Source organism: Hipposideros armiger, unplaced genomic scaffold (assembly GCF_001890085.2).
Source record: "Hipposideros armiger isolate ML-2016 unplaced genomic scaffold, ASM189008v1 scaffold_133, whole genome shotgun sequence".
Taxonomy (NCBI): Eukaryota; Metazoa; Chordata; class Mammalia; order Chiroptera; family Hipposideridae; genus Hipposideros; species Hipposideros armiger.
In genome coordinates, this window is record NW_017731483.1 from 1,256,590 (window position 1) to 1,389,116 (window position 132,527).

A 132,527-nucleotide genomic window follows, 5' to 3' on the forward strand; every position below is an offset into this window, starting at 1 on the left:
AATGATCAAGTGAGTTTGGGGCATGCAAAACACACAATCCCCAACTTTGAGGAGTCACTGTGACCATAATTTTCATGCCAAAGGCTCTGAGAAATCCTATAATAGAGAAACTTGATTAACTTTGTTCAAATCCACATTTCCAAAGAAATCACAGAGGAACAGATGAACAGAAAGGATGGAGTAACAATATAAAGGGTCAACTCCAGGTGACAGATAGAGGCCTGGACTACGGTGACCCAGAACCACAGAGAAATGGAATGTATTGATAACATATTCAGGAATTTAAAACCACAGGGCTTAATTGAAGATTGGCTATGGAACAAGAAAGAGGGAAATGTCAAGGAAGACTCCTAAGTTTCTAATTTGAGCATCTGGGTGGTGACGCATCATTCGTGCAGAAGGAATGGGTCTAACATCAAGTGGGAGGTTGGGTGGTTGGGGCAGGGAGAGAGGACCATGCATTCGCAAATAAATGTTACCCTTAGATGTTTTAAGTTAATAAATGCCAGCAAAATGTGGAGCCATGGGAAGAGCCCTGGACTAGAGACTTGGGTTCTAGATCCAGCTTTACCAACAAGTGATTCTAGGACCTTGAGCAGGTCCCTTCACTTCACTGAGCCTCAGTTTCCCCACTGGAAAAATGGATATAAGTCCTAGTCTAACTACCTCACACTGTTGTTATTTTGAGCAAATGAAATAATAGAAATAAAAATGCATCTAAAATTGTGGAATTCAACCCAAACACAAGAGTATTATTATGATTATCGCTAGCACTCATTAGAGGACATCTCAGCTATAATGCCCTAAGGAAACAGGTCAGAACAAGACATGAAGTCAACAGACCCAGAAACATAAATTTAGAACATGGCTATGTTATAAAACTAATTACACAGATTCACTTATAATGATTCCAACATTCTTTTTAGGCAGGAAAAATTTTTTTTGTCTGTCATTAATGTCTCTCCCTGTCTCACTCTTACTCAACTAGGGCTTTCAACCAGGGTCACTCCCACCACCATCAAAACCTGCTCTCCAGAAATCATCCACTAACTGGCATCAAAGAGAAAGTACCAATAAAGCCTGAGGGGTGTTCTTCCCAAGGGTTCTTGTCCCTTCTCAACCGAGGATCAAACCCTTTGCCGAAGGCAGTGAACCCTAAGGGCAGAATTGTGGGACAGGGAGCACATTCAAAATGGTATTGAAGGTGAAATAAGCCAGTCACAAGAAGACAAAGACTGCATGATTCATAGAGACAGAAAGAAGTATGGTGGCTGCCTGGGGGTGGGGGTGGGGATAATGGAGAGTTAGTGTTTAATGGGGACAGAATTTCAGTTTTGTAAGAGGAGAAGTGCCTTGGAGATGGATGGTGGTGATGTTTGCACAACATGAATGTACTTGAAGTCATACACACTTAAAAATGGTGAAGAGGGTAAATTGTATGTGTATTTTATTATAATAATAATAATAAGGAGGAGGAGGAGGAGGGGGAGGAGCTATTGAGGAGGTTCAAGGTTACATCATATAAATTTGTCACAACTTGTAGCATGCACAACACCAAGAGTGGAGCGTAATGTAAACTATGGACTCTGGATGATGATGATGTGTTAATGTAGGGTCACCAATTGTAACAAATGCAGGTCTGAAAGAAGCACTCTGGTGCAGGATAATGGGGGAGGCTGTGCATGTGCAGGGGTAGGAGGTAGATGGGAAATCTCTAAACCTTCCCCTTAGTTTTGCTGTGAACCTAAAACTACTCTAAAAATAAAATATTTTTAAATAATAATAATAAAGAGGTATTGAGGAGGAGAATTGTGATGCTTGTCCTGGTGCTGAGGCAATCACCCTGCAGAGGGAGCTTGCTAACACACACACACACACACACACACACACACACACACACACAAACACACACGCGCGCGCGCGCACACACACACATGCATGCGTGTGCACGCAGAGCCCTGCCCAGCCTTCTCCTGTCAACTAGGCGAGGAGAGCTGTTTCCAGTCACTTGGGCCCATTTGGGGTTCCCTTTGGAGCTTTTAAAATTCAAAAGAATCTTTGTTCTCATTGTGGAGCCATTCCCCATCCTATTTAGCTCTTACATAAGACATACTTTGAATCTGATATATGGGGGAAAAAAACATTACCCATTTTACTCATTTTGAATAAACTAAAAATAACAATCCTCCCCATTTCCTGGATGCAATAAAGCTTATTTGGAAAGGACAGAGGAAAGAAAAACATGGCATATGAAAAGGAACCCCAGGCTGGGCATACAGAAGACTGACTTCAAAACCGGGCTCTGCCCCTCATCTGCTCTGTGATCTCGGGCAGATCCCTGCTCCTCTCTGGGCCCCAGGCACCTCATCTACCAAATGAGAAAGTTGCATTGGAACCTCTGGCCTGTGAGATCGGCTCCATTCTGACATCCTGCTTTTTTGTGAGTAGGAAGACAGAAAGGTGAGGCATCTTATTTTTCTAGCCATCCAGTAGATGGATCATTTTTGTTATTCAGAAACTTTTCCAAATTAATTTTGATGTGATCTTGTGTGGCAAGAAATAGCTAATGCCATCGCCCCTCTCTTTCCTGTTCTAGTATCTGAAAATAGTCATTTATACTCAGTCTCCACTTCCTCAATGCTTGTTAACTCCCCTACAGTCTAGTTTCCGACTCCTCAACCCTTTGAAACTCTTTTTTTTTTTTTTATCAAATTCATCATAAACTTCTGTGGCCGAATCAACAGACGAGTCTCAGTTCTTTGTTTCTTTCCCCCACTTCTCAGAAACATTTCAACATAAGTGACCATCCTCTCTTTCTTGAGACACTCTCCTCCCTGGGGGTGAGAGGGGAAATGACTTTGCCCACCCAGGGCCCTGAGTGTCAATGCCAGGATTTGCACCACAATGTTGGTGCCAAAGCCTGGGGCCTCCCTGCTGCAAGTACCACATCATGATTTGCAATGATTTGCGTTCCCGTTGTCATCATTTTACCACCAAATTCTAGATTTTCTGAGGGATTCATTCATTCACTCATTCATCAATTATTTGTCAAGAGCCAACAATAGTCCAGGCACTCTATTGGCAAAGGGATTATAGCATGACCAGCACGACCCCTGCCTCCAGCATTTCTAATTCAGTGGAAGAGTCAGGCATTGACGAGGTAAATACAAGATGCATTTACAAACTAGATGAGTTCTCTGAAGAAAAGTACCAGGTGCTATGAGGGATGAGAACAACGGGGACCTGCAGGATGTCAGCAAATGCCACTTGAGGAGAGTTGACACTAATCTGAAAGTCAAGAAGGAGCCAGCAGAAGCAGGTGGAGAGGGTGGGAGCACTCCAGGCCCAGGAAACATGCCCACGGGGACCTGGTGAGGGGCATCATCCTGAAAGGGGGACTCAGGCACCTTGGCATTGTCATGAATTAGTATCACCCTGCTTTCACCTAGATCGAGGTTTTTTGGAGTGGCTTTGGGGGGAGCAGATGGAGACCCTGGAGGAGCTGAACCCCACCCCTACCCCCAGCCATTTCTTGGCACCTCCACGGGGGCCAGGGAGGTCTAAAGGAAGCCATAGCTGTTCCACATAAGGGCCTGTAAGGGGCCAGAGTGAGTGCGAGGGCAGAGCACTTGGATGAGAAGGTATCAGGAGGGGCTGGGTCCTACAAGGCCTCGGGAGACACCCCAAGGTGTTATCCAACGCTTTAGAAAAAAATATTCTGTCAATCTGTGGAAACTTGGGGTGCAGGTGGGGGGAAGAATGGTAACTTGTGGAGGTCAGTTCCTTTGTGCTAATCCTGCTTATTTTCAACAGACATAGAATTAGAAATATTTTGCCACAGAGGAAGGAATAAAATCCTTTTCCTCCGCTTCCTTGTGGAGGGTGAGTGGGTGCTCCTATTATCGGGAAGCTCACAGGGCCCTCAGAGGGGATGTGGTCCTGCCTCCTCAGTCACAGATGAGGAAACTGAGGCTGGCGAGGCGAGGGACCTCCCAGGCAGGACCATGCAGCCAACAGGCGACACAAATGGGACTCAGACCTTGTCTGCCTGTCTCCAAAGTCCACACCTTGTCCGCGTGTCACCTTTGGAGGCCACCTGGACCACCTGTAGCTTTCCCAAGGGCTGGAACCACAATCCCTAGAGGCCCATCTCTGCTCCTTCCCCAGGAACCAAGCTGCCTGTCTGTGGGTGGCAGAAGAGAAAGTGTCCCCTAAATAAATGCCATTACCAGGCTGCTGTGAACAAAACCATGTCCCTGTGGCTGGGCGTGGCTCAAGGCCATGTGAGGAAAGCCGCCTTCTGAGGACCAGCTGGTGTGGGAGTTAGAGCATTTGCTGGCGGCCCACTCTCCCAGGAACATTAAACTCAGGAACGCATGTTGGGCAGGAGCCCGTGGGAACGGTCCTGTGTTCCTTTCTCCAGGGGCCGCCTCAGCCGCTGATTTTGCTCCCAGCGAAATTCTTGCCCAATGAACATCTGTATTGTGCAGGGAGCTGGCGCCGGGGCTGGCTGCCACAAGGGGCTCAGGGAGAGTCCACTAATTCTGGGGCTGTCACCTCTGACCCTGCAGGGGTCACGTCTCTCAGGGTCCACATTCTGACCTTGGAAATCTGGAGCAAGTTAGGGGGATTCAGACAGATGTTGCTCTTTCCAGTTTCCTGTAGAACTTAAGTGAAACCAGGAGGCATCTCATTTAGGGGAGGAGATGAGATATGTGAGGAAAATGGAGGAAATAAATACATGAGGTATTTGTTTGCAAAGCAATCGTTTCTTCCTTGCTCAGTGGAAGTTAACCTCTGGCAGGGCATTTGGTAGCAAAGCAAGTCCTTGAGCAGCTCTGCCTTCCACCCTCTCACACACCCACCCACGACCCCCATCCTAGGATGCCCACAGCAGTGAGCCTAGGGTTCATACCTGGTGCCCTTGCACACCTCTGAGCTTTACACAGGCCGTTCCCACTGCTTGCAATGCCCTTCTTTACCTTCTCTTTCTGGAGAAACTCTACTCAACCCTCAAACAATCACCCTCATGCTTTCTCCCTCCCACCTTCCCAAGCCAGAATGGTAGCTGCTTTTCTGGGTTCGCCCATCACCCTGTAAATGCCTCCACAGTGATTTTGTTTCATGGACTTGGAGGGCCTCTACACACGCCTCCCTTGAAGGGTATAACTGGGTTTTGAGCACGCTGATTGCTCCACTCACCTCCCAGGGTCACACATAGTGCAGAGCAGACTGGGATTCACAGCTTTGCACTGAGCACATATGTGCCAAGGTGCAAGTTCTGTTTCTATGCAAAAGGGCCAAATAGATTTGGGAAGCAACCAATAGTCTTTTCCAAAATAACCACTAACAGAAAGTGGTTTCTTTTTTTACGTATTTTAAAGCTCTAGCATTTTTATTGTATATTTGACCATCCCAACAAACCTGCGAGGAAACTGAGGCTCGGGTGTGGGACTGTCTCTGGGCAAGGGCACTATGGGCAGTGAAGAAATGGGACAGAAATCTGAATATGTCGTCTAACTGGGGATTTCAGTTTAAAACTTCCCAAGTACTAGAGGAAAAGAAAACGGAATGGGCAGCTATTATACGAAGAAGATCTGGGGGGTCTGCGCTGAGTCCTAGCTCAGTGTATCTGCTGTGTTATATATCTGTCCCCAAAGCTACACTAATTGAGGCTAATGTCCAGAACAAACGGGTGAGTGGTGAGCTTTCCCCAGGCTAGACCAGCTGCACCTGGAACGCTGTGTTCTGGGGGGCTAGCCCTTAATGGGAACATTGAGAAACTGAGAAATGGAAGGCTGTCTGGGGTGGAGATGGGCTAGGAAGGGTCTGGACACCCTGTCCTGTGAGAAAAGAACCACAGCTGAACACTGTGGAGAAGGGCAAAGTCAGGGGGATGTAATTGCTTATCTTCTCATCTCTGCCATGGTGAGGACTGCGTGAAGGAGGGAGGGAGATGGAGGGCTCTCCAGGGGCTCTCCGGGACAGAAGATGGCACTGTGAGTGCCCCCCAGTGTGTGCCATGAAATCCAACTACACAAACCTCCCGCTTGGCAAGCTCGGAGCAGATACCCCTCCGCTTCCTGAGGCTGGAGTCGCCCAGCACCCCAACTGCCAAAGGTCTGGGGATCCCACATTTGTCACGTGTCATATCCAGTGCCTGGGATGGGTCCCAGTCTTTCTCTGAGACACCCCACCAGGCGGCAGATTTCTTTTTATGTTTCTTACTACTGCTTTTTGTCTTCCACAATGAGAGCCTCCCGTTTATAAGAAGTCAGTGTAAAGTGACTTGTGGAGTGACCATTTCCAAGGAGCAGTGCAGAGAGGTGGAGAGGGAGGGGTGAGGATGGAAAATAGACCCCGAGTCCTGGTCCCAGTTCTGGCTCCAGTGCCTCAAGTGACCTCAGGCACGTCCCTTTTTCTCTCTGTGCCTCAGTTTTCACATGTGTGAGTGTGAAGAGGAACATGTCTGTGGGGACTCAGTGGAATGACATTGAACGTGTCTGGTCCAGTGTTGACACTCAGAAGAATCGCAACAGCATTTGTGACTCGCCTGTACCTCTCAGGGCTGTCTGGGGCTTCAGTGAGGAAACACAGGCAGAGCACCCTGCTCCAAGCCTGGCACAGACGGGGTGCTCGATGGCTCCTGTGTACACGCTGCATTATGGGCTCAGTTGTGTCCCTCCAAATTTCCTATGTTGAAGTCCTCACCCCCAGTATTTCAGAATGTGACTATATTTGGAGATAGCTCTTTAGGAGATAATTAAGGTTCAGTGAGTGCATTGGGGTGGGTCCTAATCCAGTGGCTGGCCTCCTTATAAGAAGAGATGAGGGTCCAGAGAAGCAGAGAGGGGAAACCACATGAACACAATGACAGAAGACAGTCATCTACAAGCCGAGGAGAGAGGCCTCAGAACAAGCCAACCCTGCCAACACCTTGATCTCAGACTCATAGCCTCCAGAATTGTAAGCAAAAAAAAAAAAAAAAGGCTGTTGTTCGAGTCCCTCAGTCTGTGGTACTTTGTGTGGCAGCCTGGGCAGACTAACATACCCTGATTCCTCCAGCTCTGTGCCTTTGTCTATACCTCTTGGCTGTTCTGTTGTAGTCATGAGGCCCAGGGAATGACTTGGGGGGGCCCTAACGGGCATTCCTCAGAACTTCTTAGGCTTTAATGCACCCGAGAGTCACCCAGAGAGCTTGTTAAAACACACATGGTTCAGTACATCTTCAGTGAGTCCTGAGAGTCTGCGTTGCTAAGAGGCTCCCAGGCGCTGCCCGGACTGTTGGTCCATGGCCCACACTTTGAGTAGCAAGGCGACAAATGGATGGTAAAGCTTGATGGGTGAGTAAAGAAGGAAAGTCTGCTGCCCCAAGTCCTGGGTATAGGTCACAGGTCTAACTCCTTTCCCACCCTCAGAGGACAGGAGCTGCTTTGGCTGGAAGGTAGAGATGCACCGTGGCAACATTTGGCAGCTTGTGGGTGACCTCTTGAGGGCAGATAACCATGTGTGGGTTCCGGAACAGCCCCTCCAGAGGACCACCTGTTCTGCCCTCAGCAGGAAGGGATGTCCAAACTCCTCTAGTCCTTCAGTCCAGCACCTTCTTACACAGGTGGGAAGACCAAGACCAAGACAAGCCCTACAATCTGTGGGGCTCGGTGCCAAATGAAAACATAAGGCCCCTTATTCAAAAAGTATTCAGGATTTTAAGACGGTAACATGGGATAAATGTGTTTGAAGCAAGGGGGAGTATTTTGAGAGGGATTAATAGCAATGTGTCTTTTACCGTAATAATTTTTAAAATTTAAATATTAACCATATTGTTTGATCACACCTCGTACACAAGAGCTTGTGTCCTAGCATTTCCATGAAAGTTCTGAGATTCCCCCTGATTGGACCCACTTAGGTACATGCTCATCCATGAACCAATCATTATGGTTATGCTAATTGACTTTGACCTGATCTGTGGGCTTTGGTGAAGCCATACAGACCACAAAGACTGCGAGGGGCAGGGATACATCCTGAAGAAACACTGGGGCTTTTGCCAGAGGAATGGGAAATAGATGACAGGGAGATAAACCACGTCTTTCCAGCTTTGGTGGACAACACAGGAGGAAAAATAGCAGGCAGGGGGAGGAAAAGATGATGAGTCCAGATTCAAATGTGTTGTTTTGCAGAGTGAACGGGACAACCCGAGGGAGATGTTCAGCAGGCAGCTGAGTAGGGAGAGACGCAGGCTTGAGAGATCTGTGAGTTGCCAGTGTGCAGGCGGTGAGAGAGAGAGGCTTAAGGGCATAAATAATGCCATGGACTCTGGGAGCCACTCTGCATTCTCTGCCTCAGGGACAGCAAGTCTGGTCTTGTGAACGTCTCCTCTCTTTGCTCTTCAGGATTACGCCGTGGAGCAGCCCCAGCCTCCGTCTTACGACACTGGCTCTCCCTTCTTGTCTCACGTTATTTTGCAGCTTCCTCTCCCTTAGTTGATACCAGGACCTGAATCTATCTGACAGTGATCTGAGTCATTGATACCACAAAGGAGACAGATCCATGCGAGGCCACATAACAGAGCCAGGGTCCTCCAGAGCTGATGAGCATGTACTGGAAATCACACAGGCCAGCATCTCACTAGGAGACACAGGACACGCAACTCCAAATGGAGACAACGTTGGTGACTCCTCCCAGCCCTCGTGGTAATGTTCTCCCTGCACCATCATGCAGTGGGACCTAGGACAGCACTGGGAGGGCATCAAATGGGGGGAGGGTTGTGAAATGTTGCAGTGGGGGAAGTGACTCGGTGGCCCCCTAAGTCGTGTGGCACCATCCGTCTCTGTGTCCTGTGGCTTCACAAGGATAATAAATGTCTTTAGTGTCACTGCAAGCCAGTGTGGTCTCTAACTTCATTGTTTTTTACCTGGTGGCTCCTGTGCCATGACTATTGAAAAAAAAAATCCTGCAAAAGTATGCCTACCCGATATCCATTCTCCCCTCTTTGCTTACTAGCAAGACCTTGAGTTTGTTTAGGATGACAATATGCCAGCTAGAGAAACTGCACTTCTCAGCATCCTTTTCAGCTAAGAGATGACATGACACAGAACTGGACGGTGAGATTGTTTCATGTGAATTATTACTCAACAAATATGCATCTCCTCCCCTCAGTGAAGAGAATATAAGTATCTGCTTACCTGCTGATGGACCTAGCTACATGACTTATGGGGGAGAGTTAGTGGAGGAATAAGCAGAGACCTTAAATTTGCTTGCCGTTTGGCTTGCTTCTTGCCCTGATGACTTGCTCTTAGAAGAGCCTGCCCTGGGTAATGGCGGCTTGTTCAGCCTGGGTCCCAGAACAAGTACACTCGGAGCTGACCTAGAGCCAGGAAAGCCGATCCAAGCCTGGACTGCTGCCCAGCTGAGCCTGGCCTGAACTGGCTTGTTACACTGAGTTTTGGAGTGGTTGTTACAGAGCATACTGTGGCAATAGCTGGCTGATGCAGAGATAGAAAAGGTCTTCAACAGGGCACAGTGTCAGTTAGCAGGTTTTTTACCCTTTATCCTTCTCCTTCTCTTGAGTAAGACAAACTCAGTGCTTGGAGAGGGTGACAGGAACATGCTAAGCATGCCATATGGAAAGACAGAATGAACCTCCACCCCTGCTAACGCCACAAAGCCACCATATCAGCCCTGGCATGCCAAGCAATGGATGTCCTCTTTCACAAGAAAAGCAAAGCCTCTAATTTGATTAAGGCACTGTTTTTCAGGTTTCTGATACTTACAACTGAATGCAATTCCTAACTTATAGGCAAAAGTAACTGTTGGCATTAAAGCCATTCCTGTGTTCGAGATCGCCTGGGGAGAACATGAGGGGTCACAAGAGGGCCCCACAGGACCCCAGGGAATGTGGCTCAAGAATGTAGAAGAGGAAGCACACAGAAGCGACTGAGAAGAGTCTGGGGTGGATGGAGAACTAAGAAACGTGGCGGCCAGAGCCACAGAGGAGAGAGAGTGCCAACAGGAGACAGGGATAGACCAGGCCAAATGCAGTGGTGAGATGCAGAAACATGAGGAAGAAAACTTTTCAAGGGATTTAGCAAATGAGAGGTCCTTGACCTTGGCAGGGTTGGGGACAGAAGTCAAACCACACAATGTGATAGAATCCCAGCCCTCTGCAGCTCACTCCTGGGGGACAGACGCTCGAGGAAGGATGATGCAATGGGAGGAAACTGCTCCTAGGCCAGCTGCAGGCACCATTTCTCGTCCTTGTCTCCAGGTTGCAGTCTCAATTCCTCAGTTTGGCCTCCAACACCCCCCGTCAGGGCCTGGCCTTACCTCCTAGCCTCCCTTCACACATTTTAATGACACCATTCCTGACCAAGCTGCTCTCCCCTTGGACTGGCCTCCCTCTACCTACCCATGGCCTGCTCAACCTTTCAAGATGGCACAGATGGCACTTCTTTACAACGAACACAAGAGAAGCCATTTCTCCAGGCTCCTCCCTGCTCCCTGGGCTCACCTTGAGTCACGACTGTCAGGGTGCAAGTGGTGTTCACTCATCAGGGTGGGAATGCCGGGGTGGGGAATGTCTGTGTTTCTGGCACATGTAGGGGAACCAGTAACCTTGGTGATTTGTCATGGGCTGGTGACAGTGGGCCCTACATGAAGCTCCCAGGTCAGGGAGATCACACGGGCATCTTCAGGTCCACATCTATCCCGATCCCCTACCATGCCCACAGGGCTGCTTTTGAGCACTCAGGAAGAAAGCAGAGCAATCCGCAGAGAAGCTGAAGGCTGTCTTCCCTTCCTTCTGGAAACTCCCAGAGGGCAGCTGCTTCCTTTCTCTCGTTTTAGAACAAGAAGACGCAATTGTGACCAAATTTAGAAAACAACCAAACATTAAAATAAAATACAACCCATATTTTAAAATCCATTTTGACAGCTCCACCCGCTCTAAGGAGTGTCTCTTCTGAGCACCGTGGCTGAGGGACCAGCAGCAGAAGCAGCAGCAAGGCCAGCTGCAGGGTCACGGTTTGGGAGGCTAGTGGGGGAAGGGGAATCTTCTCACCAAAGACAGACAGACCCACCACAGCAGGAAATGCAGGGATAATAAGATCCTAAGGGAAGGGCAGGGCCAGGCATGGGGCAGTTGAGCCCAAACTCAAGGAAGCATCTTCTTAGCTTCTTGTTTCTGCCAAGAGCTGGAGAGGAGGGGTGCTTTGGGAAGAGACCAACCACGATGGATGGGCCCCTCCTTAGCACCATGCTACTTTTAGCATATTGTTCTGCTCTGTTCTGTGGGGAACAGGGGAAAACCCAGAGACCCAAACAAACAGAGTCACCCACCTTATCTAATAATAATAGCAACAAGGTACTAGGTGAGTACTGTGTGCCAGGAGCTGTGCTAGGAGGGTTGGGTTGTTGTTGTTGTTGTTGTTGTTGTAATATTGTTGCCAGGAATCCTACATGAGTCATGTTGCCTCAGCAAAATTATCATAAGGGGGGGGGGCGGGCAGAAAGGATTTTGTGGGCCAGAGTGAAGAAGATGAATTTGTCAGGAACAAATGTAAAGTCTTGCTTTGCAAGGATGGCATTCAAGAGTCTGTTTTTGTAAGGCTGTGAGGAAAGCTACTGTGTCCTTTGGCTGTGTTAATAAAGATAAAGAGACCAGAGACATGATAATCTCACTGAACTCAGTTTCCATCAGCCCAAATGGGCCCATTCTCACTGAGCCTCTTCCCCTATAAACCAGAGCTATAAAATACCTCCTTCATAAGGTTGTTGTAGAGATTGAACAAGGCAATCTGTGAAAGCCTATTACTGCAGTGCCTTATAAGCAGTGTATGCTTAATCAATAGTCATAATTGTTGTTAAACCTTGCATTTAAAATGGAGTCGAGGTTTCCTCCCAGAGGTGTGAAGAATCTGGGGATGCATATCATCTTCATGCATCTGAACCCGTTATGGACAGAGGAAGGAGACAAATTCTGTATCTCCCTAAAGGACAGAACCATGCTCATTTGGCAAAAGTCAATATTAATCCACTTTCAGCCAAATAAAAGGAATTGGGATAACAAAAAAGACTGGAAGGAAATGCAGTTGACCCTTGAACAACGCAGGGGTTAAGGGTGTCAACCCTCCACCACACAGAATCAAAAATCTGTGTCTAATTTTTGGCTCCCCAAAACTTAACTACTAATAGCCTACTGTTGACCAGAAGCCTTACCAATATCATAAACAGTTGCTTAACACGTATTTTGTATGTTATATGTAATTACATACTGCATTTTTACAATAAAGTAAGCTAGAGAAAAGAAAATGTTATTAAGAAAATCATAGGAAGAGAAAATATATTTATAGTACCATACGTATTTTTTTAAAAAAATCCACACTATAAGTGGACCCACACAATTCAAACCCATGTTGTTCAAGGGTCAACTGTACTTCCAAAAGGTGCTGTCTTTGGGTAATGAGAACTTAAAAGTGATGTCTTTATATTCTTATGTCGTTTCTAAAAGTTCGGCTGAGTATAAATTTTTGAACAATCTGGAAAAATAAAGTGTTAAAGAGAAAAAAGAAGATGTGTGTCAGGAATGCTGTAATAGAAATGGGAAACCTACCAAATGTGAACTTGTTCCACAAACTCTAAAACCTGAAATCTATTCCCAGCAGAGGCAGTGCAGCAGGAGAGCAACTTCCTGGCCTCTGTTGGGTCACCCCTGCCCTCCCCCTTAGAGGACGAGGACAGGCACCTGACATAGTATCACTGAGTCTGGTTCTGGGAGCAAAGGGACCAAGGCTCCAACAGAGGATATCCCCAAGGTGGAGAGGGATTTTTTTCAGGCTAGTATTAGAGTCAGCCAGGTCTCACTCTTTGGGCAAATCAGCATCAGAGTGTGGCAGAGTTCAGTCTACCCTCAATTTTTAATTAAGAAAACAGCCTTGAGATGGATTCTGAAAGGCAGGAGTGAGTGGCAGAGGTGGGTGACGGGACAGACATTGGAACAGGTAGCAGCAGATGTGGGCTCTGGTCCCAGCCTTGTCTCCCCTCACTGTGTAATACTGGGTGAGGCCCTTTCCTCTCTGAGCCTCAGGGTCCCTCTCTATAGTTTCAAGAGGTTGGGCAGAATGAGTTCTAAGCTGTTCTCCGACTCAGAATCAGTAGCTGGAAGCCACAGGCCCTTGGCCATATTTCTCAAAGTCTCCATGGCCCAGGAGGCCTCAGAAGCCTTTCAACCCCATTGTTCCGCCCCACTCTTTAATGAAGTCACATCTGGAGTATATCTCCTCTGATCCCTGTTTTGTACAGTTCTTCACAGCTGTGTCCCCATAAATCAATTGGTTCTGCAGACAAGTTCCCAGAATTGACCAGAATCTTACCCAGAAAAGGCAGTTTTATTTCCCTTCAGCTTCGGGTTCCAAAAGGAGTGAGCCGAGCTAGTCCACTTCAGGACAAGCTCCCTGAGCCCTCCAAATCCTGTGGCCCCTGGGGTTTTGCAGGGTGGCTGAAGCCCATCCTCCTGTGTCCTACCTGTGGGCACAGAGCACAAACCGGCCTGGGGGCTCCCTTCCTGGCTCCTCTCAGGGAGCAGTGCCCCAACTCTACAGCAAAAAGAATGGACTGAAATGACCTGCAAGACTTCCTGCAACTCTCGGATTCAAAGTTTTCCCAGCGATGAACTAATTCTGAGAGGACAGTTGGAAAGCTAACTTCTCTGCAGATGGAGAGGGAAGAAGGTCTGGGGAACCACCGAGGACTTCCTTTGCTCCCTTGTTCTGCCCCAGGCAGCAAAAAGCACAGAATCCGGGACTTATATAAAGAGCAACTGTTCTGCTGGCAGGGTCTTAGATACCTCTGTTGTTTCTGACAGCTGCTCAGGTCCCCCAGGACATGTCTGGGATAGAGCAACTCAGAAACTTTGGTCAGTAAATGGTCTCTGAGCACGTCTTCTGGCTGGGTTCTTTGTGCTCCCAGCTTTGCCCACCTCATCTCACTTAATCCTCACCACCCCCTTAGAATTAGGTACTAGCATGGCTTCTATTTTACAGATGAGGAATTGGGGCTCAGAGGAGTTGAGTAACTTGTCCAAAGTCACACAGCCGGCAAGTGACTGAATAAAATTTATGTATAGGACTGTCCTTCTACAAATCCCAACCTCTTTGAAATCTATCATGACAAATAAAGCCAAATGTAGGTCCTTAATTATTTCCCTACAAGGGTTTGGACTCAGACTCCATTTGGGAGAATTTTTAAAGAAAATTTTTACCAACTGTACTTAGCTTAATTACATGCACTTCACTCCAAAAGCCTAATAGTACTCAAAGTTTATAATAAAACGAGCAGTCCCCTGTCTTACCCTCCCCACTCTTCCCCACCCTCACTCACATCCAGCTCCCAAGAGGCCTCTATTGTCAACATTTCCAACTAGCTCTTCCAGTATTTGCCTTCATGTTTCAAATAACATTAGCCCTGCTCTCTCAAGATTTTTCAGCTTTAGACCATTATTATTGAAGACCTATTATGGAAAATGAAGGTCCTTAAACTATCTCGCTCTTGCTGTCATACACACACACACACACACACACACACACACACACACACACACACACTCCTCCCCACCCCAATGGACTACTACTGCTTTATTGCCTTCAGAGCCTCTAGGATAGCCTGAGCTAGCTTACACCTCTTTACAGGAATGGAGACTAGAGTCTTGACCTTCGGTTAAACATGGCAGACTTAACGCAAACATCTATCCCACACTCCCTCCCAGAACGCCAGTGAAAACCACATCCCATAAGGATGGTTTGACAAACCGAGGGCTGGGTAGCCTGGAGCAGAGGAGATTCAGATGCACATTCTCCCTGGTTGAATCTCTGAGGGGTAGAGAGAGCAAACATGCTGGGGGAGCTTCAAGGGGTATCCAGAGCAATAAGGGAAGCCCCAGGAACAGAACAGAATGGGACGGACTTTCACAGGCCCCCACTGGCAGAGGACAAGCTAGGGTCGCCTGACCATGTGTTGGGGACAGGGAGGGACTCCTACATGAGGAGGGAATTGAACACATGACTTTCTATAACCCAGTAATTTGCTTCCTTTTATAATAGTTGGCAATTAGAACCCAGTGGTGCTTTGCAATCACTCTTGAGTTAATAACTGGAGCTGCCCAAGTGACACACCCATCTGGCAATTTCTTTTGGGGATGCTGAAATAACTAGCTCAACGTTCTCATGAGCAATCAGTTCAGCTGACCCTTGCCTTGTAAAAGGAGGTTCGAGATGATTCAGAGAGGAATCATAACATGGCAGATGGGACAGAGCTCTTAATCCCACGAGTTTTAAGCACTCTGGAGACAGATATGCTGGGTGGAGCAATACAGTAGATTTGGCCACGGTCTGTGAGCCTCCCTGGCTTCGCAGCAAGAATCTCAAAAGGGAAACTGAAGAAACACCCTCCAAATCCTGCCTTCCCCCTTGCCCCACTTGAAAGAGAAAGAGGGAAGAGTGTGGGTGTTGGCAAAATGGAATCGTACCTGCACAACTGCACCTGGAGAGCAGGGCCAAACCCCCAGCAGCTGGGCACTTGGAGCTGTCCCTGTTCTGCTCCCTGACTTGGCACTTTGGAAAGAAATGTGCTTGCTCAGAGATGCGAATCTGCTGGGACCTCCTGTGCTCTCCAAGCAGGGCGGGCTCCTTAATTCTCATGCCATAACTGGCAGTGTGGTGTAACTGGACTAAGAGTGAGGGAGGGGCTATGGTCAGGGTTTATGAACTGAGTGACTTGGGTGAATCGCCTTCCCTCCCCTAGGCAGAAGGACAGAGCACTTACCACTGAGCTCTGGAGTAAGGTGTCTGGGTTCAAATCCCAGCATTGCCATTGATGAGCTGTGTGACTTTAGACAAGTTCCCCACCCCCTCTGAGCCTCGATGTCCTCACCTTTAAAATGGGGGTGGGTGGAGGTGCAGGAGGGGAGAACTGTCACTTAAGGATTGTTAGCTTATGAAGTCCTTAGAGCAGTGCCCAACTCATAGAATGCTTATGATTATAATTATCAGCAGCTGCAAAAAGAAGACAGCAATCTTCACCCACTTGACCTTACAGGATCCAACCAAATAATACCCTTGAAAACAACACTCTGAAGTTGTGTATAAGTGCGAGAAATTTGGCAGGCAGCACATTAAACCTTAAAAACATTAGGAGGCTATACAAGTCCAGTTTTTCTAACCCCACTTGTTAAATAAACATTGTGTCTATGATACAACAAAGTCTTTAGAACCTTTTATCAAGATAGGTAATAACTTTTATTTTATAATTTAATATCATATAGCACAGTCAATTTTTGAAGATACAATTTTTTTAAAAGTGTGCGAACTTAACACTTTCAGAAAATATCACACTCAGGCCAAATTTAGAACATGGATTACTAAATGGAATGATGGGTATTGACAAAGAAAATGCTATCCCTGGCTTGCTGTGAGATCCTGGGCAAACCACCTCCCTCCCTGACCTCAAGTCGCCCCATCAGCTACACTGGCCACAGGGTGATTTCTGGGAGTCTTCCAGTCTGCACCCTGTGGACCTATGATTTGGAGGATCTTTTAGACCAAACTTTTGAGACGGAAGAGCCGCCAGGGGTCAGCAAACTGTGGCTCGTGAGCCACATGCTGCTCTTTGGGTACGTACATGTGGCTCTGAAGTAAAATTGAAAGCGAAAATAAACTATCATAGTTCCATTTATAATATTACTTTAAATTTTCCTTATTTGTAAAAATATATTTATGGCTCTCGAATAATTTTTAAATTGTTGTGAGGGACAGGATTGGCTCTTCCAGGGGTCGGCAAACTTCTGAAACGGAACGTACCCAAAGAGCTGCATGTGGCTCGCTACGAGCTGCAGTTTGCCGACCCCTGTTTTAGCCCAATAAACTTGACCTCAGCTATAGCATTGTTATGTTTCCTGAGCTGACACCACCCTCTGGTGTGCGTGTGAGAGTAAGACACTAGTGACCAGACAACCAGAAGCTTCCTTCTCTCCCTCTTATTCTCATTTGAGTATCTCGCTACTGAAAATATTGTCCAAAAACCAGAAGCACTGGCATCATCTGGGAGCTTCTTCAAGAAATGCAGAATCTCTGGCCCCATCCTAGACTTACTGACACCGGAGTCGGCCTTTTAACAGGATGCCAGGTGAGGTCGACAAATCCAAGATGGCGCAGTAGATAAACACTGTGCCTGCTTCTTTCCATGAACACATAAAAATTACAACTAAATTATAGAACAATCAACCTGGAGAACCATCTGAAGTCTAGCTGAATAGAAGTTTTATTACCCCAGCCTGGAGTACTGGTGCCGGGAAGAGGAGACCCCACAACATCTACCTGTGAAAAAAAGTGGAGATTCCGACCATCCGGGTGGGACGGAAGGCTGCGGGAAACCCACATGTCCTTTTAACGAGCACACACAGACTCACTCGCTCGCAGGCACTTACCTCGGGCTCAGTGGAGGAACGGTGACTTAGGGGGCATCAGAAACATATGGGGGCAGAGTGAAGTGTGTCACTTCAGGTGAGGGCTGAAGGACAGTTGCCATTTTCCCGGTGTGGGGCCTCCTCCTATGCAGCTGGCAGGCAGGCGCCATCTTTTCTATGTTGAGCCCTCCCCCACAAGACCAAATCTGAATCTGAATGGCCTGGTGAGCTCCACAGCTCCGTTCTGCTGACTCCTTGGAACCCTGCCCCACCCAACTCCCCCAACACCAGTGGCACTTTCTCCATGAGCAGTCAGCCCCATCCTCATTGCACTCTTTCTTGGAAAACTATCAGAGTCTGTGGGCTCCAGGCAGGCAGCAACTGGCCTCAGTGTACTCTGAGACTCTTGCTGAGCAGCTCCAAGCTCAGCACTGGCACCAAACCGGAGTTGACATTAACCTGGTGACTACAACTCTTCCCACTGTAGTGCCTCCCTGAGATCCTGCCTCACCCAAGTCATGTACTGCATGAGGCTTTATCAGCGGCTGAACCTTAAGGGAGCTGGCAAGTGGCAGCAAGTCTCTGGGTGTCCTGGCTTTTTGGGGAGCTACCTCAGGCCTGGTACTGGTGGCAGCCATCTCTCAGTTTGCAGTGTTGGCTCTCCCACATGCTTCCAGGTTTAGAACAGGCAGCGAACAGCTGTGGATCACTTTGTAGCTCCTACCAGGTCGTCCCTGTCCTGTTACAGGCAGTGGGTGACCTAGTCCTGCACCAGAGCCCCCCTCCAAGAGGCTCTAGAACCAACATACTTGGAGGTTGGCTTCAGACCACAGCAGAGCACCATCCAATTAGCCCCACAAGTGTGGTACACCCAAAGGGTGGTCTCAACAGGCCCCAAAGCCCACTGGGGTAAATCCCACTCAGTGGGGTAAGCCCACCGCACAGCAACCCATAAGCTGTGGACGTGGCCAAAACCCACAGCCAATCAGCCTGAAGGCCAATGCCACCCACAGACATGCCAATAGCAATCAAGACTCAACTATAACAGGAGGCAAGGGATTGAGAACCTATTTGAAGAAATAATGACTGAAAACTTTCCTTACCTGGTGAAGGAAATAGACATACAAGTCTAGGAAGCACAGAGTCCCAAACAAGATGAACCCAAACAGGCCAAGATACATCATAATTAAAATGGCAAATGTTAAAGACAAAGAATCTTAAAAGCAGCAAGAGAAAGGCAACTAGTAACTTATAAGGGAGCCCCCATAAAATCATCAGCTGATTTCTCAACAGAAACTTTGCAGGCCAGAAGGGATTGGCACAAAATATTCAATGTGATGATTTTTGTCATTCAATTTTTTTACCCAGCCACTTTACTTCTTTTATAATTTGTTTCCCACTTGATTCTCTTTGATTTTTCATAGACATACTCAATCTGAAAATTATAAAAAAACTTACCTTCATTCCAAATTTGAAAATATTTCACTTATTTTTATTGTGTGATAAAATAAATTAGAAATAATAAACAAAGTTAAACATTATTAGAACTTCTTTCTTGAGTTTTGTTCTTGGGAAGGCTTCTAGAGTTCCCTCATTATTTGTAATGGGTTTTTAAATGGAATTTAGCTTATTTTAATGTTAAAAGAAAATAATCACTGATACCTGTTTTACTATAAGTTTTGGTCAAGGATATTATATTTTATCCAATCTCTTTCACTATATATGGAAATATGATTATTGCCTCCATTGGTATGGAGAATTACATTATTATAATTCCTAATATTAAAGTATGCATTTTGTATATATACTACAGCATTTATTTTTATAATGTTTACTATATTTGAAGCAATATTATAAGTGCAATTGGTATATAAAAGTTTTTATATAATTGGCAGGTTTTATAAGCAATGACTTGAACATTTTATAAAATAGTTGGAAGTATTAATTTTTACTATGCTCTGGAGTATTGGAAATATCTGATCTTTGAATTTTAGGTAGAATTCACCTACAAAACTATAGGCCTAGCAAGTTGTTTCTTAGGGGTGATTATGCTTCAACAATTTCCTCTATTTTTTTCCATGGCAATCTGTTAATTTCTATTTATAGCTCTTACGGTTTCCTATAGCTTCCAAAGATTTCCATTTCATCTTAATTTTCAAATTTATTTTAACAGAGTTAAACACAATTGAGATTCCTATTATTTGTATTTGTAGTTATTTCCTCATTCATATCTTATAAATTTGTGCTTTCCCCTTCATTATTTCATTATTTGTTCTCATAGCACTGCTTTCATTGTCATTAGTTCTACAACTATTTTTTGTCTAAATCATTAATGTCTGCTGTGATATTTTAAAATTTAGTTTCTTTTGCTTCTCTAAAGTTGATTTCATTTATTTTCTTTCTAACTCTTTGTATTGTATGCTGAATTTGTATGCTGAATTTGTTTTTTTACTTCTTGCAGGCATAAAGTGTGTGCATTTTCCTGCCAGCAGTGTTTAAGCAGCATTCCTTAGATATTTTCTAGATAATTCCTCAATTTGGTTTTAAGTTTTGCTTTAAAAAATTATTTAATTTCTAGTTAGTAGTTTTATTTTTCCTTCCTGGTGTTATTATTAGTTATTAATATTCTTGCAATAAATAACGTATATAAAATGTATCTAAAAAATGATGCCAGGTGATTTCATACACATTAAAGTGTGAAAAGCACGGCTTAAATAGGAGAAAAAGGCAGCTAGTTAGTGCAGGAAATTTAAGTTTCTCACATACTCAACCCATAAAGAAATCCAGGATTGAGTCATATAAATAAAACAAATCCTTTCCAACTGACATATAAGGAGCATTTTACAAGTTTTCAAAAGGGAGCCTTCTGAAATAGTAAGTAGGTATCTGATGACAGGTGTGGGAAGCCCTGAACTTGAGTTTGAGATGCACCTGCATTGTCTACATTGCTTCTGATGTAATAATCATACTGGTGACCAGAACAGAAGGCCAATTCACACCTTCCAGTGGGACAGGTGGGGACCCACCCAGGCTCAGACGCCTCACCCATAAGAGAAGGGAAAGCTTCCTCAAAATATTGCAAATTGCTTCCCAGTCTCTGATAATATATCCCTTGATACTCCCCTCCTCCCACCCAAATATTTTCATTTTTTCTATCCTAAAAATGACCAGATATACACTGATGGCAGGAGTAAGACAGATGACTTCCCAAGCAAAGGTAACTGACTGCAGTGCCCGGTGAACGCAGATGAAAGTGCACATGTCGCCTCCCTGCACTCATTATGGATTTGGTCAGCGTTCATCTTCTGTCTGCCTGGGAAGGGCTGACACCCCTTCATGGAGCTCAGACTGACACTGCAGAAAGGGTGGCAGGAGGCAGGCAGGATTCTTACCTTTATTACAGGTTGAGCAGGGCATCTTGCCTGCTTTATAGGTTACCATGACGGGGAGGGGAAGGTTTGGCCCCACAGTGCCTTACATTTAGGAGGGAACTGAGCTGTGCTAGAAGGGGTTCATACCATATTCCTACCTGCTGAGGAACTGTTTAATCCCATAACGATAAAATAACTAAATCATTTAATATTTAGTTTTGAATAAACACCCACTGAAGTTTATTATGTTTCATATTTTATAAAGTGCATTTATGAAAACGGAAATTGAATGAACCCATACTGGATGCCAAGGACTAAGGAAGCTAAGCCCTCACCTGCTCTATGTTATCTAACCCTTACACCTAGTGCACGAGCCTGGTTTCATCATTCCCATTTTACAGATGAAGAAACTGAAATTCAAAGTGATTAAAATACATCAGATTGACCCAAGCCAGGTCAACTGGAGTTCTTTCTGGGTAATTGTTAAACTAGATCCATCAGAGAGGGGACTGTGTAAAAAAGAGCGTGAGACACAAGGTGACACTTTTAAATCAATCGCACATGTGTCTTCATCTCTCACATCTGATCGGCTGCAAAAACAGAGATCTGCAATGCTCTCACACATTTTTTTTTAATCATTCATATTGACTTCCTCACGTTGACAAGATCTCAGAAATGGATCGGGAATCTTTCACAAACCAGAATTACCAGGACAAAATTTCGCAGCAGCTGCTACAGCTCAAAAGGAATTAAATGACCAAATATTATGAATGAATACACTTGAAAACTGAATTTAATATAGAACATTAAATTTCTCTCTGACACCAATGTGTGATAAAAATTAAAAATGATATAAACAAATTTTAAAGTTCCAGTGGTAATTACTAAAAGTAGCCAGCCAACACCACATCTGGGTGTCGCCGAAGTCCACCCCTTGTGGTAGAAGTTTATGTTAGCCCAGTACATCAAGTTGCTCCTTGTAGATTTCAGCTTTGGTTAGTCCTCTATGGCTAACATAAACTTTGGAGGTTTGACTATGGTCCTAACACGTAATCAAATGGCATTCTTTATTAAATCAATCTAGATTATCTCAATGATCTGAAGAAATCAGTACAGTGTTCCCACCGTCCATCTGTCCACAGTGAGAAAAACCTAACTCAACGTTTGAAGTATTATCAGTTTATGCAAATAAAAAAAAGTTTATTACATAAGTCTAATTGCCACATATACAAACATCTTCATACCTGGAAATCCTTGCCGATACCGAAATAAAATACTTACTTTTTTGCCACGGGGAATAAAAAGGCGTGACAGTGGAATATACATCTTGATAGAAAAATATTTAAAGGTTTTTAACTCTCTGAATACCAAGGGTTAATATTTTATCATTATCCTTTAAAAATAGGGTTTTTGGGAGCAATTTTAAAGTTTTCAAAATCAGTACAAAGCTTAGTCACATTCTATTAAATCTAACATCACTTTCACAAACTGCACAATGATTTCCTTATGAAGCAGAGTAGCCAAGTTTTTGGTGAGACTGTCACAGAACTTAGCTACATCTCTGTTGGACACAGAGTCCAGGGGTCCCCCATCTCCTCTGATGGGCTCCTTGGTACAGTGACACTTTATAGCATGCGTTCCTTGAAGAACCATTTCTGATGTTCCGAATAGGTGCAGTCGCGCAAGAGTGGTACAAAACTGTCACTGAATGCCTTCCTCTCAGCCTGAACACATTTCTTGGACTGTACGTGAAATAAAGAACCATCCTACAAAAGATAATAAGACATGGATGTTCAAGAGAATTACAAGCAATTCCTCAGAAAATATTTTTTTCTTTAGTGCTCAGGGTGAGTTTTATCATTTCAGATATATTTATTGAGCATTAAGTGTCTGCATGTATAAAGGCAACCCAGGGCTGTCCATGCATAGGGAGGTCCAGGTGTGTTCATACATGGGTCATGCCCGCCCTTCGCGGGAGCGCTTCCCAGTCCCTGACGCCACTGTCAGGGCGGATGGTGCCACCTGCTGGCTGCTGCGGGGATCGGTCAGACCTGACCTGTCCTAGCTTTTCTTTTCCTTCAGGAAAATCAGGACTAAAGATCTTTCATATTATCTCTTCCTCTTCTCTTAGGTCAACTAATTCCATCCTTGGTGATATCTTCCTTTTATGTATTTAAGCGGAGAGTCAGGAAACTTGGCTGTAATCCCAGCTCAGTATAGACCAGCTGGGGGAGTGGGGCAAGCCACCAGAAAGGAAGTGGGTTCTACAGACCGTGCCAATACTCAAACACCAAAAGACGACGGCCCTCTTTAATGCTTCCCTCTTCTCTTCCTTACTGCTTCTCCCTACTCTTCTTTTGCCCAACTGGTGCTGAGTTAACTCAGAAAATCCCCCCATCAGGCCTGGAGTTTCTCTTTCCCCGCCACCTCTCGCTGTTGTAAGCTGTACGCCCTCAAGGAACTTAATCATGGCCGAGCAACAAAAGGGCAGAACAAGTGACATACCTGACCTGTTCCAGGGCAAGAGAGGCCTGAGAAATAAAGTTACATGCAAAAAAAAAATCTCAAAAACATTAACCCTGAAAACCTTGAAAAGTGCTCTTACGTTGCCTTTAAAGTAACAAGAAAGTAAATACAGGCCTACCTCATTTTATTGGGCTTTGTTTTTAGGGATTCACAATATTGGGTTTTTTCTTTTACAAACTAAAGGTAAGACCCCCCACCAGCAAAAAGACTTCGACTCACTGAAGGGATCAGATGATGGTGAGCATCTTTTGGCAATGAAGCATTTTTTAATTAAGGTATGAACATTGTTTTTTTGGATACAACACTATATCACACTTAAAAGACTACAGTGGAGTGTAAACGTAACTTTCATATGCACTGGGAAACCAAAAACAACCCCCAAAATTCGTGTCACTCGCTTTATTGAAATACGTGCTTTATTGCAGTGGTCTGGAACCAAACCCACCGTATCTCTGAGGTATGCCTATAAGCACGCCTCTTCCCACCCTTCTAAAGAGGCTTACTTTTCCTTAAATGGTCAGCGAAATTTAAGATAAAATTTTTAATGACATTGCAACCCAATTTTATGGTCTCTATCTTGCATTACTATTCCTTGAGGGCTTATAATGGCTTCTAGTTGAAAGAATGAAGAAAAGGAGAGGGCGTTACAGGGGATTATGGGCTTTGGGGGGTTTGCTGAAGTATTTTCCCTCTTATTTTTTATATCAGATAGACAGCACTGCGGTGCTGGGCTTTTCCGGGTAGCCTGCAAACTTCATTGCTAATCATAACATTTTCTACAGGAAAACGTACTCCAACTTCTAATCATACTTAGAATTAACCCATTTACAAGCAGTCTAAATGAATCTTTCCATCCCTGAAGCCAGGCTGGGAATGAAAGCTTCCCATAAAGATAAAAGAGAGCTAATTTTTTCTTTTGAATTATTTTCTTTGGCTTTATTCCCTCGAGCATTTTTTAGTGAGTCAAAGGATATGACTGATTTATGAGTCCCATCATGGGTTTACTGCAAATATGGTGGGGCTAGTGCCTTTCAGATCTGACATAACACCCAGTTCCAAGTCAAAGGCTATTCTGATGGACAGCCAACTCCACCAGGGAGATTTTTTCTTGGTTATTATACTGCAATTCACAACTAATCTCTATAGAGCTTCCCAGTTTCTAATGACTATTCCTGGCCATACGTCTAATCGTCACTCAAGTCAACACAAGGCTGCTATTACTGCCCCCATTTTAGAGCTGGGAAAAAGGAGGCTTAGAGCAGCGGAATGACTCCCACCCTTACGCTTTGGTGATTTGTTTCACTTGTTTAAACCCCATTTCATCTTTGAATGCATTTGTGACAGCTCCTCTTCCCAGTTCAGCCCTCTGCAGCTCAAAGTGTAAAAGGGATGGAAAGACTGAAAGACAGTGAGGAAAGAAGGAAGGCGTGGTGGACACTGGACACCAGACACTGTGGGGCTCCACCAGTGCAGCTACGGGCTCGGGGTCCCTGAAGTGCCCGGTCTCCCGTACATGGCTGCATCCCTGAGACTCTCCAGGACTAGACGAGAGAGCATGCTCTACTTCCATGCTCCGCTCTGCGGCCCAGGGGACCAGCAGCAAGCCAGGAAGGAAACAGCTCACTTACCTCCTGCAAGATGAATTTCTGGTTCTCTGGGGCCTTTTCCTCACAGAGGTGCATGGTGAGAATATCCGTTCCTGCCTGGACAGCTACACAGGCCTCTGGCTGGTGGGTGTTGTAGCGAATTTCATTCTGGGACGTGTACTCGAAAAACTAAAAATGAAACAGCCCACAGGCGTCCGTTACCCTCTGATGTGGAAAGAGGGGAATCGCTGGTTGAGAACCTGGGGTCACAAGAGCCTGGGAGCCGGGGTCCCTCACTCTCCCCTTATCTGCCAACACTAGACTGATCACTTGGCCTCTTGCGTGTCCCCTCAGCACTCTGTACACCCTGGTGTGGCTCTTAGCGAGTGTGAACGGGGGGCCTATTCTCATGCCTGCCTCAGTAGCTAGGTAGTGAGGGTGGGACTGCTGCCTGGGTCACCCTATGCCCACTGTGCCTAACCCTGTGTTGGGGTGGAACAGCAGGAAAGGAAATGGACCAGCCCCAGCGCCAGCACTTGGGAGTTCTCGGTGACCCTGACAAGCCAACTTCCTCTCCTTTTCTTCAGTCCTTCTCCGCCCCCCCAAAAACAATGAGTGCAGCCATGCCTTAGAAAGTATAGAGTGCTGTGCACAAGAGGGGAACGTGACTGCTCATGGGAGGCTGGGTTCTTCCAGAGCAACAGATTTCCAACTCTAGGAAAAATACTGATTCCTGTCCCATCCCAGAAAGGGAATGAGGGTTCCCTCAGTCTGTGAAGGGGCCTAGGAAGCTGCATTTTTACATTTTTAACAAGACATTCAGCCATCTACCCACCCTGCCCCACCCCCTCCCTTCCAGGAGATTCTGACACAGGCGGCTGCTTTTAAGGCACGTGGAGCAGGGCCTCTCAAATGAATTTCCCAGAAAGCTGATTAATGCAAGAGACTGGGGTTCAGGAGAGACAGGGTGAGCCCGAGAATGTGCATTTCTAAGCTCTCAGGTGATGCTGATGGAACCAGTCAGGGGACCGCCTTTGAGGAGCAGTGTTCTAAAAAGTGTTGCAGAACCTGAGTCACTCAAGGTTGTAGGGGTCTGAATTATGAAAGTTTACTGTTGACCATCAGGGGCTTAATATTGAAATGGAATTCGGGGGACTCCAGGTGGAAGAAAATTTGAGTCCCCGCCCTTCGTCTCTCGTCTGACACCTCTTAGGACAGTAAGGCTTTACAGGTCCAGAACCAATGCTTCGCTTACCTCCGGCGTCCTCCACTGGCCCGCCCTGCTGGGCCCATCTGCTTTCCCGGGCCAGGGTCCTGCTCTGGTCCTCAGACCCTCCAGGACTGGTTCCCCTGCCCAGCCTGACGTACAGCAATTAACTGGGACAGACCTCCCTGGGCCCCCAGCTGGGGTAACTGCCCTAAACACCACTTTGTAATGTGACACTGTATCAAAACCTGTAATTCCATTTAAGAATTAATTCTAAGGAAGTCATCCAAAATATAGATTTTTCTTTTTCTTTTTTCTTTTTTCTTTTTTTGTGTGTGACCCAAGATGTTAGTGGCAGGGTTATTTATAATCACAAAAACTGGGACCTGGGGATCAATAACTAAATCGTGATATAGCCCCACAAAGGCATAGTGAGAGGCCATTAGGAATGCTATTCTCAAAGGATGTGTAATAACACAAAAAAGTATGACAAAATATGAAATATAAAACATACAGACATATGATAACTATTTAAAACCCATAATCCAAAGGCTATGCATTAAAAAAAATGAAGTAAGTATGTCTTAATTATAATGGTGGTTGCTCTGGGTCCTGTCGCTCACTATTTGCTTCTACTTTTTGTATTTCCCAAATGTTCTGTAATAAGCATATATTACTTTTATAATGAAAAAAAGTGCAAATATTTAATTTTTAAAAAACACATAGATTTCTCCTGATTCCCCTCTTCAGAGGCCCACACCGATGATGCCTTGAGCAGAGAGTTTCCCATTGTCCTCTCTTCCCCCCCCTACCCCCGCTTGAGGATGTCAAGCTACAGAGAAGCAGCACGTACCTGGTTCTGACCCATCCCATGACAGAGATACAGAACGACCTGGTGTCCCGTGATGTCGTGTTCATTGGGAGGGTTATAGTCAAAGCAGTGATCTTCTAGCCCTTTGTTCTGGAGCTAAACAAAACATAAGGGTGGCATTGTGGTCCAGATTTATACACAACAACAGATCCCCTCAAGGCTCTGAAAGGGGTGGGGGGGAGGGGGGTAAACGGAGTGAGAGGAGTGCCTGCCTCAGAGCTGGAGTCAAGGGTAAGAGCCCCTTACATTTCTAGTTTTTTGTTTTTGTTTTTGTTTTGTTTAAAGATTTTATTGGGGAATTGGGGAAGGGGAACAGTGTTGGGGAATTGGGGAAGGGGAATAGCCAAGTTGTTGTCCTTCAATCTTAGTTGTAAAGGGCGCAACTAACTCAGCTCCAAGTCCAGTCGCCATCTGGCCGCCCGTCGGCAGATTGCACCTGCTCAGTTCAAGGTGCCATGTTCAATCTTAGTTGCGGGTGGACACAGCCACCATCCCATGTGGGAGTCGAACCGGCAACCTTGTTGTTAGGAGCACGTGCTCTCACCAGCTGAGATATCCTGCCACCTGTTGGCAGCTCAGCAGCAGCTCAGTTTGGGTGCAGCTCACTGGCCCATATGGGAATCGAACCGGCGACCCTGTTGCTCAGAGTTCGTGCTCTTAACCAACTGAGCAACTTGGCCAGCCCCTACATTTCTACCGTATTTGCCGGCGTATAAGACGATTTTTTGGCCCTGAAAAATATGCCTCCAAGTGGGGGGTCGTCTTATACGCCAGGTACACTTCAGATAGACTGCCCATAGTGCTTGCCCCGTGCCATAGTGGCCTCCCGATGCCCGCCCACTTCATTCCACATACCGTTCAGGCATCAGCAGCGCTGCTGGGTGTATGCTCGGCTGTTATGCGATTTTGCTGTTATGCGATTTTACCACACTCGCAAAATCGCACACAGCCGACCATATAACAAACTCTGTATTTTGAGTGGAAATGTTAGGGGGTCGTCTTATACGCCGAGTCGTCTTATACGCCGGCAAATACGGTAGTTTTCAAAGTGCTTTCCCATTCTATACCATACACAGAAATCCTCACCCTCATTTTAAGATGATAAACCTGAGGATCAGAGAGATTAACTTTCTATGGCCTGAAAGCTCATATTCGTACCTCTTCATTTCTCATTAGTTCAGCCTTATTGCTGCACTACTCCAAACATAGATGGGTTGTCACCTCACATATATACCAAGGAGCTCCCACGATTAATATTATGTATCTGCAAAGGACATCCGGATGAAGAGACCCAGCATCCCCTAAATCAGAAGTCCACCACTCTAGACTACAGGAACAGCATCATACAAAGAGCCAGTGACTTGCCCAGAGTACTACAACAAATGGACATACCTGAGTGTTGAATCCTGGACCTCCAATTCTGAGTCCAGTGTTCTCTCCATCACTCAACATTTTCTTATCTAACATCACCTCTAAGTTATCTTTTGGCTCAAAACCCCTTTAATTGCTCTAAGAGCAAAAAACCATGAAAGGCTCCATGTTCCCTCCTCCCTGCCAGGAGGCTCCCAGGGAAAAACTCAAGCACTTTCCAAATCCCTTCCTGGAGAGTTTAAAGAACCCTCAACAGCGCCTTGAGAATCCCACTCCTGCCCTGGCCCTTGTCTACCCTTGACTAGCCTGGTTCTGATGACAAGACTCAGCTATATAGGAAGACTTCCCCAATCCACGAGCTCGTAAAGCACAGCCCTCCACATTCTTGAGAGCCGTTTGCTTTGTGAAGGAACCTGGGAACACGAGACATGCAGGTGACTCCATGAACCCACTGACCAATCTTATCACTAAAAGCTGGAGGACCAGCTGTTATGTGCTCCTGCTATGACGCAATTTGAGTACAAAGCACCCCGGTGAAGTGTTCTTGCCACAAAGGTTGATCCGACTCCCATCAACCCATTAGAACTCACATCCATTTTAAAGAAATACGGGGGAGAAAGGCAGCATTCAAAAGTCATCACAAAGAAACAATTAGACACTTCCAAGGGTGAGGCACCCTACAAGACAATGGATGCTGTGGCACAAGGGGAAAAATAAAGAAAAGAGGAAGAGAACTGGCTTAGATTAGAAAGACTTAGGAAAAAAGATGCTGAGAGCATACTCAGTGTGTACACCTTGTTTAGATCCCAGCGTGAACTTGCCAACTACCCCGAGAGAAATTTGAAAATTTGGGGGAATCTGAATAAGGGCTGGATATTAAATGACACCAAGAAATTATTTATTGCTCATTTGATTAGGGGTGATAATAGTCTGTGGTTTTGTAGGATGAGGTCCAAATTTTATTGAGATTCATGCTGACGTGCATAGGAGGAAATGGACAGAATGTCTGGGGTTTGCTTTAAAAAAAGAAAAATGTAGAAGGGTGGAGCACAGGAGCAGAGGACAGGGAAAGCAAGAGAGGCAAAATGTTGATCATTCTAGAATTTCGGGGACAGGGATCCTTATAGCATTCTCTCCATGTTTGCGTATTGAGCATTTTCATAATGAAAACTCAATTTAATGCATTAATATCCTGCTTGTGTTTATCAATGTTTTCCGGGATGGAACACCAGCACATCCGATCAACGCGACAAAGCAGAGGAGACCTCCCTCGTTAATGTGGTGCGATTCCTAACAAAAGCCAAAGACACTGGACATTTTGGCCAGCTTCTTTCCAGAAACACTTCTTTTAGGAATTTTGAAGTAACAGAGGTGACTCTGCTTTCCCTGCTACTCCCTCTGTGGATCCCTGACCTGGGAATTATTAACTGGTCCAGTCACCAAGACTTTAGGTAATGTGATAAGGTGCTAGTAAAAACTAGGATATGGAAACACCAAGTGAGCCTCAGTTTCCTCATCTATAAAATGGGAGGCCTGTATTAGCCAATTTTGAGATTGGGCTCCCAGGGCTGACATCCTAGACCTGAACCCCAGAAACTCATGGGGAGAAGAAAGGACAGTGGATGAAAAGGGGGAGGGGTGTGGGGTTAGGGGAGGCCAGCAGTCTCCATGAAGGGGCGTTTCTTGCCCAGGGTTTGTTGCTCAAACCTAGGGGTCCAGGATCTCCCTGCCTACCACAGGCTCGCCTCGCTCACCATCCCGAAGAAACCAGGCCTGTCTTCCGGCACGTGCAGCTCTGGATACACAGTCTCCAAGAACCACTTGAAGTCCTTACACTGGAGCTTGGCACGGAGCTGCCTCCTCTCTGTCACGTCCCCAAAGGGCTCCTGAGAAAACAACAAAACGGTGAACCCTGCAGGTCACAGTGCTTCCTATCAAAGCCTCTCCCTCCACTGATGATCATTCACTTGGTGAGATTTTATTGAGCACCTACTGTGTGCCAGGCCCTGTGCAGGACATGGAGGATAACGAAAAAATAGACTCAGACACAGTGGCATCACTCTAGCAGGAGAGACTGTCACACAATTACATTCCCAGGTGCTCCCACTACAGGGAGGTGCCACCAGGTGCACGAGGGAAAGACACAAAGCACCTGCTGATGGGATCAAGGAGCCAAATCCTGGACCACATTGGATCCCTGGACCCGTGCATCATTGATGAGCACATGATCACGGACCAGGAAACGTCAGTAGCACAAGTATGCCATGACATCCTGATTCACTGCTGATATCCGAACACTCCTTTCAAACACAGGTAAGTGTTCTAGATGTAATCATGAATGAAAACCTTCTTATGTGCTCAGTATAGTGAAGTCTAAATAGATACTTACAATGCTAAAAACAAAATGCTACAACAAATACCTATGGAAGCTTAGTTTTCCAGATAAAATCAATGATTTCAGGACTTCTGAACAACGAAATAAAACAAGCATCTATTTAGCATGACAAACACGCAGCCACAGCCACAGGAGAAATGCTGAGTGCCAAGACATTACTGTTCCTGCACTATGACATTAAACAATTAAAATCTGATACGTTAAACGTTTAACAAAACGGTAATGATAAGGAAAGACACTTGAATAAAATTTCAGATTTCTGCTTCTTTTCCATAAGCTCATTCTTTGATGAGAGTCACTGTGCCCTCATCTTCAACCAAACGTCCGTTTCAACAAACGACCATTGGGCATTCAGACGAAAGGTAAAAGCAGTGCCCCTCCAGCATATTACTCTTTGGGAATTCTCAGGAAGAGGGAAACGGGGTTTCCAGACTGGGTGACACAGAAGAGCAGATGTTTCTACTGCGGCCCTGGCCAGACAGAGGAAGCAATGGCCCTGGAGCCCACAGGCAGAAAGAGGCTGAGAGGGAGGTCAGGAGGAGGGTCCGCAGGGCTCTGCAGAGCAGAGCAGAGAGGCTCACTGGAGTGTGCATGCCCAAGGCCCAGTTCTGCCCGCATCAACTACAAGGCCTAGAGCATGTTCTTTAAATCACCCTCTCTGAGCTTGTTTTCTCATCTATAAAATGAAAATTTCAGAGCTGCCCTGAAGGGCTGCTGTATGGAATCAGAAGAAGTGATTTCCATCAAGTGGCCGGGAAAGACGTCTTTGAGCAGACCTTCTTGGCTGGCCAAGCAGCCCTCTTAGTTATGGGAACGCAGGGTATGTGGGCACCCTGTCCTGGGGTGCGCTGAGCTGGCCTGGGCAGAGGCAGTAGCTCTATCTGTTCAAATTTATTTGTAACCCTAAAATTAGTACTTGTGGTGTTTTTGTGCTTTCAGTCACTTGAGGACATGCGCCGAGTGGTGAAAAATTTGAGTCCCCTGTTGTGCATGTTCCCAGCGGAGGTCGCATTTCAGCTCTCACACTGCCAACAAGTGTCCTGTTCACAATCTGTTTAGTGCCACGTTTTCCACATTTTTGTGCTTTGTGTTGGCGATTCCACTGTGTATATGGGCCCCAAGCATTGTGCTGCCTAGTGTTCCTCAGCACAAGGAGGCTGGGATGGGCCTGGCAGAGAAAACGTGGGTTAGATAAGCTTCATTCAAGCACGAGTGACCATGCTGTTGGCCGTGAAGTCAATGTAATAAATCAACAACAATATATTAAATAAGCCATCTTTAAGCAGAAACACATAAAACCAAGTTATGTGTTGATCGGGTGACCAAAAGGTGAGCCTGCAAGAGGCCGTCAGGTGCCTCACCCTGTATTTCCCCTCGGAGCCTCAGTTCAGGATTCCTAAGTTCAGTGTTTGCAGTGACTCTAGAGAACACAACTACTGCAAATCATGAGAATCAACAATGTTATTATAGGTGAAGGAATAAAGTCGCCCCACGCTTGTATCATGAGCACCCAACTTATTCTCTATTTCTGGAACGAGGTCTGCTATGGTATGGGCCTGCTTTTCTTCAGATGAGGCCAGATGGCATGTGGGTAGCCCAGGGAACTCACCAAGCGGGCATGGGGGTTTCGATGGTAGTAGATCTCCTTAAATTCATCCATCCACACTTCAGCTGCACGGACGCTGTTGGCCAAAGCCTTTTTGCGGGAGTAGGGAGCTTGCTTGGGGAAAACGTGGCCAACGTGAGAACACGGGTGTATCTCCAGGGTCCCACCGCACTGCCAGATCTGCACACAGAGCAAAGCAGAGCAGAGGCTGGGGTGGGCGAGCAGGGAATGAGGTGCCGTGCACAATGCCTGAAGCAAGGAGGCCGGGCACAGACATCATGACGAACACTGCCAAGCCCTCACCCTTCATGGGGCAGGAGGCCACTTCCCCAGCACACTCTGAACACAGAATGCAGTCAGAGTAAGAGAGCAGCCCCAAAGACAAACAAGCCCTCAAATCAAGTCCATGCACTAAAGCTCATGCACTTGACTCACAGGAGTACCCACAGCTGACCTCACTGGCGACCCATTTACTCATTATGTAAAATACAAGCTAATTACCTGATTTCCTAGCCACAGAAGGTAGGAAAGCAGCAAGTAAGAAGAGAGGTTTGGAAGGAGGAAAGGGAGAGCTTCTAGAGGCAGGCAGAGCAGCCTGACACCTAGGGAAAAGGCAGAAAGACCATTAAAAGCACACCCTCGAACTCAACGGGCTGAGTCATCTGGGGCCAGTCATGCTGGGGCAAATGGCCTCGGACTCTCCACCGTCCACAGGAAGTATGATCAAGGATAGCACCTGGTGCTTACGATGGGGGTGTGCGTCCTTGGTAGAAAGCCCAACTCCTGTTTATTAAACAACTTTTTAAGCAGGAAACCATATAAAATATCATTAAAATTTAAAATTTTCCATTGAAAAGCACTAACTTTGACACACGTTTTGATACTAAAATGCAAGGCTTGGTTAACTGGAAAATCCACTGATGTGCTTGGGGTTGCTCAAAGGAGTACCATCTGTGGGCCACGTACAGCAGAATTGGTAGGCGGGCTCATTACATAAGGCAGATTGCTGGTCCCTACCATAAATCCATCGAATCCGACTTTCTGAAGACTGTTCCTGTATATCTGCCTTTTAAACAAGTTTCCCTAACAATTCTATTGTCAAAGTTTGAAAGTCACTGTGCTAAATAAAGAGGCCACTTCATATATAGTTAGGCAAATCAAGGCTCCAAAAAGATGGGATCAGGAGGCAGGGGCTGGAGTTTTAGTCTAGTTCCTGCCACTCACTCCGTGAGCAAATCACTTCCCCTCTCTGGGCCTCAGTTCCTCCCTGCTATAGTGAGAGAAAAGAATTAGGTGACTTGCAAGGCCCTTTCCTGTCCCAAATCTTTTCAAAAGTATATATTTTTTCAAAAATTCAAACAAGAAGGCAAGTAGGTTTATAGGATGCATGTGCCATTATTATCTTTCAGGGTCGCTGGATAAATTGCTAATATGGAGGAAAAGTCTACCAGGTTGTCATAGAATCCCACAATTCCCAAAGAGAGAGGAGCAGGGGAGAGGAGAGAGGAGAGAGGAGAAAGGAGAGAGAGAGAGAGAGAGAGAGAGAACGGGTTAAGAATGAGTCCAAAGAGAAGACTGGAATACTTACCCTAAAGGAGAATTCGAGGTTTTCTCCGCCCCAAACTTCCATTCCTGTATCATAAGACCCCAGATATTCAAAATATTTCTTACTCACAGCAAACAGCCCACCAGCCATTGTTGGAGACCTAGAAGAGTGTGAGATCCACATTGCAATGCAAGCAGCAGGAAACCATCACAGTTAGGTGAACTCCCTTCCCACCACAAGCCCTTCAGTCCCGTCACCCATCTCTAAGGGGACCCTGAGCACGATCGTGCTCTGCCTGGTGCTAAGCTGGGCCTGGAGGCACTGATGGACCCCCACGGTCCCTGTCCTGGGGAAGGGCACAGACATGGCAACAGGCAAGGACAGAACTCTGTGTATGATAAATGGGGACACAGAAGAGGGCAGAGCGGGTGGGGGGGAGCTCAGTGTCCTGGAAGAGGCAGGGTCTGCAGAACAAAGTAGAGTTAGCCAAGAAAAGGAATGAAACGACTCTCCGAGAAGGGACCAGCATGAGCAAAGGCCTAAGGGTAAGAGAAACCCTGTATTTTTAGAAGCCTAGACAACCAGGGGAGACAAGGAGACCATGATCTCCAGAATGGCAGGCACCAGGCTGTGGTGGCCTTGGTCACGCATCTCAGTGCAGACACTCACAGACGCCCTCCTAGAGGGCGGTGAGTAGAAGATCGTAATAGGCACGTGGCACCTTAAAGCTCGCCCTGGGCTGTTCTCCAGATGGCGCGGTCTCCCCTCCAGGACCCAGACACCAGCTTTGGCCTGCTTCCTCAGCCGGCCCTGTTTTCTCCCTACCATGTTCCTCTACAAGCCAGCACTGGTTTCAGAAACGGCCCAAGGCTTTCATCCTACCACAGCAGAAAGCTGTAGGGTCAACACAGAAAAGAATAAAAGAATACATTTGGAAATGGGGAAATATATAACTGAAGAACCCAAGTGTAGAATGTTTATATCCTCCAGCAGCACATCTGGGCCTTGACAAAGTGCTGGCCTTCCCTGCACGCCAAACTCTAGGTCAACTGAGAAAGGACAGCAAGATTCCTTGTAGGAGGGAAGGTTCTAGACTACAAAGCACTTTCACGTATGTTCATCCTAAAAGTCTAGGACATAGGCAGCGTGGATATGCTCATACCTATTTCACAGGTGAGGAAACTGAGGCCCAGGAATATTATGGGAGGGGTAGGGTAGCTGACTACTGTGCCCTTAAGCATGTATATGGGGGCGGTAGGCAACGGGAGAGCATGTCAGCATCATAGGCTGGCTATGTGACCATGGATAAGATCCTTCTCACTCTGGGCCTCAGTTTCCAAACCTGTTCAGCGAGAGGTTGGGCAGGATGCTTCCTAAGAGCCCCTACAGGAGCCTGGGAGTCATCCTCGAGTCCTCCCTTCCCTATTCCCATCTAATTTCTCCCAATTCTTCCACGCAGCATCTCTGGAATCTATCATTTCCCTCCATCTTCTCCTGCTCTGCAAGACTGCAATGCCTCCTATTGATGTCCCTGCCTGCAGCCCTGGCCTCTCCAGGTCCCTTACCATATGGCATCAGCATGATCTTTAAAGAATTCAACAGGCAATAGTCACTTCCAGCTGACATCCCTTCAGTGGCTTCTACCCTCTCAGGGTAAAGTCCCAACCTTTTCCTTGGCCTTCAAGGCTGAACATGACTTGGCCCATTTATCTCTCCAGCCCCATCTCTCAACTCTGTCTCCACACTCGTTCTACTCCAGCCAGCAGTAGGTCATCTCAAGGTCAGGACTCAGGTGGAAGGATTCAGAAGCCCAACTGCCAAACATGGGTGCAGATCTCAGATACCATTACTGCAGCGGTTCTCAACCTTCCTAATGCCGCGACCCCTTAATACAGTTCCTCATGTTGTGGTGACCCCCAACCATAAAATTATTTTCGTTGCTACTCTGTAACTGTCATTTTGCTACTGTTATGAATCGTAATGTAAATATCTTTGTGTTTTCCGATGGTCTTAGGCGACCCCTGTGAAAGGGTCGTTCGACCCCCCAAAAGGGGTTGCGACCCACGGGTTGAGAACCGCTGCATTACTGGCTCAATACACCAGCAATAAAGCTGAAGTCTGATCTCCACCTGCCCGACTTCCACATCTGCCTCCCAGCTGGTCCTGAACTTGGAAGGGGAGAAAGAAGCCAAACTATTATTTCAACACCTCAAGAATGAGAGCAACCGAACCCCCCTTTAGCCTGATGGACAGAGCACTGGCCACGCACTGGACAGAGCTGGCTCCTCCACCCCCACACTCACCCACACCCACCCCCGCCAGTTCAAAAGGTGCCTGACAGTGTGTCCTCAAAATGTTAAATGTGCATTTACCATATGACCCAGCAGTTCCACTCCTAGGTATATACCCCAAAGAATTGAAAATAAGGACTCAAACAGATACTGGCACTCCCATGTTCACAGCAGCATTATTTACAATAACCAAATGGTGGGAACAACACAAGTGTCCATCAACAGGTGAATGGGTAAACAAAATGTGGCTGTATAGACAATGGAATACTGTCTAGTCACAAAAAGGAATGAAGTTCTAGAGGAAACCTGCAAACATGTTAAGTGAAAGCAGCCAGGCACAAAAGGACAAATATTGTGTGATTCCCCCTATGTGAGGTATCTAGAACAGGAAAATTCACAGAGACAGAAAGTAGAAGAGAGGTTACCAGGGTCTGGAGGAGGGGAGGAAGTGGACTCATTGATTAATGGGTATAGTGTCCCTGCATAGGATGATGTAAATGTTCTGGAAATATGTAGAGGTAATGGTTGCTCAATATTGGGAAATGTGCTTGATATCACTGAATTGTACACTTAAAAATGGTGAAAATGGTAAATTTTAGGTTATGCATTTTACCATAATTTGAAAAATATATATATATGGGTATATAGATACACACACACACACACACACACACACACCGATATAAAATCCAAAATATGTATGCATGTGTGTATATACATACCAACAGCGAAGATTTTTAATAAAAAATAAACAAATGGTCTGGAGGAAGGTGGGGGTGTCGACAGGGCCTGCACTGACATGTGAGCCAGGTGCAATGAGGCTCGCTCAGAGAAGTTGACCCCTGACCTGATGACATCAATGGGGGACCGCATCCGCGTCTTCTCCCTCTTGGGAACCACGTGCCACGTGAACACCAGCCTCCAATCGAAACCGCCGATCTGGGGCTCCCCAGAGTTCCCCAGGTACTCAAAGGTGTTCCAATCAATCACATCAATCACAGGGCACACAACTGCAGACTCCTCTTCGTGGATCCTGCAAACACCCAGGACACCCCATGTCTCCATGTGCACAGGTGCCAGAGGACAATGAGGAAACTCGGGAATGAACTCTCTCACCCTTCCACAAGGAAGGAGACAGGCCTGTGTGAGAAAGGCCTGCTGCTCTTATATCAGGCATCTGCAGCCACGTCAGGCAGGTGACGATCTTGGGGGACGCTTGGGGAAGGGCGGGGAGCAAGGATCCTTTTTAAACAGAAGCAGATTTTCAATTTCTCAAGACTGCAAAAGGTTCCTTCATTTAATCACAATGAGTCATAAAGAGAGAAGAAATAATTATCTCCCTGTACAGAGATGCAGCCAAACCAAAGGGTCCGCTTTGGAGTTGGAATATAAATTCTAATTCTGCCCCTTATTCGCTGTGTGACATTAGCTGAGTCACCTAACCTCTCAGGGCCTGTTGCCTTGCGGTTAACACTGCAACAATACCTACTCATAGGGTTAAGGTGAGGACTCGCTGGGAATGTTTGTAAGATGCTTGGCAGGGAACCTGGAACTATTGCTACTCTTTTTTTTTAAATCTCTATTATTGTGAAATATTACATATAGAGGGAAACGCTATAATTTTCTGTTGCAGGTATCAGCCTGTATGTATACTTCAACTGTTCTCTCCACAATCGTTATTACAAGCCCAACCATCCTTCAGCACGCTTCCAGGCTGTGGGGTTTTTTTTTTTTTGCCTTTGACAGCACACCGGGAAAGATGAACTGAGACTAGACTATGTGTGAACACTACATTTCTCTGTGTTATGTTTTGGGGGCTTTTATCTGGAATTGGACACCTAAAAATCATAAGAGTCACACAAAACAATGGTGTGAAGAAACAGATCAGCCAAACCTGAGCTATGAGTGTTTTTAGAATAACAGCAGAAAGTCAGAGGGGGCATTATGAATACCACACTGAGTTAAGAATTACAATTTCAGGGAAAATTGCACTATTCAGGATAGATCATGTGGGACACAGACTCAAATTTGTGAGTTCACTAAGTTGAGGACGTTGCAGAGTAAGTACCCACCAATGCCCAATTCTTTAAATAAATTGAGGGTATTAGTAAAAGGGTTGAGAGCGGCAACAGCAGAGCTACCGGGCAGGTTCAAAGATGCTGTATGGCCCCTGGCAGAGACCCCAAGAACTTGTGACTTGCAATCAAGCTGGATGGAACCATGGATAACCTAATTTTTACAAAAAAGGGAAAACTTGGGGGAATCAGTATGGAGCAGAGGACTCTAATCATGATGGTTACAGAACCTGCAGGCTGAGTAGCAGGGTGCCCTGCGGGGGTTCTACTGGCATCTGGGGCAGAACCATTCTTTGCTGTGCAGGATATACATTGCAGGATACTTGGGATCCCTCGCCCCTGACTCACAAAATGCCAGGAATGCTACCCAGTTTAAATGACAACCAAGAACATCTATTTCCAAAATCCCCTAGTGGGAAGGGGTTACTCTTCCTGGTTGGGACCACCTGAGCGACAGTCTCTATAGAGTCCAGTGTGTCTCAATTTTGGTGCACACCTACATCCCTGGGGGGCTTTGGAAACATCCAGAAGCCCGGGATTCACCACCAGAGATTCAGACCCAAATGGTCTGCCATGGGCCCAAGGGTTGGGATGCTTAAAAAGTTCCCCACATGTTTCTAGTGGACAACCAGGGTGGAAAATCCCTTTGTCTACAGGGATGGAGCAAAAACTCGTTTATGGGGAGGGCTGCCTTGCTCTCTCCAAAGGGTGGGCTAGAGTGGAATTCTAGATGGCATTATTGCATCAGCTGACTTCAGACCAGCCTAGGGGTGACCACCAGCATGCACAGTGTGGGGAGGGGTGAAGGGCGAACCCACTAGTCCGGGTTCCAGAGGGAGCACTCAGCAGTCATCATGCTCTAAATAACCTCAGATTCCATCACAGGTATGAGAAACCCTGGGAACTGGTGAAGCTCATCAGAGCTGAGGAGAAACAGGCAGCCATGGTGCCCACAGGGAAAAAGGACAAGGAAGTAGCAGAGCAGGGGGCAGCTTGGTCTCACCCAGGAAGGGAGGCGAGTGGGTCCCCAGCTCTTCCAGGCAGGCCCTGGCAACCATGTGTGGAGGCCGTGGGAAAGCATTTTGCCAACTTTGCCAAGCCCCTGGTCCTCCAGCCCTTCTCCTGCTCTACACAGTCGGAACCAAACAGAGACCTTCCCCGCCCACCACCAAACCGGGATTTGCCAGCCCAGCTCCTGACTGCTGTGATGCAGAATCAGGAGAATGGGAAATAGAGCCGGAAGAGAATGAAAATCAGGGCCCAGTAATGGTGGTTTGGCGGGAAGGGGCAGATTGGGAGGGTTAGCATAAGAGGCTGTGGGACAGCAGAGAAAGTGGCCTTGAAGACAGGGCCACATTATGACTTTTCATGACTTCATTTTATATATATCTTTATCTATCTATCAATCGATTGATCGAGCAATCGATATAGACATAGATATAGATACAGATATATAGATATATATACTAGGAGTGTCAAAAAAATGTATACAAGTGGACACTTTGGTCAATGTTACTTAAGCAGTTCACCGTAATCAGAAGTGTCTGGTCGCTGATGGAAACCACTTTGAGCACCTCTTGTAATTGCAGAAGTCAAACGTGAGTTGTATTCATCTTTTGATATCAGTATATATTGAGTATTAACAATTTTAATACAGTCGTCCTTTCTTAAAATGTATATACTTTTTTTTGCACCCTCTGTATATATAAAACTATATTTTATGACTATATTGGTATAAAGACAAACACAATCCAGGTTAGATTCATTATTATGATATTCATTTCTTCCTTCTGATTTTAAAAGAAATTAACATAGAAACATGTTTGTGGGTCCAATGACGTTTCACGGGCCCTAGGCATTCTAGGTACTGGGCATAACTGACAAGTCAGCCCTGCTTAAAGGAAATACACCAAAATGTATATTCTCTAGAAGTGTCATTCTATTCAACTGACATTTTTCTTGGTCGATCATTCTTCCTAAGTATTCTACAAGAAACGTGTATAATAAGTAGTAATAAAAGCAAACATTCACATAGGACCGCCTACATGCTGGCATGTTCTAAGAACTGTACGTGTATTAAATCATTTAATAACCTCCACAGCCCGACGAGGTAGGGACTGTTATCACACCCAGTGACAAAGGACTTGCCCAAGGAGCACGTGAACCCAGGTGTCCCATGACCTTTCAAACCATGGTGATCAGTGGACAGTTCACGCACCTCTGCAGCAGTGGCTCCAACCATCCCTCGTGGCACTCACAGTGGCAGTCCAGGAAGGTCAGCACTTCGCCCTTCGCCGCGGAAGCACCCAGCAGCCGGGCGCGCACCAGGCCCTCCCTCTTGTTGGCACGGATCAGGCGCACCTTGGGCAGCCGTGACAGCTCTTTGGCTAGTCGTTCCTTCAGGTGATCTGGGGAGGCAAGCAGAACAATGAGGGTCACCACTGCACAGCCCAAACCAGATCCTTCCAGGGCCTCCCGGGCCCTCCTCCCCCAAAAGGCTAAATGACACGAGCCTCCTTTGCCCTGCCATCTGGGACATCCTCACCTCACCCAGAATCAAGGCTGGAACGACCAGAAGGCAGGGGGACGCTGGGGTGGAGCAAGTCCGGGACCACCAAATGCTGCCCATCAAAACACACACCCATTGAATTGTCCCGTCTGCATGAAAGGGGTGATGTGGTATGTGGATATATCTCAATAAAGCTATTATACTCCCCAAATACAATATTCCTTAATTTGAGAACATTTCAAAATAAAAAGCACAAGAACCACTCAACTATAATTTTTCTAAAAAATTGTGATAACATAAATTTTGTTAATTTATGTTAATTAATTATGTAATATGCTATAACATTTTAAATTATAAGGAATTATGTTAATAATTTTTATTTATAATATAGTTATGCTAATGTAAATTTTCTCAGGAGCACATCTCAGTTAAAACAGTAACAGTAGTCGTAATAATGGCAGCTAACATGAGAGGGCCTACTGTGCTCAATGTTGTCTAAGTGATTTATATATAACTCACGTGAGTCTTATAACAGTCCTATAAGGTAGATACTACTATTATCCCCATTTTATAGATGAGAACACTGAGGCCAGAGAGGCTAAGAAACTTTACAAGTTCAAGGTCACAGAGCAAGTGATCTGAGGAACCATGATTTAAACCCAGGGACTCTGGCTTGAATCCACAGACTTAACACTGCCTCCAAGAGCTTTCTTGTACAATTTCTCACTCCTCTTAAACAAATCCAATTTGTCATGAGAATGTGTTCATCCCATGCTACAGAAAAGAAAGTAAGTCCTTAAAAGTTGAAGGGCTGGCCGAGTGGCTCAGTTGGTTAAGAGCTCGCTCAAGAGTTTGAGCTCTGAGCAACAGCGGTTAGAGTTCAGCCCGAGCTGAGCAGCCACTGAGCTGCCATGGCTCAGCTAAAAAAAAAAAAAAAAAAGTTGAAAGGGCGTGCCCACAGCTAGGCTGGCCCCAGGACTACCCACTCCACACACAGGTTCCAGGTCTGGAGGCCCCAAGGTGGAAACCAGTAGGCACCCCTCAGGCAACATAAAAATGAGAGAATCTCCCCACATCAACATGGGTTTTGCCTCAAAGTCCTCAATCACCAGTGAAGGGGAAAATTTTATAAAATGTTCCAGGTTGCTTCACAGTTTGTGAAAATGTTTCCCTAAATATTCTTTCCATGCAAAAAAATAAACAAACATTTGTCAGTTGTTTTTTTCAATCCTAAATATAACAGCAAAGAAGCTGATGCCAGTAACAAGGGAGGTGACTTCCCAAGTAAAGGTAACTGACTGCAGTGCCCAGCGAATGCACGCGAAAGTGCATGTGTCGCTTTCCTGCACTCATTACGGGTTTGATAGGTGTTAATTTTCTGTCTGCCTGAACTGTTCCCACACCCTGGGAGGGCTGCTGCCCCTCCCAGAGCTCAGACTGACACTGCAGAAAGGGTGGGAGGAGGCAGGCAGGACTCTTACCTCCATTATAGGTTGAGCAGGACATCTCACCTGCTTTCCAGGTTACCAAGATGGGGGGAGGGGGGGAAGCGAGGAACCCCTGGTCCACAGTGTATGTATGAGGGAACTGATGGGTGCTGGAATGGGTTCATACGGTGTTCCTGCCTGCCACCGAGTCTCAGAAATCCTACTTAATCCCCTGAAGATAAAATTTTATATCTGATATTTGCTTCCGAATGAAGGCATTTCTGAAATATTTTCGGCACCTTGTAGTTTTTTTGATGTTTCATAAAAATAGAAGTTATTTAACAAGCGCTTACAATATGCCCGACACTGACCTTGCTTTATCTCATTTAATCCTCACAATGACCCTACAAGGTAGGAACTATTATTATTCCACTTAACTTATGTTAATTAATAATATTAACATGTTATAAAACAGGAGCTGATGCTGAGGTTGAAAATGGCCATGCTCCCTGCTGAAGGCTGTACGGCTACGAAGGGCTGGAGCTGGGAACCCAGCCTATGCGTTATGACCCAGAACCAGTGTCTACACAGACAAATTTAAAACAACTCTGGGAGAAATGCCAAAAGGAAACGGAGACAAGCGCCTACTACATGCTGGATGACATGAAGTTCTGTTCTCTACATGATCTCATTTATTCCTCAGAACTCTCTGAGAGAGGTGTGGATACACCCATTCATAGGTGGGAAACTGAGGCTCAGAGAAGACAAGTGAGCAGGGACTTGTCTTGCTCCCCCACAGAATCCCCAGGGCTTAGAACGCTGCCCCAAACACAGTAGAAACTCAAAAATTGTCCACTGACTAATAAAGGGCCAGCTCTGGGCTGCATGTGAACTGCTGGATTCCGAGGCCTACAGAAACGCTGACCACCCTCTTAATGGAACACCTCTCCCGAGCTTCCGTTCCTCTCCTGTCTGCACTCTTTTTGATCTCATCTCAACCTGTCCAAAACCAATCACCTTCCCCTTCCTCTCCCAGACCTGTTCCTCCTGCTCTGTAGCTCTGGGGACAGCACCACCATTCATCCAGAGACCCAAGCCAGAAGCCCGAGGGTCCTCCTTACCCCTCAGCCAGTCTCTAGGCCCATGGATGCCACCTCCCTCCCCTGCTACCTCACTCCAAGCCTCAAAGTCTCTAGTCCCCTGGCATCCCCACCAAGCTGCTCTGTATGCCATTCTCCACACTCCAGCCTACACTCCCCCAAACTGCTCTCCTGCTTAACCCCGCCTTGGTTCTCCCTGCCCTTAGGACAAAATCCAAGCTCCTTGGCCTCCTGCACCTTCTCCACCTCTCCTGCCTACTATTCCCTGAAGCATTGGCTGGCCCTCCCTCCTTCCTGAACTACTGGCAGATCCTGCACAATCCACACAGCATTGCACCTCCAAGCCTTTCCACATCTGTGCCCTCCACCTGAAACGCCCTTGTCCTCCTTTGCTGCCCACACTACTCAACCTTCAGCAGTAAGATCAACCACCCACTCCTCAGCACCCAGGCAGAGTGAGTCCCTCTCCTGTTTCCAGTAGCACCGTGTGGTAGAGCCTCTGTCATCACATCTGTGCCACTCCACCAGGCTCTGAGCTCCCTAAGGGCACGGGCTGAACACAGGGGGACACAGGAAGCTGGTCCTTACCAGGCCTATTCCACATGTCCCATGTCACACTCTCACATCGCAGGCACTGCCATGAAAAGCCAGGCTCCTCCAAGAGCCCGTAACGGGGGGTTTACCTCTATTGCTGTAGTCATCTACGAGGATAACTTCTTCTAGCAGGATGTCTGGGGACGTCTCAAGGACACTGTAAACTGTTCGAAGCAGAGTTGACCAGGCTTCATTATAAAATGCTATGATAACAGAAGTTGTGGGCAAATGTTCATAATCGTATTTCTTCTCTTTGCACCTGCAAACATAACACACAACTTCAGGAATCAAGGACCCACGGCTGACTGTAGGTACCCAGCCCAGGCCGGTGCTGGAGATGGACCAATGAAGGGGACACAGGTCACAGACTTGAGGGGAAGGGGACATAATCTGCTGGGATCTTCCAGAGCCCCCCATATTCCACTAGGAACCCCAGCAGATCCTAAGAAAAGCTCTAACATGGTACCCGATAAGATTGAACTGAGGAATACCGGTTTTAAGCTTTAAAGCAATTTTCAGATTTGAGCAACATACAAACTAAGTGGAATCAGAAGGGAGGGGACAGTCACTTCTCCCTGCCCAATAGCTCTTCCATCTGTCTACTCCTTTCCCATCCCACTGCCAGGCCTCTGCTCAGACTGCGCCCTCTGCCTGGAACGCCCTTTCCTTCCTCCTTTCCTTGGCACACTCTCTGTCCTCTTCCAAGAACAACTCAACTCTTTTCTGCTTTGGGAAGGCCCTGGGATCCCGCCCGGGGCAGTGGCTCCCTGTCTCCTCGATTCTCCTCCAGTCCTTGCCTCCATGGCAGCACGTGCCATTCACTGTGCTCTGGTTCTTCACGCCCCACTTGGGCCTCTCCCCACCTTCTCCCATCATCTTCCCTACGCTCCATCCCAGCAGTGTCTATGGGAATGGGAAATACTCTGCTGAGGTCTTCTAGTGCCCCACCACACACACACACCATGGTCCACCAAGAATTTCAGCAGATTCTAAGAAAGGTTCTAAAATGGCACCCAATAAGCGGAACATCAGAAGGACCAGGGTTCAACGCTGGGTTGGAAATTCAAGAAGGGGATAAATGCTGATGACCAGCCAGGCTACAAGCAGAAAGGGAGGGCCTTACAGACAATATGACGGGCAGATCAAAGAGACAGAGAGCCAAGCAGGATGAGGAGTGAGACTGACATCTACTAACTATCTGCCATACGCCAGGCACCGTACCAATGGGCCTTTATCAGTCAGTCACCGAATATTTCCTACTCCATGATGGCCTACTCCATGCCAAATAGGCAAAACCCCTGCTCCCACAGAGCTTACATTCAGGGGGACAATAATCAAGTAAGCAAACATATCAATACTTTCAGAAAGTGATAATACTATGAACAAACTGAGGGTGATGACACAGAGCAACTCCAGAGGGGAGTGCGGAGGGAGAATGGGAGCAACCACAGAACAGGTAATCCGGGAGGGCCTCTCAGAGAAGGTGACATTTAGGATGAGACCTGAATGATGAGGGACCCAATCCCACAAAAGGCCAAGGAAGGAATCTTTGTGTATACAGCTTATTTCTTTGTCGTTTTTTTTCCTTTTATCTTATTATAAAAATTTCCAAACATATTAAAAGTAGAGAAAATACTGGAAGAAACTTCTCTGTACCTATTGCCTGACTTCAACAATTCTCAACACCTGGTCAATTGATTTACCTACGTCCTCACCAACTCCCCCATCCCAGATTATTTTTAAGCAAAATTCAGCATATCACAGTGTCCATAAATATTTCAATACATATCTCTAAGAGAAAAGGATTTTTTAAATAATAAATCCAATATCATTGCAACACCTTAAAAACTTAGCAATTCCCTAGTGATATCACATCCCTGGTCTACAATGAAACTTAAGAGCCTAACAGTTGGAAGACATAGCCTTCTTTCATGAACCAATAAGACAGACAACCATGGAAAGCACTGATTTTAAGACACATCCTAACTTTAGAAATTTTTAAATACTTTTGTCAAAAAGTGCCTTAGAATCGATGAAATGGAGTACTTTATTTAACTTGCACAACCACTTCCTATGTTAGTCTTTATTGTTTCCATTTTAAAGACCATGCTCAGAGAGATGGGGTAACTTGGGCGGTTCAGAGTGCCTGTGAGTGTGTACATGAACACGTGACTGAGAACCTTGACAGGGCGCTTGCCATAGGTCTGGTTATCTTGCTCCTTCTACCCTCCAGGAGGCTCAGGTGGGCCATCGGAATCTAAATAAAGAGCCTTACAATCACATGGCCCCGCCTAGCCCTCCCTCCTACCTCGCATGAGCAATTTCTTCTCTCCTCCCTCTCAGGGTCTTCCAAGGAGCTCCAGGCCCCTTTTCCTAAATGCCAGGGTAGCTTCTGCAGCAGCCCAGGCTCTGCCGTCACTGGGGTGGCTTTTCCACATGAACAGGTTTATCGAAGAGTCTCTGTTAGAGGGGCTTGCTCTTCACAGCTGCCTTTACACTCTCTCCCTGCTGCCTCCAGAGGCCCAGCTCTGAGCACCCAAGGAAAAGTCAGACAAGGCTGGAATCATGCCAGCTCTGGTGTCCTGAAGCAACAGGGCATCCCCACCTGCCCCAGTGAGTGGGACCTGAATCTCTGGATGCCGTGATCTTCCAATGCACGGAAGTAGTGACTTAGCACTGCGCTCCACAGAGGGCCTTCCAGCCCACACACAAAGGGAGGAGAATTAGGTCTGCCTTTTGAACGGAAGGATGTCAAAACGTGGTGTATGTTTTAAAACCACCATACATGAACAGAATGCAGCAGAAGTGACAGGATGTGACTTCCGAGACCAGGTCATGAGACAGAGGTTTCCTCTTTTTTCCCACTCTGGGCAAGGCCAGCAACCCACGCAGTGAGGACAGTCAAGTGGCCTAATGAGAGGTCTATAAGGCAGAGCTGAGGCCTCTGACCAAAGCCGGTACAAACTTTCCAGCATGGGATGTGCCTTCTTGAAAGCAGATCCTCCAGCCCCAATCAAGCCTTGAGATGATGAAAGCCCTTCGGTGGCATTTTGACTGTGATCTCATGACAGACCCCCAAGCCAGAACCACCAGCTAAGCCACGCCCAAATTCCTGACCCAGAGAAATGATGTGAAATAACAAATGTTTATTATTGTTTTAAGTCATGACGTTTTGTGGTAACACATACACTGAAATAAATCACAGGGAAACTCTCAGACAGGTCCAAATGAAGTGATATTTTATAAACCAATAGGCCTGTACTCTTAAAAACGCCAATGTCCTCAGAGACAATGAAAGGCGGAGGGACTGTTTCAGACTGAAGGAGACTAGAGACATGACAACTAAATGTCATACTTGATTCTTGATACCGGATCAGGAAGAAAAACGCTGGGATAGTTGGAAAAATCCAGTATCGTATACATTTCCTGAGTTTTGATCATTGCATCGTGGTATCACGACATAAGATCCTTGTTCTTTAAAAATACACACAGGCAAGGGCCCGCCTAGTGGCTCAGTTGGTTAAGAGCTCACTCAAGAGTTTGAGCTCTGAGCAACAGCGGTTCAATTCCCAGCCCGAGCTGTCTGTTCCCCATCCTCAATTCCCCAACGCTGGTTGCAACAGGTGGCAGGATGGCTCAGCTAAAAAAAAAAAAAAAAAAATACACACAGGCATAACAAAGGATAAAGGATTGCTATCTCTGTAACTTATTCTTGAATGTGTATGCTTTTAGAGTATACATATAGAAAGAAAAACTAAGTAAATGGAGCAAAATATGTAATGAGTAGACCTCAGTGAAGGATATATAGGAGTTTGTTTGCTAGTCTTGCAAAGTTCCTCTAGGTTTGAATTTTTCAAAATTACAAGTCTAATAGAAGAAAAAAAAATTAATGTTGCAAGGGGTATACCCAAACACCAAGCTGATTCTGATCTATAGATATGTATCTCAATCAGTGGCCCTGACAAAGGCCCTCGCCTATCTCATTCTTTTCTACTTCCACCATAGCAGCTGCCCTCCTCCAAATATATTATAGCAAATGGAAAACATACATATGCATAAAAATATTAATAAGTGTCTGGATTTAATAAGGCCCTGAGAACTAGATGGGGTGCATAGAAAAGTGATCATAGCCCACTAAAGACATCAGAAAGAATTAATTGCTTATACTACATGAAAAAAATGTTTTTGTGAAACCTAAAAATAAAGATCATTTTAACTTTAAAAAAAGTTACAGCTAAAATTTAGTTTCAAACATACAGATCCAAAGAGAAAGGAGTGAAAATAAAGGATGGTGAAGTGAGATTTTATTTTTTTTAATTTTTATTTTTTTCTGCCCGCTCCCGTCCTGAAGTGAGATTTTAAAAACCGAAGTTCATTCAACTTAAAGAACTGTCCTTCAGTCTGAAATCACATTCCTACTGTTTTGGATTAAAGTTTATTTCTTCTCATGATGAGAATAAGTAGAAGGGGCCGAAAAAGCTCTCCTTGACCCAGTAGAGTTGGGACCATATGTCAGCCCCACCTCAATATTTTTATGTGTTTTCACTACTCTGTGACAACGCAAAGCCCCAGACCACTGTTCTCAAATGTCTGGGTGGGCTCTCTATTTGTGTCCCCTTAAATCACAAAAACACTGGGTACCCCTGTGGTAACACATACTCAGCTTTAAAATGTTCCTCTTCTCTTTGCTCTCCTATCAATACCTCTAAGAATTTCTCACCTAAGGCAATAAATAGAGATATCCTGAAGGAGGCTTGCCATAAAAATTTCCCCTGTAACATTATTTATAATAGCAAAAAGCTGTAAACAATTTCAATATCAAAAACAAGTAGTTAAATAAAGTGTAGCATGGCTACATGAAGAAAGGCCCCATGGCCATTCAAAAACACATTTTCAGAGTCTATTTAACAATAAAAGAGAATGACCATATTATAATGTCAATTCCAAAAAAGAGGATGAAAATCCACACAGCATTATGTCAATTCTATACACAACAATGTGTGTGTGCGCACGTTCAGAAACAATAAACAATTGAAAGAAATAAGCCAAAATGTTAACAATGGTGATCTGAGAGTGGGATTACTGCTGAGTCTTGATTCTTCATATTCTTCAGCATTCTAAAATTGTTCTACAATAAATCTGCATTATTTTTGTAATCACAAAGAAAGATTATTTTTAAAAGCTGGATCCTATTTCTTTAGCTCCCCATAACAAATGCCTTCATCAAACAATAATTTAATATTCTGGCTTCTTTTTCTTGGCCTGATATCATTTCACTTTCTTTCTTTAAAACATCCCTTAAAGGCATTCTCCTTCATGACATTCAATATATCCTTCTGGAATGTCTCTAAGCTTGCTTTCAGGAAAAATACTTTACCCTTTTCCTGACTGACAAAAGGCTGCGTATGCTTCAATTAGACGAGGACCGCTACACATTATTCAGGGTTCCACTTCTGCCTAGGGGATAAAAGAAAGCTCAGAGCCAAATTTACTGCTAAATCATAGTAAGCCATCTTTCCTTAATTTTCTGGTATAATCCATGTGCTTTGTGAGGGCAGGAGCTGAATGGTGTTGTGCTCTGGATTTTCAGCATGCCTTGTACTGTACCTGGTAATAATAGTAATATGTATTGAGTGCTTACTACATGATAGTCAGTGTGCTAAGCATTTTACATGCACCGTTCCATTTAACCTTCACAACAACCTTATTGAATGGGGACTATCCTAATCTCCATTAGCAGAATACACATCTGTGTAGTATCTGGATACGAATGAATGGATGTGACAAATGCCTCCTGATCTTTTATCTTTGCATGCAGGTTGTCACAAAAATGTCTTTAGGGCCGGCCGAGTGGCTCAGTTGGTTAAGAGCTCGCTCAAGAGTGCTAGCTCTGAGCAACAGCGGTTAGAGTCCCGGCCTGAGCTGAGCTGCCAATGAGCTGCCAACAGGTGGCAGGATGGCTCAGCTAAAAAAAAAAAAGTCTTTAAAAAATGAAAATTCATATCCTTTGTAGAACAGGCCAGAGAGGTCCTAACATCCATTGGTATGTTTTACCTTCCCCAGATTCCTTTCTCCTTACTTCTCCTTACTGCACTTTGATTTCTCTTTCAGGAACCACGCCTCCCGGACTCTCAATGTGTGTGGTTTTGGCAGGGCTAAACACACACACATACATATGCACACACACACATACACATGTGTATACACACAAGTCTATACTTACACACATACACACCCCTCACTGGGAAGGTCACATGCCCCAGGCCTGAACAATCAACATTTTCCTGATGACATAAGTTGAGTCTCTGAATCCACGGCCCAGAATAATCTGAACACAGTTCTCATAGCCGACTTTTCTGTGATAGAAGTCAATATAGTTTCTTTTATATTTAAGTCAGTTTGCCTTGGGTTTTTGGTCACTTTCAACCAAAAGAACCCTAACAGAAAAAAATAAGTATTTTTTAAGTGAATAAAGGACTTCCACTTCTGGCAATATGGAAAATTAAAATGTCTGGGGAAGCCCTCCTGGTATAGAACACCCAAAAAATTCTTGATAAAATACTTGTTAAGTCTTTTAAATGCATGGCTCAGCTTACAGAAAAGTAGAAGATGTCCTCAGAGTCCAGCAAATGTGAATCTAGATATTGGAGTTATCAGACACAGAGCCTGAAATAAGTATGCTGAATATGCTTAAACAAATAAAAGAGGACCTCAAACGAATGACAAAGAAACAGAAGGACAAGCAAATTTAACTCAGTATAGACATCTCACAGCAACGGTGCAAGCCAGGGGACAATGGAATATTATGATCAAATGCCAAACTATTAACCTAGAATTATATACCCAACAAAATACCTTCCAAGAACAAGAGCAAAATAAAAACATTTTCAGAGAAATAAAAGTGAAAATTTACAACAATAACCTTCTCCACAGTAATTAGCGCATGATAAACTCCAGGAAGCAGAAAAAGAACCTTAGAAAGGTCTCTGAGATCCAAAGACCACTATTCGGGAAAGAATGATGGACAGAGAAAATGGGAAACTTCTGGTTAAATGAAAACAAACAAATATTGCATTTTTCAAACATGTTGGTTAAAAAAGCAAGACAGAATTAAAAGTCTGGAATAAAATGGCATACGAATTGGGAAGGAAGTGATTAATGTTAAAGCATTCTAAGATTCATAATTACTGATTAACTTTAGACCTTGTTGAGTTAAATATATGCTTTCAAACTTACCACTAAAGATTAGAAATACAGATAGTCTCAACTTATGATAGCTCAACTTATGATAGTTCAACTTATGATTTTTTCAATTCTATGATGGTGAGAAAGCAATATGCATTCAGTAGAAACCGTACTTCAAATTTGAATTTTGATCTTTTCCTGGGCTAGTGACATGCAATACAACACTCTCTCATGATGCTGGGCGGCAGCAGCAAGATGATTTTGCCCAAGTGTAAGCTAATGTAAGTGTTCTGAGCATGTTTAAGGTAGGCTCGGCTAAGCTATGAGCATATTTTTGAAATACAATATTTTCAACTTAACAATGATTGGGCCATAACTCCATTGTAAGTCGGGGAGCATCTGTAGATAATATAACTGCCAAATTAGTAGAGAGAGAAAAATGGAATGAGAAGGGAGGAAAAAAACTTCCATTAACTCAAAAAGCAGCATAAAAAAAGAAGGGAAAAACACATAGAAAAAGCATAATAAATAGAAAGCATAAAATAAGATGGTATAATCAAACCCTAAAGTATCAATAAGCACAATAAATACAAATGGACATAATTATCTAGTTAAAGTCAAAGGCTGCCTGTCTGGAATTTTTAAAAAATAACACAAAAACCAACAACATGCCATTTGGAGACAGAGCTAAAACATAAGGACACAGAGTAAAAGTGAAAGGATGGAAAAGGGTATCACGAAAATACTAACCAAAACTGAACATGTTCTAGGCTTAAAGTGTTGATTCAAAGAAAAGGTGTCACTCTGCAGCCAAAGGTGGATCTAATAAGAACAAAATATCCTGCAGTTTGAAGGCTTGTTGGGTAAGCAAAAGAAATATCAGTCTGACCTCCACACATCACGTGTGACGTTTTTCCAAAGATAATCTTGTTATCAGAACAGACCCGCAGGATATACACATCTCTACAAAAAGAGAAATACTAACCAATTCCCTCCTGCCAGCCCAGCAAAACACACATTTCCCTCTCCCACCCCAAACCAATACATGACTTTTATTGTATCTTTAAAATATCACAAATAAGTCTGAGGAATCACTTGACATCTTGGTGTTTCTGTAGCTGGACAACTTAGATCTTATTCACCACCCTGCTGAACTGTTCCTTTTTCAGAAACATAGATATCATCCAAAAATTTTCTGATATCTTTGTTTCTAACTGTTGTGGTTTGCTGAACCAAAGCAGCTGAATTTGATACAAGTTCAATATCATTTCCTTCAAGAATTAACTCATCTTTCTGGGCTTGAGACACTGAACAAACAACACCTGACCTCATCTGAACCCTGCCGATATATTTTTCACCCAAGAAATTTCAGATTTCAATGAGAACCATTCTCCTGATAACAACGTTGATGGGGAAGTGAGCACACACAGACCGCACCTTGTAATGGAAGCCCAATGTTAACACCCTTAACCATGTTCTGTACGTGACTACAGGTAGTGTGGACAAGAGCCGGTTCCTTTCTATTTCCCCACCATTTGTCAACCCGGAGCCTTTTTTTTTTTTTCTTTCCAAGGAGACTGAGTTCTACATTGATGTGATTGACGTCCCTCCACTGGGTGCTTCTGGGGCCCTTCATAATAACTGTGCGTCCCTTCAGAGTGATGTCCACATTTTCTGGAATGTCCACTGTCTGATTGTTGAGAAATGCTAACCAACTCCCTCCTGCCAACCCCAGCAAAACACACTTTTTTTTCACAGAAGTGCTGGGGTCTACACCAAGTCTGGAGGAATTAGAGCCAACACTCCACAGTATCTCTATCGGTCTGGCCCTATCCAAAAGTGACCTCCTCAGCAGCTATGGTACCAAGGCGTGCAGATGCCAGGAAAAAACAAGCCAAATAGTCCCTTGAGAGCTCCCAACTCCCTGCCTATGGTAATAGATTTATCCGCTATACAGCAAGGCCTCACTTAACATCAATAGGTTCTGCGACTTTAAGCAAAACGACGTATAACAAAACCAATTTTACCACAGGCTAATTGATAAAAACATGAGATAAGTCCTATGGCATCTCATCAACATTAAAACGAAATGACACTTAAAAAAAAAAAAAGGACGTTATTCGAGGGCCTGCTGTAACATAAAGACTTCGGTTAAAAATGTGTGTGGGCTTATGTACATACTCATGTTTTAGTACGTAAAACATACCCACATGTATATATTTTTCAAAATCTATTTTTATACCTGGAAAAATCTAGGCTACACAGCAAAATGTTAATAGTGGTTCTCCCTGGGGTGGTAAGTTTCTGGATGATTTTTATTTTTTTCTTTCTTTCTTTTACTGTATTTGCTAAAATTTCTAGAGTGAACAATGTATTGTTTTTATAATAAAATAGACACATAATTGCCTCCACCCCAAAAGGGAGGAGGGGATAAAAGGTCTAGATTCTATTTCAGCTCTGCCCAGCTCTGCGGGTCGGCTTTTCCGGCTTTTCGTTTCAGGTCAGCCTGGATGCTGCCTCAGGGCCGTCCCTCCTATGACATTCAAGGATCTTAACCACCCCCTCTGCTTATTAATTAGAGTCCTGGGGACCAACCCTCCCACCCCGACTGTGAACTCATAATCTGCCATTCCGGTTTCTCAGGCTAAATCCCAAGACCCTGATTACATCCTCAGCCCTGTGTGAACTATAATAAAAGTGAGGCTCCACAAAAGGCCCTGATTCTACTGGCCACACCACAGCTATGCCTCAAGGCCTGGCCCGACTGAGACCCACACAGGTCAAGCTCACTTTCCTCTCCAGCAAGGAAAGAATCACCCAACAGGCCTTGCTGCAGGAATTAAAGGCAGGAGGCATTCACACTCCTTATCAAGCTGGGTTTGGATTAACTTCCCAGGGTCAATGCCACAGCAGGATCTATAAGCAAACCTTGATAGGACACAGGGCAGCTGTGTCACCATGGAAACAGGATACCATAAGCCCCGCAGGTCATCCACAGTGTTTCAAAGCGATTTCACAACTTGGGACAAAAAAGGAAGCTGGAACCCAGAAAAGAAAAACTTGACAACCAATCTCTGGATGACTCTTAAAAGTGACCTTCTGAGTATATTGGTGGCAAAAGGGAAGAGAGGAAAAGCTATTTAGAACTGAATACACAGTGTGTTCCCAGGGGTTAGGTGTTTTATTAATTCCTAGGTTGTGTTATTTCTAGTCATTCTCTATTTTGCAGATAGAGAAACAAACTCAAAGAGTCTATATAGCTTGCCTAAAATCACAGAACTGGTGAGCAAAAGAGGCAGGCCAGGGTTTTATATCACATGGGCTGGGTTTGACCCCTGGGTCTGACTTGACTCAGTGAGCACCCTTGGGGGTTTCAAGGCCATAAACATGCATTCAGCCATTTGGCTGAAGTGGGGAAACTGCTACCAACCCCAACAAACTTCTCAAAAAGGTTAACTGGAAAATGCCTCAGGCAAAAGCATGAGGCTAGGGATGAGCAGATCCCCCAAAACAGGGAGGTGCAAGTGCATCCTAACTTTGCAGACGTAGGGTCTCCTTGCGCAGGCATTCATGCTGTCTCTGGCCAAGGATCCACAGAGCAGGTTCTTTAAATCCTGAAATCAGCACAGTGCCAAGGGGGCCAGGAGAGTCACAGTCCCCCCAAGTTTCACCACTTTCTAGCTGTCACCTGTCCTTTCTGAGCCTATTTCCACACCTGTAAATCAGAAAAGACAAGGACCGGGGGGGAGTGGCAGGTGCCTGGTGCACACATCATGGCTGCCCTACTGGCTCCTCTGGGGACCCCCTTTCTGCGCCCTCTTTTCCTCAGAGTCTTTGAGGGACCTGGAAGATCCCCACCAACGGAGGAAAGGAGAAGGCCTGCCAGCGTGTTCCCGTCTCACCTAGGCAGTGGGCACAACGCTCCCTGCCAGCAGCTCCAATAGGAATTAGACCTTTGACCACACAGGCTCTGGGCCTGCACCACCCACAGGAGGTGGGCTGGACCACAGCCAGAAGGAGCCCTTCCCACCAGCCGCACCTTCCTGCCTCCCTCCTCAGCTCAGGTGAGAGGGAAGAAGGCTTGCTGCCTCTGACGTGGCCTTCCAGCCACCTTTCACCTCACCTGCTCAGGGCACCCTCCACTCCGGTTCATTCATGGGCCCAGGCGCATAGACAAGTGATTGGAGCCTGTCTGGAACCCCAGGAGTCACCACGGCAGAGGGATACGGGCGGAGCTGGACTGAGGGTGCTGTGGGACCCAGGAAGGGAACCCAAAGGGGATCTCATCTTAAACCCGTCTGTTTAGCCTCAACCCCTACTTTTCAGGACCCAATGACAGACCTTCTCAAGGGGTAGGGAGTCAAGAGACCACCTAGGAACAGATTTGTCAATTGCTGACATTTTCTATTTTCATTTTTTTAAAACTTTCTTACGTCCCTCCCCCCATATGAACCCCTCCACTGCCATCTCCCGAGAAAGACTAAATAAGACGCGCGATCCCTAGGTATTTCGAGACCCCACTTCCACCGCCACTTCACAGATGCAGAAACTAAGGCCCAGGGACTCCGCGGGCAGGTCTCCTCCCGCCACCTGCGGACTCACAGCGGGTTCCAGCGCTCCGGCAGGCGGCGGTGCAGCGAGATGCGGTCGCTAAGGTAAATGTTGATCTGGTGCAGCCGCACGCTCTCCTCCTGCAGCCGCAGCTCCTCGCCCTCCAGCTGCAGTCGCACCGCCTCGCCCCCCGCGCCCAGAGCATCCTCGGGCACCGGAGGCCGCGGCAGGACCGGATCGCGCCGGCCGGAGCGCCTGGTACGCGAGATTTCAGACTCAGCCGCCGTGGCCCCGCGCTGCGCTCGCAGCACCGAGCCCAGCCCGACCATCGCCAGCAGCGCCAGCAGCGCCAGCAGCGCCTCCCGGCCGCGCCGCAGCCCCCGTGGGCAGCGCCGCCACACCGCGTACCCCCACATGCGCCCGCCAGCCGCTGCCAGCGTTAGGCGCGCCCGGAGGCTGCGGCGCAGCCCGGGACCCGGATCCCGGAACCGCAGCACCGCCCCGCCTCCAGCCCGCCCCACCTGCGCACCGCCCCCTTCCCACCCAGCCCGCGCGCCGGAGCGCGGCCCCCGCGTCGCCGAGGGTGGCTGTTCTTTACCCTGTCCCCACGTGGGCTTGCGGAGACTTGCGCCTTCCTGCTTGGGCTGTATGCATTATTAAAAAGATAAGGGCGTAAAACCTTTAGCTCAACACCTGGCATATCATAAGTGCTCAGTAAATGTTAGCGGTAGGGTGCTTCCAATTTTACTGCTCTTATCTCATATGACCCTTAGTCTAATAAGAGGGGTATAGGATTATCAACTCCATTTTACAGATGAGAAGACTGAGGCACAGCGAGGCTAATCGACACCAGGCTGTCCAAGGAAACCTGCAGGCCCAACCTAAGATACACTGTTGGGATCTCTTGAATAACGAACCCTCCTCTGGCTCTCTATTAGTGGATATTTGTGTTTCTGACCCTCATTTTCCAGATGCCTACAAGCTGATCAAAACAATGAACTATCCCCTCTGGAAAACACACAGCACACACAACCATAATATGATCCCACACACCCCAGGCCACCCATTGTTAGATATCCCCGGCTTTGGCTCCAGGTTTTCTTTTGGGGGATTGAGTGAATGAGGGAGCCACTGGGGTGCTGGAAATATTTAACCAGTCGAGACTAAAATGAGACATGAGGCTTTCTCCAAGGTGCAAAATTTGAGAGTGAGCCAAAAAACAAAACAAACAAACAAACAAAACACCAAAAACCCTCAGTAATTAAAATAAATATTTTTCAAAATCAAAATAAATGCAAAAATCCGCGGAAACAAAAATCAAAATTTTAGGCCTGCAGCACAGGGCAGGAGCAGACAGGACCGCGGGTGGGGGATGGGTATAATTAAAATAAAATTTTTTAAAAAATCAAAATTTTAAATAAAGGCAGAATCTGACCCTGTGCTTGCACAGCTCACCTCATTCACTTCACTCACCCTAATCCCAGTCCTGATTCTACAGCTTGATTTTGGCGGGGATCACATGGATATATACATATGTAAAAATTCAAGTTCTTTAAAACCTATGCAGTTATGGCAGCCGTGTGGCTCAGTTGGTTACAGTGCGAGCTCTGAGCAACAGGGTTGCTGGTTCGATTCCCACATTGGCCAGTGGGGTGCTCCACACCCCCACCCCCCACTCCCACCCCCATCATGCAACTAGATTAAAGACAACAACTTGAACTGAGCTGCCACTGAGCTGCTGATGGGCAGTGGATGGCTCAGTTGGTTAGAGCACGTGCTCTTAACAACAAGGCTGCAGGCTGGACTCTTCTCCTGCATTGGATGGTGGGCTGGGCCCCCTACAACTAGATTGAAAATGGCAACTGGACTTGGAGCTGAGCTGCACCCTCCACAACTAAGATTGAAGGACAACAATTTAGCTTGGAGCTGATGGGTCCTGGGAAAAACACATTGCTCCCCAATAAAGTTAAAAAACAAAAACAAAACAAAACAAAAAACCTATGCACTTGACTTATGAAAGTTATGTCTCAAAAAGGCAAAACATAAAAACTAAATGAAAAGACAGAATGAAGAAGTGAAAAAAAGGAGAACTGCCTCCAGGACAAGCACTGAAATCCTCAGCTTGACAGGAGAGGGAGGACCTCAAAATGTGACTCCAAATTCTGCAAAGCCTATCTCATGCCACTGGGGGAGAAGAGAGGTAGGGCTTCACCACTCCAGGTCTTTGCACTTGCTGTTCCCTCTGCTTGAAATGCCCTTCCCTACCTGGCAAGCCCCGACCCATCCTTCAAGGCCCTGCCAAAAGACACCTCCTCTGTGAAGACTTCAGCAACTCCACAGCTTTTAGGCAAATGTATTACAAGATTCCATCATCCTTCTGCGTATTAGTCAGGGTTTCTCCAGAGAAGCAGCAAGAGTAGGAGATATATTAAGTGATTTATTGCAAGGAATTGGCTTATGCTATTGTAGGGGGTGGTTAAGTGAGTCCAAAATCTGTCCGGCAGAAAGAACATCAGGAAGGGCAGGCTGAAACTCTAACATGAGCTGGAGCTGCAGTCCACAAACAGAATTTATTATATTCTAGGGCAAGCTCAGTTCAGCTCTACTGGTCTTTCAACTGATTAAATCAGGCTCACCTACATGATCTCCTTTACTTAAAGTCAACTGGTTGTAAATGTAATCATATTTATAAAATAGCTTCACATCTAGGTTAATATTTGATTGAACAACTGGGGATTAAACCTAGCAAGTTGACACATCAAATTGACCATGTCTATTAGTTTCCTAGGGCTGTCATAACAAACTACCACAAACTGGGGAGCTAAAAACAACAGAAATTTATTCCCTCACAGTTCTGGAGGCTAGAAGTCCAAAATGAATCAACCCTGTCAGCAAAGCCATGTTCTCTCTGGAGGCTCCAGAGAAGAATCTATTCCATACCTTTCTCTTAGTTTCGGGTGTTACTGGCAGTCTTTGACATTCCTTGGCTTGTAGATGCCTCACTCCAATCTCTACCTCCATCACCATATGGCATTCTTCTAAGTGTGTGTCTGTATCTGTGTCCCTTCTACTCTTCTTCTAAGGAAACCAGTCTTATTGGAATTTGGCCCACCTCATCTTAACTTGATTACGTCTGTAAGGACCCTATTTCCAAATAAGGTCACATTCATAAGTACCAAGGATTAGGACTTCAATATATCTTTTGGGGGTGGAGGGACACAATTCAACCCGTAACACCATCATACTTTGTTACAGCACTTGGTACACTGGTCTGTGTTTAACTCAACCATGGCCTTGTAACAAAAAGAATGTAAGGGACTTAAGAGTATGAGCTGTGGTCACTTTATGTTCTCGGAGCTTGGTACAGTGGCAGACACACAGTAAGTGCTCAATTCACTTTGTGTCTCATCCTCACTTTCATCGGCATCTGCTTGAACTCACTGAGGAGGTATCTGATGGAGGGCACAGCCTGGTTAACGGCAGAGAGAGGTTATTTCCAAAATATAACAAACACAAATTCTTCATGTTTCCTTGGTGGAAGGGCCTCAGTAGTAACCTAATCTGGGAGTTTTTAAAGTCTTCAGAAACTCCAGGAAACCCCCCTGGAAAGTATAAAGAAGGCTAAGCCCTGAAACCAGAGCATTGACACATTTATCTGCTTAATACCTTGAACTTCTTTATTAGATTGTAGCACCCTCCTCCCTAATTACCAGAGGAACGGGTAACAGGAACAAAGGAAGTATGTTGTCCAGACTGACAGCTGGTTAGTGATAGAACAGGAAATAGAATGGAATGAAAAGGTGTGTCAGAAACTGCTGGATGTCTGCCAATATCCATTCTTTTCTTCCTTTACAGAACTCTTGATTTTTTGTGTTTGTTTCTCTGGGCCCAAGATAAAGACTAGATTTCCCAGACTCCCTTGCATCTAAATGGCCTTATGACTAAGCGTGCTGCCAATGGGCTATAAGTGGTGGTGTCAGATGGGGCTTCTGAGTAATGTCCTTAAAGGAAACTTCCTTACCCTTCCTTCTTCCTGCTGGCTAGGTTTGGATATGAAGACTGGAGCTCAAGCAACCACCTTGGGTCATGAGGTAAAAGTTATTCACTGAGAAGCATTCATGGTGAAACACCATGGCAGAGGGAGCCCAGTTCCCTCGCTGAACCAATCCTGACAGCCTCCTTCCAGGCTGTGTTCATGGGAGAGAAAAATAAACTTCTACCTCATTTAAGCCACCGTTTCGATGGGTTTTCTGTCTTATGCAGCCAAATCTATTGGGTTGTCGGAAAAGTCATGACGTATTTTTTCTGTTTTTCGTTGCAAAAATGCATCATGACTTTTCCGACAACCCAATAATTCTCACTGGTCCCGAGGATTCATTGCAAGATAACTCCCCCCCAAATTTGGCTCTTATAGTGTGGTAGATTGAAAACAAGGCTGCAAATTCTTTGAAACTCCCTCCCCTTGAATCAAGGCAGACTTATAACTCCTTCAACCAATAGAATATGATAGAAGTGAAGCTCTGTGACTTCTCAGGCTAGATATTAAAGGCCATGAAGCTTCCACCTTGTTCATGGGGTCACCGTTCTTGGAGCCCTGAGCAGGGAAGAAATCTGACTATCCTGGTACTGTGATGCTGGAGACACCCAGTCAGGAGTGCCAGCAGAGCCCAGCCTTCAGCCACCCAATCCAGCCCAGGCATCAGACAGGTGAGTAAAGAAGCTAACTTGGAAGTGGCTCCTGCTTAGCCATTCAAGTCATCTCAGCTGTGGCCAAGACATCATGGGACATAGAAGAGAGGTGCCCTTTGCAAATCCCTGACCCACAGAATCCATGAACATCGTTACATGGTTGCTGTTTTACACCCTGAAGTTTTGGGATAGTTTATATTATAACTCAGCAATCGATAACTGAAACAAACGGGTGATTTTGATCAACATATTTCAACAGGAAATGTTTATTGAGCATCTACTATGTACCAGGCACCATGCTAGAGACTAGGCACACTATAACGAGCAAGTGTTAAAGATAAAGTTGGACACTAAAGTGATGAGGATAGATTTTAATCTGGAATATATGATCAGGAATTGCAATAGTAAACCAGTGTGAACTGATTTAACTTTGATTTGCACAGAGGTAACTGGGCATTTTAAGTAGTCAGGGAAGTGAAAAATTACAAAGGGTTAGTCAGTATAAATGCTGATTAGGTCAGCCATGTCTGTTAGCTGGCAATGATCAAAGTCAGGATTCTATCCTTCCATAGAGACTAGGAGGCCTAGTCCTTCCTGATGATTATATTTTAAGGGAATGGCTTTCAGGTCCTGGAGAAAGACACTCCTGAGTTGTAAGAGAAACATACATCTCAAAGGAACAGAGGAAGGATGCACAATTGTAAGCCCTTTTCAGTAAATGCTCTAAGAAAGGGAGGTCAGAGGAATATGGTTAGGTGTTAGCTAGAACAGTGAATTCTTTGGGTAGCCTGGAGCTTTCTAGGTAGGAACTTAAGGCGGGGGTAGGGGGCGCCTAGTGTCATCCTAGAGATACAGCCTTGAGCAGTTAGAAATTATGTTAGTGTTTAAGTCTTTTAAAGTGAGGGGGGTGGGTGGATAAGCTCATTTGTCTTAAGAGTCTATAGTTTTTATAGACCAAGGTTGAGGCCTAGTTGAGAAGGAGGGTCAGAGGAGCCTGGCTGGAGTTTGGTCAAGGGGAGAATCTTTGTCACAAGACAGATATATATATATTTTAAAAGATTTTATTGGGGAATTGGGGGAGGGGAACAGCACAGGGGAATCAGGGAAAGGGGAACAGACAAGTTGCTGTCCTTTTGTTCTTCAGTCTAGTTGTGGAGGACGTTGCTTCACCGGCCCAAGTTGGCACCATCATTGTGCTCTTCCCGGGCGAGGCAGATCAGTCGCCGGCTTCTGGAATGGCCCCTCACAGCGGCTGCTGGCCACTCACGCTAGCTGCTGGCTACACACGGTAGCCCATGGCAACCCACTGCCACAGGGGCTGCAGCCTCCGCCGTCGCTGGTGACTCACAGCAGCCCAGCTCCAGGTTGAGCTGTTGTTCAGCATCTTAGCTGTAGAGGGCAGTGTCACTGGCCCCCCTCATATGTGGGATCCGAACCGGGGCCCTCTGGCATCCCAAGCCAGTTCTTAACCATCGCGCCACTCGGCCAGCCCAAGACAGATATTTTTGACATCATGGTGCTTAGAGAATAATGGGATATGCAGATATTAAAAATATAACTTATTAGAGTTGTGGTTAAGTGTTTTGAAGAGTTACAGGGTGCTAAAAGGGTTTATAATACTAGAGCCTGGTCCAGTGAGGGATAGAGGAAGGCTTCTCTGAGGAAGTAATGTTTACACAGATGCCTGAATGTTAAAGTGTATCAGAGATTTGAAATCATACTTTAGGTTAACCTGGAATTTCCTCTGTTGGTGCCCAGTGAAGGGAAGAGAATGGTTTTATATCTCCTGTAGAAGGATAGAGTGTGTTAGCTGGGTTTTTTTGTTTTGTTTTTTAACACCCTGGGAAGCTAGCCCAAAGATTTTTATCAAATAGTCTCTATTCTGAAGGGGGACCACAGCCAAAAAAAGTTAAGAAGCATACATTTGGTCACATTTTTTCATTTTACAGATGGGGAGCCTTAGTCACAGGGAAGCTTGTATCAAACAAGCTGGTGGTTCAGGCAGAGTTAGGATCTAACCTGCCATCCTCTTCAACTCACAGCCTCTGGTTACTGCCCCCACCCCACCCCAGATGAAAGGGGCCTTCCGTGAGCATCTCCCCCAGGCTCCAGGACAGGAATGGGGTTTGGGGTGAGCCATGCAAACCAGCTCCCACCTAGGACAACCTGCTGCTGCTACCCGACGAGTAGGAGGTGACTCCGCCCACAAAACAGAGTCTACTGGTGGGTGCCAAAAGGCAGGTATGATAGAAAAGGCCTGGAGCTGTGCCTTTTGGCCTCTGTCCAGACACTCAACACATTTAAGATCTGTGGTAAGATTAGAAAACAGACAAGGATTACAACTCATAGTGTCTTGGATCGGCTTACCAAATTGGAATGCTTCCCGACAGAGGCTTGGTTGCAGAGAAAAGAGCGATGGAATTAGGCCTTACAAGACATGGGCTCCAGTCCCAGGTAATAGATAAAAGCTGCCATTTATTGAGCACCGATATGTGCCATAAACTGCTAGACTTTATTTTTCACATACCTTTTCATTTCACCCTCGTAACAACCTTGCAAGGTAGACGGATGAGAAAACAGGCTCAGAGAGTGAAGTGACTTATCCAGGGTCACACAACATGAAAGCAGCAGAGCAAGGATTTGAGTCCAGGTTACCTGACTTTTGGTTCAGGACTTCCCACCACACAGCTCAGTGGCAGGCTGCTGTGACACCAAAAGAAGACAGCTTAGCTTAGTGGATGGGAGCACAGCCTTGGAGCCCACTTGCTTGAGCTCAAACCCCAGTCCCACCACAGATAGCTACGTGGCCTTAGGCAAGTTACTTAACCTCCCTCAACTCATTTTGCTCATCTGTGAAATAGTGGTGATAATAAGAGTACATCCTGAGCAGGTTTTTGGGAGAATGGAGTAATATAGTCCACACAGACAGCCTCCATGAAGCAGGGTGGAAAGAATTTCTACAAGGGCAAAGGGAGGATGTCCAGCATCTTGTAGCTGGGAGTGTGGTCCTTAGACCAGCAGCACTGGTACCACCTGGGAGCTATCAGAACTGTAACAGCTTGTTAATAGAGATAAAGTGATAAGAATGGTCCCTGCCCAGAGTAAGCACTATATCAATGTTATTAATGATGACAAGTTGGCATCCACAAAGGGCAAATCCAGCTGGGACCTTAATTCTTTCTATACCTCTCCCCAAAATGAGTACGTTGTCCTTTCCTTGCGTTTGTTATTAGTTTGGTGATGGTGGTGGTTGGGGGGGGGGAGCTTATTTGTTCTTTGACCACATCATCTCATCTCATCTCATTGGCTGCTTGACCAACAAATAGATTTCTCTAAAAGGCACTTTTGATTTGTTGTATTAGCTCCCTTCATTACATCCCCTTTAGAATTTAATATGATATATGGTAGATGTGGTATTTCAAACATTAGTGGGGGAAAGATGGCTGATTCAATCAATGATTGGGACAACTTGATAGCCATTTGAAAAAAATAAAGTTAAATCTCAACCTCACACCTTACACCAAAATAAATTCCAAATGATCAAAAGATGTCAAAGTAAAAAAAAAAATCCAACTATGGAAGTACTAAATGGAAAAAACCCCAAAGATCATTATACAAAATATTTATAAATTTGATTACTACATAAATTTTTTTAATTTTGTAAGGCCCCAAATACTATATACTCAAAAGACAAAAGACAAACCAGAAAGAGATATTTGCAGATGACATTTATCCAGTATATAAATCAACAGGGAAATAAAAAGATCAAACAGAAATAAAAATGGCCAGAGGATTTAAATAGACAGCTCCTCCCCCCCCGCCCAACGAAGAGATATAAATGGTCTATAAACATATCAACATATTCCCTATTTAAAATGCATGCAAATTAAAGTTACTCTGAAATATTGTTTCACCTATCTGATTGGCAAAGATTAAAAAGGTTATTAATTTCAGTGTTGGCACGGCTGTGAATAAACAGACAACTCTCAGATATTGTTGGTAGGAATGCAAACCAACATAACCTTTTGGAGAGCAATTAGGCAACATTTAATAGAAATGTTAATATTCACATCCTTTTGATTCTGTAATCTCACATCTAGGAATTTATCCAACAGAAATAAGTTCACAAGTGCTCAAGAGAAGAGCGTACAGGAAGTGTAATGCAGTATTGTATATAAAAGCAAAAGTTGGAAACAACCCAGATGCCCATTAATAGGAAAATATAAAATAAAGTATTGCACATCTATACACTCATATACCACAGTGTCATTAACAAGAATGACACCAATTCTGGGTGTCATTACAAACGTGCTTAACATGCACTGGTAAGTTAAGAAAAGAAAGCTGTAGAGCTGTATGGATAGTGTGATCCTATTTGGTCAAGTATGCTAACCTATACTAAAGAAAAAGTCTACAGGAATAGTCACCAAACCATTAACTTTTTTTTTTTACATTTATTTCTGACAAGTGAGATTCTGTGGCTTGTTCATTTTCATTCAATTTATTCATTTTTTTCAACAAATATTTATTGGTCACCTACCACTTGACAGGCAGTGTGTTGGATTCTAGAGATACGGTAGTAAACACCCAAAGCCATTGATCTAAAGGAGCTAGAATTCTATATTTTCACAACACCGGAATTCTTTACAACAAACATTCTTATCTTTTTAGGAAAAATAATGTTAGACATTTGAAAGTAAATAAAGAGATTATTTTATTTCCTAACAAGCCCTCTTCTTTTTTTTTCTTTTTTAGTTTTACTAGCAAGCCCTCTTTACCCCGCTTTGAATCCACTGTGCCAGCCTCTGGTCCCCTGTCTCCCTGCTCTCTCCAGTGTTTCCCCTCTTTTCCTACAAACTACCCAGACCCCACCCAGTCTTTGGGCCCAGCTTGTGGCCAAGCTCTCTGATGAAGCTGTCAGTGATACCCCCTCCCCCCCAAACTGTGATACCTCCCTCTGAATTGGCAATGAACGCTCACAGACCACCCTATTCTGCACTCAATCATGTGTGATTCCCTAGGAGCCAGGGGCTGTGTCCCAATATCCAACACAGTTAATGCCTGGCACACAGAAGGTACTCAATAAATGTTGGTTGAATGGGGACCGTGTTGGCAATGGAGGTGCACTGCTCAGGTCACCCTTCAAGAGAACTTGCTGGGGTGCACAGATGACTGAGAGCCTCCAGCAGCTATGCCTTCGGATCCCCTCTGGAATTCTTGCTGAGGCGCTGCTTCCCTGGGCTTCTCCCTGTCAGTGACCAAGCATAGTGGGGATACCAGAACCCGTTGTTTCTGTTTGATGCAGGACACCTTAGTAGGCCACCTTTGCGTGGGGACTCCCCATTGACCTGGCTGCATGGCAGAACTGCATGGCAGCCTGACGCTCTTCCTACCCAAGCCTCCTCCCTTCCCACCCTCCTTTCCCAGTTGTCAGACCTGCATCATGGTCTGAAGCCTCTCCTTCCCTTTTCCTCTTCCTTCCCTCTTTATCCAACACAACCATTTCTCCCAGGGGAAAAACAAACCATCTTGGCATTTGATTCTCAGAGGACCCAAACCAACACAGGAATCAGTGAAAAATTACCGGAAGAGAACTCTTAACTAATAAGAATATAAATCCACTTACATAAGAGACTTATAGACAGAGATGTGTTGGATCCATGCTTCAGAAACTTTGTGCACATGAATCACCTGGGGATTGTGTTGAAATAAAGATTCTGATTCAGCAGGTATGGGACGGACCCAAGATGCTGTGTTTCTAAGAAGCTCCCAGGTGGTACCAACGCTGCTGGTCCAAGAACCATACTTTGAGCAGCAAGGTGCAGGAATTTTTATTTGCCCTGCTCCTTCTGCTCCCTGCTCTGAACCCTGGGAGGCCCACTGTGAGGACTCCATCAACAGGCCCCAAAGGAGCCTCTGACTAAAAGTTGGGTTTGGCCAGTGAGGAGCACAAGCAGGAGATCAGAAGGCAAGAGGAAGATGAGGTCAGAGGGTTTTATTTCTCTGGGGATCGCTCCCGTCTGGGTTGCTGTGGGTTGGTTGTGTTCCTCTACCAAAGGCCATGGCTCCCATCAGGTAGATCGCTCCCGTTTTCTCTCTTGCAGAATTCCAGTAACTGCTGTCTCGTACCCCTGGGGTGGTAATGGCTCCTTACTGTGTGTGGACCAGTCGTGGAGTTCTGCACCAACCCTTGTGAATCTTAGTAAACCTGGTCCACACTTCTGGAATTAGTCCTTTAGTAAACGTTCCTCATTTCCTCAGCCAAGAGTGCCACCTGTCTCCTGCTGGGACCCTGACTGCTACAAGCACTGTTCAATGCAGGATATTTTTATAACAGCAGAAAACTGGCAACAAACTAATTGTGCATCATTAAAAATGATTACATTTATGGTACATCTGCTTAATGGTGTTATATGCAACCATTAAAAAGAATGCAATAGATCTATATTCACTTACACGGAAAGATGCTTAAACCATTTAAGTGAAAAAAAAATCCCACAAGATTCAGAACAGCATAGATAATATGAACCCATTCATTTAAAAAGTAAAATATGCATTTCTTAACGCTTGCATTGCAAGTGACCTATGACAGCCCCGCTTAAAACATATCTAGCAACACAACACAAAAAAGCGGGCGTGGGAGGGCGGAATTCCTGACTCCATCTCTTCCTATCACTTGCCTCTGCTTTCCTGCACGGTGGCTTCACTCTCAGGCAGGCTGTCTTCAAGTCGTGGCAGAGTGAGCACCAGCTTGGCTTACAACATCCTGACATCCTGACAACTGACAACCTCCTCAGAGAGGGCCTCACTCCCAGTTGCTTTAACAAAAAATCCTGGCCCGAAGCCATTAGGATTGGCGAGGACATACACTAAGCACTGAACCACATGAACTGAGAGTTGGGGAAGGAGGTTCCCCAAAAGGACGAGGGTGACTCTTCCCAGGGAAGGGGAGGCAGGGCAGGTGTAAGCAACAGGTGTCCACACTGGAGGGAGTATTGGTAGTGGACATTTGTTATCCTTTTTGGCCGCCCAGCACCTGAAGCCTTCCTATCCTGGAGAGTCTCCTACTTTCTGGGGCACCTATACTGGAGCCTACCGCCCCCTACAGATGCCGAAAATGCCAGAAACACTTCCCCACTCTCCCTTTCTGCCAAGCAAAACACGACCCAGGCTATTCAGACACCCCATCTCAGGCTCTGACTCTGAAGCTGCTGACACCAAAAAGGGCCTGTGCAGACACCACCCTGGTATAGGGTGCAGCCATGGCATATTGGGACATTGTTCCTGGTTGGGGACCTCTGAGACTGGTTCTCTGATACTCATGGGATCTGTGAGCTATGAAGAAACCTTGGATTAAATCCCCATTTGGCTTAAATCCTTCAGGGGGTTCATTTCTGCTGCTTGCAGTCAAGAAGCTTGTTTAATGCCTATATGAATGTTTGCATTTTGGGAAAGATAAACTAAATGTGAATATTGGTTACCTATGGGGAGTAGGTCTGGAAGCGTGGGGGAGGAGGGAAAGGGGCTTTTTCTTTCTTTATGCCCTTTTGTACTGGTGGAATTTATTTTTTACATGCATATTACTTTTATAATGAAACAACTACTTAGTAAAAAATATAAGACACCTGAATAAATAGAATAAGACAAGGATTCAATTGCTCAGGGTTTTCACAGAAACAAAAGTCTTCATTAGACCTTCAAAAAGAAGTCATCTTCACTTCTATTGTGGTGAATGGGGCCAAATCTGGCAACGAGTGACAGTGGACCACCTCTGACACTGCCTAGGTGATTTCCTCTATCCCTGTAATTCACCTGCCCAAACGTTTTCCATGGCTCCCCACTACTCACAGAATAAATCCCACTGTCTTTATCCTGGCACTGAAGTGTTTTGCAATCCGAGCCCTGTGGACTTTCGAGACTTTTCCTTATTTTTACACTTTGCCTAGAAGACCTTTACTTCCAGCCCTACTGGCTCAGAGCTTAAGGGTATTACCATCTTCTTTGATCTGCCAACGCCATGACTCATTCTTTCCTTACACCTTCACCGAGTTCTGCTCTGTATTATAACTCTATATATGAGACTGAGTCATTTAACAGTCATGTATTGAGCACCTATTGAATGCCTGGTCTTTTGCTAGGCTTTGAAGTCACAGCTCACAATCTATGGAAACCAATTACCTCGTATCAGAATGTTAATGTTATCACGATGAGCAGGTGGCATCAGCAATTTTGCAGGCAGGGCTGCTCTTGTTAGAATCTTTCCCTCTGCCTGGATTGCACTCTCCCCAAGTATTAACATGACTCGATTTCTCAATTCCTTCAGGTTTCTGTGCAAATGGCACATTCTCAGTGACACCTTCTCTACCCACCCTATTATAAAATCACATCCCGTCCTCTGTCCAATCGGCATGGGTTATATTCTATTTACTGTTTAAATAGCACTCATCACCATCTCACATACACCTTACTTGCTTGTGTAGTGACAGCCTGTCTCTTTCCACTGTTAGGTCTAGGAAGGCGGGAAGTTTCTTTTGTTCCCTGAAGTTTTTCCAGTGCTTAGAACAGTACCTGGCACATAGTAGGTTCTCAATGAATATTTGTTGAGAATAGAAAACCAGACGTCAGAAGACGTGGGTTCTAGTTACAACTCTCCCGCAGGATAGCCGTGGGGCCTCTAGCAAGACACTCTTCAAGCCTCAGTCGCCTCCTCTGTAAATTGGGCATGATCATCTGGTGGCTGACAGGACGGCTATGAGGATCAAACAGGAGGTCTCAGGCTTAACTTGCATCAGATTCACCTGGAGGGCTTCTTAAAATACAGATGGCAGGACTCCACACTCAGTTTGTAATTCAGTAGGTGTGGGTGAAGTCAGAAAGTGCAATTGTAGCAATGTCCCCTATGGTAGCTGATTCTTGAACCATTGTTGAAGAGAGATATGGTACCACAAGGCGCTTGTTGCCCTAACGGCCCGGCCCAGCTAAGGTCTGGCACTAAGGGCCCCGCAGGACGTTGTGGGGGGACAGAGTCGACCCATCCCTTCCTTAATTCAGTCAACAACTATTTAGGAGGCGCCGCTGGCCAGGCCGCTGCGACGGTGGACCTCAGACCCGGGCCTAGAGGTCCGGCGCTCGCAGCATCAGGAAGGCTGGGCAGCCAGTCCGACCTCCGTACAGCAGAGGAAGTCTCCGGAGCCGCGGGAAGGGACGCAGGCCGGCGCGAAGAAGGCAAAGGTGGACCCGCGAGCCAGGGCCCCAGACGCTGCTCCGAGCTTCCCGGAACCTGCGGTCCCTTATCAACCCGCGACGCGGCGGTGGCGGCGCAACCTCGCCTCAAGCGCGCGCCCGGCACACAGTAGGCGCTCCGCCCCGCGCCCGGCGCGCGCCCGGCACATAGTAGGCACGCGAGCCGGCGGAAGGGGGCGCCAGCGCACGGTATCCGGGGGGCGGAGTCAGCGCCGCTGGCGGGGCAGACGGGCGCGGGCCGCGCGGGCCGTGATGGGTGAGGGCGGCCTGCCCCCGGCCTTCCAGCTGCTGTTGCGCGCCTGTGACCAGGGTGATACGGAGACGGCGCGGCGGTTGCTGGAGCCGGGGGCAGCGGAACCGGCGGAGCGCGGCGCGGAGCCCGAGACGGCCGCAGAGCCGGCGGGGGCCCAGGCGGCTGGGCCCGGGGCGGCAGCGGCGGCTGGAGCGCCCGTGCCTGTGGACTGTTCGGACGAGGCGGGCAACACGGCGCTGCAGTTCGCCGCGGCCGGGGGCCACGAGCCGCTGGTACGCTTCCTGCTACGCCGCGGAGCCTCAGTCAACAGCCGCAACCACTACGGCTGGAGCGCGCTCATGCAGGCTGCCAGGTGAGGGGTGGGGCGCCCGGGTGGTGTCCAGCGGTTCCCGGGGTCAGGCGGCCAGCCGGACCTGCCCGGCGTTCCCAGCGGACGCCCCGGAAGGTATAGAGTCTAGGTCTCCTTGGAGAGAGCGAGTTAGAATGGTAAACTTTGAGCAGCTTGGGACACGACGAGGAGTAGAAGAGCTTTTTAATAATGTAAAATCAGAATCTTGGAAACACTGGCCTTTCAAAACAATCTGGACACTGCGAGTAGAATCTTAAGTCTCAGAATCATAGAGGTGTTCATTCATTCCTTTTTTTGCTACAAGGGTTTCCTAAGAACCTGCCTACCCACCCTAGCTTGGTGGTCGGGATCCTGTGGGACCCAGTTAAAGTCCCCACTGGGAAGGCCAGTGGGAAGGCCAGACAAGGGAACACATTTGACGGGGAAAGTTCACGGAGCCTTGGAAGTAGTTTGACTTGGTGGAGGAAGGTTTCTGGTAGGGATGGTATAATACATATATTTTCAAGTGGAGACCTGAGCATGCCTAAGAATTAACCAGGACAGAAGTAGGAGGTGGGAACCAGGTGATAGGAGGCCCATGCAAAGGTTTGGAAGCAAAAATGAACATAAGGCATTGATAGGACTGTCAGAAAGATGTTATGTCTGGGAGGGGGCTGGGAGTCCTGGGAGATGAGCTCTCCCTGGAGAGGAGGAGGCAGATGCTAGGTGGCAGGGCTGAGAAAGGTGAGCTATCCTAAAGGCACTGGGGAGTAATGGAAAATTCTAGGCAGAGCGAATGACAGAATCAGATTGTTTGGGAAAGATCACTTTCACTGCAGTGTAAGGATGGACTGAAGGGGTGGGCTGGAGTTAGAAAGGCTGGTTAGGAAGGGATTGCAGCAGGCTAAGAAGAGGTTATGGTGGCTTGGACCAGAGCAGAGACAGCGGTGAGACAGCAAAGAGATTAGTTTGTGATGTACGGGCACACCTCAGAGATATTGTGGGTTTGGCTTCAGACTGCCGCAATAAAGCGAGTGTCGCAGTAAAGCAAGTCACAATCTTTTTGCCAGTGGAAGGTCTTGCTTTCAATTTGTAAAAAAAAAATAAAAATAAAAACAAAACCTGCAACACCCGTGAAGCGCAATAAAGTGAAGCGCAATAAAACGAGGTAGGTATGCCTGTACTCAGGCAGCAGGATGAAAGGACTTGAAACCCTGGCATAAAGAAACTGGTGCACAGTGAATTCTCTCAACCATCTACGTAGGTCCCACCCACCCCTCAGTTTCTTGCAGAAGTTCTCCAAGGAGGGACCTGCAGTCTTCTCCAAGGAGGGACCTGTTACCATACAGGTGTATTAGTGGCCTATGGCTGCTGTAACAACTTACTACAAAGCCATACAGGTTTGTTTGCTTCCCATTACAGGTGTATTAGTGGCCTATGACTGCTGTAACAACTTACTACAAAGCCAGTAGCAGTCACATCACTCTGACCTCTACTTCTGTCGTCACACCTTCTGACACTGCTGCCTCCCCTTTTCCACATTTAAAGGACCCTTGTGATTCCATTGGGCCCACCTGGATAATGTAGGATACTGTCTCTTATCTAAAGATCAGCTGATTAGCAGCCTTAACGATGAATAATTCTATCTGCAACCTTAATTTCCCCTTTGCCGTGAAACCTAGCATAGATTCTGAGGATTATGATATGGACATCTTTGGGACCCCATTGTTCTGCCCGCCACAGCACTTGGCACCAGTTTACCCTCCCATCCCATCCGCAGTGTGTGTGAGTGCTTGTTTTGCTACAGGCTTGCCAACAGTATGTTATCAAATTTTTGCATTTTTATGTCTGATGGTTGAAAAATCTTATCTCAGTGTAGCTGTGATTTGCGTTTGTTAAATTGTGAGTGAAGCAAAGCGTCTTTCCATATGTATGAGCCATTTGTTTTTGTAAAAGGCATTGAAAACACAACATTCTTACCCATAATGTTCTCATTGTGACCCAACAATATTTTATTTCTCAGAGCTCTTTTCCAAGTGTTACACAGTTCTAATCTAATTTAATTGTATTGCTGGAATTATTTTATTCTGCATTATTTTCAAACATATCGTTTTCCACTGCTCTGTGATACTCCATCTCTGGGACAGTACTGTGGTTTGCTTAACCATTCCCCAGCCCTTGGGCATTTATTTCAATCAGACTATAAACACACTTTGAAAACGCATCCCCATTAGGGAATGCATGCCTGTTCACATGGGCAGTGCAGTGTTTTATGCCCTTACCAGCGGGTTGGGACCCTTTGTCTTAAGACACCCGATTTCTTGCCCGGAGCAGTCTGGGGTGACCATAAAGCCTTTTGGGCTATCGACCTTTCTTCTGAGGTTCCGTCTCTTAGTGGCCCCATCTATTCTTCCAGGCTTTAGAATACCAGGTAAATCCTCGGCCCTTGCACCTGTCTGTGCCGTGACCAGGTCTGCCCATCTGTCTCTGCCGTACCCTCTCTTGAATCCGCATCCTCTCCCCTTCCTCTCTGCCTTAGTCCATACCACACCTTTGTAGTGTCCTTCCACTGTGCTGCCTTCCTCCAGGTGTGCCCTCTCTAATCCATTCTCTACAGAGCTTACAGATCTTTCTGAAATGAATGGCTGTGCCTCTCCTGTGAACTTGGGCCAAGATGATTTCATCTTGGCTTTCTCTGTGTCTCCCTGCATTGGTTTGATTTTTTGTTTTATTATTGAGCATTTACTGTGTGCCAAGAATATTATCTCCATTTTGCAAATGAGAATCAGATTATAAAATTTCCTCGTGAGCGTACAGCTAGTCAGCAGATTTGGGGAGTCTGACTTCAGAGCCCTCACCATAACCACACACAGGAATTCCCTTCTGCCCCAGTGGAGCCCTCCTCGCCCTCCCAGCTTAGCTGCTTCTGGGAAGCCTGCCATGATATTTCCCTATGTTTTAGTCTCTCAGCACTGGGAAGGCCTCTGCGGTAAGTACCTACTACTCCACATTATAGCTGGTCCCCTTCCTCAGTGACACTCAAACCTGGCTGCACATCGGAATCACTGGGACGCTTTTTCACATCAGATTCTTGAGTTCTTTTTTGGGATCATGATTCCTGAAGATCTGGGGGGAGGGAGGGAGGGAAGAAGGGAAAAGGGCTCTGCATGAGAAGAGGCTCTCCAGCGATTCTGGGAGCCACTGATATGTGTCTCATCTCTAACTCCCACCCAGTGCAGAGGGGCCCTTAGTGAGCCCCTGGGGGCCTTGCTGAGCGAGGTTTGTGACTGCAGCACCTGGCATGCTCTCAGGGTGTCTCAGAGACCCCTGATAGCCAATATTTGCTATTAGCCAAGTTCTGCAGGATGGTCAAAGTCATCTGATTAATTTCATCTAATTCATTTCTGTTCATCTTGATTGGGCAGGAGACTTGGAAGAATTAACCTAAACTCTGTTAACTAATAATTTAACATCTTTAGAGAACTTTCCTTCTTTACAACTCAGTACTGTTTGCTGAAATTTGTGGTCCAAGTGTGATGACGTGGCCACTTGCAAATCGAGAGGCTCTGGACTAATTACATCCCTCTTTATTCCTTCGTTTATCTTACAGGTGCTGTTTGGGGAGCATTAGCTATGACGTACTTTCTTATTTACTCCTATGAGAATATAGTAGAATATGACAGTCCTATGAGGATTAGAATTGACTCTCAACCTTTAGCTAAGCCTAGTCAGGGCCGGGGTGCTTTAAAATGTATTGTCCCTCAGGTGGCAATACCGACCGTCTGTATTTAGGCTTCACCTCTGTCTGTGTTGGATTGTGCTTGAGCTGCCTTCTGCCTAATCTTGTTGAATAATATGTACAGAGACTTCCTGAAGGATATACGGTCTGTCTGTCCCTTGGATCAGGATGGGCAGGTGCATAGCTGTGTGCCGACATGTTCCAGTCTGTGCCTTTTCTCCCTGAATCTAGATATTCCTCAGAGTGTCTCAAGACCTTGCTCCCAGCCGCCACCACTTGTGGTGGAAGAGAGCATCTATTTATCATCCCAGCTTGTCCAAGCTTGTCATTGGATCAGACCCTGATCCTCAGAGGCCCTGTGCCTGGACTGCAGTTTGGTCTCTTGGGGGATGTTTTAGTATCAGAAATGGTTATGTTCATGTTTTTTTCCTCTTCTTAAACCTTTATTGAGCACTTACTTTGTGCCAAGCACTGTGCTAAGTGCTTTAAATGATTTAACGCATTCAATCCACACAAAACCTTAGGCAGTAGATAGTGCTGCCATCCTCATTTTATAGATGAGGAATTGAGGCACAGAGAAGTTAAGTAACTTGCCCAAGGCCACACAGCTAGTAAGTGGCATGCCCAGGCAAATGGCTCCAGACCCTGTGCTCCTAGCCATGAATCCTGTAAATGACCATTTTCTGCTTGGTGTTGGCTACAAGGAAGCTACTTGCCAAATTTACTTTTACGAAGGGACAGGTTGCATGGTGTTTACTTTAGCTCTAACTTCATCCTTGGCCTCTTTGCTTTCCTCTTCCTGCCTTTCATTTCTCCGCCTGCCAGCGTGGCAGAGCTGGACTCTCCTCCCAGTGCTTTGAGTGGTGGGAGTGTATGCCAGGTCTTGAAACACAGGTGTTAATTGCAGAAATTGAATTGGCAATCATAGCAGCTGTTCAGAGAGCCCCAGCTTCCCTGTCTTCAGTAATTACCTATCAGAAACAGCATCCACAAAATTATCTCAGCCTTTGCTGAATCCTTTTATATTTTTAACCTCACCGAGTAACCTCTTGGGGTGCCCATGAGTTTGGAAAGCATTCTAAATGTCAGCATTTCTGCTGAAATTCAGCTTTTTCTTCCTCGGTGAAAATTTGTTATACCGGAAGAGTGGGGTTTGTTATCTTAGGGTCCAAGTTCAAGTTTTGACTCTGTCGCTTTCAAATTTATGGATTATTGCTTTCCATCCTAATCTAGATTTCCTCATCTGTGAAATGGGTGGTTTATCTCAGTTTATTGAGATCAAATGAGATAAAAATGTGACAATACCTTTTAATTTGCTGTTAGGAATTATACTAGATTTTATCTCATGCTTGATAACTAAATAGTGTAATCTTTTAAAATTCTCTATTCCAATGGAGAATATACCAGCTCTTCAGTCATTTCCATTGCTCGTCTCTAGACTGTCCTCTGCTTGGTTATGCCATTCAGTCATTCATTCACTCACTTATTCATTTGACAAAATGTACTGAGCTCCACTGTGGGTCAGCCACCCAGTCCTGTCTTTGGAGAGTCTAATAATTGGTGAGTATAGGTGAGCCTGACTGGAGGGTACTGTGTGGGAGTTGGGAGGAGATCAGGTGGACAAATTAGGCAGGCCTTTGGGCAGTGGGAAGTGGCCATCAGATTTAGGGGTTGGGAATATCATTTTTTGGGGACTATCATTGTGGAGGATGGGCAGGAAGGAACAAGACTGGAGGCAGGGAGACAGGTTGGGGTTGCAGCTTTCTGCTTTTGAGTTTATTTCAGCTTGATTTGCCCTCTCTCTGCTCTTGGAGAAGAGGCAGACAGGCCCAGTCCCCCTATAGCTGGAGGAGCCAGTTCACCAAGCTCTCCCCCCACGGGCTGAGCTCTGTAGGCTGAAGTGACCTGGTGCTGTTAAGGTTCATAGCCCAGAAGGTATTTGTTAAGTTCAAACCAGAGTTCAGCCTTGGCTCTGCCTCCACTGGGAGGAGGAAGGCCCTGGGTTTAGTTGAACTACAAACCCCACTTCTGTAAAGGAGGGGTTGGTGCAACAAGAGATTAAAAAGGCTGCCTCAGAATGCAGACGTTATGCAGCCATCATGGTCTTGTAAAGACTGGCACAACCAGCCGTCTTTTGTCATTCTTTCCTTGTTAGTCCAGGGCCCCTTCCAGCTCTGACACACACAACTCTGAGACCAGAAAAAGTATGCCAACCCAAAATGCTGCAAAACAGAACTTTTCAGCCCTCTGGTGGCAAAGGAAGGAAGAGATTTTGCTGGCAAGAGGCATCTGTTTTACTCTTCCTGATATTAGAGAGTTGGTGGGCAAGTTAGTCTCTCCAGTGTCCCAGCAGGACCATAGCTCAAGCTTCATTGAGGGGGGTCTGGCCAGGGCTCAATTCTCAGCCTCCGGCAGTGGACATTCCTGTCAGCAGGTGGCAGCAGCTCTCTGGCGAGATGAAAGCCCATCTCTGCTGACCACAGCCGTGCCACACCTCTTGGCATAGGGTCTGCTGCCTCATCTCCAAGAACCTTCTCTGTGTGTATGTTTGGGGCGGGAAAGAGTAGACATGAGTCAGACGTGGGTCCTGCCCATGTTGAAATTAGCGTAGGCAGAGAGACATTACCAGGCTGCAAAACAGAGTAAAGTGACCTTTCTGAGACGCGGGAGGCAGTGGTGTAGGGGAAAGAGGGACGGCAGCTGGACTCAGATCGACCTGGGTTCTGACCCTGACACAGCTCCTTACAAGCTGAGTAACCTTGGCATGTTGCATAATGTAAGATGATTACAGTGATGTGAGCTAACATTTATGTGGTGCTTCCTTTGGCCAAGCACGTTTCTAGGTGCTTTGTATATATTACATATTTAGGTATATCAGCTCAATCTTTAACATTCTCTCTAAGTAGATACAATTATGACCCCACTTTACAGATGAGCAAATGAAGGCACAAAGAAGCTAAAGTTCTTTCTCAAAGTCATGCAGCTAGTGAGTGGCAGAGCTGGATTCGAACCTAGGCAGGGCAGTTGCTCACCTTTGTGGTGGTGCCTATGCAAGGCCGGGTACCAGCCTATAATAACGAGGTACCTGTTATTATAGGCAGCTATATGACTTAAATAGTTAATGACATGAGGATTACATAAGTGTCTCCTTATCAGTGCTCTGTGTTTATGTTGCTAATTTTCCATCTTCCTGGCAGATTTGGGCATGTGAGCGTGGCACACCTGCTTTTGGATCACGGGGCTGATATCAATGCCCAGAACCGACTGGGGGCCAGCGTGCTCACTGTGGCCTCTCGGGGTGGCCACCTGGGCGTGGTGAAGCTGCTCCTGGAAGCTGGTGCCTTTGTGGACCATGACAAGCCCTCAGGCGAGCAGCCGGGGGCAGGGGACAGCAGGGACGAGCTGCTGGACATCACAGCCCTGATGGCTGCCATCCAACACGGGCATGAGGCTGTGGTGCGTCTGCTGCTAGAGTGGGGTGCGGACCCCAACTACGCAGCCCGGACCGTGGGCTGGAGCCCACTGATGCTGGCAGCGCTCATCGGAAGGCTTGGCGTGGCCCAGCAGCTGATGGAGAAGGGGGCCAACCCTGACCACCTCAGCGTGCTGGAGAAGACTGCCTTCGAGGTTGCGCTTGACCGCAAGCACAGGGACCTTGCAGATTACCTGGACCCACTGACCACCGTCAGGCCCAAGACAGGTCAGGCTGCCCCTCCCCACCCCCAGCCCCCACTATGGCTCCACAGAGGACCCCAAATTGTGTGTAAAAGACTCAAGCCATGGAGTGCCCAACTGAAGGGCATGCAGAAATCCGAGTCCAGCCTGCAGAGCAATGGGACTTACGATGTGCTGTGCGTAAGAATCAGTTGGGAGTACCTGTGACATGCGAGGTTCCTGGCCCCCTCCAAAGAGAGATTTGGTAGCTCTGGGAAGAGCCCGGTAACTGACATAGCAGGTGATCCTCCCTAACCAGGTGATTCTGAGGCAGGTGTTTCTGGGATTTTTCTAGAACAGCGTCGGCAAACTTCTTTTGTAAAGGGCCAGATAATAAATATGTTAGACTTTGTGTGCCATACAGTCTCTGTCATAACTGTTCATTTCTGCTAGAGTGAAAGCAGCCGTGTAAATGAGTGGGTGTGGCCACGTTCCAGTAGAACTATCATTATAAACATAGGCAGCAGGTCAGGTTTGGCCTGTGGACTGTAGTTTGCCATCCCTGCTCCAGAACAAGGTGCCTGACCTCATCTGTGATCAGCCCCCCAGACGAACTCACTTAAAATTCAGGCCATGTTTGAGGTTTTTTTTAACACCTGTTACTGTATTTCCCCAGGTATAAGACACACCCTTTTTTGAAAAATTTGGGGTCTAAAAACTGGGTGTGTCTTAATACAGTGGTTGTATGAGTGCAAAAACAAGTGCGAAAAAAGTGAGAAATGCAAGTAAAAAAATCTACCTGGATGGGCTGCCTGAACTCACCAAGCTTCCCTTTTATTGTCCATAAATGGAGGGTGAAGTAACACCCACCTCACAGGACTGCTGTGAGGATTAAGTGAGCTCACCCTGGCCCATAGGGAGTATGTGAGAGATGTTGGCAGCTGCTCTTACCCCTGTAACTGTTGTCATATTTGACAGGATCAGGCCATGGCCGTGAGTACAGACTTCCCCATCGAGCAGACCTGGGTTTGAGGCTAGTTCTCCACTTTGTGGCTGGGTGGCCGTGGGTATGTTCATTGTCCCTTCAGGACTTCAGTGTCCTCTGTCATAAAACAATTGTAATAAATGCACTTGTGAGGTTCTGTGAGCAATAGTAAGATCATGCCTATAAAACGTATACCCAGCACTTGGCACATCGATAGCACTGAGTAAAGTGAAGCTATTATAACAGGTTTTTATTGACCATTTGTTCATTCAGTTAGCCTACAAATATTTATTGAGTACCTACTAAGTACCAAGTACCGTTCTCTGCATCTGGGATAAGTCAGCGAGCAAATCAGATCCAATCTCTGCCCTTGAGGACCTTGGTAATACCCAGGAAATAACCTACTAAATAAAGCAGGTTACGTAGCACGATAGGTGGTAAGTGCCACAAGGTGGGGCGAGGTAGAGGGTTAGGAGTGGCAGGGTGCGGGGGATGCAGGCTGCAACATGACGTAGGAGGGTCAGGTGGCCTCCTTGAGGAAGTGAGATGTCAGCCGGGCAGAAGCTGAGGGAGTGTGCCCTGCGGGCTCTGGGTAAGAGCCTTCAGGTAGGACAGCAGTAAGGACCAAGGCTGTTATTAATAATGACAGGTTATTAAATAAATAATTAATGGCCCCAATGGCTCTTTTTGTGAGATGCCAGGAAATCCATCCCACCAGGGCCTTAGGGACTCCCAGGTTTCTCCCTTGAATTAGCTGTAGGACAGGTTACCCTGGAGGCTATACCTGTCATTGTGACACCCTCCTCTCACCCACAGTGGGGTTGGGGCTGGGTTCCCAGAGCTGCTCTGATATCAATGCAAAAACTGGAGCACAGAGAGAGGAAGGGACCAGCCCAGGGTCACTTGGCATCAGGGGCACAGCTACCCCAGCCTCCTGGGGTCAGGCTAGACTGTTAAGTGATTCATTTGTACCAGATAGTTGCTTAGCAACCAACTCTAAGGCCAGGTGACACACTCTTTTCTGTCAAAGGATCTTGGCATGAGAAGGTGCTGGCCCAGCGCAAATTAGACTCAGAAACACTTAAAGGAACATGACATATTTGTTAAAGCTAAGATGCAGAATTATTCTGTAATAGTATGTCACAGACAAAATCAGATGCTTGGTTCCATGTCTGTACTTTCTTTAGGAGCCCTGGAGTTAAGTACTTACCCTAGTTGGGGTGGGTGCTGGTCACTAACTATAGTAAAGATAATAAAAATTGCTCTTTGAATAGGGCCTAACCTTTTCTGAAGCATTTTCCCCTCTCTGTTATTGATCCCTGCAACTGCCATGTGGTCCCCTCGTTAGCATGCTACTCCCGTTTTAGCAATGAGGTGATAGATCCCTCTAGAAACATGCGCTCATTCTGACACGCTGACTCCAGACTCAGTGCCCCTTGCACCGTTGTTCAGCTTCTTCCCAGCTGCCCAGGGGGGCTGATCTGGACCAGAGATTCAGCCCACAACCACAGGTTTCCTCCTCCAGTTGCTCCATCCCCAGAGCTAATCAAAGGCTGCAGGAAGTCCTGTCTTCCACCACCAGCGAGGGGACTGGTCATGAGGATGCCTGCTTTTTGACAGGCGGAGGGCCCCCACTAGCTAAAGCTTAGAGGAAGGTGACGGATGAGCAGATGAGAGAGGGACTGGCATTGGGTGGTTGAAGCAGGGCCCAGCTTTGGAGGTAGACGTGAGGCGCCAGTGTCCTGCAGCAGCCCAGCAGCTGGGCTGCGGGCTCCAGCATGAAGTCAGGTGGGCAGTCGCTCACAGGGAGCTGTGTTTGCAGGTCTGGGGCAGGGGTGACTCTCAGAATCATATGCAGATTGCTTCTTATTTTAAGGGAAGGAAAACAAAAATTAACATTGGCGCCTCTGGTGACCACATCCATGACCTTCCTCTGGGCTTAGCTGCTCAGTGTCTCAGGGATCCTCTGCTCTGAAATTATCTCACGGTTGTCCATTTAGGAGAAAAGAATCGTGGTTTCTGTTTTAAATTTTCAGAGGAATTCAGATTTTTCTAAGACTGCTTTTCTATCATATCTGAGAAAGGACATCCCAAGGTTTGGAATGCGTAAAATCTTTAGGAGGATGGGATCAGGAAAATGTCCACTGCTCGTTAATGTCATTTTGGCCAAATGGCCGCCCCCCCCTCCAACCCCCCCACCCTGCCCCGATCTTATCTTTGAAGTATTTTCGGACATTCTTTGAAAATAACCTTTTTTTCTGGATTCGTCCATTACTTAGGTCTCCAATTAGATTGCCTTTGAAAAGTAGATAATTTTAAAAGCTAGGCCATGTTGTTACACCCTTGGGACTTTCCTGTGACATTAAACCTTTCGGTGCTTAACTTTTAACATCTTTGTTTACCCAGATGAGGAGAAAAGGCGACCTGATATTTTCCATGCACTGAAAATGGGTAAGTGCTTTAGAAAATCTTTTCAGATAGTTCAGAATTCAGTGCCACATTCTCCCAACCTAATATTTCTGGTCCTCTTCAAGGCCACCCAAAGTATTTGAGAAAGAAACAGGCATTTTATTGTTTCCTGACTCTAGTCTCCCCCAGGCTGACTAAGGTCCAAGTTCAGACCTTGGAGGCTGCTAGTTATGAGTATTATGGTGCTTTATACACAGATTCCAGCCGGCCCTCCCAGGCTCCTGCGCCTGTCCAGCCAAACCCTGTGGTTAGGTCCTGGCTTGCCCTGCCTCTGAAACACCTGGCTGCCCACCTACCCACTTTAGACTCTTTGTGATGAAGGACTGTTTAGCCTAAAATTTCCTCTTCTGATAGAGACCCCGTGCCCAGGAAGCCCTCCCTGATCCTCAAACCCCAGCCACAGCTGAGTTGTTCTGCGTGGTTGTTGCCTTCATCTGCCTCCTTCACCTGTCCCCTTAAGACATCAACACTTCTCTCTTTTAGTAAAGCTATTTGTGTGCTCGTCTCTGTCCCTCAAAGACTGAGGGATTTGAGAGTGGAGGCTACCTCTGACTCATCTTTGGAACCCTTATAATGCTCAGCAGCCCAGGGCAGAGGCTGGCTCAGCAAATGTTTGTTAAATCAACCCACTGGATATATGAGCCTGCAGTGCCAGGCCCATGGATCATTAGGGCTCCTGCTTCGGTTTGCAGGAAACTTCCAGCTGGTCAAAGAGATTGCCGACGAAGACCCCAACCACGTGAACCTGGTCAATGGGGACGGGGCCACCCCCCTGATGCTGGCGGCCGTCATGGGGCAGCTGCCCCTGGTGCAGCTGCTGGTGGAGAGGCATGCTGAAATTGACAAGCAGGACAGCGTGCACGGCTGGACAGCCCTCATGCAGGCCACTTACCATGGGTCAGTGCCAGCCCCACTCCCTTTGCGGCGAGGCTGATTGGATGCTCAGGCTGACATAGGGTTCTTGATGGGGCTTTCTGGCCCTGAGACCTACAGATCAACCCCGGGGCTCTGAAGACGCTGGGGCAGGCAAAGAAGTTGAAACAGCGCAGGCTCATTCTTTCCTGTGTTCCTGCCCTTCTCTGCCCAGTTTTTCTCTGACCTCATCACAGAACTTCACCAGGGGCCAGGGAAAACCAGGCGGCAAAAATGTTTTATGCAGAAAGATAAGTTTCTGTAGATTGATTTCAGTTGATTCGTTTGAGGTTGAGTGGTTGGCTCATTTGAGGTTTTCACATTGATGTGTGAGCAGCCCCCTTAAGTTGCCCCTAGTGGAAGTGAGCCTGAGCCATTCATACCACTGGCTTCTCAGAAACATCCGATGGTGACACTTGCTGGAACAAGCAGCAGCATGGACTGGTGCCTCTGAATCTCTTGTCTTCTGTCATCCCATCTCCCTCTGGTAGGCCTCCTCTTTGGGGGAGGCTGACTGGGAGGTGGGGATCTGCACACAGTCACACAGCTGCTTGGGTCTGATTCCAAATTAGGGGCTCCTTCCTTGCCCTGTGTCAGGTGACCAGAGCATTTTCCTGAGTCATCTCCAAGTGGTTTGTTTTCTTATTTGACGAGCCCCAGACTTCCACATCAAGCACCTTGGCCAGTGCGGGGGTCCTGATCTGGGTGTGGGGAGTGGGGCCTGCGTGTAGTCTTGGTGCCCTAGCGGTTTCGGGGCAGAGCCCTCTGTGTTCATTTTGTTCATGGAAGGAGCACTTAGGCTTTGACCTGCCTGAGGGTAGGGAATGCAGAGTGTGAGACGATTGGCAGCTTTCCACGCCATTCTTACATGCTCAGTGACTGGGCACTCACTCTAGTTAATATCGTGTCTTGTTGCCTAGGAGCAAAGCCATGCTTTTGCTTTCAGTGGGTCTAACTCTGACATTTTCTTTCCTCCCCAGGAATAAGGAAATTGTCAAGTATCTGCTAAACCAAGGGGCTGATGTCACTCTTCGTGCAAAAAACGGGTACACGGCCTTTGACCTAGTGATGCTGCTGAGTGATCCTGGTGGGTTGTTTCAGGAAAAGCGTTGTAAAGCTGCCTCGCCTTTCTCTGGCTGGGAAGCCAGATAATCGCCTGCATTTTAAACACTTGCTTATTCAAGGGGAAAGCCAATCTCAAGCTCCGAGAGCTCCCCATATGGCCCTAGGCAAGCCTCTGCCTTCCAAGCACAGGCTGGGTTGGGGTAGTCCCCAAGACCTCTCCCACCTCCAGCTGCCGGTAGCCTCCAAGAAGGGAAGGCCAGCGAGGCGTGTGCCTGTCCTGGCAGTCCACACAAATCCTAGAATGGTGTCTGTGCTTTGTAGCCAGAAACTCTGAGTGGCTCAGGAGTAAACAAAAAGGCCCTTTGCCAAGCAGAATCAGAGATGGAGCAGTGACCCCTCAGCTAAATTGTGTAGGTGGAGCCTGCCTGGTGAAGGGCACCATGATGAGGGTGTCTCCATTCCTAGCCCCACCTCTCTTGGTCCTGGGCTGGCATCGCTGCTCCCCCCAGCCCTTCCCTAAGCATGGCAGGCCCTTTTCTGGGAACGGGGGCTTCCAATGAGCCAGTTCAAGGGGCAGGGTCTCTCTATCTGTTTATAATCCTGGAGTTTCAGCCCAGATTGGGGGAGAGGCTGGGGAGCTCTCCTGACCCACAGGCTTTGAACCCTGAGCCAGATCTCAACTTACTGGCCATGGAGAGAGCCCCAAGTGGGTTTATTCCTGCTGCTGCTCTTAGCCATAGGGGTTGCAGGCCAGAGTGTCCTTCCTCATCACCAGCATTGTCACCCCCACCACCCCTCCCCGCTACAGGCCCCCCGTGTCACGGATATGCTGCTTGGCTCCATTTCATCCTTGCAGAGGGTCTGAGGGGAGCAGAGCCTCATGTCCTCTTTTCGAGGGAGGTGACCGAGGGAAGGTGACTGAGACCAGGGGAATGACTCGATCCAGCCAGAGAGTGAAAGCCCCCAGCCAGGTCCAGTGAGCTCACTCACACTCAGAATCAGCCTCCTACGACCCAGGCTGGATGGCGCATGCTTTTCTCGGACAAGCTCTTCTCTCTCACTATATTTTCTCTCCCTTGCTCCCTGCCCATTTCTCCACTCCCTTTCCCCATAAAACAATCTGTCCCTAGTGGATTATTTTTTCCTAGTGGGTTTTTTTAAGTGAAGTTTTTGCCTGAAATTTTCAAAGAAACACATGCTTATTATTGAACACTTGGAGAGGAAAAAAGAAATGGTTGTCAAGAGGAACCATTAACCATGTTAATAATTTGCAGTAGTTTCTTCTCAGTCTTGTTTGTTGCTTTTTAAAGTAACCTTGTTGAGTTAATAATAATTAATGACACTTAACCACTCTTAAGCATTTACCATATACCAGGAATTTCCTCAAATCCTCCAGACACCTTTATGTGGTGGGTACTAATGTCACCCCTTTTACAGAGGCACAGAGAAGTTCCCTAATTAACCTGTAATTACACAGCCAGAGAGGGTCAGAGGCGTAATGTGAACCTCTGCCCTCTGGCTGCAGAGCCTGTACTCTTTAAAATATACCACCCCTCTGCCTTCCTGGAGGAAGAGGGCTTCTGGTTTTTCTTTCTGATTATGTGGATTAAGCCCTGCTGGCCTTTTTGCCACCTTTTGAAGATCAGATGGAAAGGCTTAATCCCGGAGTAACACAGACTTGAGTTGAGTTCTAAGGCTGATGGAGGTCATCCTGGGCCCATTTCCTATAGCGCAACAGACATATTTGCAGGTAAAATGCTACCTTTTATGCCCATAGACACGGAACTTGTTCGACTGCTGGCATCTGTCTGCATGCAGGTGAATAAAGACAAAGGCCGGCCCAGCCACCCACCACCCCCACCCCACTCGAAGGTCCGACAGCCCTGGAGTGTCCCAGTGCTGCCCGATGACAAAGGCGGGCTTAAGGTTTGCCTTTTCCTATCTTAAAGGGCTTTGACAGAGATGGTGGGGTGGGGGGTTCTTACCACTTCCTGTTAACCCAGGGTTTACTTAGGCTGTGGGTAGAAGGCTGGCAGGGATGAGAAGCAAGATGGGGGTGAGCAGTAGGGAATGGTGGGGACCAGGGAAAATGGGTGATCCTAACCACTCTGCATCAGTGGCTGCTTTACAAGAATGTAGGTCTATGTTACTAGGTACTCCTTTTTTTTTCAGGAGAAACTAGAAAGTCAGATTTTGATGTGGAAACTCCATTTATAAATGTAGGGAATTTTTTTTAAATCTGCATGATACAGTACTGAGCTGGCCAAACCGAGCACCTCCCTTCCCAGGCCATGTGTCTGTGGCCTCTGCTTCAGTATGTAGAGCATTTGCCGATTACGCCATTCTGGGAATCTCCCTGCAGTCCACAGGCCCCCATCAGCTTCTTCCTGGAAACACCAAAACCAAGTTCCAGTTGCTTATTTCTAACTGCAAGCCTAGTATTTTTCTTTGAATTTCTCATCTCCCCATCCTGTTCTACTTGTTTGGAATCTAACTGATTTCCCCCACCCCCACCCCATCCTGTCTGAGTCCTAGTCCCTTCTCAGATCTGCAGACTTGGCATGCCTTTGGCGTTGGTGGCTAACTCAAGCCTCAGATTCTTCCTCCCAGTGCTGTTTGCATAGATCCCTTTGTCCCTGTTCTCGCTGCCATCGCTAGGCCGGGCCTCCCTTTGGGTTGTGCCAGTAACTTCCAAGCTGTCATGGGATTATGGGGACACCCTGGGAGGTAGCAACTGTCCCCGCTCTAGGTGGGGAGGCATCAGCTGCAGGAGCAGATGGCCAGGCCTGCGTATGGCCACCCTGACACCTCTCGCGTTGTCACTGGAATAGGTGGAAAGAGGTTATGCAGTGATAGAGGTTAAGGTGTTTGGTGTTGCCCATGTCCATCTCTCTGTCCCCGACTCACTGTGAGACTTTGAGCAAGGGTCACCCCTGTCTGGGTCTCCATTTCTCAATCTGTACAATGAGATTGGTTAGATGAGGGGTGGCAATTTGGGTTCACTGCCACCTCGCACCTATTCAAAATGGTTCCTAAGGGCAGGGTCAGAAAAGATTTAGAGAGAACCCGGGCTTATAGGGAAAGGGTGCTGTGGTCGATTGGTAATGCCTGCCATTGGCCCAGGAGAGGGGAGGGTAAGCAAGTGTAAAGTGTAGTCCCGGTCCCTGGGTGGGTTTGTTCCTGGGGCATGACCTCTGCTCTGCGTCCCTTTGGCAGTCCTGGTGGAACCGAATGTCCAATCGGTTCCGGAAGCTGAAGCTGATGCAGACCCTGCCCCGTGGGCTGTCCAGCAACCAGCCATTGCCTTTCTGTGATGAGCCGGAGCCAGCTCTGGACTCCACAATGAGGGCGCCCCCCCAGGACAAGACAAGCCGCTCTGGGCTCCCCGATGTGGCCCCCACAATGAAAGACACTGGTAAGAAAAAGCTGCAGATGTGGTAGCATTTCCAGAATGGTCAATCCCACATCCTCTGCCCGGTGTCCTTTCTCCCTCCTGGGCTGATGTCAGAGGTGAGATGACGCTGGACTGGAGTAGTGGCTGGGCTGGCAAAGAAGAGACTTAGGCAGGCACACCGATGCTAGGAGCATGGTAGAATGGGGGGGCTGGTGGCGAGAGTCCCAGGTTCCTGTCCCACATGCTCTGCTGAGAGACCTGAAGCCATAGATAGGCAATTCTCCCACCTATCAAATGTGATTGGTCTGTGGCACTGAAAGTGTTTTGAAATAGAACGAGTTACCTGGGGGGAAGAGGATCTGTGAGCTCCCCATTACTGGAGCTTTTCAATAGATTGGATGACTTTGCCAGGGTGCTGAAGGAGATTCCCATGCCGATTGGGAAATTGGTTAGCTCAGATCCCTTCTGACAGACTCCCCCCACCCAGACCAGCTCCATTGGCACCATGGCTTCAGACAGACTATTGAGCTGGGTGCATCACTGTCTGACCCAGCACGGCAGTGGTTTATGGAAAAGCTGAAAACACGCTCTGAGATACATTTTTAATGCTTTCCTTCTATTCAAATATTGAATACCAATTATTATTAAATATTTAATCACCCAGGAGAATTGGTTTACCAGGATGAAGGCCAACCTGGTCACTCATCCTCATGTCATGCACTCGTGCGGGGGTCATTTCATGAAACTTCCATTTGTCTCTCAGGTCCTGGGAGCACAAGAGGAGAAAAGGAAGATGTGTTATTGACAACCATGGTGAGTGTGGGGCTTTTCTAAAAGATTTCAGGTCTTCCCAATCATTAGTTGATTGGTTAACAAGGAGGGTTGTGGGCATTTGTCTTTCTTTGTGATGGAATTGCTATCAAAATGCATAACCATGGGTCCAGCTCTGGCACCAAGGAGTCAGAACAGGTGCCAGCCCTAAACCAGGTGACGCTGTGCTGGCGTTTAGTGGTCACATTCTCAGGGGAGGCAGCCCTGAGGACGGGCATTGAAGGGGTACAAGTTGATGGGCGATACTGGACTCATCATTTTGGTTCTGGAGAGCCAGGGGGAGAGGAGTCACAGAGGATTTTCCAGCCTGAGTGAGGCCTCAGTTTCCTCATCTATTTATAAGCTAGAGATGTATCAGGATTAGGGTCAGCTGTGAGTAATGGGAAGCCCCCAAATAACAGTAACATAAATAAGATAGCAGCTTATTTCTCTCAAGTAAGTGGCGTTCAGGACTGGTACATTGTTCCATGGAGTTAGGGACCTGTTGGTCTCCTAGGAATGGCTTCTATTACCAAGGTCACCTCTCAGTCCAAGATGGCTGCCAGAGCTCTGGGCATTACTGTCTCATTCCAGCCAGCAAGAAAGATAAGGGAAGAGATGGCCATGGGTACACGCCAGGCGTCTTTAAAGAATTTTCCTAACTCACCTATCACTTCTGTTTACATCAGATCAGCCAGAATTTAGTCACATGGCCACATCACACTGCTCAGGAGGCCCAACTAAATGTCAGGGATGTCTACTAAGAAGGATGTGTAAGATGGATACTGGGGGACAGCCGGCAGTCTCTGATTTAGGGATGCTGTCCCACATGGCTGTGTGTTTTAAATAAGAGCATCCACAGGAAGATCTTAGCATAGTGCCTGGCCCAGAATGAGCTTTCAGTTATCTGCTTTGGGACCTTGGACGTGTTGCCTCACCTCTGTGGGCTTCATGTTCCTTTTCTCTGAGATGAGAGCCTCTTTGTTGGGGTTAGACTCAAGTCCATTTAGCTCTGAGACCCTAATCTGGAGGCTGGCCAGGAGAGGGCAGTATTGGAGAGGAGAAGGAGCAGAGATGCCTGCAGAGAAGGGCCTAAGCTGCCTCAGGACCTGCAGAGCTGCCAGCGGTCCTGACCAGGACCTGCCAGCTCTCCCTGGCCCCACCACTCACATTGGTGTCTACACACTGACTGTGGGAGCTTGTACTGCCTGGCATTTGATAATACTATTAAATAGTAATAATTATTTTCCATGTGAAGGTGAAAATGCTGTTGTTGAAATTGTGGAAGATTCAGTAGAATATAAAAAAGAGAAATAAACTCACCTTGATCACACATATGATTGACATTTTGTGGTATATATCGTTTGAGTGGTTTTCCTACCATTTTTTAGCACCTATGAATATGATCTCATGTTATATTAATAATAATAGCAGGTACTTAACACAGCACGTGCTAAGTACCAGCCACTATTTGCAGCACTTTACATATATTCACTCATTTAGTCTCTCCTACAACCATGCAGAGTACACACTGTTATCTTCCCCATATTGTACAGCCTGATCACGACCATCTTTTCCACATCACTGAACGCTCTTTGGCCACATCATATCTAATGGCTTCGTGACACAACACTGCATCGTGGCAGTGTGCATGACTGACCAGTGGAGATTGGCCTGGGGGAGTTAGGGGTTTCTAGTTTTGTGTTGTTTTAACAGCCCTGATGAATACTCTTATGCCTCAGTTTCTCCCACTTGCTGGATTATTTCATTGGGATAAATATCTAGAAATGGAATTTCTCAGTCAAAGGGTATGAATGTCACAGCCTTCCAGAAAGTGTACAACAATTTAGACCCTCAACCCAAATGAATGATAATGCCCATCTGTGGTGGGTTTGCAGTTGCAAGCATCCTTAGTCATCTTCCAGTCCAATCTCCCGTTTCTGGATGAAATTGCTGAAGCCTTAGAGCACACAGCCCTTGTTCACGGGCTCTCAGAGAAGCTCAGGACAGCCAGGATGAGAACCCAGGATGCACCCCCTTCTGCCCTGGAGCACTTCCGACCTGCCTCCTCATGCCCTGTAGAGGGCAGCAGTGTGCCCACCTGCCCCTTGGGAGATGGAGGCTGGCCAGGGCTCCCTGCTGAGTGGGAGTTTGCAGCCATCCTTGCAGGAGTTGCCCTGCTTGGAGGCAGGTTCAGCTGTGGGATGCCCTTCCCTGCAAAGCACCATCTGGCACCAAGTTCAGTCTTTTCTTAATTAAAGTTAGTATGGCACTGTGTGAATGCTTTTCCCTGACAATCCACCAGTCCTGGTTGTGTGGATTTTATACTGACCCCAAATCACATTTTCAAAATTTAAAATTCATTTGCAGTTAAAAATGTCAGCAGTAGGAGGTGTGGCTGGAGAGTAGGATGGGTGTGGTGGGTTGGGGAAGGGAGGGGAGTGTTTGCTGGGCACTCAGAGCGCTAGCCTGGGCCTCCCAGTCCCCTTCCTCCTGAAAGCCCCAGCTCTGGTCACACCAGTGTCCTTGCAGTTCTGCACACTTGTCCTGCTCATCCCTTTCCAGGCTTTTCCACGTTCTGTTCCCTCCGTCTGCAGTGCCCTTTTCCCAGTCCTCACTGGGGCAGCTTGCATGGTCTTTCAGGCTCAGCTCAGGTGCTCCGTCTACCTGCAGCAAGGGGTGCCTCCCGTGTGCACCCCTGCTCCCCTTCCCCCATCACAGCACACCCATCATCACTTGGCTTTGTCTTGGCCCTCCATCCTTCTGTCCCTGTTCTAATCTTGCTGCTGCGGATGGATCCAGGAGAAGCTGGGAGCTGGAGCAGAGCAGACGTGGGTATTGCTCAGTCGCTGGGAGCAGAGCTGAGGACACCATGTGGGTTTCTGGCTTGGGTGGAGGGGTAGATGGTGCTTTTCCCTGAGAAGCAGGAATCTGGAATCTTTCTCCCAGATCCAGGAGCCCCCTGGGGCCTTTGCCTAACCCATAGCCTATCTTTTTCAGCTTCGAAATGGAGCCCCCTTCACCAGGCTTCCGAGCGACAAGCTGAAGGCAGTCATCCCCCCTTTCTTACCCCCTTCCAGCTTTGAGCTGTGGAGCTCGGACCGGTCCCGGACATGTCACAACGGAAAGGCAGACCCCATGAAGACTGTGCTGCCCCAGAGAGTCAGCAGGGGCCACCCTGTGGGCAGCGGTAACACAGACACTGTAAGTCACCCAGCTGACATGGTTTGACACGTCACTCACAACTCACTGAAATAGTGATGTGTTGCAGGCAAAAGGGCCCTCAGACCCACTGATGCAGAGGAGTTAAAGCTTTTTATTTTTATTTTTTAAAGGAGTGATACCTTTTGTCTAATGAAATCCTATGAAGGAACATAATATGTAAACAGATTACAATGTCAGAGTGAAAGGAATGAAAGTGGGAGTTTTCTGGAAGCCTGAAGCTGCAAGGAACACAGTTTGAAGACCCAGTCTAATCCGACCTTCCCTTTAGTAGGTGGGGACACTGGGACCCAGAGAAGGGAAGTGATTTGCTGAAGATCACCCAGCCAGGTGGGGTGTGCCTGGGACCAAAAATCAGATTCTTGGCTTTTAATCAAGTTCTACTCTACATTACTGCTTAGGTCCATGACCAAGAGCAAACACTAGGAGGCATGTAGCTATGAGCGCTACTGATGTTTTCTTACTCCCAGAAGGAGTGTGACCTCTATCCTCTGGACCACAGTGGCTTCTGACTCTGTGGCTTTAGGTGTCTGTGTAACATACGAAGGTTCTCTTCTTGAGGTGGGAGGTTATCTCCATATGTGTAGACTGTTTACATGCGGATACGGTAAATGCGCAAACCAAAGATGAGGATTTTTGGCCCTGACCTGCCATGACCTGCCATGGAGTGATTGGAGAAGTTCAGGGCCTCCATCTCTGCTGTAAAATGGGGCTGACACCTGAGCTTGCAGCTGCCTCCCGAGGCTGACGTAATATCAGATCTCTACAGGGAGACCAAGAACCTGGCCTCCTGCTCAGAACGGGCAGGGTGGGTTTGCATTTGGTCCACAACGTGCAAGGAGCTGAATGATGGTGAAAGCAGGGTGATCTGTGGGAAGTGATGTCACGAGGGCTCAGCCTGAGCTGAATGGTCAGATTGTCAGCAGCAAGAAGTAAACTCTGATCTCCTAGGGGACTGCTAGCAGGCTGAGCACCAGTCGGCAAGGACGTGCCAGGAGGCCTCAGCTGGGGTGGGCTGGCTGAGCTTCAGGTCTCTCCCCTGTGTGGCTCTGTGTGTCCAGAGGAAGGAACATCAAACCCTAACATGACATCCCCCTCTTCCTGCAGACCCCTGTCAGGCCAGTTAAATTTCCATCTCTCTCAAGAAGTGCGGCCTCTCCTACCAATTCTGGAAACTTCAACCACTCACCTCATTCCTCAAGTGGCTCCAGTGGGGTAGGGGGCATGAGCAGGCACGGTGCAGAGCTGCATAACCGCTCAGGTGGGTACCTGGGCAGGGCCCCTCAGGGGAGGTGGGCAGATCCCTGGGAGCCGAGGGTGTGACCACCCCCATGCTCGCTCTGCAGATAGCCCCCGAAACAGCTGCACACAATGCGTCTTCTCGATGTGGCCAAGGGATTTTTCAGTGAATTCACAGTTTGGAGTTTCTTTTATGCATTTTTCTTGAGGGAAGAGGGAGTGGAGACAGAGGAAATAAAATCTAAAATGCTCTATATTGTTGGAAAATTTTATAAGAAATTAAGAGAAATGTGTGGTGTTTTCATGGTGTTCAAAATCCTTGAAGGTTAAACCTTAGCTTCTCATCCTGCCTTTTCAATGAACAGATGAGGAAACTGAAGATCAGAGTGGGCAAGAGATTTGCCCAGGGACACAGAGCAAGATGATGACAATTAGGACTCAAGCCGGAGTTCCCCGGTTATTTTGAGCTTACAGCATACTTTCTTATCCTCCTGAGGGCATTAAGGCTTAACCAAAGCCAGCTTTGCAGGAAGGGCACCCCTGCTTTATGCCATTATATAAGAAACATATGCTCCTTGTAGAAAAGCTTTAAGATCAGATAAACCAAAAGAAGATAATAATAATAATAATAATAATAATAGTAATGGTACAGTCTCACCCACTAAAGATCATTAACATTTTGGGGTATATCTTTACAAAGTACTTTTATGCATATTATATTTATGAAAGTGGAATAATAATTTATTGAGCATTTAGTGTGTGTTAGACATGGTACCAAGCCCTTTAAATGGACTATCCCCCAACAACCTGCAAGGGTATCATCTCCATTTCACAGATGAGGGAACTGGGGCTCAGGAAAGTTGAATTCGGCCAAGGTCACTCAGCTGTGAATTAGCAGAGGCAGGACCTGAACCCAGGCAGGCTGACATCAGAGCAGAGCTCTGTAACTTTTTTCCCTTTGCACATATCACCATATTGTGAATACCTTTTTATGCCCATACATCTGTTTCTGCAGCATCTTTTTAATAACCAAACATAATATTTCATTCATATGAGATATTGTACTTTTATATAACCAATTCCCTCTTGTTGAACACTGGGGCTGTTCTAGGTTTTTGCTTCTGTAGATAACCACACTAAGTAATGCCTGCACACCTCTATATTTGCATACTCAGTCAGTTATTTGCTTAACTTAAGTTCCCCAAATCAGAGCAGTAGGGTCAATGGGTTTGCCTGTTTTCGAGGCTTTTGATACCTTTTGCTTTCCAGAAAGGTACCATTTATACATGTAAAATATTTACACCTAGTAAATGCTTTGCAAGTGTAGCTATCAGTGTTCTTTCTCTAGCACCTTCCCTAGCCCTGGGTATTATCACTTTCCTTTTTTCTTTCATAATAATTCAAGGTTGTTAGTAGATTTGGGGAGCCTTGGAGGAGGAACTTGGCAATCAGGGTTCGATCAGGGAAGCTGACATCTCTGAGAATTATGCAAGAGGAAGTCACTGCACAGCTGTAGGAGGAGTTGGGGATGTAAAGCTCAGAAAGAGGGAGTCCGAGGGGAAGGGAGGCGCCCTGGCAGGCAGGATGGCCAAAGGCGCCGCAGGGGATCTGCAGTGGGAATGGGGGCTGGGGGCAGGCATCTGCGCCTGATGGATGCTGGCCGAGCTGGAAGCGAGGAAGCGAGGACAAGCTAATCTTACCTACACTGCATCTTTCACCACCTCTTACCACGACACCTTCATCGCATGATGGCCACTGCGTCACAGCCGCCTTCCGGTTCTCATGCAGAGTCCTCTTGTGGTCAGCCCTGACCCAGAGCCACACGGGGAGGGGGTCTGGGAAACATGGTTCTGGCTCAGCCCAGTCGGCACATGAAGTCCACTGCACCCAGGTTATAGTATGCTGGACCTGTGGCGGTCATTCCTATCCCTGTTTCCCCAGGTGGCAGCATAGACAGTGTCCTGTCCCAGATCGCTGCCCAGCGGAAAAAAGCAGCCGGACTGTCTGAGCAGAAGTCCAGCCATTGGTCGAGTCCTGTTGGGCCAGCACCCGGGTCCAGTCCATCCGAGCTTCCGGTCTCCCCTGCAGGCGGTGGCAGTCTGGGTGGCAAGGTGCTTGTTCTGTTTCCGTCTCCTCCGGGTAACACTCATTGATTCTGTTCTAACTGGCCTCACGTGTTGGGGAACGTGGGTGGTGCCAGAGTTCTGGGACAGGAGTAAAGACAGGCCCCTTCCGGAGGCCACTCCTGGGCTTTCTGAGAAGGCCTGGGACGTGTGGGCAGTCACTGAGGTCACACCCTGTGCCCTTCGTCGCCTGCACACATGTTCACCTTCCACCTGATCTCCAGGGCACCAGCAGGTGCCTCATCCAGCCTCATGCTGCACATTTTTGTTCATTGATTAGAGCAAAAGGGTTCAGAGTATGGGTTCAGGACCACTGTCCGGGGGGTTCAAATCTCAGCCCCACACTTCAGCATCTAGGATGGGGCCTGGCCCCGGGAAAGCCTGGGCAAGTGTCAACTGTAAGCGTTGCCATTAGTAGCACCACTTTATTCGTTCGTTGTACACATCTTTGGAGCATCTGCTCTGGGCCTGGGACTGCTAGCACTGAGGATCCCGTGCTTAACTGAGAGTTCAGTGACCGCTCAGGGTGTCACTACGGACACAAGCAGTCTCCCCTCAGTGTGGTCGAGTCTGTCATGGAGAAGGGAGGATGCCCTGCCCGGCTTGAGGGTGTCAGTGGTATCTAAATGGGGACCTGAAGGATGAAGAGCCAGATGGAAGGGGCAGGGGTGAGGCAGGGTGAGGGGACGGCACGTGCAGCACTGCAGAGGCCAGAGTGCAGTAGAGGGGAGGAGCTGAAGGAAGGCTGACGGGCAGGAGAGAGCCGCAGCCTCGCCTCCCCACTCTGACACCATTCCTCCATTGATGCCGCCCTGGAGCTGTCACCACCTTGTTAGCAGCTCTGGAGTTCGCAATGGATGAGAACCCCTAAATGTCTCTCTGGAACGGGAAGTCTTTTCGTCTTCACAATGCCTACTGTACCTCCTGAGCCCTCCCACCTGGGTTGATTAATGAGGAAGCCCCAGAGTGTGGGTTCCTAATCGTGAGTGTGAACTGGCTCCTCCCCAGGTGGCTCTCCAGGTGGCTCCCCCAGTGGTGCAGTGAAGCCCATTTCCTCCTCTGAGAGGATCCCAAATCCAGCCACAACCCCACTCGTCACCATCTATTCTAGATCTCAAGCTTCTTTCCCGAGAAAAGTTAGGTCACTTGAAAGCCTCGCCCCTGGACCTTTGCCCAAAAGTGCCTCCAGAGATTGATGTCTTAATGGATGAATAAGAAATCATCTTTTTTTAAAAAACAGCCGTAAGAGTTGGTTACACAACTCTGTGTTATTCAAAGTTCCTTTTGCAGTTGGACCTACATAATTAGGTTCCTGTTATAACATAGCTCCAGAGAAAAGTTTCTCTCTCCCTATACATTAGCATACTTTCCGTTATATTGAAAATTACTCGTGTAATAGGATCTACGTATGTAATTAAGCTACTTTTAGAATCTGGCTGTAGGAAAAAGAATGTCTCTACTGATACTTTGATATATTTTCTTTCCTCAGATAGTAAGAATTATTGTATTATTATTATTCCTCTTTCTGCTTCTGCTGCTAGGAAACTCAGCTACTCATTACAGTAGTCTGGTTTTGATATAACTGTTGCCTAAAATTTTCTGTTTCTATTTTGATGATCTTATTAGATGTGTTAGATAGTATTAGCTTCCTTTAATTGGTGTTGGAAATAAGTAGGCATCTAAGTTAGAAATTATATTAACTATCATCTTTGTTGACTGCATCTATCGTATATAATCTATATACAAGTATAGTCTGATGAAAGGAAATTGTGTCAAAAGATGCATTCAGGAAACAATCTACTGGGGAAACTGGGGAAATGATGCAGGTCAATGATCACCTGATTTGCTTAATATAATAATATGCTGTCACCTTCAGGTTTCTGGGCTCCACCCAGCATAACTGAATGAGACTCTCAGGACAGGGTTTGGGAAATCTATTATCCTCCCCAGGGGGTGTTGCAGCCAGCCCAGCAAGGGCTCTTAGAAACCACTGCCCTAAATCAAAGGACATCAGGAATGGGCTTTCTGTCAGTGGCTCCAGCAGCAAAATGGAGACATGAAGTGCTTCTCAAAGACTCCCTTAGGAAGAATTAGAAATTAGTATTCAAAATATGAGCCTCCTGAATCTGGTTTTTGTACTTTGCTTAAAACAAGCACCACTGTGATAGTGGAATATTCACAAGGCATGGCTTCTCTCATGCTCGCAAATCAGCGAGCCTTAGGAGGCACAGAATGGGGAGAGTTGGAGTATTTATCTACAATTCCCAGATCTCTGAAAGCCCATAGTGGGTATATCAGCTTTCTGTTTCCACCCTAAAGCTCAGCGTTTTAAAACAAAAAGCATTCCTTTAGCTCATGAATCCGTGGGTCAGCAGTGTAGTCTGGACTTAACTGGGCAGTTCTTTTGGTCTGGGGCGATAACTTACATGTCTGGCTGTTGGCTGGGGAGACCAGGATAACTGGGCCATGTGTGTCCACAGCAAGCTGGGACATGTTCTTGTGGCAGTGGCTGAAGCCATGAGTTGAAAAGCAATCAAGTTGTTTAAGCAAATCAGCACACCGAGTACAGGAGAACACACAGAGTTACGTAGCAAAGGGTATAGATCCAGAGAGAGTGGAGGTGAGGCCATTCACACAATCGATCTGCTACACTGGGGACATAGGGAATAGTTCAGATATTTCAGAGCATCCCAAATAACCTTATATTGACCTGCCTCCTCCCCAGTAATACTGCCCACAGGTCCAGAGTATCGTGTTTCTTTGCCTTTGGCTGAGATATATCTGCTTTGTAGGAATGTACTAATTATCTCCTGCTTTATCAGAACCTTTATTATTGAATGACTTTTTTTATAAGAAAAAGAAGGGGGATGAATTTGTTAATAATATAGTTAGCTAATTGACAAAGTTTCAAAACCTGAGAGGTACTTCTTTTTCCATTCTGGGATGTAGTTAGTTAGAAGGGGCTTAGCAGGAAAGGTGTACCCATTTTCAGGCATAACAACTATTCATCTTAGTCTCTACTATCATACTCAAGATGTCCAATTTTTTAACAAAAATTGCAAGACATATGAAAAAGCAAGAAAATCTACACTCCCAAGAAACAAAACAACCATTAGAAGACTGTCCCTTAGCTATGACTCAGGTGTTGGAATTATCTAACAGGGAATTTAAAAGAGCTGCCATTAATATGTTAAAGGCTCTCGTGGAAAATTTGAACATGCAAGATCATATGAGTAACAATTTCAGCAGAGATCTGGAAACTATAAAAAAGAATCAAATGGAAATGCTAGAAATAAACACATAACAGAGATGAGGAAAGCCTTCGATGGGTTCCTCAGTAGACCTGATGCAGCCAAGAAAAGAATTAGTGCACTTGATAAAAAAAAGAGCTGGACACAAAGAAAAAAGAGAAGTTAAAGCAAAACTAGAACAAAAAACCCCAGAACACTCAAAAGTTGTGGAATAATACCAAATGTTGTCCCATATGAGTAATTGTAGTCCCTGGAGGAAAAGAGAGAAATGGTGGGACAGAAGGAATATTTTTAAACAATGGCTGAGAATGTCTCCAAATTAATAATAGATGCCAAACCACAGATCCAGGAAGTTCAGAAAACACTAAATAGGATAAATATAAAAATGAATATACCTAGCCATATCATATTTAAACTATTGAGTAAAGAACTCTTAAAACTCAACAATAAGAAAACAACCAACAAATTAAAAAATGGGCAAAATATCTGAATAGATACTTCCTCAAAGATAGACAAATGGCAAACATATGAAAAGATGTTGAACATCATTAGTTGTTAGGGAAATGCAAATTAAAACCACAATGAGATAGCGCTACACATTTATTAGACTGGCTAAAATTAAAAAAAAAATTTTTAGAGATACAAGTGCTGATGGGAATGTGGAAGTACTGGAACTCTTATTTAATGCTGGTGGGAATGTAGAATGGTACAGCCACCTTGGAAAAGTTGAACAGTTTCTTATAAAAGTAAACATATACTTACCTATGAGCTAGCTAGCTCAATCCTGGGTATTTACCCAAGTGAATTTTTAAAAACTTCTGTTCATGAAAACATCTGTTAGTGAATGCTTATAGCAGCTTTTCATAATCACCCTCAACTGGAAACATGTCATCAACACGTGATAAACTAACTGTGGTACATCCATGCAACGAAATACTACCCAACAGTGGAAAGGAACACACCATTGGTAACATACAATAACCTGAATGGATCTTAAAGGTATCATGTTGAGCCACACCCAAAAGTCTACATATGGTATGATTCCATTTATATGGCATTCTGGAAAAGACAAAAGTATAGGGATGGAAAATTGATCAGTTATTTCCATGGGTTGGGATGGGGAGAAAGGATTGACTAGACAGAGACAGCACTGGGAATTTGGGGGATGATGGAACTGTTCTGTATGGTACTCTGTTGGTGGGTACACAACTCTATGCATTTGTCACAACCTGTAGAATGGTACACAACAGAGGTATTTCGACTGTATGCAAATCTAAAAAAGAAACCCCAAAATCAGCCAGGAACCAAGATGGAATGCAAATCATGATAGCAGATCTAACTAGATTATGAATGACATAACCACACTAGGAGGTGGGGAAAAACTCATATGTCAAGTGGATACAGGAAGACTAAAGTAAAGACACAAAGTACCATATACAAGCACTGTACTCTTGGTGATAATTTTTTTTCTTACAGGGATATGGATTAAATTCTAAAACTACTTGACATATTGGGTTGTTGGGAAAGTCATGATGCATTTTTGCAGTGAAAAACATAGAAAAATATGTCATGATTTTCCCGACGACCCAATATATATACCTTTTGTGTACACATATGCTTTACATTTCTACTAAGGTTGAACAAATAAGTAAATATAATCTCAGTTTTCAACTGTCCAAGATTGAATCAAAGGGGAAATGTTAGAAAAATCCTGTGCATGTTAGATGGAAGTGAGTGGTATCAGTATTAATCTGAATGCATGCTCAGAAGTATATATTATACACACAGGTGTGATAAATAAGTGCTGTTCTGTGTATATATATATATGGGCTAGTATACTTCATATATTCCCTTGCTCTGTCCACTAAGAGGGCCTAGAAGCAGTGACAGCCCAGTAGCAATGAGACATCTACTGCCCAGGTTTTGTTTTCTAAGTACCAACCTCCAATAAAAGGAACAAGGGCCTTGGAGATGTGGTTTATTCCAGTAGTGGGTCAGTGAAAAATGCCTGAAGCATTTTGTGGTATCGGAAGTAAGGAAATGCTTTTAAAACAAAAGGGAAAAAAAAAGCCAGGGTGTCACAAGGACACAGGAGCCAACCTGAAAGCTTCCAGTGGCCAAAGCTGGAACAATTTGAGCAACTGTAAATAATGACAATAAAGTATTGGATTACAGCCCAAAGAATAAAATAAATATCCATGAGCCCATACTGATATCAATAAATAACTGAATAAATGAGGGAGAAGGAACAACTCTTTCTTATAGAAAAATTCCAAATAATAAATGTGGAAGGAATAAGGGAATTAGCAAATCATCAATTAGAACATCACAGGAGTAATTGCTCCAGACAAGATCCACCAAAAAAATGCTAAAATTAGCAGGTAAAACTTTAAGAAAAAACAATATTTAGCTCAAAATATCTCCCTACAAATATTTATTAATTAGCAAGGGAAAAATAGTAACTTCACAACAGAGAGACTGAACCACCTTAACTAGATAATGAAAGTTATTACGATCAGTAATAAGATGCTGGTACTTGGTGCCTCCTGGTACAATATGCTAAGAATGGCACATCACCTCTGTGGTCATCTGCCCAAAAATCCATAAACAACTATGATTATGAGAAAATATAAGAGAAACCCAAAAGGAGGGACAGTCTGCAAGTACCTGACCAGGATTCTTCAAAATTGTCAAGGTCATGAAAGATAAGGCAAAACTGAGGAGCTGGCACAGATTGGAAGAGGCTAAGGACACGTGACAAGTCAGTGCAACATGGGATCCTGGACCAGATCCTGGCTCAGAATAAGGCTGTTAGTGGCACAGCCAGTGAAATCTGAGCAGAGCCTGTAGTTTAGCTAATAGCCCCAATGTTCATTTCTTAGTTTCAGTCATTGTAAGATGCTAAAGGGGGAGCTGGATGAGGGGAACGCAGGAACTCTCTGGTCTGCCTTTGTAACTCTTCTGTGAGTCTAAAAGTATTTCCAAATAAAAAAGATTTTTTTAAGGCTACATCTCTCTCTCTCTCTCTCTCTCTCTCTCTCTCTCTCTCTCTCACACACACACACACACACACACACACACACACGTGGTGGTGGCGGGGGTAGAAATGATGTATTATTTGGTGAAAGGTAGAAAGCGACTGGACTAGATGAAGGAACAGCAAGACCAGAAAGGGGCTTCTTGTATATGATACATGGAAGCCACACTTCCATCTTAGAGCTGGGATAACTGGGAGGTAAGGGCTTTGGTCAGGGACACACTGCTCGTAGGTACAGAACCAGCCCCCAGTTCCCTGACTTCGGGTTGCTTTTTCCATCCCACCCCTGCCCCTCTCTGCTCCAGGGGAGGATTCTCTTACAGCTGTTCTGATAATGCTGTTTCTGCTTTGCATGTGTTTTTTTTTATACGTAGATTTCATAGTCCTGGTTAGATGTCTCCCTGAGTCCAACCTCACCAGTATTTCCTGTTGTGGGTGTCTGTTTTCATCATGTGTCTCCTCCAGGTGATAGCTATGTATTGGTCTTACTCTGTTCTGCAGAAACTGGAGACGAGCAAAAGGCCTCCATCTGGAACTTCCACTACCTCCAAAAGCACCTCCCCCACGCTCACGCCCTCCCCTTCACCCAAAGGCCACACGGCTGAGTCCTCCGTGTCCTCTTCCTCATCTCACCGGCAATCCAAAAGCAGCGGGGGCTCCAGCAGTGGCACCATTACCGATGAGGGTGAGTCCCCGGAAGTCCCCAAACCCCACCCTTTCCTCGTCGTCATGGTGACCTGGCAGGTGCCTTTAATTGCTGTAGCCATCATTTATTTGTTATAAACAAACAAACAAAAACAGCTTTCTCCCCCTCTTCCCTGATTCTACCTTGTATTTTTTTCTTCACTTGGTATGCTCAGTGGTACGCTCCCTTAAATGCTCTTTGAATGTAGGTGAGTTTTGTTAATATACACAAACATACACCCGTAGAAGTGTTTCTCTCACACCAGTTATGTAACATTCCCTAAACCTTGTACAAATCAGAATTCTTTCAGTTCCAAGTCACGGAATCTCTACTCAAACTGGTTTAAGCAGAAACAAACAAACAAAAACAACCTGATGATTTGCGGGCCCATAAAATAGAGGTGTCTAGGGGTGCTTCAGGCATGTCTGGATCCAGGTGCTTTGGGCGTGCTTCCCTCCATCTCTCAGGGAGGCTTTCTAAGTGGGGTCAATGATGTCCCCCAGACACTTCAGGCTTACTTTCTCTTCCTACTAACTTAGCAACCCCAGCAGAAAGAGTGCCACTTTCTTAGTAGGCTCAGCAAACTCCCAGGGGTAAAGGCCATTGGTGGCCTTGGATATATTTATAATGTCTTGGGTCATTAGCCCATCCCTGACTAGCTCTCTGTCTGTGGGGATGGAGTGTGCTGATTGGCCAGGCCCAGGTCAGGAGTCTGCCTTTGGAGCCGGGCTCAGGCTCTGCCCTTCGACACTGAGTGTGTTGGAAGAGGGAGAGAAGGGGTTCCTCAAAGGAAAATTGAAGTGCTGCTTCCAGAAAGAGGCGGAGGGTGGGTGCTGGGCAAGCAAAAGCAGATGTCCACTGCAGCCAGGAGAACTTCGGAGCCTGCATGCTTGAATCACAAGCCCCTCCTGTGGGGATGATGAAGAAAAGAAGATGGAGCGAGTCGACAGCAGGGCAGGAGCAGAGGCCCTGCAGTGGGGCCCCGAGAAAGAGAAGAATGCCATCCTGTGACACTGCCATCTGGGAGCTGGCTCCTGGGCGTGGGGAAGGGGGGAAGTGGGGCGTGGAGCTTCGGTGAGAGATGTGGCTCAGGCAGGTGCGCATCAAGGAGTATAAGTCAGGGGAGAAAGTTCATTGCGTGTATGGGTCTCACCAAGGCATTTGCGGACACCTCTCTGCAGCTGCTGGAAGGACATGCTAGGCAGATTCTGCCCAGCAAGTGATATGTGGAAATCAACTGCACGGGCTCTAGTCTGTCCTGAGTTGATAAATGCCACTGGCATCCTCTTTATTTGGGATCTGCTTTGTTGTTTTGTGATTTCTAGTGCAATCGTTTATAAAATCTTCAGAGAGTCACTAGCAGCCATTCCTTCCCTCACCGTGTTTTCTATGTCGAATCTTAAGTTCTCCACTCCGCTCATGAATTACCCCACCTCAGAGGCTTTCAGAAATCAAAACCCCTAAAGCGTCAGTTAGGTATTTGCACCCCACTCTTTTTCCTCACATTCATTCTTTTAAAAGGTCTGCAGAGCCCCAGGTGGGATGAAAAAAGAGGAGAACCTGACAAGGATTTCTTTTTAGATTAATTTCTTTTGCTTAGGCAGCCTAGTTTTCCCTCCTGGAATTTCTGAGCCCTGAGGCAGTGAGACCCTTGTCCCTTGGGCATTAGATTGTCACAGGACAGAGGCGACAATCCATCCTCATACAGCTCTTTATGAAGTTTTTGTGGGACATGTGTGGCCCCAATCAAGGGCTGCATGCAGGCCTCTGCCCTGCCCACCTTTCCACCTGTGTCCCTCTCTCTAGACTCCTCCTGCTGGAAGCAGAGAGGCCTGTGACGGAACCTTCTCAGCTCACATTCCTTCCGTGAAGGTTTCTGGGGCAGGCACAGGGTACCTGAACCTGTGCTGGGTGTTATGGTAACTCACAGTCAGCCCAGGGAATCAGTATACATTCAGCATAATCACATTGAAGGATTGTAACACCAGATAGAATCAAACTTGTGTGATCAGCAAAATACACACAGCCATGGCAGGCTCCACTGAGGAGCAGGCATTTGAGCCCACAGGCTGAGAAGAGATGGGGCAGTGGTGGGCCAGAGCTGATTGCTAAATTTATAGAAAATGTATGAGCTGGGGAGTAAACACAGCTAGTAAAAGTCAATTATAGGGCCGGCTGAGTGGCTCAGTTGGTTAAGAGCTCGCTTGGGAGCACCAGCTCTGAGCAGCAGGGCCGCGGTTCGGATCCCATATGAGGGCTAGTGACACTGCGCCCTCTACAGCTAAGATGGTGAACAGCAGCTCGACCTGGAGCTGGGCTACCCTGAGTTGCCGGCGACGGCATAGGCTGCAGTGGGTCTGCAGTGGGCTGCCATGAGCTACATGAGTGGCTGGCAGCCGGCGAGAGCTGCTGTGAGCCGCAGTGAGCAGCCGACCAATGACCAGTGACTGATTGCCTCACCTGGGAAGAGCACAATAATCATACCAACATGGGCCAGTGAAGCCACATCCTCCACAACTAGACTGAAGAACAAAACAGCAATTTGCCTACCTGTCTGTTCCCCTTCCTCGATTCCCCAACACTGTTCCCCTACCCCAATTCCCCAATAAAATCTTAAAAAAAAGTCAATTATAACAACAAAATATAGAAAAATAGAAGACAAAAAAGAAAAAACAAAAACCAAATTATTACTACATAAACTTATAATTTAATTATATTAAATATAAAGATATTTAGTATTTAAAACAAAATTATTTGCTGATTTTTAGTGCATTTTACTAATATCTGTGTTCTTGAGATTATTTACTTTGTTCTATCTATATGGTGGCAATATTGTATAATGATGTGTTACTCCTGTGTATCTCTTCCCAGTTCCATTTTCAGGAACATAACCTTGGTAGGTTGAAATCAGCCATGATAGGGGTATTTACACCATGGAAATCAGCAAACACCGGCAGTCAGGGCTTGATTTATTGTTTCATAGATCATCTAGATGTAATCTGGACAGTGATGGGCAAAATGTTGATTATGCAGGTTAAATGTAAAAGTGCCACGTCTGTAGCTGTTCTAGTGTGAATAGCACAAAAAATTTGAGAAAATATTCTTCCAGGATTTGAAAATCATGATCTGATTGAGCAGACTTGTTCACATGAAGTTCTAGTGTACGTCCTCGTCGTTTCATTTCATCTAACATGTTCATGTAAACGGAACTACACTCACTGGCTCCGGGTACAAGAGTAGGGTAAAAATCAATGAAAGAATTCAGTGAGATGCCTGAAATGCAGTGAAACCATTGGCTATGTGGAATTTATACTAAAGAGTATTGTATAATTTATTATTATATGTCAATTGTGTGTTACATACTCTATATCAGTAAAAGCTGCGGTAAACTTATGTACCTACACACATGCAGACATTTCCTCTCAAGAGCCAGGTTGTTAAACATTTACCAGCACATCACTGTGGAGGGAGATGGCATGGGGAGACAACGGCAGCAGCGAAGGTTTGGTGTCACAAAACTACAATGGATGATGTCTGGGTTGGGACTCGATTCATCTCATACATCCTGGCTCAGTAGCAGCTCTTCTGCAAAGTCTTCTCCAGCCCCCTGGGCTGGGTCAGCTGTCCTCTCTGACCCCAGATCCCTTTGGTCATGCCCTTCACCACAGAACTCATCACCAATGGGAGAAGTGGCAGAACGGGCTGAGTAACACAGGCCTGGTAGCCAGACCATGGGTTTGAATCCCTTTTGTGCTGTGGACTGGCAGTGTTCCCCACCCAAGATATGCTACCCAACGTTTCTGTGCTTCACTTTCTTGTCTGTAAATGAGGACAGTAATAGGGTCTACCTCATAGGTTTGTGAGGAGCAAATGGGTCAGCCATGTACAGGGCGCCTGACGGTGAGCAACATGCAGCAGCTGTTTATTATGACTTCCCAGCCACGCTGAGCTGCTTCGCTGCAGGAACCTTTTCATTCTTCCCTCCCAGCATGTGGTAGGCATCTTGGCAGCCACTGTTGCATGAGTGAATAAAAGGAACTCTGGCCTCCTACCCTCCAGTCCACTCTCCTGTGAACTGCACCCACTGCCTCAGGACCCTTGCACTTACTGTTCCCTCTGCCTGATGCTGCCTGGTGCTCTTTCCCTTGACACCTGCACATCTCACTTCTTCACTTAGTGATCAACTGTTACCTTATAAAAGCGATTTTCCCTGACGGCCCTCTGTAAAACAGCACCCTTTCACCCCCATCAGCCTCCCCCATGCCTCTGTGTTCTTCCTCACTGCTTTTGGCCTGTCAACCTGCTTTGGTCCCTGTTGAGTCCCCAGTGCCTCCTGCTTTTATACTTACTGAACGTGTGAATAAATACCCCTTCAAGGCCCCCAGATGCTGGTCTGGTTTCCTTTCTATACTCTCCCTGCTCTGATACCTGGATACCCAGAATCTTCTCTTTTCTCCTGGTCCCTGCCCCTCTGGCTCCGCTGCTCCACTAAGATGCGTCCTTCCTTCGGGAAGTCCACTGTCTCCGCACACGTGTGCCAAACCCTGACTCTGGTCTCAAGTCCACCGGCCAGTTCTCTTAAGTTCCTCTTCTAACTAGCTGAGGACTCGCTGGCATTAGCATTTACTGCAGATGCTGCAACCAGCAGTCCAGAAATCATAATTAAAGACTGTTCTGGATGGAAGGCGAAGTCTTAGTCCCAGCAGCTAGAACTCTGAGAACTTGGTGGTTGCAGCTGTTGGAGAGCCAGCCTGCCCATGGGCACCCTTGTCTTCTGTCTTCACAGCTCCGTTTGGGGCCTTGGTTGATGCCCAGGGCCTGCCCTGGGGGAAGAGTGTGGCTCACCGCCTAGACCTGCTTTCTGTGTTGGGCTTTCTTGTAGAATTGCATTTGAAAAGAGATTACCAATGCTTAATGAATGTTTGACGATCACTCTTTGGATCCATTTACCAAATTCTAAATTGTGTTTTTCCACATCTTCCCTCCACATCTTTCCCTCTTGAAGATGAGCTGACTGGAATCCTTAAGAAATTGTCACTTGAGAAATATCAGCCCATTTTTGAGGAGCAAGAGGTAAGGATGTTCTTTTTGAATGTCAGTCTAAATCTTCGTGTAAAAAAAAAATTGTCTAAATATGTAGCTTTTCCTCCTGCCGGCCTAGATTGATCTTTTTCAGTGAGACAGCTGAAGAAATAGAATTCGTGTTCAGCACATTTAGTTCCGTTCATTACAGTGAAATCCTGGGGACCTTATGGCTTGTTGTAATAGGATTTTGTCATTTTGAGCACTGCTCGCTCTCATAAAGTTTGTGTCTGTCCTGCACAAACTTGCCAAAGGGGATTGACTGGTCGGCTTTTAGGTTTAAAACGGGTCAAAAGCAAATCCTAATGAATCTGTGTTAAATGTCTGGATGTGGAGTCTGTGTTAATCTGAGAGCATCCCTATTTGCTTAAAACCACTGACAATCACATATTTAAAATATTACTGTTCTGCAGTTTGCCAGTTTTTCAAAGTGTTAAACATGGAGTTACTGTATGACCTAGCAGTTCCACTCTTAGGTAGGTATACACCCAAGAGAATTGAAAGCATATGTCCACACAAAAACTTGTACACAGAAAAGTTCATAGCAGCATTATTCATAATAGCTAAAATGTGTAAACAACTCAAATGTCCATTAATTGGTGACTGGATAAGTAAAATGTGTTCTCTCTATACAATGGAATATAATTTGGCCATAGAAAAGGAGTGAAGCGCTGATACGTGCTACAATGTGGATGAACCTTGAAAACATGATGCTCAGTGAAAGAAGGCAGACACAAAAGGCCACATATGGTGTGATTCCATTTATATGAAATGTCCAGAATAGGCAAATCTGTAGAGACAGAAAGTAGATTAGTGGTTGCCAGGGAATATGGGGAGGAGAGAATGGGAAGTGATTGCTAATGGGGATGAAAATGTTCTAAAATTGAGTGTGGTGATGATGGTTGCACAACTCTGTCCTGAAAATCATTGAATTGTATACTTTAAATGGATGAATTGTATGGTAGGTGAATTACATTTCAATAGGCTGTTTAAAAAATTCCCGTTTTGGCCAAATAAAATTCCTCTGCAGCCCACGAGCCACCAGGGTATAATCACTGGTGTTAGAACATTCTGTTGTCTGGTTTAGTACAGGACAACTGTCATGAATACAGTAGCAATCACGAGAATCACTCATTGTCCCCGACAAGCTTGAGATGCAATTGAGGAGTTTGTATTTTGATTCAAGAAACAGACTGGGGTGCCATGCCTCTCTTCCTCGGTTTGCTTTTCTGCCCTATCCTTCCTGCCTCCTTGGCGTTTTAAACTTGAGCAGTGATTTTTGTCATGATCAAGAAAATCTTTCCTGTTTGCTGGTGGCTGCCTGCTTTTGTGTTATTCATGTTCCATGCATGCCTCCTGAGGAGCTGGCAGTGGGGACTGGGTGTGGGGTGTCTGCCATGCATCGGGGATGGTAAGGAGAGGGGAGTGTCCTGTGGAGCCAGGGGACAGGGGTTTCAGCCAGAACTACGCCACTCTTTCATTCAGCCCCTCAGCACCTCGTGAGCTGTAAAGTCCCAGAGGAGCTGGGAGTCAGAGAGGTGGGATGCCTGCATCTTATACAAAGCTTGGGGCTGGATAAGGGAGCAGACTCTTCCCCACTGACTTAAACCTGGTTCAAGTTTTTTTGTTTGTTTGTTTTTATTCCAGGAAAGTAAAATGACTATTAAAAGAGAGAAGGAAGGATGATGCAGGGTTTATTTGGGGCACAGGCAGGGATGACAGAAATGTTAGGATTTTTTCCCATAGAAACCAAGGGCTGTGTGGCTTTGAGATGCCCTTATTCTGAGCCCTTTTCCGCCTCTTTCCTTATTGCTTCTGCTTGTTTATTTTTTCACTCTGTCTTTCCACAGTCTGCATCTCTCTTGTCTTCTGGGGGGAACTGTGGTGAGTACCGCCATATACCCACATTTTCTGTGCCGTAGCCAATATTGTTAAAAGTGCAGCAAAACTGGAATTCACTTTCTAACAGCAGGACTTAGATTGTTACTGCTCTAGCCACTCAGATTCCTGCCTGGGAGACTTGTTTCATATTCAGGGTCTTTCTGAGGTGCACCTGTCCTGAAAATCCCAGGGCTAGAGCTCAGGAGAGTTAGTTCTTAGTGATATTTTCAACTAAACTTGCAGCATAAAGCCAGGAAACAGAAATAGTAAGTCCTAATTAATTCACTACTAATAAGCTCATAATCATGGTATTTCTGTTGTGGTTGGGGAAAAAGAGGTGTGGCATCAAGCCGATGGCAGCGAATCCCCCGTCTTTCTTCCCAGGTGGATATGGAAGCGTTCCTCACACTTACCGATGGGGACTTGAAGGAGCTGGGTATTAAGACAGATGGGTCCAGGCAGCAGATTCTGGCAGCCATTTCTGAACTGAACGCAGGCAAGGTATTGTACTCAATCTTTTTTTTTTTCCTGTTTCAAACGGCTGAGAAACTCCCTAGGGTCTTAGGCCCTCGCTATGCCCAGGGACCTTTGGGGTCTAACTTCATGTCCTCTGGAATATCTAGCAGAGGCTAGCCCCGTTTGCACGCTTCTCATGGCACAGTCATTGCTCACCACCTCCCAGTGTGGCCTGCTCCTTTTCCAGATCTCTCTTCCTATAAGGTGGTTTCTCCTTAGATTCAGCTAAAATATTCCCTCTAGTAATTTCAACCCCCAGGGCTGGGTATTGCCCTCCAGAACTCAATGGAAGCCGAACCATTGGTTAAGACATGCCCAGGGGTCATGCCGACCTTCATTTGACTTGTAGCACCTCCACTTACTCGCTGCATTACCTTGGGCACATCATGCACCTACCTCTCCAAGCCTCACTTTCCTCATCTGTAGGGTGCGGGTAATAGCATTGTTACCAGGACTAAAATGCCTAGTAGAGCCCCTGGCACACAGAGACCTGTCAATCACTGTTGTTATTGTTGGCATCCTGCATTTTTGTCTAATGTTAAATTTCTGTTTCATCAGCTTTGAAACTAAAGAACTACTTGTCCCCTCCACCCCCATGTACCCAAAGGCACACATGTGCAAAAAAAAAAACCAAGCAAACAAAAAACATGAAGAGCAAATCACACTCACTTTGCAAACATTAGCTATTCAGTCTATCAGGCTATTCACACTTCTTTGCCTTCTCTGCTTTTTTTCCCTAATATGGGCTGGATTTTTCTGTCTCTCGTTCCAACAATGTATAATGTTTGCTTATTTGTTGCTTTTTCACACTTTGCCTAACAGCTCCCCACTTGTTGAGCAATAGTGCCTCGTCTGGGATTTTGCCATTGTAAATACTGCTATAGTGGGCATCGCTGCCTCTTTCCATTTTCTTCTCTGGTTTTGTTCTTCAGGCTTCATTCCACAATACAAGGTTATGTCAGAGAGCGTGACCGGTATTATGGTTCTTTCTGTATATTGCTAGGTATGCACAGAAATACTGAACAGACTTGTAGCGCTGACAGCAAATAAATATTTATGTAGCACTTTAGAATTCACATACATGTCCCCAGTTAATGGCCTCAGTTGATCCTTTGGCTCAGGAGGTCCAAGATCCTTCTTCCTCCTGGCCTCCAGAGGCCAAAAGTGTGAGCCAAGGAGAGGATGGAGGTGGGGAAAGCCACGCTTACACAGAAAAGGTTCTGGATGTAGAGCCAGTGAGGACCATGGAAGCATGGGAGGACGGAGGGGCTGGGTGTCTCTAGAGCCTGGCCTGGACTTGGTAGATGGTGACTACTAATGCTTCCAGAACCCTCCCTCTGCCCTCGGTGGTCATGGCCTCCTTGGCCCAGAATCTCAAAAGGAAGACAGACTGGGCTTGTTTGAAAATCTTAGGAAGCTTGGCTAGAATCATCAGAGTGGACGATGTGACATCTCGAGAAGCTGGGATCCAAAGGAGAACATTTTTCTTCAAGTTTGTACAGACCAGAACATTCTCTTCATTTTCTCTGAAATTCATCACCCTGCACTACTCTACGTATTTCTATAACAGTTCTGTATCCTATACTAAACGGGGCCCCATGTAGAGACTCAGAAGTGGCAGCTGTTCGTGATTGTCTTAGTCAGTTTGGGCTGCATAACAAAGTACCATAGACTGGGTGGCTTGTCAACAACAGAAATCTATTTCCCACAGTATGGAGGCTGGAAGTCCAAGATCAGGATGCCAGCATGGTGAGTTGCGGTGTGGGTCCTCTTCTGAGCTGCACACTGCTGACTTGTCACGTATCTTTACGTGAGAGAGAACAGAGAGAAGCAAGCTCTGTCCTGTCTTGTCTTATAGAGGCACTGATCCTGTCAGGGGAGCCCTACCCTCATGACATCGTCCAAGAACAATAATCACCACCCAAACACCATCATGTTGTGGGGTAGTGTTTTAACATATGAATTTGGGGGTGGGGGACATAAACATTCAGTCCATAATAGTGGCCTTCTTTGTGAAGACCCCAGCTGACCAGTCCCCAACCAAGAGACCCAGGCGCTTCTGACATGCCAGGCCACAGGAACTGCTTAATTTCATCCATGTCCTTCCCACAGGCAGCATCTACCTTGCAAAGTCAGGCGATTCCACGTGGAGATAGGTACAAGGGGAAGGAGCAGGTCTGAACTAATCACTGGAGAAAGAAAGGGCATGTTATTCGAGGGCAAACAGTCGCAGACAAAGTCCCGTGGGAGTGAGGACCAGGCACCATCGTGTGTTGTAGAGCCAAGGCACGATTGGGAGAAGATTAATATTACAAACACAAGTTCATGTGCGACTGCACTAACCCTAGGTTACGACTGCAACTGTGTGCTGGCTCCTAGAAAAAGCGAAGAGGTCTTCAGGCTGAGGGTGGCTTCCAGGAGCCCTTTGGATGCCCTGGGCCTCTGCTGCTCTGGGCTGGCCCTACCTAACCCCAACTCTAGGGGCTCCTGCCTTTTTCTTGCTGCAGGCCACGTGCTTCCCCTTCTGACATTCACCCCTTTTCTTCTGCAACCCAGTCTTGGCCAAGAGAGCACACCCATTGTGGCTCAAATGCCCTGTACACATTTGAGGACTCAGGCGGACATGTGAGAGAAGGGATGCTCACCTTTCCTTGCTCGCCGTGTCTTTCTGGCTCTGGTCCACAGCATGCTGGAGGGCTGTGAAATCAATTTAGTGGTTCACAAGCACCATTTTAAAACGGAGTAGAAAATATCAACATCCTTTGCAGATAGGTAGGGTCAAATTTGTTTCAGTTGTATATATTTCCGAGTAACAGCGTTACAAAATATATTTCTTACAGTCAAAAAAAAGTTTGAACAGTTTAGCCTAAATTAAAAAAAAAAGAATAGTAACTGAAAACCTGGCTTAGCCATTAAAAAAAAATCAGTAAAGGACGGTGGACCCTCAGCTTCCAAGCCATATAACTTTCGCGTAAACCCACTCTTGTATTCAAGTTGCGATGTGATATGTATGCAAGTCTGCTTATTACTTTGTTAGTGTCACACAGTTTTATATATGTTGGAGAAGCTTACCCAGAAATGATGACCTGAGTTTCACCTTATAGTTGGTGCTAAACCATTGATTCCTTCTGTTCCCAATTATTTGCGATTATCATAGTAGTGCATATTAAATTTGCACAGTACCACAAAGGCCAATTTTTAAAGAAATCACGACCCACCCACCCAGAGGCCAATGCTTCACATTTGGGAAGATCACTCTGCAGTGTTTTGACCAAATGTTTTTCTTTATGTGGCTGAGATATATTTGGAGCTATAACTTTACCTTCTACTTTCTTCATTTAAGATTAAATACGTGAAGTTACCCATGTCATTAACTCTTTTTAATGTAATAAATTTGCATGGTGGTACTAAAATTATTTTTTAAATCCCTACTTATTGGACATGTCGATACCCGAACTTTCGCTACGTAGTGTTGCAGTGGGCAGCTTTGTGTATGAGGCCTTCTAGTTACCTGCTCAGAATAGATGTCTAAAAGTGGAATTACAGAGTCAAAGAGTCTAATTCAGGGTATTTGTTCCCACTTCCTGAATTACTTTCCAGAAAGAGCCAGTGAACATCCCCAACAGGTGTGGGTGTGAGTTTAGATTTTTCTTTTCTTTTTTTATTAGATAGGCTGGGGTGGGGGGGTTGCCTTTTTAAATTTGCACTTCTTTAACTACTAGGTAGATCAAACACTTTTTTCTACTTTTAATGGCCATTTGCTTTTTCCCTTTTGAGAATTATGAGGCAGGTCCGTTGAAACTCGGGGGTTTTTCAAGGGCAATTATCATTCTCATCTTCAATCAGTTGTGGATGCAGGACCCATCATGGTTTTCATTATCCACCGCTCCCTCCTAAGGTTAGGAGGCGGAGAGTGCTGGAACCCTGTCTGGCCCCGACCTCATTTCTTAGGCAATTAAGGCTGAGGTGGTGTTTAATAATGACATCGCTGTCACCCCTCCTATTTATTTTTCACCCTCTGCAGTTTGCACATTGTCACCTCATTATCTCAGGTTGAGCCTCATCACAGCCCCAGCATGTGGCATTCTCCCCGTTTTACAGGCATGGACGCTGAGGAGCAGGGGTCTTGCCTGGGATGCCCCCGCTCGTGAGAGGTGGAATGGGGACTCAGGGTTCTGACTCCATACCCACGATTCTGTCCTCTGCCTCACAGCCTTCAGGTTTGTGTTGGTGGGATCCTGACAGCATTTTTCCAGCCTATTTAAATTGTCCTGGGAGGACTGGCCTGAAGGGAAACTCGCACTGCCCTCCCAGGGGTCTGCGAGGCCACATGAGCAACTAGAGGTCTGTCTGGGAGTCGAGAGGGACCCCTCAGGGTGTGAGTAGTTCAGGAGATGAAAGAAGAGCAAGTTTGAAGCCTAGACTCATTCAATGGACTTTTTTTCTTTTTCTTTTCAATCTTGGCAGAGAACAATCTGCCAGAGATTATTCATTTTTAATTTACTTTACATTTTGACCACATTTATTTATTGTTTATCCCACACTGCTGCCCTTTGAGGGCAGGTCCTGTAGCCTCCTGCTGCCCACACAGGGTCCAATGTCAGCAGCAGCCATTTGATGTACGATTATTATCCCCATTTTACAGATCAGGAAACCAAGGCCCAAAGCGACAAAGTGTCTTCCTCAGCTAGTCAATGGGATTTGAACCCGGGCTGTTTAACCCCAGTCTCTGTTCTTAACCTCACCGTATCCCTGCTAAAGTACTCAGTGAAGATGTTCTCGGGGCTTAGAAAACATCCACATCCCCTCTCTTTTCCTATCTCAGAATGTGTGTACAAGGGGCAAGGAGGGGTGATCTCGGGAGATGGGGTGAGAAACGAATCACTGTGAAGAGGAATCTGATTTCTTTTGGGCAAGGGGGCGTAAGGCTGTTCAAACTCTCACTCTGCAGCAGAAAGAAGTTTGGCTCCCACTGACTTCCCTGGAAATCCGAGGGCTGGAAAGACTCACAGAGCAAGGCAGGCAGGGGTGGAGGTCCCCCCCTTCCAGGCTCTGTGACCCAAGGCAAGTCGGTCCTGCTTCCTGGACTCTCCCGTCCAGCCTCGTCCAGGGAGCTGGATCCTTGTATCTCGGGGGCCTCTCCAGCCCTTGGCATGCTGTGGTTGTGGGTTCTGGGGGAGAGAGTCTGACTCAGAGTGTTTTTATTAAACTTGGTACTCTCTCAATTAGGTAATTTATTTTCCCCAAGACGCCCATGGGTTTTTCAAGTATGAGTTGAGCATTAACAACACTGTGTCAATTGAATTAATGGTTAAGAGATTTAACAAGACTTTCTGTGTCTGTTTTCAATTTCCTCCACAGGGACGGGAGAGACAAATTTTACAGGAAACCATTCACAACTTCCATTCTTCCTTTGAGAGCAGCGCCAGCAACACCAGGGCCCCTGGAAATAATCCCTGTACATGATCCTCCGTCCAGTGATCACCAGTGTGAGCTTTCTGAATCTCAGTCCTGCCTTCACCCAGCCACCTTCAGCTCTTCCCGGTTCCCTGAAACACACCATGCTTTGTCACACCGCTGTGCCTTGGTCACGTTGTTCCCTCTGCCTGGAACGCCCGTCTTCCCTACCCTGCTGTAGTGGTTGGTGGTGCTTGTTGATGTAACAAACTCCACCCCAGTAGAAACTTATTCTCTCATAAAGTCCGGTATGGCTTTCTGCTTGGCTGGTGGTGTCACACAGTGATTTGGGGACCCAGCTCCTGTCACCTGTGGCTCTGCCATTCCCAGGAGCCTCAGAGTCTTTGTTTCAGGCTGGCAGAAGGGGAAAGGGATGGTGAAGAAGGCACAGCCATTTCTTAATTGCCTTGCTCTTAGCTGCTCACATTCCATTGGCTCCTCCTGCTCACATTCCATTGGTCACCAGTAGTCACATGGTCCCCATTGGATGCAGAGGGCCCTGGGAAAGGTAGTCTTTGTTCAAGGAGGGGCGTCACAGCAACAACTCCATGCTTAAATGGGGAGTGCATGTTTTGGCAGACGATTAGCCGCCTCTGCCACATCTTCCCTTAAAACTTCTAACGTATCCTTCGCCGTCCAAGTCACCCATCCATGGAAGCCTCTCTTGACTCCCTTACACAGCACCAACCCCTCTAGCCACTGGGCTCCCTTACTGCTTTATATATAACTCTGCTCTAGCACTTCACTGCACCTACTGCATACACCATACAACAGGGATGTAGGATGTGTATGTTGAATGCATTTTTCTTTATTGCAAAGGCAGCCTTTTATGTAGGAAAAAAGAGGAGGCTCATTGTGTGATCTTGCAGGATCCCTTCTCCTTTCTGGCCTTCAGTTTCCTTATCTGTGATCAAGGCAAGCTGATGCTCTGACACTCCACACGACTCGCCCCAGATTGCTGTAGGGCTTTCTGCACGTCAGTGGGAGCCGAAGGCCCTAACATATTATCCTGTGGAAGGACTTCAGTGCTCGCATTTTCTAGGCAGAGACTTTGGAATTTCTTCTACACCCTATTAATGCTCTGTTCCTCAGAAGCGCACTGGCCCATCCATCCAGTTTCCTACCACATTATATTATTGTAGAAGGGCTCTGACTTTTAAATGTAGTAGCTTTCTGAAGTGTTTCTAAGCAAGTAATCAATTCATCCAAACCTTGCTGCATTTCTGTCATTTGCTGGGTGCTGGGGATTACAAAGACAAGCCAGAGCCCGTCCCCACCCTTGAGGACCTCAACAGGCAAGCGAAGACGTGAATGGGTGATCCCAACCTCGAGGGGCAGGATGGTGGTGTGGAAAGCGCTTGCACTCTAGACTAAGATTCAGAGTTCAGATCCAGCCCTGTGCTGGCCAAGGGTGCTTTACTTAGTTGGAGCTTAGAGCCAGTGTGCATAGAGCACATGGTCTGCGGATGAACCCTATAGATGGCAGCCTTTGCAGAATTCTCATCTTTACCATGAGCTCCGCCAGCCACGTGCTGGCCTTTTGAGAGGTGCGGTCTCTCATCTCTCCCTCCTACAGCCACGAACACCCATTCCTGCTCCGCTGGCTTTCGGAGGCGGCCGTTAGCGCATTGCCCGGAGCCTGATCGTGTTCTCCCTCTGCCTGTCCATCCAGTGGGTGCTGTTCCTTCTTCATCCTCCCATCCTCCCACCTGCTGACGCCAACTTTCCCCATGGGTCAGCCATCACTGACAGAAGTCTTTATAATTGTCCTCCTGTCCCAGCCTTCTTTAAGGAGACACGGTCATTGGGCACCAACAGTGTGCGGCAGCTTAACCTCAGTGTCATTGTCCTCACTGTCACCCTGGAGGCTGGCAGTTTAACCCCATCTGCACATTGGGGAAACAGACAGGAAGGAAGGGAGCTGCTGCCTGTTATACAGCCAGGAGCAGCGCTGGCTTAGGACTGACCTGGCGGGCTTCTGAGCCTGTGCTTTCCCTGCAGACTCCTTGAAGCACCAGGGATTCATGCTGATTTAATGCACTCACATCTTCAGGGATTATGGACAGGCCTAGAGCTGTTTTTGCCCATGAAATACATGGCCCCCGAGTTATGTGCCTTGAGGCTCTGTGCCAGCTTTTCGCTGTTGTCCTGTTCTTTTCGTAAGCCTGGTGTTTGTGCAGCTTCTACTCAGGTAAGTTTGAGTGAACACCCATGATACATGGGAGCTATGCTGGGTGTCAGCTTTCCACCAATGCAAACCTCCACGATCCCAGACAGAGCAGGGATGATGATGCCCATTTTGCAGATGGGAAAACCAAGGCTCGGAATGATGCTTCTCATCTTGCTCACTGGACTCAAGTGGTTCTGTGGCTTTTTCTCCCAGGCCGTTTGTGTGCTGGTTAGTGAGAGGGCCCTGGCACCCTTTCTGGGCCATGATCCCTTTCTGGCGACCCCTCTCACCCCCCTCGCGCCCCTTTCTCCAGGAGGCTGTTCCCCTCCTCCGTGTTCCCCTTGCCTGAAGACCCCCATCAGCATTTCCCCAACTGTCTTCCTTGGAAGACTAGTTCCACTGAATGTTAATAAGTTTTTAATAAAGAAAAAGAGGGGGTGTGTGTGAAATTGGGATAAGGCTCTGATCAAATAGGTTTGGCAGACGCTGGGTTATAACCCAGTTACGTGATTGTCTTTGCTGCAGGACATTCCAGAACCTGCAGCACAGCAGCGTGTGTGTCGGGCCTTGAGGGGGGTCCATGTGGCTTGTAGCATTTCCCATACATTTGATCACAGAATGCTTCGTGGTGCTCTTGGAAGATGGGTTCCTTGGACACTGGCAGGGAAACCCTGCTTTGACTGGGACAGTGGCAGCCATGCGGCCCTGGGCATGGGCCAAGGGAGTGCGCAAGGGCTTGGGTCAGGGGTCTTTGGCAATGGCTTCTCTCCCCGGCGGCTCTGTGCAGAGGTGGACTACTTGGCAGTAAGACGAGGTAGGAGGGTCCGGGCCAGGACCCTGCTCAGAGGACTCTACGTCCTGCAGGAGAGAGGGCACTGTTTCCAGCATTAATGCAGTGTCCTGCCTGGCATGTGCTTGGTAGCCAAGCCCTGCCCCCCAATGGCCAGGGAAAGGTTCTCACCTCCTTGCTTCAATGCCAGACAATTACATGGAGGCTAGCGAGCTGTGCTCAGAAAATGTTTAGTTTTTCATTCATTGAACATTTACAGAGCATTTACCCTGTGCCTGCCCTGGGCTGCTGATTTGGATCCAGAGGTGAAAACACTTGCCTCTGCCCTCAGGGGACCCACAGTACCTTGGAGTAGACAAGCACATAAATAAAATGTTGTAGTGCCACTTGAGGAGTCTTGTAACGGGTGTGCTAGGTCCATGGCTGGGAAGATGTCGGTGACGCCTCAGGCTCAGCCTGGACAGGAGAGGCCAGATCTGGCTCAAGCTGGTCTGAAAGGGTGCTGGGAAAGAGAAAGGGCACCCCAGATGGGGGGCTGTGTTTTCAAAGGCAGGCAGCATATTTGTGGGTTAAATATTGCCGAGGATAAGTTAGATACCTGTTTTTTCTGATTTCTGATTCTTTTTGTGTAGAAGCAATTTGTTACCCTGGAAAGAGCACTGATTGTAGAGTCAGCCCTAGCACTGGGTTTTGGCTCAGCCACTTCTTACTGGGTAACATCAGGCATATTTCTTTTGCTCTCTGAGCCTGTTTCGCTTTTGTTTACAAGGGACTAGCGCTTCACAAGGTGCTTCTGAGGAAGGTGAGGAAGCCCTTTTCACACCTGTGGAGTTCTGCAGGTGTGAGAAATCGCCAGGATGACTGCCTATTTGAAATCCCCTCTCCCCTCCCACCTGCCCGGATGTAGTCATGGCTGGGTGGCGGAGGCCAGAAGCAGCAGCCTTCAGCCAGAGGTAACAGCAGCTTAGACAGCTCTGTTGGCATCAGAGCCCTAAGGATGTGAGGGTTGGCGGTGAATCCCAACCCTCCAGCTATGTCTGACCCTGGGTGTTTGTGCCAGCAAGGTAGACAGAAAGGAACAGGAAGGCCTTCCAGCCAATAGCAAGAGCTGGTCCAGCAGGCAGAGAGGAAGCAGGAAAGCCCTCCAGTTTGCTCTTGCCTTAGAGCTGCTCAAAGGCATCACATCACTGTGCAGGCCAGGCGAAGGCTGGACAGCTGTGACATCCATGCTGGCCTGTGTTGCCTCCTGCAGGCCTGGGACCCGTCATGGGAAGATTTCAAAGCTCATACTGGAGGTACTGTGTAGCACCATCCATGCCCATCTGCCCTTGTCCATTTCACACAAGATAATCACTTCTTATTAACCAATAGATCCTGTTCAACATGTAAGGTGAATATTGATGCTTTCCCTGCTAAGTCGATACCAAATTCTGCAGGACTGGCCAAGGATGATGAAACTGCTCCCTGGGGAGGTGGGTGGTGAGTCATCTCCTGTGGGGTCGGGGTGGGGGGAGGCTTGCCAGGCTCCCCACTGGACTGAGGGAGCTCTGCTCCTCTGTAGCATGGTGCCTAAGAGGGTGATTAGATGCTGCCTTAAATCTCAGCCCCTCGCCTGAGAAGCTAATCTCTGTAGACAGTGATTTGCCAGAGCTTGGGCATGATGGAAGGGAAATAGAGTCACCAGTAGTGGAAGAGAGCAGAAAGCCCATTCACTTGTCTTTAGTTTCCTTCCAAAACAGAGACCACATCTTCCTGCCACTCAGGGCTCTCTCCTCAGGGCCTCTGCTCTGGGGTGAACCAACTCCCACTAGGGTAAGGTCCATCTCAGGTTCCCAGTTCCTGTTGGAACCCCCTCCCTAGGCCTCACAGACAAGCATGGCTGTCCTCTTTAGGGAGACCTTGTCCCCACCCTCCAGGTGGCTGGGGTAAGATTTGGCCTTAACCCTAAGGCCTCAGCAGGGGCACTGTATCCTTTGGCAAGAGGCCAGGATGACATTTTGTTTCAACCCTGCAAAGTGGGTTCCATGTTCCTCACCACCACACCTTTTTAAAATTATTTCTGTACAGGGACTTGATTCTTTGAAGGATTTTTCTTTGCCAAATGTATATTAAATAATGGTGAATTTGTCTTCTCACTTTGATTTTGCGCATTAAAGGTATAAAACGCTGCTCAGATTTCTTCCACTGATAACTTTTATGGAGCCAGCACTTAAGCTGTGCCAGGCGCTTCTGTAAGTGGCCTTGCCGCCTTCATAATAGCCCTGTGGGGCAGCCTTAAAATTCCCTTTCTACCAATTCAGTGACTGTGGCACACAGATACTAATGAACCTCACCAAGGTCACCCAGTTAACAATCAGTTTGAATGTAGGTCTCACCTCTCAATTCTCATGAAGCGTCCACATTTTCTCCATGCTGTCTAGCTGCCACCCAGCACAAAGAGAAATGTTGAATTGGTATAAGCTCAGCCAACTAAAAAGCAAACAAAACCTTGTGAGTCTGTATGGCTTGTTCACAACATTTTTGGGGGGAGGGGGAGAGAGGCACTTATACTAGAAATAGCTTGGAGATTCTCTGCTGCTTCTAAGTATTCTTGGAAGTCAGAGGAATGCCTTATCTCCTCCTCTCCTGGTACTAGAATCTCATATGGGTGTGCTCAGCCTCTCTATAGAGCATTTGGGGAGCCCAGCCCTGAAGCAGGCAGAATGAAGCCAGTGAGGTTGGTGGGGCCCCAGAAGATCCTGGGGAAACTGTGGGAGCCAGCTGTCTATAAGAAAGAACATTCCAGGGACCACTGCTACCTGGAAGGAAGAGTGTCACCCCAGATGGGTCTCCAGAGGCTGGTCAAGCCCAGGGCAGCTGGAGAGAATTCAGACTTTGGGTGAGGATTGGACCAGGTAAGTGTTTCCCAAATGACCCAATGGCGGTGGCGACATGAGAAAAACAAGTACAAGGCAACTAGTTTACCTGACGCTAAATATATTCGTTTTACAGGGTTGGCCTTGGTCCTGCTGAAAGTCCCCGCTACTTTTAAGAGAGGGGATGGTGGTGATGACAGTTTCAGTTTTACTAATGGGTGTAATCCTTGTGTGAGAGACACTGTTCTGTCACTTTTGAGGTCCCTCCCAGCCCCATGAGTTTATGAAAATCTACAAGAAGAAGGGAGAGTAGTTCCTCAATAAGTTAAACGTAGAATTACCATATAACCCAGCAATTCTACTCCTACATATATACGCAAAAGAATTAAAAATAGGTATTCAAACAAAAACTTGCATGCAAATATTCATAGCAACACGATTCACAATAGCTGAAAGGTAGAGACAATTCAGATGGCCATCATTGGATGAATGGATAAAGGAGATGTGGTACTTCCACACAATGGAGCGTTCTTTAGCCACAAAAAGGAACGAAGCACTGATCTGCGCTACAACAGGGATGAACTCTGAAAACATTATGCTAAGTGAAAGAGGCCAGACACACAAGACCCCATAGTATATGAGTCCCCTTATCTGAAATGTCCAGAATGAGCAAATGCATAGATACAGAAAGCCAGGGATTGGGGAAATGGGGAGTCCCCTGTTTGATGGGGAGGGGATTTCCTTTCGGGGTGATGAAAAAGTTCTAGAACTAGATAAGGTGGTGGTTGTACAACACGGTGGATGTGCTTACTATCACTGAATGGTACACTCCAAAATGGCAAGTTTCATATTATATGTATTTTACCATAATTTTAAAAGAAAAAGAAGGGAAAGGGGGGCTCGTGACCTAGCTGATTTTCCACTCTTGTCCTGTCAGTCTGTTCATCTTCTTGACCTTGTTTGTCCTTCAGCGTGAAAGATACGTAACCACCCTTGGGTCTTCCTTTCCCTCTCCTCTCTCTCCCACGCACGAATGCATACCTTTTTGTCCCTTTCATTAGAGAGGTCTAGATGGACTGAGAGTCTCAAGCCCGTGTCTACAGAGCCCTGCTCAGAAAACGCTTCGTGAATGAGGTGGGGCTGCCTTGTCCTGGCTGTGGGGAGGGCAGGAGGGCGCACCCATGTGGAGGCACTGGGAAGCCTTTCGGGCTCCGCCATCTTGCTGCTTCTCTGGCCCTCATTTCCTGTCTCCACGGACCCGTGAAGCTTCTGTGCTTCACTTGCTTGCAGCTCTTTCAGCAAAATAATTGTCTCCACTTCATCATAATCAAAAACTCCCTTTGAGTTGCAGGTGAGTTTTCAGAAGAGCTTCCATATTGGCATGAACACCCACTGCTCCAGCTGTTGCTGCCTCCAAGGGGTCCCAGCCCCATGGGCTCCCACTTAGCCCTCCTCTGCTACCAGCCTCCCTCTGTCCAATTCCACTTTCCCCCTTTTCTGCCACAGGGGTCCACCTGGAAGCCAGTGCCTGGAACCACATGCTGCAGCTAATCTCGACTCAATCTGCTCCCAGGAACCCAGCCTGTGAGCAGGGGCTCTATAAATGTTGAGGTTGTGCCTGTGTGGAGGGGAACTTCAGCCATAAAGAAGGTTCTAGAACCGGAGGCTATACACCAATGCTGCTGCAGCTTCTGTCGGTTGGCTTCATCAGTGAGGTGGCCTCAGCGCAAACTGATTTTACTAACTCCTCAAGAGGGACAGTGGCCAAGAGCCTGAGTCAGACGGAATCCTCTGAGGGAACGTCCATCAGGCCACCCAGAGCCGCAGGCTCGCAGGAGGCCATGTGGTGGTGATACTGGCCGTGTAGTGATGATAGCTTTTTCAGGTAAGTGAACCTGTTTCCCTCTTGTTGGAATGAGGGTTGATACACTCATTCAGTAGATGCTAATGAAGCACTGTTGAAGGCACTGGCAATGCACCAGGGAGCCAAGCGAAGTCCCTGCCTTCGCGGAGCTATGATCCAGTGGGGAGATGACAGTCCTGGCTCACAGGGCGGTGTGAGCGTTTACTGAAACAACGCCTGGCAAGGGTAGGTGCACATGGGGGCATAGCCGCTTTTTTCTTTATATTTTTTTCAGTTACAGTTGACATTCAGTATCACATTCGTTTCAGGTGTACAGCCTGGTGTTTAGATATTTTAATAGCTCATTTTCTCTCCCCATTTCTTGAGGGTCAGGACCACACGAGTTCTTTGTCACCAGTTACAGTGTAGGGAACATTGTGCTCTGCCGGGGCGCAACTCCCCGCAGCTGCAATAATGAACCTAAGCTAGTAGCAGTCAGAGGAGCTGGGTTATGGACCTGAGAACAGGGCAGGGATGCACCCGACCAAATGAATTGCAAGAATGAACAGGAAATATTTGTTTATTGACTAGCAATGAACTTAACACACACGTAATCCAGTTTACGACCCACAATTGTATAAGGAAGAATACAGAGCAAAGAGATAATTGAACGAAAAAGCACAAGGTGCAGACTCTGCTCTTTAGACCTATGTAATAGCTTTGTTTTGATCCACTTTTTATCATGCGCTTGACCAGAGATCGTTTAGCATTCCTGGTCACGTTGATTTTCTTAATTTAAAAGTTTATTTTTAAAGAATTGCAGAAGTCATTATCAATGAATATATTTTGATATAACATGACCATGTTTTTACATCCTCTTTTGAGAGCCCCAAGATCAGGCATAACTTTCAGTAGAGGCCTGTGGGGGTTCCAGGATGCACAGAGCCTGGGGCTGGGGGCCCAAGGAGCCCTTCTCTTAACAGAAATTTCCCACCTGGAAAATCCCTCCAGATGGGCTCCTGCTGACGTTCCAGCAGGCTCTCCAAGCTTCTTGAGCTTTGGACAGCTTGTAAGTGGAGGCCTGTGGGCATGGCACTCTGCATGGTGGATCATGATTAACACTTGAATGGTGCTTTTCTGGCTACAGCCTTGGTACCCAAGGAGTAGTCTACCGGCCAGCAGCTTTGGCATCCCCTGGACACTTGTAAGATATGCAGGCATGCTCCCATTACTGAGTCAGAATCTGCATCTTCCTGAGGTCCCCAAGGTATGCATTGTGAGCAAGGGTGCTGTCCAGTGCTCCTGCCGTGCCTTCATCTCACCCCTCACAGCATCTTATGAGCACCATGATGCTGTCATCTCTTACACAGAGGAGGAAACAGACTGCAACCAACAAAATGGCGCACCCAACGTCATAGGATGGTTAAAGTGGAACTGAGACTCACCCAGGCTTCTTATTCTCCTGTCAGATCCAGTGAGCATGTACTGTGGTTTCACATATATACTAATTTAATTCTCTCATTCATCTGAAAGTGCCATTATTACTATCCATTTGACAGATGACAAAAGTGAGGCAAAGAAGTTAACTAACTTGCCTAAAGATGTCACACCTCGATCTAGATCCAATGCATGTATGGAATTGAACACTTAGGAATCGTAAGCAAGTAGGTGGTCTGCAGGCAGGGCGTTCATAATCATCCTGGCACCGTGGACCCCACATGAGGTCCAGCATCATAAAACCTGGGTTTGGGTTCTGCTGACGTCACTGAAGACTAAAAGGGCAGATCACCTCACCTCTGAGGCTGTGGTTTTTCCATCTGAAAACTGGGGGAGTAGCAAATGCTCTCTGGCAAGGCTGTGGTGAGGAGTGAGTAAGGGAATAAATGCTGGAGGGTGCTGTAAACTGTAAAGTGCGGTGCACTTGCTAGTTAGTGGGTTTATTCTCCAGGGACCTTGGCACAATGGTGGAAGAGGAAGAAGCTCAGAGAACAGGGAAGTTGCAGTAGGTGGAACTTCAGGGTTGTCATGGGAACCAAAGCTCTGAGGCTGATCAAGGCAGGAAATACCATCTGGTTTTAAACATCAAAAAGCCTCGACTCACACTGGACTTATTTCTGTAAACAGCAGAATTCACATCATCCTGTAGCAGCAATGTCAGCCCAGAGCAATCTGGAGATTGTCTTTCCCTTGATGTCACTGGTCAGAGCTGGACAAAGCACCTCAAGTACTCATTCACCAGCTGTCACTTCCAGAGAAATGTGGTCAAGTCACTTAGGAAATCTGAGTTTAAATGGAAAGAACGCATGGCTAGGAGACACCCTCTCATCTCCTCCCTGACTTTGCAAGCATGAAGGGAAGGCTGGAAATGGTGTCCAGGGATGGCACGGGGACGGCCTGGGACCCCAGTCAGAGCTGACGCTGGAAGGGCAGTTAGAGAATGTCTTAACATCTTTCCTCCAAATGATGGGTGATAAAACAGGCCCAGAATGGGATGGTGCCTGCACAAGATCACACAGCAAATCAGTGACAAAACTAAAATTTGCATGTAAGTCTCCCAAATCTGAAGTCACTGTTTCTCCACTTCACCAGTCGCATCTTCCTTTGATATTCATCCCAGCATTGTAGTGTTGCTCCCCGGGAAACATTAGGCTTGGGGTTTCTCTGGTTCCCCCCCAGGCTCTGTGAGATGAGAAGCAGAACATTTCTGAGTCCTACACCTCCCAGGGATTCGTCACAGGAAGCCATCATTTCTTTGTTGTTTCTGTGGGAGAAACAAGATTCCTGTAAATCACATGAGCCCAAATGAATCAAGGTGAAATTATAAAAACAAGAGGGCTGTGCCGTTGAGTTTTCAAAATCAAGAGGAATATCCCGGTTTCATTGCATCCCTCAAATCCAGCAGAAGTCTCCTGGTGATGAGGACTTTCATCACAGGGGCTGCTAGGAATCATTTGAGTAGGGAGCAACACTGGGAATATAGGCCTAGAGTGGCCGCTGCCTTGCTGTGCAACCTGGCTTGCCCTCTCTGAGCCCGTTTTCTCTTGTACGCCATAAGGCAGGTTTGACGTGGCTTTCCAGCTCTGACATCCTGTGACTTGATAACAATTTTCTAAAAGAGGAAAGGAGCTCTGTTGCTCCTAGAGTCACCCTGATGCCTTGTTCATCAGCTGACACATATCTGCGTTGAGAGGCACCAGCACTGGCCCTTCAGCTCCTTGCTGGCTGGGACCTGCGAGTTTCCTGTGAAATAGGGCTTGGAGGGAAGCAGTCTCCAGGGAGGGGGGCATATGAGACCACTGTCTCCAGTCATAGCTTCAGCACCGTTAGCTTAAGCTGACAGCACCCAAGGGTAGCAATGACAAAGATATACCCATGGTTGTGTTTACCCCAGTTCACCCCACCACACCGTCGGACACCCAGGCTCTGCCCTCACTTTCCTTGATCCTGTGTCCTCCCACTGGGTCGGAGACGGCATCATCTCCTGGGAGCGGAGCGGGGGGCTGAGGAGCTGGAAAGTCTCCTGGCCCTTCAGAGTGAAAGAGAAGCCTCGCACCTGGGGCATGGCCCTGGCTGTTTCCGGGTCCTATTGTGTTGATGGGATGCTGCATCTCTTGGGCGTTCTCACTCGCCTTCTGCCCCTTGGGGTAGGCAAGGTCCTCCCACCCCTCTTCCACTTGCTCAGAGACATAAAAACCACTTCATAGCTATCTCAAGGAACCCCCAGGCCTCAGCAGCCAGGTCTGAGGGTCCCGGGGGCTGTCAGGACTGCAAGAGTGTCTGAGCTGTGGGGAGGGGAGTCCTGGACGCGCCATCTGCAGTTTGTTTCCAACCTGGTTCCCAGGGCAGGAAAATGGGGACTGTGGAGTTAGTGTTTCAGTCTGAAAGAGAAATACCTAATAGAAGAGCTAGAGTTCCCACACCAAATAACCCCATGTTTCCAGTCCATCTAAGGACAGAGGCATAGCAATCCTAGCTATTTGAGCCTGGGAACTGACTTAATCTCTCTGAATCTCTCAGTCTTCCCATCTGTAAATTGGGGATAATAAATTTCTTTTCCTGTGGTGGTTGTGAGAATTACATGAGAAAAAGGAACCCGAATACCTAGCTCACAGTAGGTGCTTAAAAAAATCTATAACATTTGCAACGCATTACCATTTCCACTCTCTGATTGAAGCTTTGTAGGAAAGGTATACATGATACATCTCATTTTCAGAGTGAAACCCTGACAGGGTGAAACTGTAGTTCTAAGAAATGTGGTGACTTATGAAAAATTACAAATCAGCTGCATGTTAGACTAGGGTCTGTCTAACATCTGAGCCCAAAGCTCTTTCTGTCTCTCCACAACCACGAAGTGTATCACTTTCTGAACCCTTTCAAGAAATGGTGGGACTGAAAATAAACTTGACACATGCATATTTTTTTGAGACGTGTCACCTGAGGAAGGTGAGAACTGAGACATGCCAGCTTTCAACTTTTTATTTACTTCCTTTTCTTGCCATTTCCTGAAAGGACCTGGTTTGGAAACGAGTTTTGTTACATGCACCTTTCCTTCATATTCTGCCTTGTTATTCCCAACGGAGGTGTTGTTTGTGAAGACAATGTCTAGTATGTTCTCTGGGAAGTTAACACCCCAGAAAACAAAGGCTTCTTTAGTGGTGAATACTCAGTCTATGGAACAGAGCAGAGAACATCTCCCTGAGACAGTAGCTCAAAACTGAGCCACGTAGGAAATCTGGAGAAAAGACCAAGTTTCTTCATCTCTCTCTACAATTATAGAGGGGGCATGACCTTCCCAAGGTCACAGAGCTAGTAAGTGGGGACATACTTCTTTTTTTTTTTTTTAAGATTTTTATTGGGGAATTGGGGGATGGAAACAGCGCTGGGGAATTGGGGGAAGGGGAACAGACAAGTTGATGTCCTTTTGTTCTTCAGTCTAGTTGTGGAGGACGTTGCTTCACTGGCCCAAGTTGGCACCATCATTGCGCTCTTCCTGGGCAAGGCAGATCAGTCCCCGGCTTCTGGACGGCCGCTCACAGCGGCTGCTGGCTGTTCATGCTAGCTGCTGGCTACACACGGTAGCCCATGGCAACCCACTGCAGCAGTGGCTGCAGCCTATGCCATTGCCGGTGACTAACGGCAACCCAGCTCCAGGTTGAGCTGTTGTTCAGCATCTTAGCTGTAGAGGGCAGTGTCACTGGCCCTCATATGTGGGATCCGAACCGGGGGCCTCTGGCGTCCCAAGCCAGCTCTTAACCAATGTGCCACTCGGCCGGCCCGGGGACATACTTCTTAATAAGACACAAAAAGCACAGAGCCCTAAGGCTAATAATAATAGTAATAGATTTGCCTACAGGTAAGTTAGAGATTTCTTTTTAATGAAGGTCACAAATTTAACAATAGGAAGAAGATACTTGAAATATCTAAATCTGATAATGAATGTATAAGGGCTTAATAGCTAGATTATATAAGAAATAATCTGCAAGCAGCAGTTTCAGAAAAGCAAAAACTTGAATGGTTGACAAGTATATGAAGAGATACTCAGCCTCACCCGTAATTGAGAGAAATGCAAATTACAACAGCCAGATTCATTTTTATACCCATCAATCAAAAAAATTAGAAAGTTTGATAATGCTAAGTGTTGGCAACACGTGGGCCATGTTAAATAGACACAGCCATCTGGAGAGCAGCCTGGCAGGTTTTAGTGGCGTTGGGGACGTGCCTGCTGAGGTGCCAGCCCTGGGCTCGTGTGCTCTGAGATCCATTTCTTGCCCTTCTCCTGCTCTGCTCAGTACCAGGAGTATCTGGTCCCTGCATGTCGTGTGCCCCTTGTCAGCTGACTTCCACTGAGAGGAACCGACAGGAAGTGGGAGGGCAGAAGGAAGGAGGAAGTCGGGGGTTTTTCCTCCCTCTCCGTGTTAGGTGGTACATCCTCCAGGAGCTCAGCTCTGGCTGGACAGGTCAGTTATGATTCCAGCTTTACTAAGTCACTTCTCTCTCTGGCCCTCCCACTTGGGAAGGTAGCCGTTTACTGCTGTTGCTAATTTCTGTGTGCCTCACGGTCCCCATGGAGCTCCTCAGCCTTTCATTCCCTGAGTAACCAGTTCCCTGCATTCAAAAACAGCTATTTAAAGTACTTAAATCATTTCTGTTTCCCGGTCAGGCTGATTCTCATCCCCGAGATCCAGCAGTCCCAGTCCTAGGCACACGCCTTAGAGCGACTTGCCTACAGGTGCCTCAGGAGGGCTGTACGTGGGCATCTACAGAGTGGTGTTGGTGAAAAGGGAGACATGGGGGGAGCATGGGCACCCATCGCCAGAGGAATAGATATTTGACAAGGATAGATAATATATGACATGATCAGGCACGTTGGAGGAATGACCATACTGGAGGTTGGGGGAGGAAGAGGGATTAGGGATGAAGGGAAAAAGAAAAACAAGACAAGGGTGTTGATTGAATGAATAGATGATGAATGTGTCCCAAACTGAGGAGATGGTGAACTCAACCTCTGCAAATAAGGTTTTAAAAAGGTACATTACGTCCTAAAAGGAAAAGAATGTGATAGTCCAGGCAGAGAGGATAACATATGAAAAGGAACAGAGGCCTAGAAATAGCTTATCCAGGGAACAGCCAGGAGTGTTGTGTGGCTGGGGCTTGGGTCTGGGGTCAGTGCTGTCCCTAGTGGAATCACAGAATGTCAGCTGCTTCTGAAAGATAGTAAAGATCTATTCAACTTCTCATGGTATAGATGGGGAAACTGAGGTCCACAGAGGGGCGGGGACCAGTCCAAGGTCACGTCATGGTAAAACTGGTCCAGCGCCAAGGTTTCCAAACCCCTAACTGGGGAATTCCGTCTTCTTTCCTCTCCACTAACTCCTTCACTCTGTGTTGGAAACTGTGCTGGCTCTGGGGACACAGCCCCTGCCCTCAAGGATCTCCACTCATGGGAGGGGAAGAGACACAGGGTCAAATAGCCCTGAAGTGTGGTGTGGTGGTCTGTGTCACTGGTGGCCCCAATGAACTGTGTCTCCCAGTATCCACGATGTTTTGATGTCTTCTCCCCTTGAACCTGGGCTGGGTCTGTGACTTGCTTTCCAACAGCACATGATGAAGGTGGCACTGTGCCAGTTCTGGACCTAAATCTTAAGGCCTGGGCTTTTGCCTCTCAGAGTCCTGAGCTGCCTCATAAAATCTCTGGCTACCCTGCTGGAGAGACCACATGGAGACACCAGGTACAGAGGCCACATGGAAAGGAAGCAGCTCCGAGACTAACTGGAGACATGGAGAATTCCAAATATCCCAGCCTCCCCAGCTGAGCCCAACCTCTGGCCAACCTGCCAGCTGAACGCAGCCACAGAGTGACCACCAGCAAGACCAGCAGAAGAACTGCCCATCTGAGCCCAGCCTAGATGACAGTCATAAGCAAACAAAGGGTTGCTATTTTGAGCCACAGGATCTTTTGCCAGCAACAGATTACCAAAACATGTGGTATCAAGTGAAGAGTGAAATAAAATTGAGGAGGACAGAGTACATAGAGGGCCAGAGAAGTGAGGATGAATCTGACCCTGAGAATCTGAGAGCTGAGCAGGGAATAGGAGAAAGGATAGAAGGTGAAGAAGATGTCTCGGGCATCACCAGTGTGTTTCAACAGATGTCTCTCTGAGGACCTACTATGTGCCAGGCCCTGAGTACCTCCTATGAAAAGGAGACAGAGAAGGATAGACATACCCTGGTGGAGAGGCAGCCCTGAGCATCACAATGATGGCATAAGGTTGGATGTGTTCAGTGGGCAGAGTATTCAGAAGACAGAGGGGCCGTCTCCTTGGAGGGAAGGCTTCACGGAGAAGATGGAATTTAATTTGGGCCCTGAAAACTGGGTGTAGTTTAGAGTTGGAGGGGAAAACTTTCCAGGTGGAGGGTTTCACGTGCACAAAGGTACAAAGTCGGGATGTTTGGGCTGCTAGGGGTCCTGAAGTGGCCAGTAGGAGAGCAGATCAGATCATCTCAATGAGAGATGGTAGTCCTGCTCTGTCTTGGTAAATCCTCCAAACACACATATACAAAGATGTTTTAAAATCAAAGCAAGCCCTAGTAATATTCTCATTAAGTAAGTTCGGGAGACAATGAAATCAAAGTGAGTGAGATTTCTCCCAAAGTATTTCACGTTATCATCATGGATTGGGAAACAAACAAATGCCTAAGAATAGACACAGACCATTAATTTTTCATTGATCATAATATCATTTTCATGAACATTAAAAATGTAGACTTCTGGCAAGAAACAATTTTCACAAAAAAAGAGAAAAGAGTCATTTGGAAGGGTGTGGCATCTCTTTTCACATCCTTTGATATTCTGCCAATCATTTAGGGAAGGTGAGCCGGCTGGGGTACCATAGTAGGAAGTAGGGTACAGGGTAATAGGGTAGAAGGCCCTGGAGGCTTTCAGGCCCAGGTCAGAATCCCAGCTTTGCCCCTTTTCTAGTTATAAAGTGCTAAGCACAGGGTCAGGTACATGGTAAATGCTCGATACTTTTTTTACGATCAACATTCATCCCATTTTCAAAACAGAAAACTGAAGCCAAGAGGCTTCCCAAGTGCCAGCATATTGGGAAGAGGACGCAGTTCTCGAATCTCTGTCTCTGCTTCGTGCTCCGCACCTGCCTTCCCTGCCCCTAGAGGCTGTGCTGTCATGTACCAGGGGCGCTGAAGTGAGGAAGATTGACTTCCAGGCCCTGTGACTCCCTTCTGGGTTGTTCATCGAGGACCTTCAGAGCGACAATAAGTTAAATGACCCCCTCGGAGACTCATACCAGTGTAAGAGGATGTCCGGAGAAGAAGATGCACACCACAGGGGACCTTGACAAAGAAGTGGCAGAGAAACACCATGAGGCATTTGGTGCCCACTTTTAACAAAAGGAACAAAAACAATGTGAGAAGCTTGAAAATCAGTAGTTCACTTAACCTTGAAGCTGTGGTTTGGTGGAAAAGACCAGTTGGCCCTTTAAGTCCAGAAGTATAGCCCAAAGTTTGTCACGTTTCCTGTGCTGTCTTGGTCAAATCATTCAGCCTCTTTAAGACCCCATTTTCTCGGGGCCGGCCGAGTGGCGCGTTGGTTAACAGCTGGCTTGGGACGCCAGAGGGCCCCGGTTCGGATCCCACATATGAGGGCCAGTGACACTGCCCTCCACAGCTAAGATGCTGAACAACAGCTCAACCTGGGGCTGGGCTGCCGTGAGTCGCCAGCGACAGCGTAGGCTGCAGCCCCTGCTGCAGTGGGCTGCCATAAGCTACAGTGAGTCGCCATGAGCGGCCATCCAGAGGCCGGTGAATGACCTGTCTCACCCAGGAAGAGTGCAATGATGGTGCCAGCCTGGGCCAGTAAAAGCGACGTCCTCCACAACTAGACTGAAGAACAAAACAACAGCAACTTGTCTGTTCCCCTTCCCGATTCCCCAGTGCTATTCTCCTCCCCCAATTTCCCAATAAAAATCTTTAAAAAAACAAAACAAAACAAAATCCACCCCATTTTCTCTTCTATAAAATGAGCATAAGAACGCATCACAGAATAATTGACGAGATAATATATGCAAATGGCATTACACACTAGTTTATATTGGATAGTCTGGGGGTACAATCTCTGAAGCTGTGTGCCTGTGCTTTTCTCTGCAGAGGGACCTGTAGCTCCCTCAAATTCTCTAGAGGATCCCTAACTCCCCCAGATATGTTTATTTTTTAGACATAAGGGTTTTATTTGGTTTCTATTATAAGATTAAATCTAATATTGGAAAAAGTCAGAGCACAGATAAAAAGAAAATTGAAAAGGAAAAGAAATAGTAAACAACAGAAACCAAAACATAGTAGTTTTTTTAAATCTTTTTGTTGTTTTGTAGTTGTTGGACTTTTTAAATTAACTGAGTCATCCTCTGGCTAAACTTCTTAAAATGAAAATATAAGAGGGAGAAAAATAAAACCAAAGGCAATAAGAAAACAGAGAGCAATGTGATAAAAGAAATATTCTCTAATAAAAGGAATACATGTTCATGGAAAAAAATTCAAACAGTACAGAAGGATATAAGGTAGAAAAATAAATGTTTCCCTCCTCTATTACCTTTCACCCCTGGTCTTATTAGCCAGTGGTCACTGCTCTTGACAGCAAGAAACGTTTTATTTGTTGTTTTCACATTGTGAGTGATTGTATCCATCTTTTAAAGGAGAAATGGAATTTAGAAAATTCCCAGAGGCATCTAATTTGCTAAAAGATAATGAACATTGTATAAAGGAATTAAGTGCTTTCCTGGATCCTAACAAAATAAAGATATCAATCAAAGAAACTCCCAAAAGGAAGTCCAGATGGCCATGCAATTGAACTTTATCATGCTTATCGGCCTGGCAGTCTCCATGCCCTTGAAACACCCAGGAAAACCATCTAATGGAAAGCAACACCTGATACCTATAGTGAATTCTTTGTCAAATGGACCGAAAACTGGAGAAAATCTTGTAAAATTGTTACCTTGTTCAGGATCCCTATTGAACACAGGAGCAAACTTCTGTCAAAATGAATCCTTTAAACATAGATACAGATTCAATCCAAAGTCAGAGGGTCTTACGCACACTTGTGCAGGGTGGTAATAGCAGGAAAAGCCAGTATCATTGATCACATAAAGGGGATCATCCTATAGCATTTGACAATGTATGTTATGTTTCCCAACTTTAGAAGTGCGTGAAAAACTAGAACATGCCAGGTTTTAGTAAAATCACCTATGAAATTTGAGTGGCTGAAATATTAAGACATGGGCAAGGAGTAATTAAAATATCACCAAAGTCAGATGCCAGCCTCTCTGTGTCCTTTGTTATTTAATATAATATACAACTTGGTTGGGGGGCAGAGGGAATAACTGATTTCATTAGGAAAAAACAAATGAAAAGACGCTGTTGTTATTCAAAGAGGGAGGCTTGGAACAAGATTGGCTGGATAGGGTATACTGCTTCCTGTCACAGTGTGATCCTGAGCACCAGGCCATTAATCAGATCCTCGAAAAGCAAATCATATTTACCCGATAGGAAGGATGTTTTAATTGACACTTGCTTTGCTGATCAAGGAGTCAGCATTAAATTATTCCTATAGAACACCCCTCCCACCCACCCCCTCTCCCGGCAAGCTATGCCAGCCACAGG

General features: G+C 46.5%; 2 protein-coding genes across 5 annotated transcripts; one reads left to right on the top strand and one right to left on the bottom strand.

The window, feature by feature from the left end:
- Window positions 1-19,249: 19,249 nt before the first annotated feature.
- On the bottom strand, window positions 19,250-56,132 carry GALNT12 (polypeptide N-acetylgalactosaminyltransferase 12). 2 transcript variants are annotated; one of them, XM_019649573.1, is made up of 10 exons: window positions 55,715-56,079; window positions 44,017-44,186; window positions 40,516-40,705; window positions 37,070-37,255; window positions 33,974-34,091; window positions 32,389-32,565; window positions 30,139-30,270; window positions 26,996-27,109; window positions 24,978-25,124; window positions 19,254-22,589 (listed from the first exon to the last, which is right to left on the bottom strand). In XM_019649573.1, the coding sequence occupies exons 1-10, from the start codon at window positions 56,077-56,079 to the stop codon at window positions 22,449-22,451; spliced, it is 1,740 nt and encodes a 579-aa protein (XP_019505118.1). In that variant the 3' UTR covers window positions 19,254-22,448. The 2 variants fall into 2 exon arrangements, with proteins under 2 accessions (XP_019505119.1, XP_019505118.1); XM_019649574.1 differs by lacking the exon at window positions 37,070-37,255 and having other exon boundaries at window positions 19,250-22,589; window positions 55,715-56,132.
- An 8,022-nt stretch (window positions 56,133-64,154) lies between these two features.
- On the top strand, window positions 64,155-121,299 carry ANKS6 (ankyrin repeat and sterile alpha motif domain containing 6). Of its 3 annotated transcripts, none has more exons than XR_002124789.1 (16): window positions 64,157-70,200; window positions 77,113-77,615; window positions 80,961-81,005; window positions 81,716-81,920; window positions 82,916-83,022; window positions 84,778-84,926; window positions 86,217-86,415; window positions 87,158-87,207; window positions 90,205-90,408; window positions 91,534-91,687; window positions 93,607-93,776; window positions 100,578-100,761; window positions 105,767-105,834; window positions 107,694-107,727; window positions 108,109-108,225; window positions 113,602-113,687. XR_002124789.1 is itself a non-coding variant. In XM_019649552.1 (16 exons), the coding sequence occupies exons 1-15, from the start codon at window positions 69,848-69,850 to the stop codon at window positions 113,704-113,706; spliced, it is 2,613 nt and encodes an 870-aa protein (XP_019505097.1). In that variant the 5' UTR covers window positions 69,812-69,847; the 3' UTR covers window positions 113,707-113,729; window positions 121,019-121,299. The 3 variants fall into 3 exon arrangements, 2 of the variants coding, with proteins under 2 accessions (XP_019505098.1, XP_019505097.1); XM_019649552.1 differs by lacking the exon at window positions 107,694-107,727 and adding an exon at window positions 121,019-121,299 and having other exon boundaries at window positions 69,812-70,200; window positions 113,602-113,729; XM_019649553.1 differs by lacking the exons at window positions 105,767-105,834; window positions 107,694-107,727; window positions 108,109-108,225; window positions 113,602-113,687 and having other exon boundaries at window positions 64,155-70,200; window positions 93,607-93,804; window positions 100,578-100,760.
- The last annotated feature ends 11,228 nt before the right edge of the window (window positions 121,300-132,527 follow it).

What these genes read in the sequence shown, in the direction of transcription:
- ANKS6 (XM_019649552.1), top strand. Translation starts at nt 69,848, where the DNA reads ATGGGTGAGGGCGGCCTGCCCCCGGCCTTCCAGCTGCTGTTGCGCGCC. An exon ending in ATGCAGGCCACTTACCATGG is followed by an intron (nt 81,921 to 82,915) that starts GTCAGTGCCAGC and finishes TTTCCTCCCCAG; the next exon opens with GAATAAGGAAATTGTCAAGT. An exon ending in AGAGCTGCATAACCGCTCAG is followed by an intron (nt 91,688 to 93,606) that starts GTGGGTACCTGG and finishes CTGTTTCCCCAG; the next exon opens with GTGGCAGCATAGACAGTGTC.
- GALNT12 (XM_019649573.1), bottom strand. Translation starts at nt 56,079, where the DNA reads ATGTGGGGGTACGCGGTGTGGCGGCGCTGCCCACGGGGGCTGCGGCGC. An exon ending in CCGGAGCGCTGGAACCCGCT is followed by an intron (nt 44,187 to 55,714) that starts GTGAGTCCGCAG and finishes TTATGTTTGCAG; the next exon opens with GTGCAAAGAGAAGAAATACG. An exon ending in AGATGACTACAGCAATAGAG is followed by an intron (nt 40,706 to 44,016) that starts GTAAACCCCCCG and finishes TTGCCTCCCCAG; the next exon opens with ATCACCTGAAGGAACGACTA.